Source organism: Cebidichthys violaceus, unplaced genomic scaffold, assembly GCF_023349555.1.
Source record: "Cebidichthys violaceus isolate CVI_PGR_0920_01 unplaced genomic scaffold, fCebVio1.0.p SCAF_5, whole genome shotgun sequence".
Classification (NCBI taxonomy): Eukaryota; Metazoa; Chordata; class Actinopteri; order Perciformes; family Stichaeidae; genus Cebidichthys; species Cebidichthys violaceus.
Genome location: NW_027176705.1, coordinates 7,804,198 through 7,948,376, shown reverse-complemented (window position 1 = coordinate 7,948,376; position 144,179 = coordinate 7,804,198). Strand labels below are relative to the sequence as shown.

The window sequence follows — 144,179 nt, the reverse complement described above, 5'->3', positions numbered from 1 at the left end:
TTAAATTCCTCAGAAAAAATCCCTACAGGAATGTTTGTTGTGCAAACCGGTGTAGTTGAACCCTAGAACTTTGAATACCATTTTTACAGAAAAAATACTATACAGTTATGTTAAATATGCATACATTGGTTTACATGTATAAATGTAAATAATATTGCAAAAAACTACAAAATGTTATGCCTTTGAAGGGAAAACAAATCAATCAGACAAAACGGTGTATACTCAGCATTCTAACACACATGCTGATGATTTTTCAGAGTGACAGATGCTACAGATGCTTTATCTGAAATTGTATTGGCAGGTCTCTGTGTGTGTTCCTCTGTGTGCTGTGGTGTTTGTGATGCACCGTCTTGTGTCTGTGTGATGGTTCTTGGGTCGGTGGGTCCTGTTCATTATATTTTCATGAGTCATGCAGTATAAAGCGGACCATTCCCCGCCATGCTCCCTATTGCCCTCCAGTCCAATCCACTCTCGTGGCAGTGAGCTGCACTACTCCCTACTGGCTGTATATCACCCCAACCTTCCTCTCACTGGGTTTCCTGTTTGTTTTTCCAGACGCTCTCCTCCGTCTCTCCCACTGAGACTATAAGGAAACGATTCTTGGAGCAAAGCTGCGCTGGACACACGACTTGGCTTCTTTAGAAGAGGGTGGGGATGTGGCTGGGTTTCTCTGAATCAATACAGTGGCTCTTCAATCTGAAGCAAAGAAGCTGAGGAATCAATACAGTGGCTCTTCAATCTGAAGCAAAGAAGCTGAGTGGTCAAGAGGTTGTTGCACATATGGTTGTTATGTACTGAGGTTAAGTGGATGCATGCACTGTACATATTGACAGTACAGAGTGCATATAACTCTAGTATAGTATATTCAAGTAAGTCCTCTCCTGAACCATTGTAGGGCTGAAATTGGCAAGTACTACCAGAGTATGTTATGTAGAGATAGGAATAACAGGAAAGTTTGTTCAGTTACAGTAAATTCAGAGATCCTGCTTTTGTAATTAGTTTTGACTTTGATCATCAGCGTGATGCAACCCCAAATCACTCAATTCCTGCAAAGCACAGATACTCTTCTCAATGTATATCTGTTGTTCCCTAACTACAGTAGCCATCAGCTTATACCTGCTTTGTCTGATTAGGCTCCAAATGCTAATGTTTTAAAACGGGCAGTCTTTGTAAACTCCATCTTTCCTGCTTCCTCTGTCGTCTTCACAGCTGCCAACAATCCCTGAGATTCTTCTTTTTATGAAGCGCTCTTAATTCTGAAGTAGTTTATCCTCAAGGAAGGATTTTCCACTGGCTGTGACTCCCAGGACACTTTGTGAAAACACATAATTATCATGAATGTGAACGGCCCTTTTACAGTCCATTTTATAGTGTGAGCCGGTAGCAAGTGGCTGGCAGTGGTCATTCACAGGGATGGGAGACAGTAAAAACACAGAGATCACTGCAGCAGTTTTGATGAGACTGTAGGTGATGAACACAATATATTCTTGATATTTCATGTGAATGTGTGGATATACGCTGATGAATTCTTTCATTAATAATTTTCAGCCATAATCAATGCATTTTTTTCTCATCACCGGCCCCTTTTTATGTCTCAGTAAGGATTGGCAAAGCCTGCTTTCTCCACACAGCCAGCCCCACCTATCTAAAGGCCACTAATAAAGCAAAGTTTAAGAGCCTCAGAAGTCTCCTGTTGTAATACCATTAATTATTATTGGCATTTAAGAGGATGAGCAGGGCTGGTAAGGTACACAGGGACATGCTTTTTACTGTACTGTGCACTCACAGGTTTACAATGAGGCTTTCTTCTGCCCTGCTAGTGGCTCACAATGATGAGTGTGGTAGAGAAAAATCAAAAGAGACATAAGCTGAAGGCGTTCTTTAGTGATCCAATACACATATCTCTGTAGAGAAGGTTTCCTAGTCAATAAATTAGTGGTGTGAAAGTCTCTACTTTTAATTTTTCAGCTGTATTTACAGCATGGAAGCATGAAAAACTTGAATGTTAATAAAAGCACAGTCATTTGGTTAGATTTAATTAAAAAAAAGACGGTAGGGTTGCTTCATATTCCCCCTTCTCTCTGTGTTTCCCAGGAAATGATAAAGATTTAATCCAATTAGGTCGGCACTGTTTCACCAGACTGCAGAGGGGAATAGACTCTAATTGGGCTGAAGACAATTAGCTGAATTAATTCCAACAGAAGTCAGAGAATATTGTCAGATTTTAACAATATTCCCTCCGCCAGCTTCACCAGACATTCCCTTATTTTATTTAATTCAGACAATGCGAGCTATGTTAAGCAGCAATGTAACTATGGCTCATATCGTGTGGAACAACTGCTTAGAACATATTTATTCATGTTGGTGTGTTTTTCATTTCTACATTAAATAATTATCTATGTAAACTAGTCAGGCCTCATAAAACAGATTACCCAGGAGTAATGGATTCTACTTTTTTGACCTTCTTTTTATTTCACAGTCACACTTTTATTAATTTATTTATTTTTGAATTGATTCCTTCATTTCTCTAATTGATTCCTTTTGTTTCTAATTGATTCTCAGCACAGTGTCATATTCTAGATGATGAAGCAGGAGGATTTGCTCAATGTTTATCTTTGAGAATTTAAAAGAGAGAGAAGGAATTAATTAATTAATGAATTACCCCCAACATATTAACCATTGAAGGCAAAGTGAGAGAGAATCGGGTGTTGGTCCTGGACACCAGTGCTCATTCTGCCTCACCGGCTCAACCACCCCATCAAGGCATAGGTCACAGCTTACTTTGTACAGCAGAGGAATGGAAAGTAGATGGTGAACGAAGAGTGTAGAACACAGGACAAGGAGAGGAAGAAGCAACGGAAGGCCCCAGGTTGAATCAAAGATCAATAGAGATGAAGAAACAACGAGGTTCCTCGAGTGGTCCGGTTCCCCCCCCCCCCCCCCCCCCCTCCTTTTTTCTCTTCTAAACAAATGCATTTCAAACAGGCTCAGGGAGCACCCCTGCTAACAATGACAAACGACAGCACATGGAGTTTTCTCTCTCTATTAACATAAAGTAATATAAACCGAAGGACACTAGTCTATAGAGAGAGTTAGGGGCTAATGTTCCATATCAGATGTGGACAATGTCAGGACTGAATACAGATTAGGCTGTGTCCTTCTCTCCCGGGGGGAATTAAGGGGTTGACACCATTCTAGCTGCCAAGTGTATTATTATAACATGCTGGTGCCAGGCCTGTCTTCTCTGGACTATTAACCCCACTGTCCCCAAAACACTAACACCAGATAGCCTTTTGCCAGCTTCAGCTCATTGTACTTTGCCTCTCTTACCCCCAATCTGGCCTAAACTTCATGATAAGATGCTCCTCGGGGCCTCTGCACAATTATTATATTATACGGGTCCATGTAACCTCAGTTTATCTAATGTCTCTCTCTTTGATTAAACGCCGCGATGCCATCAGTGTATGAAGGGGTCAGAGTTTGATGGGTGTAGTGTAGAGTGACTGAACCTGTGCACTTTCAGAGAGCAGTAGGAGTGCAAAGCTGTCAGCGGGATCTGTTTGCTGATGATAGATTGCTGTCCATTTTCAGTATTGGTAAGGCTCATTGCTCATGAGGTATCAGGTGGGTGGAAAGATTATCGGAATAGTGACGCTTTGAAGAAAGTGGAAGTTCAATGTGTCCTGTTGCGGTTCCGTGGGAGTTTTTCTTATGCAATCTTGGTAGAAGTTGCTGGAAAACCTTTCTACGTGTGTGTGTGTGTGTGTGTGTGTGTGTGTGTGTGTGTGTGTGTGTGTGTGTGTGTGTGTGTGTGTGTGTGTGTGTGTGTGTGTGTGTGTGTGTGTGTGTGTGTGTGTGTATCAAGGTCAACTAGTTGACATCAGGCATAAATAGATACCGGTCTACTTTTATAAAAATGCGTGAAGTATATTCTATGAACTCTCTTAGAAGGATAACGGAACTGCTTCAAAACTGTCCCAATGACCACAAAGAAACTCGGGCAGAAGCAGAGGGAAGAAAATCAGATGAAGAGGCTGAATGGAAAAACACTGGCTTTATTACAGGAGCTTTTTCTTGAGCACTGATGTTCCTGAACTACAGTATAATGGGTAGGGAGGCCATTTGGAGCAGACAGACACATGTGGATTCAGAAGTAAATACTGTGACTGACATGGTATTAACAGTCATTCGTGCTGAGTACTTTCCAGCGTTGAATATCAAATTCTAATCTGGTACTATTTTTCTTTTTCTTTTTTCAAGAGAGATTATTGACTTGCGCATCTCTGCATTATGCACTTCTTAGATTTTTTTTATCTGTAGTTATCTATAAGTGATATCTATCTACATCATCAGTGTGTTATTGTAGGTATAGTGTAGCTCTTCATGTTAGGTATCTAGGTATCTGGCCTGTGCTGTTTTCTCGGGAGTGGAGAGACACGGTGGCTTCTGCACACAGGAGCCAGTGTGGCTTCTGTTACCACTTCTGTGTTTGGGTAGGTTAATTGCCACCACACATGGAAACACATTACGCTGGTGATGAGATTCTGGTACTGGAAAATTCCATGCAATAATGCCTGTGGGTGTCGGTGCCATGTGAGCGATAATGTGTGGGCAGAGGCTTATTTTCTCTTTAATACGGGCATGCCCACACTGGCACCCACAGAGCCCCCGTTTGAGCTCAATAATGAAAGAAACAAGCCGTCATGGAGGCTGGGGTTTGAGGTGTTGTTAAAGTCTTTGAGGTTTTCTCCCTGTGGGCCTCTGTCTGCTGCCCCGAATAAGAGGGGCTTTGTTAGATCAGCGACAGGCTTTGGTGAAGCTTGTTGGACAGGCCTTTCTCTGCTGGATTCTAGGCGGGCTCTATCCTGCCTGTAACTAGCCCATTTCGCCTCACACTGTCAGACACAGAGACAGATGGATCTTTTTGAAATACTATCTGTTACAGTTTAGAAACGCACAGCATTGCTTTGACTAGCAGCAGTGATGTCACAAGCTCAAGAGGGAATCCCACAAAACTTTTTTTTTTTGGGGGGGGGGGGGGGTTTCGTCTCCCTTCCCACTCTCCTCTTATTGATCTGTGCAGTGTCCAAAAAAGTGAAGATTGATTAATAGGCTGGCAATTCATGGTGAGATACATTTGGACAAAATTGTACTCAAGTGGGTGTATTTTTCGATTGTGCAGATCAAAAGAGAAGAGTCTTTTGATATTTTTTCAGCACACAAAGACAAAGCTTTTCCCCTTTAAAACATTTCGGGTTTTCTCTTTATAGCCCCCCTTCTTCCTTCCCTTACGCCTTTGGAGGGTCTTTCTCTCTCATTTAAACCTTCACCCTCGACCTGACATTGACTGGACTCCACACTGACCTCTCCACATACCTCCTGTCCAATCAAAGCATGGCTTCCTGACCCATCTGTATCCCCTCTTGACCAATCAAAAGCGCCTGTGAGCAGCTAACAGGAAGATGTCAGCATTCCTCTCCTCCTGGCAGGAAGTCAGTCTCCTTAAAGGCCTGCTGGGAAACGTTTTACTTCTTCCCATCTTTTCCTTTTTCCCTCCCCTGACAAGCAGTGATAAACTAGTCATTAATATGGCTGCCACTCATCCAAACAGAGCCTTCTTTGTCAACTCTGAGTCCCATGTGAGTGAGGGATCTTCCAGGGCATGTCATTCTTCATGTCCCCTCTGTCTGAAACCCCACCCTTGACCGCTCAGCGGTGCAACCCCGCACAGCAGGAACATGTCAGCCATATGTCTCATTTTCAACTTTCTCAATTTGTTCTCTTAGCCGTCTGCAGTGCCCTCTGAGCTTTTGGGATCATCAGGATTTACCTGCTTGTGTTCAAATCATCTGCGCTGCTGAAAAGACAGACGACAAGCATGTTTCCATGTAGCCTACATGAACAGTCTTGGCAGATTATTCTGAAACATGAACCACAGAGTTGTCCCTTCACACTCTGGATCTGCTCATTCAATTTTCTTTTCCCCTTTTTATGTGGGACATTTATTTTTTGTGGGAAGAGATTGGTTTGGGTTGGATAGCAGTTATCGCTGCATGGATTCAAAATAATATCAATGTGTCTACTGTCAAAGTAGTCTGCCAATAGATGTCATCATATGTGAATGGAGATTACAAATTTAAGTCGTTTGGAACAATGTGACAGTGCTCCATCCAGTAGCTGGTCCTTCAGAGTAAAGTTACAGTGTTACTCAGCTTTTTATAAACATTGAATAGTGCTGTGTCAAACACAAAGCTTTATGAGGAGCAGTGTGGATCTCTCACTATTGTATCTGATGGTCAGCTATAAATGTTGAGAGGGTGTCTCTAGCCAATGGTGGTGGTTGTGTGTGTGTGTGTGTGTGTGTGTGTGTGTGTGTGTGTGTGTGTGTGTGTGAGTGTGAGTGCTTAGCGGGCAGTAGAGGGGCTTGGGGCAGTGCCATGCCCCCTACAGTAGTTTATCTTGGGCTTGTACATGCCCCCCTTGGCGGGGTCGATCCTCAGGGCGCCCTGCCCCAGCACAGCTCCATTAGCGGGTGTGCTAACCTTGCAACAATGCTGTGACACTCTCGTTTTTCATCCGGCCCTGCCTTTAACCTTCTTTCTTCCCTCAGCCCAACCCCACGGCTTCCCAGATGAGGCAGAGGTGAGAGGGGGTCTCTTGTCCGGCTGTGAGAGGCAGTCCACTGCCATACCAGTCAAAAGACCCTTAACTGAGGAAGTTACAAAGGAAGCCTGGTATAGTTTGTTTTCTAAAGAAGATAGGTAAAATGTACTTCTCATGTTTATTATGAAATGTGTAACGCAGGACTTGTAAGTCTCTGAGCTGCAGTGATAAATCCACCCATTACACTTATCTTTTAACGGGTCAAGTACAAACTCTGTATTTGCTGAGAGTAAAACAACAAAAAATGACTGCATCGGTTTTTTTTATTTGCATGTCTCCTATCTATATTCATGAGAAGTGCATGTCATTGAATCTGGATGAAAGAGCTGTTCAAGCTCTCCATGTATATTGGAAAAACTGACTGCTCCCTATGTCTTCATCCTCTCATAAAAGAAACATAAAAAGAGCTGCGCTCCCCTTTATCGAAAGTATCTTTTCAAGTGTTACAAAATTGCCCCTGCGTGCTCCTCTTCCTGTTGCCTTGTTTTTCTCTCTTTCTACTGTCTCTTTATTCATCTTTAGTTACTGAATCCTTGGAGATTCCCAACTTAAGACAAGGAGCAGTGAAGTTGGGTAAAAACACATTCTGTTGTGCTGAAGGTTTGACATGTTGTACAGCTCTCTTTGAATAAGGACAAGAGACATCTTTGCATTTTAGTACTGAAAGCAGCTACTGGCTCTGTAAATGAAATGCAGATGACATGTCCTGTAAAATCGATTTAAGACCAGATCTCTAATCATCATCAATCACATCATCACTGTGGAGACAGCAGCACCAGCGCTGTCTCACAGCTCTCTTTTTTTCCATTCATGCAGATCACACTTCATGAATACATTTATCCAGGATGACCTTAATGGCCCAGTTTCATGTGGGTGTAAAAGGCTGTGAGTATTTTAACTCCGAGGTTAAATAAGGCCTAGGGCTTCGAGACAGATACGTGCTTGGAAATGATGATGGGATTTTAAAGCGGGTGAACACTTCATCAGTTTTCCATGTTTTGGTATTCCCTCTTAATGACCTGCTTCCTTTTACAGGATAATAATTCAGGATCCTCTAACTCACAGCTGTGAAAACTGTGATATCCTCTGACATTTCACCTCAATTCTCTGATGAACTTTTGTCTTTGAAGGATTAATAAACTGCCACTGTTTCAAGGTTTCCTCTCAACGTTCCACAAGTGGCAAACGGATACTGTACAAGAAAACACATTTGGACTTGGATTGGTGCATTTTGTGTTGCTGTGCTAGGGAGCTAGATTTCCATCAGTACTCGTCATACTCAGTCAGAGCTATTTATCTGGGTAGCTAAGCAGTCATCCATTCTTTCCTTTCTCACTGTCTTCCTGCATGCTTTTTGTGTATCAGTGAAAAAGCTTACTGCCTCCTCTTCTTGGCAGGTGTTTTGCAGCTATGCTCGCTGCTTCTTCGTATATAATCAATCTACGCAAAGCTTTTGAAGGTGGCAGGAACAGAGAAAGCAAGGCCCGCCTGCCTTCTCTAACACGCACGGATGATTAAATGGATGTAATGTATATTCCTGCCCGTTTTGGCCTCCCTGTATTTTTTGTTGCATGTCTATTCATCCCAGACATCACCATGATCCATCATATGTACTGCTGATGGATATCCATGCCCTTCCTAAGCTGCCCTGGACACATACTTATTGTATCCTTTTACTGAGGCGGAGTGATGAACTCATGTGGCCCTGGTACTACAGTGGCAGATACTCAATAGGTGAATGAGCGAGGAGGTTATAAAAAGCTGAATTACAGCACACGATACCCACTGCACTGTAGAGCGGAGTGCAGGAAGAAAAAAGGATGAAAAGACATGAATAACATGACAAATCAAAGTGCTCTGAAAAGGCAAAATCTCAAAGGAATTACATGGTTGTTACAGTTCTTTACTTGAGCAGGATGAATGAATTAGTTTCTTTTTTTCCGCCACTCAGGATTGTCTGTGATAAAACATTCAATCAGAAGTAGCCCTGGGTGATACTATTTTAGTGCTGGGTGTAGTGTCCTCCTGCATTCTAATTTCTAGGGAATTTAGCCTGATTTATGGTGAAGCCTGGGCTACATAGATGAGGGTTTTCCTGCTGGTAAGATATATCCATGCATGGCTATAATGAAATTCTCTAGCACACAATTCAAAATGTGTCATTGAAATGATAAAAGAACTAATTAGAGTTAGACACATATGGAGTTTGGGGATTTGTAAAAAAAAAAAATGCACCTCCATTCATTAGTCCGCATCATACATCAAGCATTTTTTTAGTTTTTGCTGTAGATAAATACAAAAAATAAAAAAATGTATAAATATGACCTGTGCCGAGAGGAAGGATTTGTACAAGGGAAATGAATCAGGGCTAAGCCTTTTATCTGAGGACATGCCACCCACTAGCTGTTATCAATAAAATAATCAGATCTCAGATCTGTGCCTTTCACACAAAAAAACCCTTTCAATCCTTTAGGCGCTGGATTTAGCACATATCTGACTATATCACCCACAATGATTACAAATTGCGGAGACGTGAGGGCCAAATCTAATATAAGTGTGCTGTCTCCATATGCACTGTTAAAATTTAAAAGGGTAGAAGCGCCCTTATCTGCTGCAAATGTAGATGTAAGCCCCCTAATAAGTAGGCTTAGGGAGCGATGAGAGAGGGCCACACAATGAATTAGCTCCTGATTATTTGCTATCATGGCAGTATAATCTTTTATAAGCTGCCTTTTTGCCTAACCCTGTGCCGAACCTTGCCTTTACCCATGCTGATGGGGCGACCCAACTCGCTGATCTCCTGCCTGAGGGCTTTAGCTCAACTGAAAAGGAGAATGGTATGGAAAGGTTGAGAGGGAATATGACTCCTGTATATGCAGAGGATTTGGAGGAGAAAACCCTTTTCCTCTCACACTGACTTTGTGTGAGGAGTGGTCTTTACATCGACTGCCCTTTGCAGACCGGCCAATCATGCATGTATCCTGTACAGTATGTTGCTCCATCTGGGGCGGGGGTTTCCACAAGGACCTATATGAGGGTGAGGAGAAGGACAGGTGTGGCTGGCAGAGTACCCAGGCGACCTCGGCGTGCCCTGGAGAGTGAGGTGCCTATGTGGGCACAGGTGTGATTGGCTCTGAGCTGCTGTGTAACAGCGTGTCCCATGCAGTCTCACCAGCCGGTGTGTCCTGGCAAGGAGCCGCGTCCTTCCCCTGTTCTGCCCTCATGGCCACAGACGTATATAGCGTGTGATGACTTAATTCTCGCAAGCTGTGTGCAATTAAATATGCTCTGATAATGTTATTGATCAAGATGGGACAAATCCATCTTGACATTTTTTCCCAAAGTAAAGCAGACATTACGGATTGTTTGAAGTGGTGTGTGAGGTCTGCCCCAAAGTTTTTATGATATGACAAAGAGAAGCAGCAAATCCTCCATTTGGAGAAGCTGGAACAAGAAAATGTGGAGCACGTGTCTAATTATGCTTGAAAAATTACTGAAATTATGGATCAATTTTATCAAATTATTTGGCGATTTGTTTTTCTGTCAACCGACTAATTTATTCAGTGATTTATTCCGCTCTAGCTGACAGTTTACGTCATAGTGACAATCGCAGCTCTTGTTTAATGGACACTACTACTGAACATCTTCGCCCCACATCTTTACAGCAGTGTTGGTGTTTTCCATTTCCTAGACATGGGGATAACATGAATTATGGCACTAGCAATTAATGACTTTTACAGGAACATTTGTGTGTTTTTTTTCTTCTGTGTGAAAGACCATATCAAAGTAGGATATTAGTCGTTATACAATAGCAGTCCAAGTGTTGCACATCAGAGATTTAAAATGTCCACAGGGTATTGCCTCTTTGCTAAAGACACCCCTCACATCTAAAACTTCAAGGACACCCTTTAATTTAAAGATATGCTATAAATGATTAATTTAATATTGATGAATATTTAACATTTCTTAATAAATTATTATGTATGCTATTAAGCACTACATGTATCTGCATAAGCAGGACTCTGAGGCCTGTGGATGGCTGATTCTTCTGAGCATGTGTATCTGTAGTTAGTGTGTGTGTGTGTGTGTGTGTGTGTGTGTGTGTGTCCATGTGTGCACTGCGGGAATTGTCTTGCTCTGGTTGTATTTTGACATTTGATTTATGTTAGTGTGAAACCATTTTCATGCAAGCCATTATGCAATCTATAAAAGCGAGCGTGTGGTTTTCACTGAGCATGGGGATCTGCTGCCGCATCGCTGGCATACCAAGTGGCTCTTCTTCGTAAATTTCATTACACTATAGACACTGCTGCAGCTCTGACCATAAGCTAAAGGTGCTATTGGCTAATGAAGGGGGAGGCTTTGGCTAAGTGTAGATGGATGCTGGCATCACCGCTGGGGGGTGTTATAAATATGTGTGCACATTTCTGAGAGATATTAGAGTAGACTGGCACTTTTGCCTTGTCCAAAATGTGACTGCACTTTACTGACTTGTAAATAAAACAATATCCATCTGCATAAATAGAAGGGTTTGGGAAGAAAACCAATGAGTGAAAGATGGAATAATTGTATAAATGGATGTCTAGCCGACCAAAAATCACAGACTCATCATGGTTATGAATTTCAAAAAATGTTTACTGTTTATAAAAAACTGTCAGAAAGTGCTTTTGACTTTGTTAAAAGGTTTACAGTTTGACCTATCAATGCTATCAATAAAATTAAGATATGATATATTAAATTAGTCTAGACGCTCAAACAACATCATCATGTTGAAATTAGCTTAAGGAATGTTCTTTTTATATTTAATCAAGGAGAGGGTTTAATACGTTCCATGCTGAATATGAAAGAGAGTAGCCAATCACGCCATGCATTTAGAACCAGACAAAGAGAACCTCAGCTGTAAAACAGCCCAAGGATAGGTAGAAAGAACAGAGACAGGGATAGAGAGAGGGATCTCTCTCCCCAAATAACCTTGAATCATGACCTGATATTAATTTAGATACTTTGGCTGTTCTTTTTGTCTCTCACCTTCTATGTCTTTCTTTGTCTCTTTCTCAGTTTTTTATACATATGTAAATATTCTCTTTCAGAAAATACATGTTCTAATATTTTCACCATTGTGTAATTAAAAGTTTCTTTGCCATACTGCGGGTTACTTTTCTTTAGTTTTCACATTTTTCTAATCGGTACATTTCTGAATCCTCTGAATATTCTTGGCGTGGCAATATGTCAATTTGTGTAAAGGTACCATTGAATGGGGATTGGATGGAGATGTTGGGCCTTGATTACACTGGTGCATCATTCCAAGCGAGCTCTATTGTGAAGCCTGAATAACACCACTACTCCAAAGTGCATCTTAATACTATACTCGACTCCTTTAAATCAGTTTAAAGTCGCCTACACAAGCCTGAGACCTATTCATCTACACTCCAATCCCTTCATGATACTGAAAAGAGATGCATTTTACATTGGAAGGCAATACAATGACAATTAGATTATGGTGGCTGCACTTTGGTCATCCATGCGGCTGCTCTGACCCCAATGATTGGTTAAGCGCTGGCTGCGTGGCTCAGCTGGGAGACAGAGGTGGTGCTCATGGCAGCTCCATTGTTCAGTGGAGAACTTCTTTATGTGCAGCTGGTGTTGCCTCTGATGTGATTTGGCCTTTCTCTCCTCCTCAATTTGGATGATAAAAAGCTTTCCTTTAGGGGCTGACTGGAGTGGCTCATAGGCCTGTTGAGAGATGAAAATGAAGACCTAGGTGGAGGGTTTCCTGCTATTGCTCTTCGTGAAGTCTGACTTCACTTGCAGGTGGAGTTCCCTACTAATTGAATGTCTTGTTCATGAGACATATTAATTTAAGTTGTTGACATTTGGCGCTCTGTATCCTTACCAGAAGCAGATAAAGATACAATGTTAAAAAAAGTGACATACCAGGTCAAATGACATGCGCTCGTGTTTAGTATGTTTTTTTGTTTTTGTTTTGTGTCTTCAGTGAGTCGGTCCTTATCTACAGTTGTCCCTGTTGCTGCTTCTCTAGCAAATATATCTGATGTAGAGAAATAAGGCCTCCTCCCCGATGCTCTACATTTACATGCTCCTTCTTACACATACCTCCACTCCAGCAATACCACAAGATAGAGATAAGACAGCGTTCTTCTAACCACCCCCATCGGTTAGGTCACCATTTCCCCATTACTTACTTAGTATCATATCACTGTGGTTGGGAAGCTGAAAAAGCCCCGTAAACAGTCTAGAATAAACCACATATAACTGACTGTCCCTCTTCAGTTGTAGAATATTGTTTCTTACTCAACCCATGAGGCTTTTCTTAGATTGGTTAAGCATCTGCCTGTGGTGCTATTTTGTATCTGGTGCAGGCTGTTCTTCCTCTCCTGTCAGACATACAGCAGAACACATAGGCCTGCTGTCAGAGAGTATTTTCCAGCAGCCAAAAGGTTTTAAGAATAAGAGACAGAAGCCTCCCAGAATTCCGCCTGTTTGCTCCACACCTCTCAGAGCTCCGTGGTAAGTGGGAGAGGAGCTGTCTGACAAGACCACCTCTCCTGCCAGACTCGGAGAGGAGGTGGGGGAGGATGAAAGAAGAGGGAGAGAGAGAGAAAGAGAGAGGAGCCTAGAGACTGTTTTCCTAATCTTTATGTATTAACAAAAACAACATATTCACTCAAGCTTGCCAAAGCTTTCACAATCTCCTGAAGGAGGAGAGTCTTGGACAGGATTTGTTGTTTACCTATCCGATAGATTGTGCATGTGTGTGTATGTGTGTGTGAGATAGAGAAAGAGAGTGTAGCATGACTTTTCATTGGTTTAAATGTGTCTAAGTGTATGTCTATCAACATGCATGTGTTGTGTCCAGACAGTTGAGTTTTAGACTGTAATTGGTTCATGTTTTTGAACTCTGTGCTCTCTGAATGGCGTCTAGGTAACAATGGCGTATGAATTTTTCATCGCAGGGAGCAGCCGCAGCTCCTGGCTCCTCTCTGGGCAGATCTGTGTTTGTCTAAACTAAACTTGGGGTGACATGGCATCTGCATCTGGGTGTCAACAGGAGTGTGAGCGTGTGGGATTCATTACCACCCCCGACCCTTCAGCCTCAGTGTGTCAGCTTGGGATACTTGATGCAGCTCATCCTTGTGTGTACAGTAGATAGTAGATATTGTATTGTTGCTCTCCCTAATGGGCAGGATAGTTTTAACTCTATTCACAAAAGATTGATTTTTATCTCTAATAAAAATATCTGTTTGATTTATTCTTGACACTTTCTTCACGTTTCCACCTCTCTTGCTTTGATTTTTATCGCCCTTTCTGTCTGTCCAATTGCATTTCTTTTCTCTCTCTAACCTTTTCTCTGGCGGTGGTGATTCTCTGGGGCTCCTCATGTTATCCAGTCAGTTGATAGTGTATGCCTCCATGCATCACAGCTCCTAAGCTGTGATTGAAACATCAGACAAGGAGGACGGGGCCCTAGAGATGCTCCCGGCCTGACACCAGCTCGCAGCGCCAAGTTTTATCTTACCCGGTGCCTGGCTCCCACACACATCAGGTATGCTCCACGGCACCAATGTATATTAATCAATGACAATATGATTACCTCTGAATGGGCCGTATACATTATTTAAAGCAGTGTCCCTTGGCTTACAGTGCGTCTGACTTTCAAATTAAACTCAGAGTCAATAATTAATGTTGAGATTAACTGAGAGCACCTTTAGAGGGCAGGTGTTGAGAGCACATGTAGTGTGTGTGTGTGTGTGTGTGTGTGTGTGTGTGTGTGTGTGTGTGTGTGTGTGTGTGTGAGAGAGAGAGAGAGAGAGAGAGAGAGAGAGAGAGGAGAGAGAGAGAGAGAGAGAGAGAGAGAGAGAGAGAGAGAGAGAGAGAGAGAGAGAGAGAGAGAGAGAGAGAGAGAGAGAGAGAGAGTGTGTGTGAGTGTGAGAGAGAGAAGAAATTCTGTGTGTGTACTGTATACTATTGACATGGAACCAGTCATGTGGAGGAGTGATCATGATCTTGGCTTCGTTCCCTGAGGGATCATTCCTAACAGCCCCGGGCAGAGACTCTAAACTCCCTCACTTGTGTTTGGAGAGAATCTTCTCTGCGTCTCCCAGACATGTGGATGACACTAACAGAAGAGATGGTGAGGTTTTGTTTTTTCTCAGGGTGACATGGGCCATAGAGTTATCTTCATCTCTCTGAGGCAGGGGGTCATATTGTCTGAGCGAGAGCCTGGGCTTCATCACACGTGGATGGACTCTCTGCACGGTTCAAGGCCCCTGAAATCTGTCTGGGTGATAAGCTGCCAGCGCAGGGGGGGGAACAACAGCGGATAGGGCTTTTAAAGCAGTTCAGCTGGACTGGAGGGCTTCTGTCTGCCTGCCAACAGCCTGATTACTCAATCCAGCCTTTCTGCTCACAATCTGCCCAAAGAGCTCCCGAGACTGGGCCTCACGGCTACCTGTCAATACCTGGTACTGGCATGAATACTGCTGCTCCACAAAGACTGTGCATGTAAGGTTACAGGAAGTGTAATCTTACAACACATTTGGCTCTAAACAACCTCAAACCCAGCATCTGAAGAAAAAAGGCAGTTGTCTGCAGTCAAACCTGAATTGGCACTGATTGCTTACTGCTGTATGATTAACAAGCTTCAACGAAAAGGACAAAAGTCTTTTGACAGTAAGAGCCAAAAAATAGCGTAACGGATCACATATACTGCAGTGGACCGTCCTTGTAAGAAAAGCTAACCAAAGATGCCAGTCCAACGAGTGTGTGCAAGAATCAAGCTTGTAACCAACTTCTGTTCAGGAAAGTCTTGTTTCCTTGTTTTACTGACGGAAATTTCTCCAGACTAGCGAGAGGTGTGGTTTCATATGAAGCCTCAACAGACAGACATTCTAGTTATATCCAATGTTAATTGAAACAGACAACCTTTTACATTTTTTTAATATTTTTTTGTAAAAAATAAAAATGATGGTATTGATTATTCTGAAATTGTTGTCTTCATTTTACCTTCAATTCCATTTGCAAGTGCAATTCAATAAATTGAGCAGAATTTTATGAAAGTGATTGCCTCTTAACATCGAAAGTTATGCAAATAAGAAGCCATATGAAAATGATTTTGAAAAGTATACAAATTAAAGTAAATAAGTCATCAGTACAACTGATTTTAGTAAAAACAAACAACTGAATAACAATTCATCCTTGCCCAACCTGCAATAAACATGAAACACATAAATCTTTTGAGAAAATATCCATCGTTGGTTCATTACAATAACGGTGCTCAGCACAGGAATTAAAGTAAATTGATGTGGGCTCTTGGACATGTAGAATGGGTTTAACAGACAAAAAATAAAAATACTCTCAACACGTAAATTACCTAATTTTCCACAAAACAGTTTGAAACTCAAGGCCAAACCTTGGTTTAGGGTTTTGGTGTTTTAAAATGCTTAGAAAAATGTTCCACATTGTGGAAATAAAAACCACCTCCCAAACCTTCTCACACACAAATCCCACACACATACTGCTACAAACCACACCACATACACACTTACTTGTGATCATCTCTCTGATGACCTCTGCTTTCAGTGTATGATGGATCATCCACAGCTCCAGGGCATCTTTTTTCCTGCCCAGGATAAGAGGCATCAACTTTGAGGTAGGACAGTTAGGGCCAGATGTACGACTCATAATCTTCTTGAATTTCACACCACAGAACTAGAATGACCATTGAGGGACTATTCTGCGTACAGGTGTGTTCAATTCAATTCAACCCATTTAATACTACATTACAATTCATTATTTTTACCAAAAAAACAATAAGCTAGGTTAGGTTTAATCTCTTAAAGGATTACATGAAAGGAGGAAGACGTTGCCACCAAAAAATGTCAAAACAGTCATTATGCATCATTACAACCTGAAAATAATGAATCATAATGAAAGTGATTTTAGTATTTCCACACATCATTTTCACATGTATTTCTTTCTCTAATAGACTGATTTATAGTTTGGATTTGAAAACAAACATCTGGTAAGTAGGTCAACCCACGGCATGTAAAAACATTACTCAAAACACCTTTTATGTGGTCCATCAGAAGGGTGAAACGTCAGCCAACCCACGGTTCATAAAACGTGATGAGAACAATGTGATGAAACCTTTCTATGAAGATAAAAAAGATGAGGAATTGTCCTTTGCTCACCAAAAAGGTGACGTCGAACAGGTTAAAGGGAAAACACCAGGCCATTCTGAACATATTGAAGAGCAACATCCACCTCCCATTGAGGAAACTAGAAATTAGAAATGTAAAGATGAACGAGTACTGTACCACAGTACTATTCATGCACTATGAGTATCCCACACACGACTGACTTCAAAGTGTGCATGCACGCGATTGTAATGTGATTCATTTTGTTTTTGAAGATAACTGTTACGGTTACGGTTGTGGTGTTATAGTTATGGTTTATGAAATTATATATTTTATGTCATTATAAATTATTCAATTTCAAATTGGTGTTCTAAAGTTGAACAATAGTGATTTCTAAATTGACATGTTGGGGATACTAACTCGATCCATTATGTCCCTTTACAGGACTGATGAGTCTAAAAGACATGTGAATGTTGTTTTCTATTTAAATTTGTACACATTTTTTTATAAGTTTACATTTAATCAATATTTGTTTTTCAGTAAGCCTTACTGTATGCTACATCATACATCATTTAGAAATGATTCTAAGACATTTTAATGTGACGAAAAGCACATTTCAACATAAGTTTGCATGACCTCTATAGTTGATCAGTGGAAATATATCCTCGGCTTTTTTTCTTTGCAGAGTGTTGACGAGGCCAGGCGGAAGTCTGTAGTGGTTTGCAACAGTGTATAGAGCCACCATACACAACATGCACAATTTTCCAGGTTTCTTCCCCGCCCTGCTAACCTATTTTTTCTATCGCAAAGGTGTGCTTGTGGTAGCAAAACAGACAAACGGCACATCTATTTTTGACTAATAGGACAACAATTGTCCCATTTATTTGTAGTAGCAGAATTTTCTGTGAAAGCTAGCATTTCTCACCTGAGGTCTTAAACAGTGTAGGGTCTTATAATTGCGTAACATGTGATGTGTAGTTGTCATTTTAAATCTTTTATCATCATCCTTTCTTCATCTTTTTATTCTTATTCGCCTCAATGGGCATGCCTTGAAATCTGTTCTGAAGAGGTTTTAACTTTTTGCCTTGTTAATCTTCCAAGATACAAACAACTCGAGGCCCAGCTATTAAGTCATCTCAATGCCATAGACAGCATGTGCTGTTATTTTATTGCTGTGCATCAACATTGGAACCGGGCTGATCCCTGAGCACTTCAGACCCTTTCCCTGTAATTACCTGCCTCTCACATTGTTCTGGAAGAGTTGAGGTGAGCTTCCTCCTGCTCCTCCTGCACACTTTGGGGCATTATCATAAATACGGCACATTAACACTTGTTCCTGGCTTGTCAGGATATAAATTAAGTCTGCAGGTGTCCCACCGAGGTTTACCCCTGATACTAATTAAGGCATGATAATTAGGTTTGTTAAATTTGGTCCTTTCAGCCCTGATACCCCCCTTGGAATACAACAATCGCAGATTGCAGACAAGAAAAGGGCTTAGAGGATCCTCCCCCAGCTAACACATGAGAACAGACCAATGGGTGCCTGATAAAGTCGTTCCCCAGTGCTGGAGGGAATATGCAGGCTTGTAATTATGATTTTGCGCGTGACAATTCTCATTCATCTGACTTGAATGTGGTCTCGTTTTGAGAAGGGACCAGACAACATTTTGATGAGGTTCTTCCTCTTCATCTAGAGAGAGATATAACTATTCATTTACACCAGAGAAATATCCCCAACCCCCCCTTCTCCTCGTCTCTCCTGTCTCCATGACCTTGGCATGCCTTATCAAGCAAGAGACAAGAACAAAGAACTAGAAGAATAACAGAAGGTTATGGCATCTCTTTAAAGCATTTCAGAGGCTTAAGCATAAGTTCTGCCTCTTATAAGAGTGAAAACAAAGTCAGTGTAGCCAGTGATACTGAGCTCATTAGGTGAAGCCCAGATGTAGGCTGAAGACTGTGCACCTTTTACAAAGAGGTCAATAAAGGACAAAGATCTGAATAGCATTAATCACTTATACGCCTCCATAAAGCTATGATGTAGCTCTAAAGTTCTATTGGAGTGTGCTCTTATTTTGATATAATAAAAGAGAAGTGCTACTCATATTTACTTTATTACACCCAAGAAAAAAACAGACACAAAATGCTATATTTTCTGAGTAGAATGGATGGTGTTTCTCATTCATGAAATTAACACAGTGTGACACCCAGCACTGATTAATGACCTGGAGGTTGCTGTGATGCGTCACCGTTCATTGCGACTCTCCTTTGAGGCTTCACATGTAGAGTGTCCCTCAGCTCCATCACTCGTAGTCCTGCAAGACTGAAATGAGGGAATGGTGAACTGAGGAGATCCGAGGGAATGAAGAAAAAAAGGAGAGAGTGAAAAAAAAGAGGAGGGGATCAAGGGAACAAGGCGACAGTCCTACTGCTAAAGAGTCAGCTGGCTCAGTTGTAGAGCTGTTAATCAACATGTCCCTAGTGACTGCGACCTGTGGACCCTTTCATGGAAGGAAAGAGGTGAGAGAGAATTAGAGTTACAAACAGAGACAGAGATAGATTGAGTGAGATAGACAGAGAGGAAATAAACTAAAAAAAAAAAAAACAGAATGGGAATGATCCCTCCCTCCTGTGTAGTCCAGATGTCAGACTGTGTGCAGGCCTCCCAGTGCAGGCCTTTGGGACAGGCCCAGCCTGGTGAAGCCCACTGACAGCAAGGGGAGAACAGCTGTGCACAGGTCCTCAGTTCTGCCGCTCACTGCTCAGATGTGGGACAAACAGATACCGCTCTTTGTTTACACATGGTCGTTGTGTACGTATTGTGCCTGTTTACTTGCTTTCTGTGTACGCGTTGTTTTTTTGATGGTCTCCCATGACAGCCATTGTTCTGCATGGTCATCATTTTTTGAAGTTTTAGCGTCTGGCAGCTGATGGCTCTCCCGAGGTGTTGTGGGTGCACGCCACAATGAACATTTTTAAGAGACTGTTACAGTTTAGACCTCTTATTGGGGAAGACTGCACCTGATGTCTAGGCCTGTAATTCTTGTATCTGAGATCTACTGTCATTAAATAGTCATCACCATGTATTCTCATCCATTTTCTTCTTTAAATTGCCAAAGGTGTTACAGCCATTCATGTAAACTATGGTTAAAAAGTAATCTGACTTTCAGTCTGCTGTTGTTATTATTATTATCTCTTATTTATGATCCAAAGGCCAACATCGAGTCACTGTTGCTTTTCGTTCACAAAAAAACCCTAAAAAGTTTGAGTTTTGAACATAATGAACACAACAACAATTGTATTTGATGTCTGTAAGAGACTACTGCTGTCTCTGAGATCCATAGCTGGATTTTCAGTCATTGATAGACTCTTGGTGACAGCAACCCAAAGAGCTATCCATTATGAATGAAGCAGCGAGAAAGAAGACTGAATTGAGTGAAACTGAAGAAGGCCAGGCAGAGTGCCTCACATCACTGCACACTTGACTGAGACCAGAGACAGGATTGCTTTAGTAATGTTGTACAAAGAACAATGAATGTCTAGACTTCCCCCTTATGAAGTGGATGGTGATGGGGTCAGGCGGTACTGGTTCCTATTGCACCGCTGACACCTGGGATTCATTTTCATGTTTAAATGATAACCGTGTTATACAAGTATTGAAACCAAATGCTGTCATTTTTGTTTTATTGGATAGTTTACAGATGAAAGGGAGGAAAGAAATATGACGGGAGAGTAGGGTAACCTGCAACAAAGGCCCTTGTGTGAACTTGAACGGATGTCAAAGTTTTATTGTTTATGCACCACAACAGAGAAGAACACCTCAAAATAGAACAGGAATTTTAATTGTTTCCCTTAACATTATTTTCATTACATTTTTTGTCCAATTTGATTTGTGGGTGTTTATGTCTGCACGAATATAAGTGTGCAAGTACTGTTCTGTATTGCACTGTTTATTAGCGCCTGTGTTTGTCTGTGTATATTGTAGCACACTTTACACACAGCCCAAATACATACTGTATGCAGCCCCATAATAAGCGGCTGGAGGAGAGAGAGAGACCAAGAAGTGCATTGTTGAAGCTAAATACCCTCACTAACCATATTATCAGTGTGTGTGCAGGAACCCAGCGGTTCCTGGCTTTCTCCTCTTCAAATGGTGATAACCTGTCCCAACCCCCTCCTGTGATAGCTCCAAGGTCCAAGGGGGTCTGCCAGCACTGCATCCCCACAAGAGGAGGGGGGAGCTGGGCCACAGGCATCCTGAAGACTGTCTTTATGGAGGGGAAACACAAGCGAGCAAACAAAGGGGTCTGCAGCCAGGAAGCCTTAATCACTGCCACAACCATTAGAGTAATGAGGCCTGATGGACGCACAGTCTAGTGAGAGACGAGGGAAGGGGGGAGCTTCCCTCTCAGATGAGGGCTGATAACCCCCCTCTCATTCTTCTGCTACTGCCACCGTACTCTCAGGGGCATATTAATGAAACAACAGTGCCCCTCTCTCTTTCTTTCAAGGGTTTCTTTTTCTTCCTGAGATTAGCAGGGCATTGTTTGAAGGAGCGCTGTGTTGTTTTAAACGAGACCCTGCTGAGGCATGTCTGTGTTTGAGGGAGGTGTATATGAGAGAAAAGGCAGCACCTGTAAGTTCTATCAGTAAAATCAGGTTGATCAGATGATCGTAGCCATTAACGATGTCACTATTTAAGACCCAGATTGAAAGAAAAAAAAAAAGGAAACCGATCCCTTTATAGAATCGAATTAGCTTGAATGCCATCCCATAACTGTCAAAAGTGTACTGATATGTTAAAGAAGCTATTGATTTTAGCAGTAAGCTTCAGAAATTATGCTTGGCTGTGGTTATATGTGACCATAGTGCTTTGTGAGCTGTGTTGTGACCATCACTATCCAGGGATTGCCTGTTGTGTACTCTCCTGTTTATGGATCTCATAGCTCTTTACAACACACTTCAAAAATTAATCACCCCAGAGTCCCATACAAGTCTCTAGCATGCATCTGCTGAACTGCTCTGGACAAGCTTGCTCACACTGGAAGCAGCCACCAGCAAACAAACTGCTGCAACGCGGCAGAGCCCTTCATTAGTTCAAAAGGAAAATACATATATATATATATATATATAGATGTGGCTTTTGTTATTTGAAGATTGCAATTAAATCACCCTGGAGAAGAATAAATAACTTACTTGTGTGCGTCTAGCGTAACATCGTCAAGCATATTTGACACTGATGGCTTGTCACTACACCGTTTGCGAATGCTGCGTGCTGCTGGACCTCCCGTCTGCTGGTGTAGGCTAATATTTCCAGCAGGTTTCAGTTTTAAAGCTCTCTGGTGGGCCTTTAAACGGTCTCTCAGACGACGGTGAAGGCCTCCCTCCGATTTTTCCATCTCTCTCTCCTCCTTTCCACTGTCCTTTTCAATGGCTGATTTATGGCCCATATAAGTGTGCAAGAGACGCCGAGATTTCAGAGGAAGTCATAAATAGAACAAAACCAGGGAAGAGAAGAGGGAAGAGGAAACAGACTGAAGAGGTGACGGGGACATGCAGAGTGAAAGCGAGAGCGTGAGAGAGAGAGACAAATAACTTGACTGATTGTTTCACTCAGTTCTACTGTAGAGAGAAAGCTTTCTATGCTGTATTTACTGTACTTGCTGTCTGTCTAGCTGCCTTTTTGTTTCATTCCTGTCAGCTGACCTTTGAACTGCTGATGGTGTGTACTCCTCCCTGTGGTTTGTTCTCCTAATTGGAGCCAGGATGCAGATGCTCTGGCAGCTCAAGAGCAGCATATACAGTATATATACACAGACCTTTTTGAGATTGAGCCAACACAGAGGAGGAGTCAGTGTGACGATTGAACAGAGGGGTCTATTGTTGTTTACATTAGCTGGGTTTGGTTCCCTGCATGCAATGCAGGTAAACTCAACTTTTAGCACATTTTGATGCAGTTGACTTGTCGAGAAATGGTAAATGGACTCAAATTTATGTTGCGCCTTTCTAGTTGTCCAACCACTCAAAGCGCTGTACACTACATGTCAACCATCACCCATTCATACACTGATGGCAGAGGCTACCATACAAGATGCCAACCTGCCCATCAGGATCTAATCTAAATGCTCATTCACACACACCAATGGCTCAGCCTTCAGGAGCAAGTTCGGGTTTGTTAATTTGACATGCGGACGGAGGAGTCGGGGAATGAACCACCGATGTTACAATTAGTTGACAACCTGCTCTACCCTTATCATAAAAAAGATATAATATTCAGTGGTACAATACATTCAGAGGAAATCAGTTCACCTTGAACCAACCCTTCAAAATGCGCAAAGCCCGGTAATGATCCCCTGTCTCCGGGCTTACATCTCATTGAGACATTTGGCTCCTTAACACCACACTGAAAAAGGGTTTCACCATCAGATACCCTCTTTATCATAATGATGAAGAGGGTACTGCCCCTGTGTGTCCAATAGAGCCATAGCAAGCCTACCTATCATCTGTCCCACTCAGGCCCTAATCCAGTGTGATCTTAAACTCTTAAACAGAATAGCTGGTCCCTACTTTGTAATACTGATTTATTTGTGCTTTGAAAGCAAAACCACCTTTTACAAATCAAGACAGAAAGATACCTCTGGAGCAACAGCAACTTGCTTATGAATGTTGGAGCCGGTAGCTCACAGTGACCTATTAATAACCTTTGTGTAGCTCTATTCTACACAAGAGGACACTGCTCTTCCCTATTTTTTTTGTGTTCATTTGTAGCTGTTAAGCCTGTAGCTTGGTCAAAACTGGTACAGAAATCTGCTCCCTGTTATTCTCATGTAGAGATTCTCTGCTGTATTATACAGTGAATTGCCTGCTGAAAGCATATATGGATTTGTGTGTGCATTGTGTGAATGTCTCTGTAAGGTCTTGATTTATTGTTTTACACTCCAATCAACTGAATTCCCCAACTTTTTCAAAGGGAAATATGAGTTACGTGAGCAACGATATTGTCACAGTGATTATTGTGAGATTAAGCAAAATACATGGAAAGGACAATTCTTATATCTTTGTATTAAACAACAGGTATTACATATTTTAAATTATATTTGTTATCATAGGGAAAAGAAGAAATATTTCTGTAGGTTGTTCTGTGAGGTACTGTTCCTTTGTTGTCTGTGTGTTACTGTTTGTGTGTGTGTGTGTGTGTGTGTGTGTGTGTGTGTGTGTGTTGGTGGTGCACAGACGGGCCATACATCACATCCTCTTTACAGTGTTTCCCTGTGAGTCATTTGCATGTCATTACAGCTTTGTTTTATAAGTGAGTGGCTATTAAGGAAGCTGCTCCATAAAACGCTTGTTAAAATGGAGGAAGGCAGCAATACGGATCTTAAAAAGCCAAGAGCATTCACCATTTTCTCACCTTACGTAGCTGATGAAAAGTGTGTGTGTGTGTGTGTGTGTGTGTGTGTGTGTGTGTGTGTGTGTGTGTGTGTGTGTGTGTGTGTGTGTGTGTGTGTGTGTGTGTGTGTGTGTGTGTGTGTGAGAGAGAGAGAGAGAGAGGGAGAGGGAGAGACAACCCAGATGTCTTTCCTTTGGGACTCACACATCTGTTGGGTTTTTTAATGACAGCAAAATTCATGCAATCCCATTTCTCTTCCCACTTTCTCTACCCTGCCTCTTTTTTGCAGTCCCTCTGTTCTTCCCCTTTTCACACATCTGGACATAGCTGTGTGAGCCCTGTTGTCGTCCCCATCTGTGAAGGACGACAACTGTTGGCAGGGTTCTTAGTTCTTAGTTAGGCCCAGGATTGAACAGCGCATCGGGGGAATCTGAGCATTCAAACGGTTCCTCCTTGACAGTTTAGTTGTGTGTCTCCATTAATCTGATTGTCTGTCCTTCCAGTATTGAGTATTTATAATATATAAAAAAGAAAGACAAATCCTTCCTCATTGTGTTGATGTTAATCTTTTCAGATTAAGTTTTTTTTTTCATAAAAATATTATGGAGACATAATTTTTCTGCTGTGTATGTGCAGGAACTCTTTTTTTAAATTTAGAACTTGATCACACAATCACTTACAATAGCGTCGTTCAAGGACTGGATCTTGGTCTTAAATGTTTTTTTTTTTTAAATTTAGGACAGTTGGAGGAGCAAAATTAGTTTAGTAACAAAACAAAACTCAGTTCAAGAGCAGAATGACTACATGTATGCGTGTTTGTTTTCTTGTAAAAGGTGAAACCCTTTTGCTAACGAAACACTACAGACTGAGTGTGAGACCTGACTCCAAATGTTAAGGGTTGGGTGGTTTGGGGTGTAGTATCTAAGCCTCAGTTTGTGATTGGAAGCATGTGGCTCACATCTGGATCTGCTTACAGTTTCGAGGAGGGCGCTTTCGTGACAGCCAGGCACGTGGCAACAAAGTAAACTCTTCAAAGAGAAAATGTCCCTGTAACTCCCTCGTGAAAGAAATTGTATTTTGGCTACCCTAAGAGTGTTTTTTCCTTCCTCTAGCATGTGTAAAAAGTTGTATTTGATACACGACTGTATGTACTACATACTCTTCAATTGTCTAGTTTAGACTTTGTCCTTTCATGACTGTTCTTCAGTAGCACTTTCTCTTTCTCCTCTCTCTCCTTCTCCTCTGTCCTTCTAAGTCCACTCTCTCTGAACACTGTTTCTCGCAGCTATTTCTCTCCCTCCCCCTCTGCCCCACTCCCTCTCATGGACATGACAGTGCGGGGGGATAAGGGAAGAGTAATTATGGTTCAGTGAGGCTGCCAGGTGTGATAAATGACTAATAAGGGGAGCGGAGCCCTGGGTCCTCTAAGGAGGACTATTACAGTCTTATCAGCACAGGGCTGCAGCTCACCGCCTGGCCTGGGACAGAGGCCCTTGTAGCTGTGCTTGCTCCTCTCCTAACCCCTTCACCTCAGTCATCCTCCACAGCTAGCATCAGACCAGCCCACCCCAGAGACAAGCTCCAGTGTTAACACCTTAGCTGCTGGTTCTGAAAGTGCACATTCGTTCCTTGTCAATTTGTTGTCTTTCCATATAGATTTTAGTACGAGCACATTTAAAATGAGGAGACACCATCAGTATGTTTTTGTGCTGTTGATGTGATGTATGCCTACCACCAAAAAATGCAGTTAGATCTTGACATGGATCCAACTATTTGTTCAACTACGAGGCCAACTGTTTGTTTCTCAAATTGTCAATGCTGAACTAAGAATTAAGCTCTATCCCGTGTTAAAGGGAAAAAAAAGACAACCTTCAAGTGTTTCAAGCTATGTGTGTGTGGGACATTTTCTCCAGAAATTGCAGATAGTACTTCTGATAAATAGTGATACCACCCTCTGTGGCATAAGCACCTCCAATGAAGCATCGGTAACATTTGTATTGCCTTTTGAAAAGCTCAATTTCCTTGCAAATATATTAAGTGTAATCTACAGTACCAATGACTGTTTCCTATAAGTGACCTATTTTTTCCACCGGGTGGATATCATGCATCTATGCCAATTACTACAAGCAACAGCATTCATTTTCCCTCCCTTTGGTTAATTAAATTATATCTCTATTTATAGTTGTTGAGAGCTCTGCAACTTCTCCCAGCCCTTGAAGGGGATTCATAGGACTGTGTTGAATAACAATTCAGTAGACAACACAATCAACTGAGGCTATGGAACATTTCCTTACAATGACCATGCCATATGTTTCCTGTCAGTCAAATATTAATCTCATGTTATGGTAAACGGCAGGAAGATATTTAGTTGTCTCTTGTACCTCTGATACAACTAAGCCACATAAGTTCCCTATGCAAAATGTTCATGAAGGAACTATTGCTCAGGGCAGACAATGTGTACATTCTTAGGCAGCTGAATGATATCACGTCTGGTTTAAATTGCCTTGCAGCCAGTTCTATCTGATGGTAGTGTGGCTTTCTCTATGCATTACAACAGATAGATGGTGTAAAACATGATAAGGCCTCACTAAAAAAAACTTCAATGTGACAAATTCTGCTGTATGCTCGTCTATGTCTCCTCCCTCCAACCTTAACAATAGAGGAATTCATATTCTAACCATGTACTTTTTTTACGGACTGAAAAACTCAGTAGCATTCATTAATTAGCCTTCTACAACCCCCAAAAACGCATTTGTTATTATACCGCAAGCTGAGGCTCTATACATATAGGCTATATACATTACATCTACACTAAATTGTCTGGTTTCAAGAAACCAGGAAGTCCTTTGAGTTCCTCTAGTTGAGCTTCTCTAGGAGGGAGCCTGGATATAAAAAAACCCAAAAACATTTGGCCTCTCATATCTGCAGTCTAAGTTGTTTGGTCACAACACAAAACCTACACTCAAGACCCCAAGATCCTAACACCTCTTGGCAGCAACTCACTCCCAAACCAGAGAGGGAAATCCTCCGTTTTTTAGCAGAGCGAATGTCCTCAGATTAGAAGTGCTGACGCTCATCCTAACTACTTTACACAGGGCTACAAACGGCCCCACTGCAAAGTAGAGTGAAAAGCCTGATGAAGTCACCAAGACTACATCATCAGTAAAAAGCAGAGATGCAAGCCACCAAACTGGACATGCCCTTGCTTAAACCTAACATCCTTCTAAACAGCAAACTGAATCTGAACAATGCACAACTTTTGATTCACCCAGACACACTGAAAACAAGTTTGAATTATTGTTGAGGATGTGGATTCAAGCTTCAGCATCATACCCCAAAGGACACAGTAAGTCTTCCACCAAATCCATAAACACAGGTTGACTGGATGGGCAACATTGTATGACCCCTCATGTATTGAAAGAGTAAAGGTGAAGATCTGGTCCCCGAAGATCAACCTCTGCTGTTCTTGACCCTGTGATTTCACAATCACTCATTTCCAGTACCCTATCCTACGCTTTCTAAGGATAAGCAGTGGTAAATTATAACACATCTTTCCATTCTCTTCTTTTAAAACGGGGTCTGCCACCACTTCCTAAATTTGCATGAACTGGTGCTTGTCAAGCCAAGACACCTGGCCTTTACCCATAATTAGCTCTCAAGGCTGCCTCCAGGAGCAAGCCCTGTATCCCCTTTTTTTGGCTATGGAGCTCTTCTTAATTGTCTTCAAATAGCTTATTGTCTAAACCCCTGCCTAGAATAATTTTCCGATCGGAGATCCCAACACATCTTCCATGTTGGTGATTCCAGAAAAAGAATCACCAACATGGAAGGAGAAAAATATGTATTTGGAAATAAAGTCAGTAAAATTGACTCTAGTTGCAAGGAATTCCCCAAAGCTGTGAAGTCTCTTCAAGGTACTGACCGAGAAAAAATCACAAACAAAGCTGAACATGCCCATACACAGACGAATGTTTCAAAACCTAGGCTCCAGAGGATCTCCAAAGGACCTACACTGAACCTTGATAGTTATATAAATAATACACATAGTACACTTATTCCAGACAATTAAACTAACATGACACAACTAAATGTGTTTAGTGTGTATAGACTCAGGTTTCATTGCAACCCAAAATATTTCAACTTTTGATTTAGAAAATAAGAAAGTGAAGCAAATGCACACAATATCATTATTTACTTCAGTGGTGTAGAGGCATGAGTCTCCAATCGCTTTATTGTTATGAGTTTTCAGTAGATCATTTGCATGTTTCAAATACTGTTTGGTGTCCTGCTGTCCTGACTTTCTTGATGTTGCCTACCCCAGGAAGAGGGACACCAGTCCATGCAGCCTCAAGTGCCGCAGTGGAAGGTTAGTTTGTTTCATACCAACCTAGAGCAAGTAGATGTTGGATTGATCAACCAATGGAAGCCATTATCCTGTGAACATAATCTACAGAGGAACAAACTGAGTGACCCTAACATTTACCAAAAGAAAGAGAGATCATGATAATCTGTGCATAAACACCCAGGATATGTACATAGAAGAGGGTAAATGGCCTTTATGTGCATTCTCCTTGCCTAAAGTGCCGTCAAGCGCCAATGCCTTTTGCTTTAACCATAGGTTGGAGAGCATAAAGTTGCTTATAGCATCCTCTCTGGACTGACGTTTTGAGAAGGTATGAACAACAAATGAGTTAAACATGCACCAGATCTTTACCCCCCCCTCCCATTCTAAAACTCACGGCTAATTCATAGCCCCATTGATTACCCAGGGGAATTCTTTTATCTCCTCCATTTCATTCCTGAAACGCTCGTCGGACATTTTAATGGCTGCACTTTCATCGTCTGTCTGATATTTAAATGGAGAAGTGCGTGCGTGTGGTGAGGAGTGAGGTAACGTGGGGGCCTTCTCAGATTCTGCATGTCAATCTTTAATGTGTAGAGATATGGGCGAGCTCTGACCCCTCACTTTGTCATTCTGCCTCTCCCTTGCATAAATTGACCTCCCGATAATCATTTCTTGCTCCTATCTGCTGTAACGAGTGTGCCAGAGCACTCGGCAGTCACATGACCCAAAGAGGGCCATTAAGGTTGAGAGATTGACCCCTCGGCTAGGCCATAGAGCTTCCCTCTGACATATGGACTACAGTAAGACTGTTATGGCAAGTGAATTTCACTCCGCCTGTTATGACCATGAATATCGCAGAATGACACGTAATAGAAAGGGGAACCATTGGTATAATGGAACTGCCAGAGCGAGTCATTCGCCAGTAATGCTATCTGTTGGTAGTTAGAGCTATAGGAATGTGTGGCAAAAGAGACAGAGTGAGACGTTGAGTGTGTAGTTTGATATATGTTAAGTTCTTTGTCAAAATTGTGGTCAGGTCCATATTATTTGTTTGTATTGCATTGCTCAGGTATTCTTTAATATGTTGGCTTGAAATTGCCCTCTGATGGTGCTGCCTTTTGAGCACTGCTGCTTACCTGGTTTAGCACCAGTTTAATGAGGCCCCAGTTTCCTGTCTTTATCCGTCCCAGGCCACCCTTTTGCAGCCATGTGCATATGGCTACACACCTGCTTCACAGCAGTGGCTGTTCACAGATGACCAGACACTTCTAACAGGGGCTAAGGCCAATGTAACTGTTATTAGCACTGTGCTTTTTACCAACTATTAGTCTTTCTACTTCCTTCATGATGATGCCCACTACTTCTCTCACCAACTCATCCTCAAGGGTTTCCATATGCTCTGTTTGACATTTTTGTGTTCCAGCCATGATCCTTTAATTTCATTTGATTTGTCACCTGACTTCATAAAGCCCATGTTTCAGACTATGTTGGACACAATTTACGCATTAGACACTTCTACTTCATCTGAATGGTGAAAAAGAAGGATAAAACAAAACCCTGACCTTCTGAATCCCTCCAATTCTCTGAATGTTTCCACCTAATTAGCTCCAGATGCAAATTCTGCTTAATTAGTTTACTTAATCCTTTCAAGAGTAATGGCCACACGCCAGTGGTCCTCAAATGAACATTTAATCCTTTTGGGGAGACTTCTAATCTTTTCATATTAAGAGATAAATAATCAAATGTAAGTATTGATCTAATTACACATGGATTTCTCTTGAGAGTGCTGAAAATTAAATGAGTTCAGCATGTAGCACCCAGCCCATGTTGATTTGTCAGACTTCCGTGTAGTAATGTGTAGTACTGAGTCAGACTCCATTGTTATTATCAATTTAGAATTTGGTGCTATTGGTTGGCTGCCAGTTAAAAAAAAATACCAACAGTTAGTTCCCAGATTGAAAATCTTTATTCTCTAGCTTGACATGTTTTTCCCTTGTACTTACATTTATGTTTTGGTAAGCACAGTACTGGTACACCATTGTTGACAAGTTACACTGTAAATTAGAAAAAATTGTGCTGTGCGTCCAAAACATTACCTTTCATTCTGGTCCCGAGATCTGATTTGGCATGCAATGTCCAGGACAGGCTTACAAAGAGTGTGTCCCGTTTGACAATTCATCTAACAAATAAAACGGTGATTTTGTTTTTTCCCCAGACAGTGCCTGGCAGGCAAACTGATTGCATGAATTCCAACCATGCTAGTTAGCTTCCACATCAATTAACCCTGGTGTTAGTTGTCGGTGTGTTTTATCCATAATTTGTATTTATTTGTTTCATTCCTGTAGAAACCTTTTAGTGGGTACAAGCCCTTATGCACTCAATAGGGTTTGAGGCAATACTCTTAGGTGGTGTTGTATGGATTTATTATACTGAGATTTTTATAAAAGTTTGCCTACCTTATTTGCATATGTGATAAAGCACAATATTAGAAACATACACAAAGCACAAAAGTACGTATTTATTACAAAACTATTGTGTTGGATTCTATAACAATGGCCAGTTTATTTTTTAATTTTTCTAGCCAACTAACATGAATTAATCTAGGTCATGTCATAGAGTTGATGTGGTCAGGTTTATGTTTATTGTCATTGGAACATTGGCAAAACCACTGTCAAATGCTTCTCTCTTTTTGCGAACCTGGATTCAAATGTCCAAGGACATACAAACAACATATGGGATTTTTTTTTTTTTTTTCCTGTAAAACATTTTGTGCATTGCCAAAGGACATGTCTTGTGCCCTTGGTAGTAGGCAGTGCACTGGACTGGAAATGTAATTGGTTTTGTTTATTTTGTATGGAAATGCAGTTTTGCACTTATGTAAGTGAATCATTTTTAGACAAATATGTACCCCAACTTGGCTGGCTCACAGGAATACCACAGCTGTGCTGTTGAAAAATAGATGGTTGATATAATCGCTGAGCAAGAATAATGCGCAGAGGCAAAGCTCAAAATCTTTTTAAACAACAGTGTTTGTTCTGAACAAGAAGGCCAAACACATCTATAGATCTAGTAAACGTTGGCAGTTTTTTGAAAATTTGTTTTTGTAATTCAGTTTCAGATGATGTGAAGTGTTTCCTGTTATGATCATTTATAGATATGTTTCAGCTGTGATTAGCTCAGTGGTGAAACCCCGTGCTACCAAAACTTATCAGAAGTTCTCTGATAACTCTGCAGTGGTCGGGTGTATAAAGGATGGACGGGAGGAGGAGTACAGGGCAGTAGTGGATGACTGTGTGGAGTGGGCCGGTAGAAATCACCTGCTTCTGAACGTGGCCAAAACCAGAAAGATGGTGGTCAACGTCAGGAGGAAGACGACGGCTCCACAGCCGCTGAGAGTTCTGGGAGAGGTTGCGGACATGGTGGAGGAGTACAAGTACCTGGGTGTCTCCATCGACAACAGACTGAACTGGAAGGCCAGCATCAACGATGTGTTCAAGAAGGGGATGAGTCGACTCTTTTTCTTGAGGAAACCTCGATCCTTCAACGTGTGCATCAAGATGTTGGAGATGTTCTACCAGTCTGTTGTGGCCAGTGCACTTTACTTCGCCGTAGTCTGCTGGGGGAGCAGCATTGGAGCCGGAGACACCAACAGACTTAACAAACTGGTTAAGAAGGCCGGCTGCATCATCGGCTGCAAACTGGACAATCTGGAACAGGTGGTGGAGAGGAGGACAATGAAGAAACTATTATCCATATTGGATAACTTGGATCACCCTCTCCACCACCTACTGCAGGGACAGCGGAGCACTTTCTCCAACAGACTGATCCAGCTCCGCTGTCACAAGGACAGATACAGGAGAACATTCCTGCCCACTGCAATCAGACTGTATAATAAATCACCTCGGGCCAAATCATTCACTGTTGGTTAAATCTTTGCACTACTGTTTATTTAGTTGATTTAAAATTATTCTATTATTCTATTTCATTGTATATAGTGTGCATTCTTTATCTAATATATTTAGTCTGTTATTATAATTGTATATATTGTGTATTGACATGTGCATTTTTTTATATTATATTAAGATTTTTACCCTGTTATTGTTACCTGTTCTTACCTGTAACCTATTGCTGCTTGCAACAAAATAATTTCCCCTTGCGGGATTAATAAAGTTACTATCTATCTATCTATCTTATTGTATGCATATATATGCATATCATGAAAGAAGAACATAAGGCAGCAGCAGGTAAAAAAAAAAGAAGCTATCCACAAAGGTATAGGTAGGCCCTGTTCAGGCCTGGCATTGATAACTTTGACAAAAGCAGACCTAATGTTTCTTGTAATGCAACACACAACTTTAAAAAGCCTGTCAATTAATTTCCATATGAATGACAACCGATCAACACCTGGAATGGTAAAGAAAATACCTTCACATTTACAAAATTACTTTCTGTGATGTAAAGTTTATGTGAAATGTAGTACCTTGGCTAAGACGTGCAAAACCACTGGTATGGTCCTTTTAAAGAGACAAACTGTGGGATGCTGATGAGGTCTGATGGGAGTTCTGAGAAGTCTGGAGCATTAAACTGTTGATCCCTCCAGTCTATGAGAGCTCCCGGTCTGCCAGTGTTATCTCCTTCTCCCTGGTGGGAGGAGACATGCTCCATGGGAAGGGCTATCACCATGGGCTGGTGTGGAATCAGATTCTCCCATCAAAGCCCCTGACCTCACTGTTATATGATATAAAGTGAAAGTTAACCTGGATCAGTGCCTGGGGACAGTGTCTGCCTTTGTCGAGGGAATATGATGTTTCACCGCGTTCTAAGACTTCTCTCTCTCCTCACACTCGGACTTGCATGTGTGTGGACATACACAAAACACACACACATATAAAAGCTTTTTAGTTTACTAAAGTTAAACCAGCCCCGAAAGTAGGTTTCTGAGTTGTTGCAGGCTACATATACTTTTCTGTGCATTTTTGTTTATTTGTCAAGTAATTTATTCTTTAATCACCCCCTATTTACTCGCTAAAAGACCTACCTCTCCAGTTCCAGTGAAAAACAGAGGTATGAGAGATGGAGAGTAAGTGTTGATGGAGTACAATGTCTACAACCATTTTTCTTGTTTGACCGTTATTTCTATACATTAGTGACTCAGCTTTAAAATAAATCATGTTTGATCGTCTAAACCATGGTTTTCAAACTTAATGGGGCCAATGACTCCTTGCAGGGGGGACATTTTCCCAATGAACCTCTCTTAAACGTAACACAGTTTAAGCATATATACTTACTACCATTTCTACTCTTGAACTTTTTGTATTCTGAAATTGTTCAGACTTGTTACATAGTTTATAACAAAAACACATTTATATTTGATTCATATTAAGATAAGATAAGATAATGCTTTATTTGTCCCACAGGAAATTTGATGTAAATACTACTTACATACCTTTAAACAGTGGGGGGTTTTATTCAAATGACATTTAGACTCAATTTGACAACAATCATGCCTACATTTCAAGTAGAGTGAGTAAGACTGGCACTTCCTTATCAGGATGCACCTAATTTTTACTGAGAACTGTTCCCGGTTTGGCTATTGTTTAGCAGATGCAGTCACTGAGTATTGCTATTTATGTTGGGCAAGTGCCAACACTGAGTGCAAACCACTAAAGCAATGAAGGTTATCACCAAACGTTTAGGAAAACAAGAATGTTTTACCACCTTAAACTATAACACGGTACAGCTGTAACTTTTAGTAGATGTGTGGGAGGACTCACTGCCTATAATCTGCTGGGGAGGATCTGTACATGCACTCTTCTGTATAAAGGTTAATGAAATTACACAGAGGGCTGGTACAACAGCTGCAGGTGTGCGCTCTCACACACAGGCACACTTAACAGTGGAAAACAGGACAGGCTGAGTTCTTTGGTTGCAAAATTAACTTGTACAATTGCATTTGCAGGTTGCAAAATCTGCACATTTAATTTTGTACTCGCAACAAGATCAACCAGACTGAGGGATGTTATTACGCAGAAGTGGCTTACTTTACATCAGTGATGAGCTTCATCTAGAATGTTTTCAAACTGCAAGCCGAGCATTTATTCGTATCGATGAAAACACAGCCAACTAGTTGTTTTTCTTCTTTTTTTTTTCTTTTTTTTTTACAATAGCAGACCATGTGTTCGTGATGATTTTCTTGTCTTGGTTTGCTGCAGAAGGTCAAAGGGCACATAGTGATGACTACATCTGTGCCCTAGTGGGCAAGAGTGAAGGGAGGATTTGAAGCAGCCAAAATACAAAAATGACAGCAGGACAAAGATATTAAGTTTCACTGTCTTCAGTCTGTTCTCTATTCTTAAAGCTGTTTACAACTATGTCTGATCCCAGGGAACAGATGGTCCCCCCCCCCCCCCCCCCCCCATCCCCCTCCCATTTGCTCATGCATGTTCAAATGTTCATAGTTTTTTTAGAGTTAATCCCTACTGTGTATTTGCAGAACAAAAAAAGGAGCATTTGGCTTCCTTGTAGATCGTTTACTGTGTGCAATCTTAGCAGGTGGAAGCTGGTAGGGAAAACATTGAAAGAAAGGTTAGGTAACATGCAAGTTGGACAAGTCAAGATTCTGAAGCATATAGTGGCATAGCCAACGACGAAATTATAGAAAAAAACTGATTGTCATGGCATGACATGGAAAAAAGAAAAGAGATTGCAAAAAGCAAAAAAAGAATAGATAGAAGGGGATTGTGGTGATACTGAAAACAAATGAGATAGAGTTGCAGGGATAGATGAAGTTACAGACAGGGAGGGCTAGAGGGATACAGGCAGTGTTCTAATGACTTCACACCCCATTAGCCACTTAGTCTGATGCGTCACACCTCATTATGCCGCTGGAGCAGCAGTGCATGAACGCGTGAAACCGTCCACTCAGCCAGACCTGTCCACCCGCTCCAAGTGCTCACTCACTTACAGCAATTAGAGCATGTGCGTTTGTGTTCCTGTGTTGTTTGCATGCGTACATGTGTGTGTAAAGGTAAAATCTGCTCTCTGAAAACAAATGGTTAAAATCGATTGTTTAAAGCCCAATGAAGACCTTCTCAACAGAGGTATAGCAGCTCCCACTATGTGGCATTTCAACAGAAGTTCACCATGGCTACCCCGCAGCTCAAGCTGGAAATGCTGTGAACAGGCCAAAGCAGTTCTTTCTTTGTCAGCCTACATAGAGGAGGAGGACAGAGTAGCGTGCTTCAGAAGACTCTCCCTAATAACTCTCCCTTAAACACGCGAGTGCGCATGCACACACTCTTGCACTACAAAGAACACACACACACACACACACACACACACACACACACACACACACACACACACACACAAGGATAAGGCGATAGGAGAAAAGAGAGGTCTCCCCATGCCATTCCCTGCACGGGCAGCCCCAGTTGGCAGAGTGTGAAGTGTTCCTCTCCAGGACAAGGCCTGCTAACTCAAATCCCTGGCCAGCAGCCACACTCCTCTCCATTACAAACACTGGGCCCATTTATCCCAGTGCCTCCCTCCCCATCTCCTGCACACTGCCCACCCCAGGGGGAATGCCACATAATGGCTCTGTAGCCACTGTAACTGACATCTCTATTCAGTTAATGTTTATTGTTTTGCTCCGCTCGGCTTGTTGATATTCAACAAAAAAGGAAGAGCACACAAGAAAAACCAAAATGAGTAGATAATTGTTTCATTGCGCCAAGCTTTGTATAATTCATAGATCAGAGACAAATATTCATATTTAATCTGAGTAGTTTTCTGTATCCAGCCAAGTTAGACTGTGTTAATTCCAATGAGATGGAGGAGCTACTTTATTATGCAATTTACCTCTGACTGGCATTTCATTGGGAGGTTGAAGACTTGGATTATTTTTGTGCTTTGCAGCTGACCTTAAATGATCTGTTCTTTCCCCTTTTCATCGTCCACCCTGGACGTGTTTGCCCCATGCCAAATCACATGATTTACTCTTTATAAGTGTTTGGTTTTCGCTCGCTAGCTGGGGCTATCCCCTGACCTTCAGCAGCACACCAAGAGATAATGTAATCATGGTCAGGGAGTCGCTGCTGTCAAGCATGTCTCCTCCCTGTGATGAACGCATGCTGTGTGAGCATGTCAAACATCACACACCTGAACACCTGTCTGTTTCTGTCTCCAACCCCATCTCGCCCCCATCAAACAGGACAAGCGAGGAAAAGGACAAACCGGGGAAGGGGTTGTTCAAAAATTCAATGAAAGAGAGGAAATCTTCATGCATGCTCAGAACCAAAAGGATCTCGGCGTACAACAGATTACAATTCACAATAATTGCTTTGTTAATTTGCTGGAATGGAAGTTTAATTACAGAGCCTTTATCAGTGTGTGGTTCATAATAGTGGGGTACATAAGTACCATCATTTGTCAGTTATCAAACCTGGCTGACTGGCAGCTGTGACAGTGGGCACAGCTTGCAGTGTATTGGCCCCTGCAGTGTCCTGTTACTGGGTCACTGAGGCCTTGCCGTGATGCTGTGCGCTGCAGACAGGGGGGTGGCCTTTGGTGTCACATTCTTCTGTGACCTCCCTCTTGCATCCTCCCCTCTCTTCACCCTCCTCATCTTTGCCTCCTGTCCACCGGGATAACATGGGGGTAACTCGTATCAGCTGGAGGACCTGGCATGCAAAACATGTCTAGCAAATCATGCTGGGATAAGAGTTTAGAGGGAGTGGATTGATTGCATAGCAGTCACATGGATGCATGTCTATTGCTGTGCATGTGTGTGTGTATGTGTTGTGAGTGTAAAAGGATAACGGGGTGAATAAGTGGTATCACACTCTGTCATACCCAGAAATCCTTTACACAAGCAGGCTGTGACTGCTCAACCTTTGAACTCAACTCTCGCTGCTGGGAGGAACCAGTGTCAACAGAAAGGGGATGAACATGCCCTTGCCCCGTCCAGATGTACAAAGAATAAATATTACTGTTTATTTTGAAGACACAGGCATGTGGGGGAGGGGTGATAAAACGTACTATGGTCAAATATTCTCATTATTCCTCTCAGTTCATTATTCCCTCCACTGCCTCCATTTGCCGACCCCAATGCTCTCTCTCTCTCTCTCTCTCTCTCTCTCTCTCTCTCTCTCATTCACCCTCTCTTACTCGTTCTCTCTCACACTCCCTCTTCTCTTTTGGACAGAGGTATGGGTGAGATCATAATTATGTTTTGACACATGGCGTTGGCCCCTAGAGCGCACAGATTTTAACTCAAAGTGGGAGTTGTCAATGCGACAGCCCTTACTGCTCTTAATTGGAGGGGAGGACCAGGAGGCCCGCCCACAGACCAGGGTGGCAGTTTTAATGAGGTTATGTTTGTACAGGAAGTCAGAGTTGTGACAGGAGGAAACTGTCATTGGCCCGTTAAAGAGAGCGGCTGACATCTCAAAGCCTACTGTGTTCGTCAGTGAGAGGGGAAAACCTCTCCACTCTTTTCTCTACAGGTGGAGGCAGGCAATTAAAACAGAAATGAGTAACTAAAAGCACCCACGGTAGCTACACCATCTTGAGTACATTGCCAATAAACACCAATCAGAAGAGGAAAAGCTGCTGATAGAATAATAATTGCTAAATGAAATACTTATTAACCCCCTCGGCCTCACTTCAACAGGACTCAATTGAAAAGGAGCAATGATTACCCCAACTAAATGGCAATTAACACAAATCAGAAAGAGTAAGTGTGTGTGTGTGTGTGTGTGTGTGTGTGTGTGTGTGTGTGTGTGTGTTTCTTTTTGTACCTGCTTGTGCACACACGCATATATATATATATATATATATATATATATATGTATATATGTGTGTATATATATATATATATATATGTATATATGTGTATATATATATATATATATATATATATATATGTATATATATGTGTATATATGTGTATATACGTATATATATATATATATATATATATATATATATATATATATATATACACATATATATATATACGTATATATACATATATATATATATATATATGTATATATACGTATATGTATATATATATGTATATATATATATATATATATATATATATATATATGTATATATGTGTGCAGTGTCCATCGTTGCACACATTTGCTGTCTGTATTTCATTACATGTCTATAGGTCTATGCATCTTGTGTGCAGTTTGACTTTGCGCTGATGTTTTTCAGCCTTTGCCTTTGCTTCAGTCTCTGAAAAGGGGGAGCGAAGGTGTTGAAAGCAAAGCTGCAGACTTTTCTAGCCAAAACACTGGTCTCAGTGTTCTCCAGGTGCACCCTGTTGAGAAAGGGTGCTATTGCCAGACTTATGTGGCTGTTGGTTGTCTGCCCTAACAAACAGGCAGTGCACAACCTTTGATCTACACCACCCTCAAAGTGAGAATCCCCCGAGCTCCCCACTTCTACGAAAAGCCCATTTAAAAAATGTTTTCCATTCTTTCTCTAGGTTATAACCAATGCCAAAATATTGGTCCAACATTTCATTTCAAACAGACATTTATTTGGAATGGGAGCTGCGTTTATTTTCCTAAGTAGTTTTTGAAAAGGTTTGCGTTTCACCGATGCTTTTAAGCACACACACGATGTGTGTCGGCGTCCAACCAAAATCATCACAGAGATCATAACCATTTCCTCTCTGCGTGTCCTTCCACAGACCTCTGCAGGTTTTAGACACACCAGTTTGTTTTGAAGACAAGACTAATTTTGCAGGCCAGGAATTTTGTGGGATGTTGAAAATGTTTTTTACAAGAAAGAAAAAGAAAAAAGAGATGGTCCAAGTTTCGCACTGTTGGTGCTTTGTAGGGGCGTAGCTCAATTTGTGAGTCTTTTAAGAGAGAGCCATATAAGAAAATTATTTTGGTATCAGTGGAGACATTTGAAGACAGTACATTACATTCATTTATGTGTCTATGGCACACACACACACACACACACACACACACACACACACACACACACACACAGCTGATGGCAGCTGGCTTGGTTTTCACACATCACAGTCTTTGGTTTGCTTCACCTGGACCTTATGAACTTAATAGACTCTCTTTGTCCACCATGACAATATGTGGCTTCACACAATTAGAGCGGACCCCTTCCTGCCGTACTAGAGATAAGCATCACCTGCTGGTTCTATAGATTGGAACAGGTCCTCCAAGGTTGTCTGGAGGTCTTTTAGCTCTGCATTCACACAAACACTACAGAGCTCGCTTCTCTGAGGACATGGCAAGCAATGTGGGAGGATCGTCATGACCTTGTGTGGCATGGGACAAGGGTCATGAGGAGTAAGATGGGAATGAGGTGCAGAGCATGGTCCTAAACAGATTGGGACAAGGTCACTGTTTTGTTTGATGGGCAGTGGGAGGCTGTTTAGTTAGTTGACATGGACCACGGCAAATGGGCTTATCAGGAGATGTAGACACCAAGGTGAGAAGGGGCAAAGTCCTGTTTAAATCCAATCTGAATTTAATGCTGTGGTGAACATGATTCTTTCCCTTGTTGCACATCAAAGCATTCCGTGAGTGTTTTCTTGTGATCCGATCTGAAAAACAAGAGAGCAAGGTGCCTTTTAATAGCTACTCCGTCAGGACGCAGGGTGTCTAAGATCTAACAAGTATATTGAGTGGCTGCTACCCTCAGGCATGCAGGCTTCAGCAGTGATATCAATTGGTTTCAGCTTGTGACCATTGCTCTGCTGTGAATCTGTGAGAACTGAGAAATGTGGAAAACTGACTTTTGAGGTGAAACTGCAACAGGAGTGAGAGGCATGCATTACTTGAGCTGGATATCTTGTGTGTGTGTGTGTGTGTGTGTGTGTGTGTGTGTGTGTGTGTGTGTGTGTGGGTGAGAGTGTGTGTGTGTCTGTGTGTGTGTGTGTGTGTGTGTGTGTGTGTGTGTGTGTGTAAAATTAATGCATGTGTGTACGTGCATTTGTCTGAAGCCTACAAGGTATCTGTCAATGTGCTGTGATCAGGTCTGACTATAATCTTACCACAACTCCAGCTCACTCTGCTCACATTCAGCCCCGGAACATTGTCATGAGTTTCAGTGGAGAGCACTATTACCTAACTGAGAGAAAATACTAATGCTCTTTGTGAGAGCTGCTAGATCGTGAGAACTGACAGGCCAATGCTGTTACGCAGTACTTCCGCAGTGTGTCAACGGCAGAAAAGAAGGTGCTGGAAAAATGAACACGCACATATAGCTATAATGTGCAACACTCTGTGCACATCTATTTTAAAATAAAAAGAAGATTTACAGCTTTTTGTAATGTATTTTATTTTTTGTTTGATGTGATCAGGAATTAGTAAAAATGGTCATAAATCAGACATTATCAAATTGGACTAAATGTCACGTTTTGTTGTGCTTTTTTTTTAACCAGGACTTAAGGTTGACTTGTTGCAGATTAATTTCTCCAAAGGTTTCAAGTAAATCCTTCTGTCACACTGTTGTAGAGTCATGTTGTACATTATAGACTTTGTGAGTCTCTACAGTGATCACCTCTGGTTAAACCAAGAATCCGTAATGCTCTAAGGTCCACTTAGCCTGGCTTCAGTGACATTAATAATGCAGAACATTTTCCTAATGAAGGAACATATTTTTCCTTTTCCATTTTTTCTTTCAACATGTTGAAAAACTGTGTTAATCAAGGCTTTACTTTCAGATTTTCGCTCTAATGGCGCAGCCAGTGGAGGGAAAAGGTCATGGTGGTAATAGACTGATATGTAGTCCTCAGGGAGATTCTCCCTCTCTTTCCCTTTCCCTGTCTTCTGCTCCCAGACAGACAGTCTCAGTCCCAGACATCCTCATCTGCCTCCCACTGCGCTCAGCCCAGCTCGCCAGGATTTCAATCACGGGGCCAAATGAAATTATTAAGAGGTGTTAAACTTATTAATCATTAAATTAGCTAAATGATCCTCCAAGTACGGCCCAGATGAATGACATGTCATTCTCTAATGCAATTTGCCTCTCCGGCAGGTGAAGGTCAGGAGAGAGCCCACAGCATGGCAGTTGACGGCTTCTTTTTCTTTTTTTTAAATTCTCTTTTCATCTTTTTCTCTCTTCATGTCCACTCCAAAGCTTCTTTTGAGCTGTGAAGGAAGAATATTTGCACTACACAATATGCAGTGACCGAAACGAAAATGGCAAAAACAAACTAACTTGATTAAGATAGAAATTAATTTGATGTGTAACTGACACTTCCTGTCACCATTTCCCTTTTGACAATAGAAACGCACCAAACCAGGACTCAAGTTTCACTTTCCTTCTTATCTTGATTTGATTGGTTGGAAAGTAGGCGAGCATATGCAGAAACACACCTCCTACACAACACCAATGTCCTCTGTATTTGGTATGTGGTGACATTCTCTTGATTGCATATACACATCCTATGAGAACTACAATACAGATACTACGGAGTTGATGTCACCTACCCTCCCGATGGCTGGTTCACCTTTCAGAACGCCAAGTGTCACCACTGAAGTAGGTTTGAGTGGTTATGATTAATACACAAATATTAAGACTCACCTGCCATTATTTATTTTTACTCTTAGTTTGATAAACTCTCCAGATTCAGCACCTTCTCTTTTTCCCTTCCTGATTTATCTTCAGCAGAGCCATACAAAATACAACAGTGTCAGGCAATCAGTGAAGTTATTACAGAATTTACAGAAGGCTAACAAAGCGTACCTCTGGTCTACCAATCACAGCTGCAGTTAAGGTCAGTGCTGTGGATGAGCAGGCTGAGTGGATGGGGGGTTTGAGGAGGAACACACAAGGTCAAATCAGCTAAACAGAAAAGGCTTTGCACTGTGAAGGTCATCACAATGAAGCATTTTAATTTCTGCTTCAATTTCACTGATACTGATTTCCTCACTTTGTCTCTCACAATAGTATGGCGATGGGTTCAGACCTCAGGTAGCTCCATAGATGTCCTTGCTTGTGCATACAGGTCACACAAATGTTTCTGCTTACCTGCAAATTACCCATCTTTCCCCCGCTGCCCAATTCGATGTAATGTTTGCTGCCCTACCTGTATGTGTGGGTGTGTGTGACATACACACCAGCAGTGTAGATTACAGTCCTGAGGGATTTAAATATCATTTTAATTAATCTGCTCACCTGAATTTAATGAGACATGTCCAAGGGGCTGTATGCATGTGTGAACATGTGCATGTGTGTGTGTGTGTGTGTGTGTGTGTGTGTGTGTGTGTGTGTGTGTGTGTGTGTGTGTGTGTGTGTGTGTGTGTGTGTGTCCATCCATGTGTCCATATATGAGTGAAGGTGTGTGTGATGCATGTGCATGTACTGTATATGTGCAAGTGTGCATGCCTGTGACTAATGAAGTCCATTGCTGGACTTCAAATTGTCTCCTTCATTTGGTCTTTTCAAAATTTGCTTATAGTAGTGGGATCAATGACAAGACTTACTACGTGTTTACCACAAGGACACTGCACTACTTTTATACAGCAAATGAGTATCTACAAATCAAGTCCGATTGATATTATTACAAGTATGATGATATAATTAGGCTGTGATCAATATGACATTGATTCCAATGCAAACAAGGGATTAGAGCTTTCTGTGTTCTCTGGACAGTTCAGCAGACATGATCTGGGCATGTTCGACAGGCTGACCAGCTGGCCCGTACAACCTTGACCAAGTTTACATCAATATGTGATTGAACAGAACACAGAGGTTATGGGAAAATGTAGAGTTAGAAGTAACCAAAAGGTCTTTTTAACATAATGCACAAAAATACACATTCAGAGTTTGGCATAATTGTGTGATTTTTTTTTTTCTTCATTGGATGGTTCAGCTGTATTCATGTAAAGATTGTATATGATATAGCCACAACAAAGTTGATGTTAGCGTTTATGCTGATCACTTTTTAGATATTATATTATTTTTGCTTTTTCAACACTCTTGAATGCTGCAAATTCGAGGGAGGGAGAGAGAGAGAGAGAGAAAAAAGAAAGATGTTCATAAATTGTTAAAAGATTTATCTGTGTGTGTGTGTGTGTGTGTGTGTGTGTGTGTGTTTCTGTTTGTGTTGAGTGTGACTGTTGTCAGAATGTGGTTGTCAGTGTGAAAGACGACAACAAACATGCAAGTACATTGCCAGACATTACACAATAGGCGTGCACAAAACCCTCCCTCCCTCTATCACAATTGCCTGTTTCTCTCTCTTGTGCTTTTGTTTTGTCCAGCCTCATTTGTGACGGTATTTATCTCGGTAAAAGATACAAAAACCTCATTCTCGTCTGAAAGAAGAGTCATTTACAATCATTTACATTAACAAAAAGTGTATTTTACCATTACAATAACCTCAGACAATAGCACATATCCGCCTCGTTCATTTTGAGCAAAAAATGAACAGAGGTACACAAGCTCACATTGTTCTGGGTAAAATGTGCCACAGACGTAATCATCTCCCCCTGCACTTGTGCATTAGATAATGAGAAGATGCTGATAAGTTCCTCAATACAATCTGCTTCCCATTGGCTAATCCACATCATTCAGTATTGTGAGGATCACAATGATGGTTTATTATTGCTCATTCAGAGCTCAACAATGATTTAAACATTTGCAATATATGAACAAACACACTGTTTCAGATCACTCATCCATTTAAGAGGATGCCAGTTTTGCTTAGTAGCAGCTGTGTGTTGCTTGGAGGGTGTAGATCATTGTTAGTCTCAAAGCTCTACAGTACCTCCCCTTGAAAAGCTGCATGATGGGCCGAGAGAATGTTTTGCAAAAAGTAAATATACCAAGGATGTGTGTGGCTGTGAAATAAGCTTAATTATACACTTGAATACATATAGGTTTACAGTGAAATGCAGAAAATGAATCGAGAATGGAACTTCAACATGATGTGGCTGCAGTAAATGTTCCCATTTCCCCAGGATCTTATAAAGAGAGAACATCTTCTGTTTAGCTCATCTATCCCTCCTCTGTCAGGCACCTGGGGTATTGAATTCCACTGACACTCAGGCCCTTAATGAGAAGCGGAACGACACCCTCATATTATAGCTTGTGCCCTACCTCTCTCCATTTCTATGACTTGCTTTAATAAATTACTGTCCAATAAGAACTTTTATGATCTTGGCATATGTTGCCTTTTATAGGTGAAAATAATTGCGTTCCCAGATCACCCTGCCCATTCTGAACATGAGAATGAGACTAGCCGAGCCTACAAAATGAGATAGTTTCACAGTGTCTGCACAAGTCCTTCTCATTTGAGTCGTTGTGCCTCCCCCTCCTTATTTCTCAGTTTCCTGGTATACCTTCACTAGCACCACCCCCTCCCTTTGCCACTCTCGACTCCACTCATGCCTAGAGAGGCCTGCGCTTGCATGCCAACAGGCACTCTTAAACCCACAACACCATCCCCCAATCAACTTTGCACACACACACACACACACACACACACACACACACACACACACACACACACACACACACACACACACACTGAGTCTTGTTTTAGAGTTCCCACTGAAGTGTGACAGAAGCCACTTGACAGGTGACACACACACTTGATGTTATCGGGTCAGGGCCAGAGATTCAGCCTCTTGAGTGATGAGAGACTGTCACTCGCATTGTTTATCTACGCTACGGGGGGGGAGGCAAGAAAGAGTGCTTCTTTCTTTCTTTCTTTGCCATATATCACTCAAGGGGAAATGGGGGGGGGGGCAGAACCTCACTCCCCACAGAAGACAGAGTCTACATGTGGAATTTCTGGGTCACGAACAGTCACTAAAACAACTTTGAATCACTGAAGACAGAAAAGATTCTCATGGTATACATGATGATACGGTTCATTATATGGGTTTGTGCTGAAATGCCAGAGAGAACTCATGAGGGCCTATAATAGAAGTGCTCTTCAATCATTTAGAGCAATGTGCTGGAGTCGGCTCACAAATTGATGTGGTTTTGTTATCGGCATTGTCAATTGATTACACCTAGGGCGATAATGAAATAACTAATTGAATGTGTCCTCTTGTAAACAATTTGTTAAAACATACAAAACACAAACGGCCACGTCTTGCCTCACTGTCTGTGACTGTGAGTGGCTTTTAATTAATTGTAGACTAAGTGTGATAACCTTCACAAAAATATTACCCATGCCTTTTGATGCCGCCAAGGAGTAATGCTATTGATAAACCAGAAAATAGGGATGCACTGATATCACTGGTTTTCAGTCCGATTACGTATTAAGTATTTACATTTCTGTACTTGCCGATACCTTGTACTGATATGGCTATGTTAAAATAATTATTAGAAATAAAAAAGCTTGCGGCTTGACACTCAAAGGAGAATATCTGGTCTACCTTAAAGGTCAGCCCACCCTAAGTATGTCTGAGCCAGAGTTGTGGCTGACTTCAGGGCTAACCCTTTCACTTTAATCAGCCGGTGGCTTACACGAGACCTTGGCTTGGGTCTTGAGGATTTGTAGCATTTATTCAGCGACAAATTACCTGCTCACACACTGCACTGCTACGTTCACAGCTATGATGTTACTGCTGACTTCATACTCATCATCACACGTGTTTTCTCTCTCTCGACCAAACACTCGCTAACATTACGCCGGGTTTGCAATACACTGGCCGAAACCCTGACAGAGTATACAAGGCAGACAACAAAAAAAACTTGTAGCAACTCATTGATGCGGCGGAGGCTGCATGTGTCCACGACAATGCACGCAACATTGTGGCTGCTACCTTACCCGGACAGTTGAACTGGAGACTCGGTTGCCTGTTTTCGTCACTGCAGCTGGTGATAAATGATGTAACCTATCTGTGCATTGGTTATAGTTGCAGCTGGGTAGCTTGTTAGGAACTTTAACTACAGCATCACTGCATGCAAGGCTAATCTTGTTGGTTAATTGTTAATGATTGGTTAACGAAGGTCAGCTATTGGTAAAAAAAAAAAATAAATCATCATAATTTATCCTGAAACATCTCTCCAGTATGCTGACATTTCTCCGCGTCCACCTACCTGCTCAACTGATGAGAGAGGTTGCCGTAAAATTGTATCCGAGTAGTTTTACGATTATGAGTACAAGTACATGAGCACAGTATCGGGGCAATACCTAATTCTGGTATCTGTATTGGTCCATCTCTTCTAGAAAATGCTTTAACAAATATCCCAAAGAACACTATTGGTGTATTGCCAATAATCTAGTTATATTTTGGTGGTTGAGACTGTCTGTTTTGGCTCAGGCCAAAGTGAAGGGAAACTGAACCTCCCGTCTCCAGCTTTCACAACTGAGAGCCAGGGTTCAAAGATCATTGTTTCTCAGACTGTGATTTCTTTGTATTTCATCATGGATATAATGAGTGAAAAGACTCATCACTTAAATTTACATTTAGAGCAGAGCACTTTACCCAGACACAAATTCCCCTAAAGGCCTTTTATAATTAAACTCTTTTATTCTCTTCAGTTTCTCTGTCTCTCTTGTCTTCATGATTTACATCCTTCACGTCTGTAAAATATAATCATGGAAAATATGCACAACGTAAGAGGTTAGTTAAGAACACGACACAACATGTTTTCTTCTTACAATAATTATTTATTAAATTTAAAATATCTTTAGCACAGGTTAAAAATTAGACACTTCCATCTACCATGAGCGCCTTGGGATACAACATGGTTCTAACATGGTTGAAAATAAACACTCTTAGAAACCAAACAGATTTCTCCCGACTTTCTCCATCACTGTCTTCATAAAATGCCACATTAGAGTTGCAAGGGCAGAGGCAAATTTGGCATATAGATAATCATCATTGTCACTTGACATAGTATTAGAAATGAGAAACAAAACGGTCAAAGTTTTCAAAATGTCCTCACGTGCAAATCATGATTTGGAGAATTTGTAATGAGTCAAAATTGCTTGTTGTACCAGCTTCTTAGTTTGTTAATGGTTTTGCATTCATTTATCAGAAACAAATGTATGCCATTTTAAAATAACGGCACACTTCGGAGCTGGTGATTCGTCTTTTTGGTGAGATAACCGAAATGGCAGCCCATTTTCTACTGCTTTTAAGCAACAGTTTTGCCATGTCATTTTATTGGCTGTGTTAGACACTAAGGATATGTTTTCAATTATTAGTGTATGCATGTGAACGTGCAGTGGCAATGAAAAAACTACAAAGAGTATGGTCAGACTGCCATCCTTCCCCTCATCTTATTCTCCAAACCGACTATTCCACAAATCAGTGATTTATGGTCCTTTTTGCCTCAGCCCTACCTTATGAAAAAAAGATAACAGGTAACATGAGCAGAGCACTGTAGTAAATGGCAGGCCAATGCATTAGTTATCAGTAAGAAAACATTAACAGCAAAGACATATATTTTCCAGTTTTTAAGTTGTTTACAAACCATATTCGCGTTCACAATTTATTATGTTTTTCAATGTTTGATTTTTTTTTTCTTTCTTTTTTGTCATTACATGCCATATGAGAAGTCTGGGTTACAAAAGTACCTGAACAAATTGCTTGTATATTAGCATGCATAGCTGTTTGGTATTTACATCCTATTTACAGACTTGAACTAAGAAGAGAAGGATCTACAATACATTTTCTTTTCATGTGTTTCATTTACATTTCTAAGATGGAGAACAAAACGCAGCCTCATACCAATTTGCAGAGTACACAGGACATGCACATAAAATAGAATGTTTGCTTGACTGAACAAAGTGTGTTGTTTTATTCCTTATCACTGAAAAGGGAATAGCTCAATTCTGTAACAGGCTATGTCTCTGACCAGTGCTACTGCATTGCATAACATAGATCTATTTTTTTCCTTTGTCTATACTGCGCACCAGTCTCTGAGCACAGGGGGCTTGGAAAGGTTAATTTACGATGTTAACCGTGCCGTGAAGGGAAAAGCAAATAGGAAAGAGCATGCACAGCACCAGAGAAGGACATTAAGCTGCGGCTACATCTTTCTCTTTCTCGCTCCTTCTATCTGTCCAGTGACAACAGTAGGGCCCCCTGATGTGTACAAAGACACAGGGCTATCACCATCCATCATTGCAGACATACTGAAAGGATCTTTCACCAGTGATAAGGCTGTAAGCAGGATCACACTACTGACACCTCAGTATTTTAATTTATTTTTTGTTCCTAGTGTCGTTCATAGCCACAGAAAAATGCCCATATCAACATAGCATGTTCCAGAAATAAACCAACAAAAATGAACAAACAAAAAAATACATCCATTGGACAACTTACTAAACAGGATCAGTAGTTAGTGTAACACAAAGAGGAAGACAGTAAAGGAAATGGCTGTCACCTACAGTATACAGTAGAGCTAACGGAATAAATTACTCCAAAATACAATGCTACGTCATATCCATATGCACATTTTACGTCCCTTATGTTATGGTAGTATCAGTTTTGTAGAAAGATTGGAAGACATGGATATATTTAGACTGCAACCAGTATTTATAATCCAGCTCATGGGGTGTTGTAGTCATTAAAGATATTGCTCATTTAGTGAGAATAACATCAGTATTGCATCCTCAATTCCCCCCACTAGTGCAGGTCCTTTGTCCACCTCCTGCTCATTTACACTCAACCTCTAATATAGGCAATGAGCAGCACTATACCCTCACCGGGGGTCCATAAACACTTGATTTCACAGAACTGCCTTTGATAAAGGAGGGAGGTGACTGCAGGAGCATGTTAATGTGCTTTCCCATAAAGCTTATCTCTGACTGGGGTCACAGAGGCCAAGTGGCAAGGGGCTGATAGCCATAGCAATAAGACCCTAGAAGCCGTTACTGCATCTTACGACCCCTCTGGCAATAACAGAGCAGACCAAGGTCTACCTTTGGATAATCAAACCCCTCATCCAGGCCCATGTGGGAAATAATGTGGACATTTAGTACAGTACAATTGAAATGAGGGGCTAGCTTAAATTAACCTCTGCTAACAGAGAAGGGGCTCACTTTGATAGGATTCATGAATTTGTAATTGTCCACCAGCAGCAGTAATGTAAAAGCATGTAAATACAAAATCATGAGCTTACCCACACTGCTGGGACTTGGCTACTGTTTCAACAAAGTTTAAAACAAAGTCATTCCAGAAAATAAATGTATTCCTTCACAGTTCAGAGGCAACAGATTTCTTAAAACATATTTCTAAGGAATGTATTGTTTTTTTCTGTTAGTGTGTTGAGCTGCATGATTATCTTTCTTCTATATTTGTCAGGTATATGTGATGATACTGTATAATTTAGTGGACTAAAGACGGGAGCTTTGAAGAACACTTTGATAGCATATGGTTATCCCCTGCTGTCTCACACTCTCTGCTCTGTAGGGGGCCCAGAAGGGATGTATGCGTAACTTTCTGGACTCTGCAAACTTTTCACTTCTCTGAAACTGAAGGATTACACCCTGTTCACAGCAGGGGGAACAGCATGTATCCTAGCATCTCCCCTTGAGCCACTTTAATCTCCATTTTACACCCTAAAGACAAACCCTAATGTCCCCCAAAGGATAACCAGGCTCAGATAGCAGAGTAAATCAAATCAATGCTATTGCCTTTCTTACTTCCTGGTGTACCTGACCCTGACTGAGTGCACGCAGTATTTTCATGATCACAATAAGCTTGGTACGGCTACCAGGAAGTCCATTCTGTGTTTTCCATATACATTAGTTTCATCAATAGTGTTTCAAAACAGACGAAATGGAGTCTAGTTAAGCTGCCGTTAATTTTCTCTCTTTTCTGGCTCAGGAGCAGGAGACTAAATCAAGCTGTCAGAAACCAGACTGCACAGCTAAACGGTGCACAGGCTGAAATGCCACCTGTCCACAACTTCTGGACATTTATTATTTTCCTTTTTATTTATGTCTACAGTGGAGACTTGGGTATTTAGAAAAGTCCCTACTACTTATTTTTAGTTACTCAAACTCATTTTGTTTGTGTTTTGATGCTCGTACAACCCTTATGTGAAGGTTTGGGCTATTCCACCACAGATAATGGTTGCTAAAAGGATGTGTTTTCTTCCATTACCTAATCAGATGCTAAAGTTTTGGTTTACAGCATTTATAAATGGTATTACACTGAGACCAGCCCAGAGCATATACTCCAATTGAGGCATTTTGGTTAATCCGATTCTCTCCAACCCCCCTACAAATCTTCTTGGGAGCCAATCTCTTCTCAGTGAGGGGCTTGAAGGCTAACTGCTCACCCAGAGCACAAGCTTATGCGCAGGCCAGAATGGGGTGGGAGTAAGGGCTTTAAAGGCTGTATTATTCATCCCTGTCATTAGCTATGTGACATAAGGAGGTCTGTTCTATCTTTGCTGCTGTCTGGCTATTAGAACAACTCTCATCCACTCTATCGCTACATCCAAATCCATGCTGCTTTAAATTCTACATTTCAAGTATTTTTACAAGTCGTTTTTAAGTCAAAATACCCAAACAAGTCAGTAATTATGTGAGTAATGTCAGTGTGAACACATTATATGTTGAGCTCATACATGTGAATCATCATCTTGGGTCGGCTTGGAGGTCAGGATTAAAGCAGAGCAGTTGACACGGGGTTGCCTCACTGTAATCCTTTCCCCTTTGACCCCACTCCCTCTACCCCAACCATGTCTGGCTTGAGGTCACTGTTAATCATGACACCCCACCAGACACAGACACACACAGGAACAGGAGTGTGTTTGTGTGTGTGGGCATGTGTGTATAAGAGAGTGAGGAAAAGAGCATGGATGTGTGTGGCCCTGCATTTTTCTTCACTATAGAGTTGGTAAGTGTGAGGCGCTGCTGTTTTTTTTCCCATTATGTATTCCCATTTAAACTTTTACTTCAACAATATCCTCAATATGTCACTTAGAAACATACGCCTCAACAACGCCTCCTAAATGTAATGATACCCATGAGCCTCGACCCCTGTTGTCAGCCAGAGGTGCAAATCAGAGTGTTAGCCTAGTCGATACCCAAAAATGTATCCAGAATCTACAAGTGAATTAATTTAAGCTGCAGATTGTAATATCCGTCTTCTTAACACTGTAAACTTTAGCTTCTGCCTTCTTAGCTGTGTATGTAACAGAGCTTTAAGCTTGGTGCTTGGATGTCTCTTAAAAAACACACAACAGTAGTTGTTGTTATTACCTCCTTTAAAGTTTTTATGTACAGGCTTCTGCCTTCTACTCTTTTATCAAAGTAGCAGATATTTGCAAATGCAGTTATTTTTCTTTTGCACTGATGATTCAAGTGGGATAATTTCATATCAAGTCAAGAGATACAAGCGCTTGAATTGTAAGTCAGGTAACATTGTGCGCAAAAAATTTGTATGACTTTCAAACAGCTCCTTCCACTTTGCAACCCTATTATGCAATGTGAAGTGGATATATTTTAGCTTTTTGACTATATGCTTAAAATGTTGTTCAAAATGTTCAACTTGTTTCATTCTTTCTTGTCAAAATGAAATGGAAATTGTTACTGGTAAGCCTGGTTCAAATTGAATAACTGTTTGTTTAAACATTTAGACATTGTATCTGTGGTCATCTTGACTCATCTATAAGACTGTATTGTGCCGAAGACCACATCTTAAGCCAAGCGTCAGTGAGGCAGAGTGTCTTGACTGTTACTGTCATCATCAGACTGGTCACCTTTGTACCTATTGTCTGTCTTACAGGTTGTTTTTCTCCCCAGTGTTCTGCCTCTGTGTTTACTCATTTGGCCCTGATGTGTATCTGCCTCAGTGGTCCATAGACGTACACAGTACACACACAAGCTAGCCAGTGATGACACTAATGGAGTGTTTCGTCAGGAGGACAAAGACTTATTAACCAGTTGAGAGAATGGGCTAGGTGGTAATCAAATAAAGCGGAGATAAGTTAATAAGCTGTATGTGCAATGGAGTAAGCTACACAGGATTTATCTTGACGGGCATGGAACTTGTATGCTGCTACTCATTGAGATACACAAGCATGGTCCCTTCAACACGGTTAAGTGAAGATAATAACGCATGGGTGTGTAGATGCATATCTATCAACTATATAGCTGTTATAGTTATCACATACTGTAGTTCAGGCTAACTTCATGCTACAAAATACTGTCTTTCTGTCCAATCCTTGCTCTTTTGCTCACTCAGACCCTTGTTTACTTAATCCAAAAACAAGATTGTGGAGCTACTTTATCCTGCTCTCCCACTGACAACTGAGATGTATGGACCGCTTTGCTGAAACAGATTATATTTGTCCAGAAAAAGAGGGAAATGGGAGGGAGATGGAGGGACTTAAGACAGAAAAGGACAGGGTTGAGGTGTTAGAGCAGAGAAAAGAAAGATAGGAACCTGGTGTCTTAGAAGGAGGTGGGTGAATGGGGGAAGGAGCAAGAAGAGAATGAGAGGCTGATTAAGCGGGGCCCATACGAGGGAGGTGGAGGAGAGAGAGGCAGCGGACGGGGCCCAATAGGGGGTAAATCTGACTCAGTAGTGCTCTATATCTTTCGTATCCCTGCCCCCCTTTTCTTTCCCACATATCCATCATGTTAATATACCTACAGCGTGGCCCTCTGGGTAATATATCTTTGACCTGTGATTACGCTAACAGCTTATTGTTTGCACACTGAACAATCCCATTATGTCGAAGATCTGTTTACATACAGTCTTGCTGTTTAGATTAGCATGGTGTGTGTGAGAGAAAAAAGAGCAAGGAAGTGCCTCTATGTGTCTGTGTGCACTTTCACACATTGTGTCTATGAATGTGTACATCTCTGCATGTTTACGTGGCTGTGCTGACCGCGGTCAGGGTCATTGCCAGATAAAAGCACTCATGCTGCCATGACTATCACGGCAGAACAACGCAATACTTGCATTCAAAAGCAGAGAAAAACAAATCAGCCTGTCACATATTGCCTACAGCTGCGCAGAAATGGAGCTTTGTTTGACTTCTAAGAAAGTGGAAAGCCTTGAGGCTCAGAGAAGATCAGCACTTGCTCAATGTCTTGTTTCCTACCACATATAACGTCTCATGTTTGAGTGACATCTTCATCCTTCCTGTATTTTAAATCTTCTTTAAATAATCACTGCTAAGTCATAAATCCTAATTTCAAGTTTGTTTACATGTTGACTGTAAATACCTTCATATGATCCAGTGTGCTCTGACAGAATTTGAATTAAGAATATTTCTTCATATAAATTGGCTGCACAAGGGGGCATACAAATTAAGTGATCTACAGCACCTGTTTTCTGCTGAAATCACAACCTTTCTTGATATAGGGTGCATTTTTGATCAGTATGATTGTTTTTAGTGAAAAAGGAAACACCTGTTATAAAACGTTTAAATCTAATTTCTCCCTATTTGTCATGGTCTACCATGAGTTTCTGAGTGTCTGTGAAAGTGTACAGGTGTTGTGGGCAGCATTGAAGAGCCATTGGGACAGAAGGGTATAAGTATTTAACCACAGGGCTGAACATCTGGTTGAGGTAAGGGCCATGCTCATTAACACAAAGTTAACCTCAGACTGGACGTGAGGTCATGACAGCCCAGAGAGCCGCACGACGGTGTAACAGTGAGAGGTTAAGGGGTTATTGAACTCTCCAAGGTGGCTGCCGGTCAGAAAAGAATATTCTATATGTGGAAAGACCAGGAGAATTCTTGAACATAAGCTCAGTACAACCTTACATTTTGGTATATTTTCCTCTCCTATCCTTTCTCCAGAGCCTTGCTTCCTTTCTCTGCTCTGCTCTCAGACTTCTCTGGCAGTGCATAGAATCATTGAGATGTGCAAATCCCTTTGACATAGGATGAATAGACAGTTGCTGGCAGATTGCCCCATGCCACTTTGTGTGCTGCCACTTAATTGGAGCGCCCCAGTTTGCCTTCCCTCCTCTCTTCTCCTACCCACGCTCACTGTGGCCAGGTTCTGTCTGACATCAAAGGCGAGGTTATGTGTCCCTTCAAAGAGTTTAAAACCTATCAGCGCTGCGGATTGGCTGAAGAGGACCTTTCACAATAGGAGGACGGTAAAACAATTTCTGTCATGTAACTATACATTTTCTTAAATTAAAGAGGGAGATGTTGAGCTGACGAAGAGCTTGCATTGGCTTAGAGAGTCAATCTAGTGACTAGGCCTACCTGCGCAACCTCTTCTATGAATATTGGTCACTTTCCATCTACAAGTCAACATGCAAAGTACAGCATCTGAGACTATACATAGTTGAAATACTGTACATATATACAGCAACATATTGGAGTGGCGCTGTGTATAATTGTGCATCTGTATGCATGCGCTTGTATGTGTGAGTATGTTTGTGTCAAAGTGAACCAGTGTTTGTTTTGTATTCCCCCATTGCCATTGGCATCCATCGGTAGAATGGACACTTTCCATGAGGCTCTGAGGACATGCAGTGCAGAAACGGACTGTGGGGACAGTAGAGGGGTCACTGATAAGTCATGGTTCCCTAGATGCACAGCACAAGCTAAGAGGTAGAGGATGCACGATGGTGGAGATGAGGTGTTCAACAACCTGGTATTTTCCCTGTTGTCCATGCAAAGGTTTTCTGTCTTCACCAGTGACGGGGTACCCTATGAAGTTGTACCTTCATTGGCGTGGCATATTATATGTCAGTCCATTTGGTTATCTTCGTAGTCCATAGAAGATGGAGGGTCCTTATGTCTACATTGCAATCAATGAGGTGTTCTTTTGTCCCATGTGTAGGCTCAGGGTCGAAGCACCGTTTCAAACAATCCTAAAAAAAAGTTGGTGCTCTCAGGCTGACAGCAGCTGCACTACAGCAGTTACAACCCACACATGGGGAGGGAGAGGGCAATTATTGCAATGGAAGAGAATAAATAGGTAGGGATAGGAAAAAAAATTAAATAATATTATATAATAGAATATAAAAAAATAATATTTAGCGATGCCCAGGTAGACTCGTGGGTTTGGTCTTTTCCTCTTCAGTTTGACCGTTTGTTTCCTGATGGAACAGATTGATGATACCAAAGGAACTGCTGCCTTAAAATCCTTGTACGGTAGTCAAATAATAACATTATCTATAGCTAATGCCTTTATGCATCTATTTAAATACAAGTGTTCAGTGTTCAGACACCTGGGACTATATTAATAACTATCAGAAGTATGTTAAACTTTTTAAAAGGTTGCTCGAAATATCCATGTATTGAGATTTGTGTTCTACTAGGGGAGTGGTAAATAAACACTATAGTCTGTTCCATGCTGTTGTCTTCATTTATCTCTATTTACATGTACTAGTGTGGATATTCAAGAGGAAGACTAGGCCGTTATGTAAAGAGAATAAGAAGAGTAGGAAGTACAATTTTTACAGTCCAAATAACTCCCAAGAGTAGAGAAATTATATTGGAAATGATAATTACATGGTCTCTGAGGAGGTAAGAAGAAAACTGACTTCATATGGAAAATATTGAACCATGAGTACTTTATCCACAGTCATGGTGGTTTATGAAGTTGGTGAGAGCGACTTGTTATGTTTTCTATATTAGGAATAAGAATAGGGTTTTATTATGATCTATTTACAGAGGCATGCATCAATGATCTTCCCACCTAAGAGAAAATAGTCCTTCAAATGTATCTATCTGACATTGTCAACCATCTCATTAATATGAGTTTGTCCTTTTTTTTTCTTTTTGGTGTTTTGTAGAAAAAAGCTGGGAGTAAAATCTCAGGGAGGGAAAGGGGAGCGTAAGAGGCTCTCAAGAATTTCACTGCAGGGATTTCGAGGGATCTCAGCGGGTCTTGTCTTGTTTGTTTTTTAGTGAAGTCATTTTTGAATGTTGTGCTTTGTAGGTGTCTTCCTACGATTGGTCAGCCGCTCTGATGTCATCACTGCTCTGTTGTTGGGTTCTGTTAACAGAAAGAGAAATACAGAGGGAAGAGATGAGGGGTTGGGCAAGAAAAGAAAAGAAAAAAAAGTCATTAAAGTGACACAGACCACAATTCCCACTTTACACCTTAGTGTAGTGCTTCCATGCACGCACGCACACACGCACACACACACACACACACACACACACACACACACACACACACACACACGCACACACACAAAGTGCACCATGAGGCAGTGACTAAAGTCCACATTGTGAGCTGGACCCTTGTCTAAACTCGGTTCCCCAGTCAAGAGTTTATGGTGACAAACAGTGAGTCACAGCAACTGTATTTGGGGGTGGGATAGGCTCTGCTGTCACTTGTGCCGATGTAAAAACAAAGGCAGAATGACCACCCTGTGAGTGTACATGGCAAGCCCACTTGGCTTAGATTCAGAGTGACAGTGGCGTCAGCATGGGGGGTGACTCTTTAATCAGCTTTAATTAAGGCCAAGGAGAGACGAGTAAGTTCAGTGTGGATGAGTCTACTCCATGTCTACCTCTTCCTATTTTATTCTCTTTATTTTATTCACAAAATTACAATTTTTTATTGTTTTTGTGTCATGAAATACACAAAATTTGGTGGGACCCCTCCGCAGCTTGTGCACTGTGTAAAGATGATTCATGTATCCAGAAGGAGCACATTGTGGGTGGGCCATTAGACACAGAGACTATAGTGGAATTCAGCTACTATCTACTAGAGATCCAATTACATGACCCTACAGTAAAGGTGCCTAGCCTGCCCCCATTATGAATCTCCATAAACAAAGCAAGTATTGACATCGCATTGCATACCGTTACAGCTCCACTCAGGCCTGTAAAATCTGAAGTTATTATCCCAGTCGTATACACTCAATTCGTCCAAAGAAGGTGTTATTTATTAGCCATAAGATGTTTAATTTTTATATTCACAACATAATTTTATTTTTCCCAAAGGCAAGGATAGAGCTAGAGACAACTTGTGCAATGTGTTGGTAAAAGATAAAAATGTTATTAAATTATTATCAGGTTATTTCCAATATTACTGTTATTTGTGGTGTCATCTCTCTCTCTCTCTCTCTCACACACACACACACACACACACACACACACACACACACACACACACACAAACATTTGTATCCCTACACCCTTTCTCAGTGGCCCCTCTAATGTGACATTGTCTCTGTGTGCCTCTCACCACTTTCAGCACAAGTCACTACAAGCTATATGTCCGTGTTTTGTCCACCTTTGCACAGCAGTGAGCCGTGTTCTATGAGCTAATATCCTAACAACTGAGATCACAGCCATTGCCCCGGGGCATGCTACATCCACTCTCAGAGAACACCAACAGTCAAGACTCCAGCCCTTCAAGAATGAATGTGGTCCCAGGGTGTGTGATAACTGAGTATGTGATGGGAATGCAGGGCCATTTGGACCTCCAAAGCCAGGTGTTAGCACTTCAGCTCACTGCCTCATCAATAATTGACAGAGGCAAACCAATCAGAACAATTTGCTCCCCACAGCGAAGTGCTAGAGCCGCCTAACACCGGTGAATCATTAATGAGGCAATTAGCTGAAATGGTTAGACGGTTAGCCCACACTGGCAGCGCTCGTGTGACGCTACTGCGACGGGTCTCCTTATACAGGAGCTGCACATGATGGAGTGATGTACTGGCCAGTACAAGCTGAGGGGGAGAAAGAGTGGAATCACACAACCGCGCTTGGAGACAGAGCTGAGCCTCTTTAAGGTTGGAGTGTAACTTGTGTCAGTGATGCCAGCTCTCCATCTGTTGACCACGGATCAGAGAGCCAATAATGGGAACAAACCCAATTGGCCATTACCATGGGAGATTGACCTTTATTGGTTGTTGTTACCGTTGCGCAGACCAACAGAAGCCGTCTCCCGGGTGATTCAAGTGTGGGAGAGCCTTTATGGACATGGATAACATCGACCTCAGTGACATCACTCAAACATTGGGGAAGGAACAACAACAATAACAGCAAAGATGGAGTTTGCCTTTGAAGAGCAGAGATCCTGGTTTGTTGTTTGAAAGGAAAATCAAAGCCCCAAGGGAGCTGCTCACAAAGCCTCATCGATTGGCCATATTGGAACCATTTCATAGTTTATCGATGCTCCTCTGCCTGCTCTCTCAGACCTGGGTCCAGTACAAGCTCAATTAAACCAGCAACCTTGATGTCAGGAACAAACCATACAAACACAACACGCTGCATGGATTATTCCCAAACACACACTCCTATCTAAAGTAAATATTTCACACTCCATTGTCCATTTTGTTTAGCCCAGATGAGATTAAAATTATGTTGTTTATTGTTTCTCACTCACAGCTTTTCCCTGCAAAAAAAGAAAAGTATTTATTTTTTAAGATTTCAGCCTCCCAATCATCCTAATGCATTCTCAGTTTCAATATATCTTTGTGATGGAAGGATTTGAAATGTTTGAATGAGAGTGAAAAAGCAGTTGCAATAGAAAAGGAGGGAGCAAGGCTGAAAGGATGGAGGGGGGGCATACTAAACTCTTCAGGTTCATTACTGAAGTATAGCCTTTTAGCAAGCAACTATAATATGGTCCAAAAGTCTGCAGGTATTCATAGAATTATATTTCAATAAAGTATACTGTATGTTATGCTTTCCCTGATAGTATACAAGAAAACAGAAATACTTGTTTCGATAGTTTCAATTTTAAAACGTACATTTGTTGTGTATTTATTCCAAGCTATCACAGGGGCTGATTCACCTCTGTCTACACTCAAAAACGGAGCAATTTTATGCACACTGGCTTTTTAAAGTTGTTGTCAATTTCATAGTGTGAACATATTACATACTTTACATGGTTTGAATTAATTTAAGTATGTGATTGAGGCAAAGGTTGATGATGACAACTTTAAAGAAAGTGTAGTCTGTTGGTGGAATAAAACCTTCCGGTCTCCATGGCATGATGGCCTGCTGTGAACCAAGATCACTTTGTTTTTTCTCGTGTGCATTGTTATTTTTAAGGTTTCCCTGTGGTACTTGTAAACCCCAATATGTGCGGAACAGAAAAAAAAAAATTCTTTATTCACCTATAGTTAATAACCAGATTCAACACTAAGTGTATGATCCTTCCTTAATACGCTGCTGTCAAATGACTTATGATGACATATTCCAATGTGAATGGGAGATAAAGCAATTTGCAGAAAGAAGAAAATAGCCCCAATGATCTGCTCCATTATTTGCCCCCATTTTAACACTCTTGGGCTCCATTTCCTAAGAAGTCTGAAAAACCCCCTCTGGTGTATTGGTAAGTTATGCTTCACAAAGCAATCACTTTGGGAAATAATTATGTATGGCGATAGCAAGCACTTCACAGCTACAGAACATAGACGGTTGATATCTAAATTAATTTGATAATCATGAATTCAGATATGTTTTATCCCAAGAAACATTTTGTCAATTTAAAGTCCAAGTTCAAGTCAACCTGAGATTGCAGATTAGGAAAGTCATAACATTTAACATGAACAATTTAGGCTGCATTGAGGCTCCTATTCTTAAAGCACCATATGAGGAGGTTAGATTCATACAGCCGCTGTTACAGGTCTTTAGCCTGGTTATCCAATCTGTCAAAAATAATAGAAACTATTAAAACGTAATTTGAATAAAAACTTGTCAACTCTTAAATTAGATTTTGTTCTTTTCAGATGACAAAGAAATGGACATAAAATATGGATGGAATGCATCCCCCTTATTTGAAGAATTTCTTTTATTGTTGATGCAAATGAAAGATAACAAATAATTGATTAGTAGTTAGGTTGACCTGTGTACTTAATATTGACACTTGTGCAGATATTGTAGACAGCTAGTCTCTGTTTAATGATTGCTATTCACTTTTATAGCCCTCTCAGGATGCCATCCTCAACAGATATTTGCAAACAGGAAATTTGCAGTATGGCTTGAGAGAGTCATAACCTTGGCACCTATGTGTTTTGAGATTAACATGTAATTAAAATAGTAAATCAATATTTATTAAGCAGTAGTACAAAGAAAATGAGAAATGTAATCAGGTTGTATAATGAGTCACTGGAAGGAGGATATGTTCTTCAAAGTAGCATTCTGCAATGCACACATACCCACACACACTGTTGACGTATAAGCACATTCACAGATGCAGGTACAGAAACCTCACCTCACCCTGAAGACCCCTTCCTTTCCAAACCACACTTTTTAAATGTGGAGTCTACACCTTTTCACTTACTCACCACAGCTTTCCCACAGTTATCATTTTAAGACTTTCATGCTTACAGAAGCTGCGACTGCGGAGTGAAAACACCTGACAACACGCCCTACATTACTGAGCACAAAGAGAGTAAAACAGGCCCCACTGTCCATGCTTTCCAGCCATCTACTGGACTATGGAAAAGAGATGTTAAAAGCTTAATGGACCGCTCCTCTTATTGTTTAAAAATTGCTCGACGTATAAATGGCCGAAGAAAACATTGGTTGGCCTCAATTATGCATTGAAAATAAAGTTATGAGCTAGTGGCTGAATTATTGATGCTGGCACCGGGAACAAAAACATGTTGGCAATGTGTCACTGCTTTTTCGCTGATGCTTCATGTTGTATTGATAATTTTCCATCTAAAAAGCACATGAAGTCTTGATCTGTGAAAGATGGAAAAACACACCACGAGTATTGGAAATCTAATGCAATATTACTGGAAGAGGAAGACGGATAACATAACATAATGGGAAAATAAAAGAATAAAGAAATATGTAGCTTTCAGACATGACTTAGATACGGTCTGTTGTTTGAACAGTATACTGTCCTCGAAATATGTTCTCCATTTATAGAATTGAGACAATACATTCTCGAACCACCTCATTCAGTGCCTCATAGAGGTGTTTCAGTAATGCTAATATTTCTCAACGGTATGTCTGTATACTGTGTGTGTGTGTGTGTGTGTGTGTGTGCGTGTGCGTGTGCGTGTGTGTTTAAAATAGGGCATAGAAGCACTAAGGCTCTTAGTCTTGGGACTGTCCCGTGTGGCTGACGCACTTCCTGAGATGCAAATGGTCGTGCTTCATCTGCCCATAGCCTCTCTCTATCCTATTTATCTCAGCTATACTCACACACACTCACACACTCACACACACACACACACACACACACACGCACACATACACACACACACATCCAAACACACACACATGCACACACAAGAAAAGAACCAATAATGCAAATGCTTTTAATATTAACAATACGTGCGGCTTTAAAGGAGTGAATTAGAAATAGTTGTGACTTACTGTGATTTGCATAGTTCTTTAGTAATATTTTCTATTTTTTTCTTGAGAACTTAACTTCTACTTTTTACCATTTTAATTGAAGTAGCTGAGACATAGTATAAACTCAGTAATATAGAAATAGAACTAAAACGCTGATCTCCAGCTGATCCTTTCACAAAATAATAGACTGTTGGTGTTGAAGTTCAGTAGCTGATGCCAAATACACACAACATATTAGTTCACATGGATGTAGGTTGTTTTTTTTTTTGGTTTTTTTAACAATCGATTTATTTTTATAAATCGATTGTTCTTTGCTGACAGAAATTTCATACGGTGATTGTTTTCCTCTTTTTCTCCACATAGTTTTTTTTCTTCTTTTTCTAGATCACCATTATTGTTGTTTGGAGTTCACTTAAACAGTAAATGTATACATACATCCACATATTGTTGTGTTATTAATGTCTTCAGTGACATGGGACAGGGTCAAGTGTGACTCTGCAACACTGCAGGGAGAATTTAACTTTGCTTGCTGACTGACTTTCTGTAAATCCCTCATTTTCCCTTAAAGTGAAGCGGATAGTGGCAGAAACTCTCATCAAACACATTCCTACTCTGTGCAAGCCCAAAATGATCACCAATCATTACAGATATTACTTATTATGATGGACTTTAGCGCTCTACACCTGCATGTCTGCTGTGTACAATGCCCCCATTAATCTTATCTCCGTGGATACTTTGAGGTTATTCTGAAGCCTTTCAGTTCACTGAGGTACATTTGCTGAAGAGACCATTGTTGAGAAGCCGATTACCCAATCAGATCCTGTGTTTATAGACATAGCCGCAATGAGAGCGGCACCGCACTCATTTAGTGTTTCACAATATGCAGCCGTTTAGCAGTCACTGCACAGCCAAACACAGTGAAGTGACAATTGTTGAACAGCTCGAATGAGACTAATGTTTTTCTCTCTCCGTCCTTTTTTGGTTGTGTTTAATGTTTTTATTTGAGTGCAAACAGAGCTCGTTCTCTACTGAGATTGTTTGATGTAGTTCCATAAAATCTGTTTAGTTACATTTCACACCTGCAAAAAAGCACAAACACTTTTTTCTCATCCAGTTGCTTTAAACAGGTATTCAGCATGATTATGGAGACGAATATACTGTTAAAACACTTAAGATTTAAAAAGGACATAAAATCTAATTTCTTTGTAAATTATAGGATGTCTTTTTTTATCTGGCAAAATGGATTAGTTTTTCATTGTTCTCTAGTTACATTTTGTCCACAGATGCTTTGTATTCAGTAGAAAATGATCGCTCTATGCTATGTTTTTTTATCGTTGTTCTGTGTTTTAATTAGTTTAGTAATTGTTCCATAGTTACAAATAAAAACCTAAATGTAAATACATTTTTAATAAAAACACTTTCTAGAGTTGCATAGTAACTTCAATATAAAAGTGAACAGAAGTTACCTGTTTTACTTTTTATTAATTTGTGCCCTGGCAAATTAAAAGAAAAGAGACAGATACTACAGTCCATAGACCTCTGCAGCAGACATGTTCAGCAGGCATAAGGAAAATCTTAATGAATCATCTATCAACGTTTGGACACGGAAAGGTTCAGCGCTGTTGACAAAGACGGTAAGATCAGAAGAAGAATACAGAAGGGAAACTGAGCTGAAAACGAGTGCCTGCGATATTTCTCACGAAGCATTATGACTGGCCTCGGCCTGCGGCCGAGTCTAGGCCACTCACAATCAAACATGCAGAATATCTCCTTGCATGATTCACTGTGCAGCGCTCACACACGGTTGATGCGGCGCTACAGGGAAGAGGATGTTGTAGTAGATGTTTGAGTCAAACAACCACAGGTCACAGCCTCAGTTTTACATGCCCGTACCTCTCCAGCCTACTCATGTGTGCCTTTGGATGTGCAGCGCAGCCTTGAAAAAACAAAAAAAGCATGTGGATATATTTTCTGCTCTGTGTCAGTTTCGTCACTCCCGTGACTCAACTCCTGTCATGCTTCGGTCTTTCATCTCCGTAACGGTGACTGCTGAGACGCTCTTACTATATTTCCGATAAATGACAGATTTTATGTTGAACTGGCAGTCAGAGGCCACTGTTAACCTTTCCACACCTCCGCAATAGTGTGTTTTTCACCTCATTTGTGAGGTGTGAGATGTCTAGATGTGTAGTAGAGAGCCGCCCACTCTCTTCCGTTTCAGGGTCCCATAATGTTAGCCTGTGGAGGAGTCGCTGAGGAGATCAATATCCATCATACTGCTAAAATAAATACATTTATCACACCCTGATACTTGCTTCACCATGCTCAAACTCTCCTCTATGTTCCTGTAAAACAATAAAAAAGGTCACATAACACAAGGATTGTCAGTTGTGTCAAGAAAGAAGATGACAGTCTTTCTCCGCCTCAAAATGAACAATACGTTTGACTGTGTGCTTCGTCTTTTGCAAGTGTTTTAAAATCTCATCTGAGGAAAATGTTCCTTCTGTCCTCCCTCTGCTGCAGATAAAGAACAGGCGTTTGAGTAATTATGGTGCATTATCGCCAAGGAACGTTTCATTGCTACATTTTAAGCTGTGTAGTGAGCGGTGACAAACGAACGACCATTTTAATTTCTATCAGGAGGAAAAACACATGGCTGGAGCCAATGAAGTCAACTCTCTCATTCTGCCACTGACTGGGACCATCTGGACCAAATAAAGTTTTTCCCTTTGAATCAACAGCTGTTGGAAATTACACGGGAACACTCATTCTCTACATATCAGTCTTTTGCATTTAGTTTAAAACCAACCACGTTTGTTTTACTGTTTTTAGTTTGATGCCAGATTTGATCAGCGCTCACAGAACAAAACAATATAAAACATGACTCCCTAAATGCACCTGTTTTGTCTCATTTTTTTTCTCTCTCTGCATGTCTTTCTTTCTGTATCTTTCTCCCTCTAGTGATCGAAGGGTGGAACATCTCAGTCAATCTGTCAGTGGCTGACAGTTTTACAACACATGCACTACACTGATGGGTACCATCACTCACGTAACGATTGCCCTCCGCACTGAAATCAAAAGACAAGACAGAGTGAGAGGGTTGTAGAGGATTGACGAAAAGGAAGTAAAGGCAGTTGAGTAAAAATAACAATGAGAGGAAAAAAGAACCAGTTTTATCTCTGTTTCATCTACGGAACTGTATTGTCTTTTTTTTAATAGATATTCATAAGGTTTTGAACTCAGAGGTAGATTTTCCCATCTGTGCTGCAGAGATGGAATCACCGTGGTTTTCTTTTTCCGCTAGCCAGAGAAGAATTTGTTCCACTCTGCTGGCAGACATGATTTTAGCACTAACTTTTCATCATTATAAGACCAAGAAATGTAATGTTTTTGACAAGTTTGTTTTTTTTGTATTCGCCCCAAATAATCTAATATGTGTTTAAAGCAGTATTTTCTTTGTTAAAAATCACACGCATTTGTAACAGAAATGTAGCGGAAAAAGATGAACAGAGAAGCTTGCCACTGCTGTTACTTACAGCTCTTTCAGTTGTATGTGCTACCCTCTAAGATGGCACATGTAATCACCCTATCCACATATACACGTCTTAATAGTCTTAGTTCATTTCAATGGCATTTTTTCCACCTGCTAGTTGACAGCAGTCAGTGAGGGGAAACTGTCGGACCTGATGGCAAATGTCCTAAACGGCTGTGTCAGCAAGAAGCCACAAGTATTCACATTTGAGTCTGGAATTTTATTTACATTTTAGCCAGTTTTAGGATAGAAATGTCCTGCTGGTTTTAGGAAAATGTTGTTTGAATTGTCAAACCCTTTTTTTATTTAATAGAATAAAACAATCAACATTGTGAGTGTTTGCACCATGAAGAGACACAACAAAGGAAACCGTTTGGTAGTTGACTCATCTGTTTTTTGTTTTTTTTAACAGGGACGCAGGATAGATTTACTTAAAAAAAGTGGTGCGTAGCTTTCTCCTTTGAGGAAAGTGAGGAAAAAGAGAGCAACTGCCAAGCAATAAACTTGCATACAGCTCTTTGACTTAAACACTTTTTAAATTATTTAGAACATTGTGATTAGTGAAAAGTTTTAATTAAATCAGTCAAAATTTGAATCACAGCTACTTATAAACTAAATTGGCTAAGATCTGCTTTCAACATTACAGTTTGACACTTGACAGTGGTGTAGATTAATTAAAAGAAGCCATGCTACAAATTGAAATTACAGCACAAGAAGGACTCTCTTCAGAGACCGAGGGGAGGAAGGTCCTAAATGTTCCCCAGAAAGCAGGAGGCAAAAGCTGCCCAGAGGAGAGAGGCAAACGAGCCAATCTGTTGTCTGTTTACGGGGAAACGGCAGCAGAAGCATCCTGCCACCCTACACCGTCATATGGGAGCCAGGCTCTCACACACACATGCTTAATGACTCGATTTATTCACCCCGTCACTATATCTTCATCTTTGCCTCTCTGTTTTCTCTAATGGTCTTGCCCATATGCACTTCCAGTTTTCCATCCCGATTGGCATATTCAAGTTATGGGCACAATGTTAATAACTTCTGTGGAGTGCGGAGGAGTATGCATGGGGATACAAGACAGAACTGTGGCCTTTGGAAAGTGTGCCGTGTCCCAGTATAAACTCAGGGCAGGGGTCTCTGGTAGTTCCCAGTCATGTGGTGGTGACGGTGAAGTTGTGTTCTGAGCGGCCGTGTGATGCGTGTCAGTGACATCTGGGCCAACGTTGCCAGAGCATCGATCAGACTGTAGCACTGGAAGGTCTCTCAAAAGCTTTATTCTTAAATCTATGCTGACAGGCGATGACATGATGGAGACGGGGCTGCTGAATTGATTGCGTCCTCTCTCTCCTTTCACTCTGCCGCTCACACTCCCACTTCCCTCTGCCTCGCTCTTCCCCCTCGCCTCTTTGTCCCATCACTCTCTTCCCTTCCATCTCTTCTCCCCCCTCCATGCCTCCTTCTCTACTCATCGCCTGGATGTGTCGAGCACAAGATGTCAGATTATTTCCCAGCAGACACTGCACTGTGTGACAGAGGACTGGAGCTGTATTTCACCGGATGACATTTCCTTTGCCTCCCCCCTCTCTCCGCAGACAACATCAAATATCACCAGGCCTTTTTGATCACTTAAAAGGCTTGTATTAGGAGAAGAGCCGGTGCTTAAACAAAAGCAAACAAAGTGTTTCATCTGTCATGTTTGTCAGTGGACCATATGCGCGGCGTAACAGCTTTTCTATTGGAGAGGTGGTAAACCACACGATATCACACGTTGTGGGACGCCAAACAACTCAGACTCTCTGATTATTCAGAAGAGCCAATGTGTCCATTCTTCATTAACTTTTATAAAATATTTTAATCTATCTAAATATATAAATGTTATATACTAAAACTCAATTTAAACATGTATTGATGAAACATATAAAATCCCTTCAGCTTTCATCTTTTTTATGTTCACTAAAGCTGGGCTTCAGTCCATTTCTTGTAATTGTAATTGAATGCACTGAGGGCTTTGGCACGGGTGGGGTCGGCCCAGTATACAGGCCAACCGCTCAGCATATTGTTTCTATGGCACCTGTCCCCCCAGATTAATAACTCTGAGGTCTGCGCTGGCAAAGCATGCATAGATACCAGAAATTACAATACTAATTCAGGACTAGGGATTTATACACCTTCCTCTTCCAGGATTTATGATGAAGTGAGCATGAGAGCAAGAAGGGAGAGAGAGAGAGGAAGAGAGACTAATAATGGTAGCAAAAGTGATTAGCTCAATGGGAGGAATTGTGTGTTTGTAGTCCTGCGATTATTATTGTGTTTCTCATCACATAATGAGTTTGAACAATGCAGTTAATGGTATTATTGGCGGGCCACCAGAAACGGAGTGTATATAAGCTTGATAGCACTTTTTCCTCAATAAATCACTCCAGTGCACATGGCAATATTTAAATCTATGTTATTAAAATTGTTGGAACAACACTATCAGATTTATGTTGTGTTATTTTATTATGGATTGATTATCATCATCACAGGCATATCTGATTTGCGTGGAGGCAGCTGGAGCGTGGTTGGTTTAATCCATTTTGATTGCTCTGCAGAGGAATGCCACTGCTTTGCTTGAATGGACAGCCGTGCACCTCTGAAGATTGGCTGAGAGAGAAAATAAACCGGAGTGGTTTTCCTTCTTTCTTTTGTTCCCCCATGTTTGTTAGTATTTGTTTCTACCAGTATTTGTATCTTTTAAATATCTCCATCCTTTTTCCTGGTATCGTCTCAAAAGAATATAAATCATAATGAAAAAACCACCATACTGAAAACATTACATCTTCTATTTGTACCTCATCTTTTACTATACTGTAGGTCATTTATCTTGGTAACACTTGGGGACTCTTTATAATCATTATCAGTTTGATGAAAGCATTATGAATCATTTAAAAAAAATCCAAAATCAGTGGAAGAAGACAAATGATAAAGAGATACATAAAAGGCACACCGGATTGTCCAAGTAATTTCAGTTGCATTAAAACAGAGACGGTGGGAAGAAAATGTGTTAAACCAGAGAAGCACAACAAAATAGAGGGAGCAGAAGTGTGACCACCATATAGAAACAGACTCCGCTCTCTGTTTACAAATTAACCTGATGCAAATCTAATTATAATCAGTTCATTTCTTCTGTTTCGTAATGTATAAATGTAAGTAGTCTGGACAGTGAGGGAAGAGATCAGTCTCAGCACAGAGAGGCATTTGAATACGTCCGTTCACCGATACGGCAGAGGAATTAGCGGCTCTCAGAACTGTGACAGCCCTGAAATTACAATTGAGTTTCACTCTTTCCTGCTTGCACACCTACCTCCTTCTCCCGTCCTTGTTCTCCCTCCCTCTCTAACACACTCTCACACTCTCTCTCTCTCTCTCTCTCTCTCTCTCTCTCTGACGGCTCAATAACAGGTGCCATGCTAAGAGAGCTGTTACAGCCGTCCCTGAGTGGTTGTGTCAGCAGCAATGTTAGGGTTGAGCTTTCCAACCTGCTCACCATGCAGGAAAAAGAAAAGAGAGAAGGAGGAAAAAGAATCTCTCTGGTCCCCAAATGATGCCCGCTGGGAGCCATCGTGCGCTAAATTTCGCCGGGTGGTTCTCCCCTGTTTTCTGCCTTGTGGCCCCCGGACTCCGATTTACAGACAGAGCCATATTGGGCCTTTCTGCATGGTGGGGCCCAAGCAGCTGTGTTCAGCAGAAAAAAATGACAACAACAAAATAAAGAAATAAATAAACAAATCAACAAACACATAAGAAAAGCTTATTTCTTTGCAAATGCTTGAATAAGGACTTTTTGTGCGCCATCTGCAGAAAATGAACCGTATAGTTGGACCTTGATTGCAGTTACACAGGTTTGGCCTGACTATTAAAAAAAAACCTTTACTGTTGTGGAAAATCCACTAAAGGGTTGGAAATCTTTCTATCCACATTAAAACAAACTCATAAGATGCTTTGCATGCCATCTATGACTTGAAGAGCTAGTTCAGCTGATACTGATATTGCCTGCCTTTAACACAAACAAGGCGATTTGTCGTCATGATTGCTCATCTTTAACTCGTCTTTAAGCACACTCCTTAAGATTTGAGAGGTTCTTGGCAAAATCTATGCAAATGAAGCTGCTTTGTGAAAAGGCGCATCACTGTGCATGAAGCCTGGAGCGGGCAATAATCACAGACGGATTGTGTGCAAACAAGAGATGCTAAGCACCTCAAACCTCTGCGAGCGGCAGAAACACACAGAGAGGAACACACCACAGAGTAAAAGCGATAAGTCAAACAGTCAGGTGATTGCTCAATTTTTATTTGCTGATGACCAACAAAACAACATTATGTTTACCTTTAAAACTTTTTGATTCTAGGCGTTTACTCTTGAAGAACTGTGCAACAATTTAAGGATACAATTTAGATACACTGTTACAAACAATATACCTGGGGACAGAAGAACAAGACAAATGTGGTCAAATGACCAAGTTCAGGCTTTTGATATTACATGTCACATAAACACTAACTGGCATCTCAGCATAATCATAAAACTTTTTTTTCACCTTTTCTTTCTGAGGGGAGAAGGGGTAGAGATATGTTAGCATATAGGTAATCTAAATTTAGCTTCCATACCATCATGGGGCGTTTCAATTTACGCACACAAAAAAATGATAAATTTCAAAGGTGACCTGATGGGTTTCATTACATCTGATTGATCGGCTTATGTGAGGGTGTCACGAAATGGACAGAGCAGACATAGTACACCTTCAGGATCCTACATAGGACATATAGGCCATCTAACCACAGCACCCATATACAGTAAGCTTGTGACTTATATTACCTCTGAATGATAAGTCTGCAGGTATCTGAAATATTTGATGTCATACATAAACATTTTACAGTATTTAGAATGCTTTTGCTTTGCTACCTAAAATTGTAACCACACTTGAATAAGAAAAAACGTAATTGTCAATCACATGGGATTGGGAATTTGTCTTGGACATGGCTCACAAGCAAAAACACACAGTACACACAAAAAGAGCAAAACATTCACACAAAAGCTATTAAAACAACATGCAATGACTCAACCGCTAATTTGCTTCACTTTCATGCTAATAATTTTTTTGTCTTTTCAAAAACAGAAAACTCATCTAAATTATATGAAAAAAAACATGACGTAACAGCTTTAAACATAACTACTTCCAAATGTAATATGCAATGTCTACTAACGAGACATACACAAAGAGAAACTGATATGATAAAGATTTAAATGTTTTTAAACTGTTATATATTTGGGTCGTTAAACAATTTGAGGTTATATTGTGTAGATTTAGCATTTTCTGCCTATCCCAGTTATTAGGAATGACGGCAAAAGTTCCTTGAGTAGTTATTTTTATGGATGTTTCTGCATCCTTTGCAAGTGTTTGGGGACCAAGCAGAGATCTGTGAATCCCTCCTATGAACTAGTAAATAACCCCTGCAATTCATCATAAGAACAAGAAGGAAATGTCAAGGGCACAGGAGTCTTTTTTTGTCGAGGTCACACACAAAACATAAACAGTAACACACATGCAAAAACATACACTCTCACACACACACACACACACACACATGTACATGCTGCATTATGACCACACTGCGCTTCATAGAAGTTGAGGCATTGACAAATCACTGAGACCTGAAAGTGGGGCCGAGGTGGGACTAATTGAAATGAACTTTAGAAATGGGGGGGACACCTAATTAAACATGAACTTTCTATCCCGTGTTTGTGTTGACATCATGGGGCCTAAATTTAAGCTCATCTTTGTTTGGCCAAACCTGGCGATGCAGCTAAAAGAATACTGTATATGAACGCGGAGAAGGAATAAGGTCATTGCTTTTCCTCAGTGAAAACATATTTTTCCTTGTCTCAAGTCACTCGCGACACTTTTCTGGAGTGTGTGAGGGGCCCATTCATTATCTACCGCTTTTCCTCAGAGAGACCGTGGCGCATATGGTATCTTGTGTTGTGTGTGTGTATTTTCCTGTTTATCTGTGCTGATTTGAGCAGCTATTGTGAGCAAATGTGCTTATTGGCATACATACAGCATGTCCTTATGCACCTGTGTACGTGTTGGGTGGGTGGAGGATAGATGGGTGTGTGCATACATGCATTTGTTTGTTGCTGTTTATTGCCTGTTCTATTTTCTGTATTACTTAGTCAGGGACACGGCCCAGTGCAGGAGCCGTGAAGTTTCCCAGTAACAGGCTAATTCCTCAGTGGCTGTTTAGAGTGTCTCCAGCAGTGCTAAGTGTTCTCCTCTCTGTGCCTGATCAGAAAACAGGACCACTTTAGTCAGTTTGTTTAAGGTCCCCCGAGAAGGCTCTCATATCCTCCCTCTACTCACCCCTTCCTTTTCCCTGGTCTGTCTCTCTCGTACTAACACACTCAAACACACTCTCAGAGCCACCTTCACAGTCCCTAACTTAGATAGAATGAAATAGATGAACTTCACATGTGTCGGTGACTCAATTTATCTTTTTTTAGGTTTGTACATAATTAATGTTCTTCTTTTTTTTATCCTTATTGTATTATACTTGTATTTGAAATTAATACAAGGGTAGTGAGGAAGATGAGTCCATGATTTTTCTATTTGGAATCTATGGGACAATTACTGAAGCTTATTTTTCGTCAAAAGGAAGCATGCAGTATATAAGGAGCTGTACTGATGGTGCTGCACCAGCAGAGAACGATTCAGATGTGTAATGTGCATCCTCTTTGGCACTACATTTGATGCAAAACTTTAAGTAAGCACTATATGTTAGTAAATGTAGAACATCTAAGGATGAGGTTAGGTTTTGAACAGACTGCAGCTAAAATGTATGTTGAGGATAAATGTTTATGTGGGTTTTATTAAACAATACAACAATTCATAAAACTGCCTAAACGTTTTTTTTAATGTAGTAAATTATACTCAACAGGTGTTTCTTTCCATAAATTAATAATGTAAACTGGTGGACAAATTCTGTTCATATATGTTCAATGTTCAATATCTGTATCCAGTTGTTGCTGCAAATTTGAGCCCGGCCTCAAAACTTCATAAAGAAAAAGTGACATTAGGATGGAGAAAATCATGGCCAACTTGATAGCAGCTTTTCATCCCATATGTGGATCTGACTTAGAAATGCACAAGGATCATCACTGAAAATAGTCCACATCAGGCATAATGAATTCTACCAAGGTGGTAAAGGTGCTGTTTAAGAAGTAGTTTGAATGAATTTCTTGTGTCTATACTTCATGTCTACACCTCACAATTTAATTAGATACCACCCAACTCGTTGTGTGAGGCGTGTGTGTACATGTGTATGATAACTTCCCCCTATTTCATCCGTCTCTAATAAAGAGCCCTCATTACAGCTCCCCCAACACTCCCTTACACACATTCACACTCTCATTATGGGCACAAATATATTCACTTATACAAAAATTGCAAGTGATTTTGACTCATTGTAACTTATACTAGAATAATATGTTGTATTATTCGTGTATGATGCTTTCATTGCATACTGTGTAAACCTTTTAAGGATTGACAACTAAAACTATGTTTTTTAAACTTTAGTATTTGAGTGTAAATTCTGCCCTTTTTTGTACAATTGAGAATAGGATATATTTGCAAGGGAAATTCTTTGCATAGATAATTTATCCCACAACATCAAGACATATTCTCTGCTATCCTTGTGTAAAGGTGAAGTTTCCTCACAAGAGCTGACAAGTGTGAAATTACGATAGGAAGTGCTTCATACCCTGCCATTTACCTTCATTCATTACCACACACACACACACACACACACACACACCCTCTCTCTCTCTCGCTACAGTCCACAGCTGACTGGCTGATATGGCAGTCATTCCCTTAACCAGGAGTCTAGGAAAATACCACACATATTATGCATGACAGTTTTGCCTTCAGAATTTCTCAAACTTTGGTGGAGTCCTCAAAGGCATCAGCTTGCCTTTGGAGTGGTATTGAATATAGAGGTACAAAGGTATAATAAAGGAGGTTGCAAGTAGAGATAGACCTACATGGATTATAGCTCATCTATACCACTAGTCTTCAGCCCGGGAACTAGATCCATATGATGTTCAAAGGAGCACTGGACCACAGAGATTTTCTACCAAGAGGTGAGGCAGGTCACAAGGCATGATATCTCTCTTTCAATTAAAATGATTTAATTGCAAATTAAAGATGAGGTACACACATTATTCCAGGGTATATTATGGAACAGAATTAAAAATAAAGTGCTTATCATAATGTTTTGAATCGTTGTATATATATATATCCTTCTCTTCCTCCTAGTGTGAGTTGTCTGAAGGTTATTTAGCTGACTATGTGGCCAAAAGCAACTGAGGAGACACTGGGCGGTCATAAGTCTTTGTCTTTGAAGACTGCACGCTGTGTTCGTATCGCTGTTGCAGCGTAATTGATACAGGCTCACGCTGTTGAGCTTAACGGAGCCCCATCATGGCCTTACACTCAGATCTCTCACAGCTGTAGGGCTCAGAGTACTGAGCTCTCACAAAATCACACAAGCATGTGCAGGCGCACACACACACACACACACACACACACACACTCATAACGCCCAGCTGGCTTCTGGCGAGATCACAGCTACAGAGATCCAGAGCAGAGCTGGTTAGACTAACACTAATGGAGATGAGCTGCCTGGTTAGCTCAATGGAAAATTGAGCAGAGTTGATGCTTATTTCATCACAGCAGTAGTCCGTTCCGTAGGGAATACACAGTCAACTTACACTGATCTTAAATCTTTCTGAACAAAGAAAAAAATATACTGTGCTGTTAGTGAGGGAGCTTGTTGGCTCTCTACAGAGAATGCTTTATAATCTGAAGTGTTATAGTTTATGAAACCTCATGTGATAGATGATTTTCTTCTTAGTAGAATGCACAAAGGATACATTTGTAAGGGCATGCTGTGCTCAATCAGAACTCTTCCACTGACAAGGAGCTCTTCTCACTTGGCTCCTTAGAAGCAAGTGTATTTAATCATGTCACCGGTCCGTCCGATGAAATCTGGGCCACACCTGAGTGCATATGTAGCGTAGTAAAAACTACCGAGGATCACTGGCAAGCATGAGGAGGTCCTCTGCTTTTATCCCTCTGCCTGACATTTCTGTGACATTTAAGAAGTCGTTAAAGGTGTGAGCATGTGGACTGGGAGAGCGTAGCTCCTCAGGCAGAGAAAGACCCTCAGCACTGTCACCAAATAAAGCCTTGTTGGATGAACTGATTATCCTGTCAGAAAAATCTTAGCATTACATTACACTCTCCTGGAAGATGTATATTCTGTGTTAAGAAATCATGTACGGTGGTGTACGATATGAAGACGCCTGTGGCAGTGTAGTATTTTAACCCGCTCTGTGGTCCATGTAGATAGGAGGATGCACTAGAATAATCAGATGGAGTGCAGTTCTTCTCTGGCCTGGACTGTTCTGGTTGTGTTTCATTGTGGTCAGTCTTGGCTGTGTGACACAAACACACAGGGTCCACAGAAGATAAGAGTCTCCTCTTTATGAGCCTCTTCCTCTCCACCAACAAACAGCTATTAAAGTGCAGCCAGATCTGGCTCCTACTGGTGCCGCTGACAGCTAATGTCCTGCTATTTGTCCATCTCTGGCATCCGTCTCCATAAAAGGCTTGCTGTAAAAAGCCCCGCTGACCTACATCGTTAGGGGCCGACCCTGTCTTTACAGCAGTAAATGTTTGTTTAGGGGCAGTCCCCTGTTCTGAAGTAGCGATTAGCCTTTGGTAGAGAGAGGAGCCCTCAGGTTCAAAGCCCTTCCTCCACTGACAGGCTGTCAGCTCCAATACTAACAGAAAACACAGACTAAGAAATGCAGAGGCAGAGACAGGACGGTGATTACAAAGCCTCCGCTCTCTTTTCTGGGCCTTGCACTTCTTCTCTAGAGGAAAAAAAAACAAAGCACTACCCTTCTCAACCCAATGAACTGACAACTAGATGTGTACAGGCTCCGTAAGGGAAGTGGAAAGGATTTCACTACACCAAAAGGTAGCTTTACATGGTTTAACTATGTAGTAAAAAATATAAAAAAACATAATTCTGATATAGATGTTGATTATGTTAGCATTTACCTTTGCGTTATAAAAGGCTATCCATTGACAATTTGAGGCTAATTAGCTGAGTAGTAGGCAACTCAAAGCTTATTTAAGATAGGAATTTGACAGTATGGAATCAACCACAAAAAAACATGTTGAATATGTTGTTTGTATTAATCTAGTGGTTTACATTTTTACCTAACTGCACACTGTAACCCCACTGAGTTGAAACTTTAGATCAAAAGTCATCAGTGCAACAAAGCTGCTCTGTCATAACAGATTGAGGCTCATTAATGTTGAGGCATATGCACAATACAAATACACACCACCCTAACTATAACCAGAGCATTATTTCTACGCCATTTTCTTTTTTTTCTTCACGTATCATCGCGATCATCATCGCATGGTTTCTCACCTTTTGTGCACCTATGTTCATTTTGAGACGTAGTGCTCATCTCAAGAAATTTCTGGAGCCCAGGCCCTTCATACAAGGACCTCACAATCCTCTCTATAATGCACAAAAGCCTCATGCCTGCACCATGTAAATCTCTCTATAAGAGTGAGAGTGAAAGTCAGCCAGGTCACAGTTAGACCTCTGCCCATCAATCTGAGACACACGCTCTCCACACAGGGAGGTCCTGACATTCCCACAATACACACAGGGGTAATGGAGTCCCAAAGATGCCGGAGGGGACATAAGTCACAGAGAAAAGAGATGGTGACAGGGTGACAAAAGCTTGCTACAGTTGGGTGCCTCCAGCCTCAGGTACAGGCCCAAAGAGGTAGTTCTAGTCCCAAATCCTTTGTGGTAACCAGCTCAGGTCTGTCCTCAGATACATCTCTCATCACATAGAGAGGACAGGAGGGCTGTATGATGGATGTTACAAAGTTGACGGCTGGAGGTTTGGGGGGTTTAAATAGGGAGCACATCTGTAATATCCAGTGTGGCCTCTCAACTGCTACAGTATACATTTAAAATCTCATCCTCTGTCTCTGCCCTGTCTCCAGTATGACAGCCACAGGCTTACATTCTGCTTTGTGAGCAGGTAGCCTCCAGATTGATCTTAGCTGCTCTTCCCCACAAGACAGACACGCAAGACCGAAACCAGAGGAGCTTCTTCATCTGCACATAAACACTACCTGTACCTTTAACTGAAGAAATTCAGATTATATACAATATCTTTCCACATCATAAGCAGCTTCACACTACTCTACTGTACACTGTGCAACCACAACATGTAGACACAATGGCAACATTATGAGCCCTTATCTTTATGCAGAAGACTGCATACATTCACATTATGTATTTAGGCAGGCGTCAATAAACCAATGTAGTGACGTCTTATACAAAAAATGCATTTAGTCACAACAATAATGAACATTAAAAATGGAATTGAGAACTCCCTTGGCTTTGTAGGCACTTTTGATGAATAATTCAAGTAGTACTTTAAATTATTTACATAAAGGTTATAGTGTAATGTTATGCGAAAAAAGAAGAAAAAAAACTAGCTTCCCTGTGTAGCACTGTCTTGAAGTTATGGGGGGATTTTTCTAACGCTCCATGATAACATATGCATGCTCTAGCTGTTATGATATGGTTTTCATACTGTTACTATCAGCACCGTGGAACACAATGGCTTCTAATAGAATGAGATGCATAATTTTCAGAAAAATAAAAATGTGGTATTTTGTTTTTTTCTGTGAACTTGCCCAGCCCAGTCCGACCTGAAACTGTCTGGGCTAAAGCCAAAACTGAACACACAGACATCTGGTCCCTGCAATCCTCTTATACAACACCCCCCCCCCCCCCCCCCCCCCACACACACACACACACACACACACACACACACAGACATATACGTTGTCTGTCCTCAATGGTGAGTCTATGGTGTCTGTGATATTGTGACATGGCAATTAACTTTAACTTATGTCCATTGATTATCCAAAAAGCAGCTTAGCCCAGCAAGGGTCAAGGAACAGACTTAAACTCTAAGCATCGAACAAGACAAGAGAAGACAGGTCAAGGGGCACTTACACCCATCTGACCATGACCACTTGTGAGAGTCTGTGTTGTGTATACTCTGTCTCTTTCTTTCTATATATTAAATTACATATTTAGATTATGTATAAAAAGACTGTAGAAATCCCAGTGATGGAAAATCATACGCATTCAATCTATGTTTGGTCTTATGGACAAAAAGTTAAAGGTCTTACCATCCAATTAATAATGGTTTGTTACTGGAACATTTACTTCAGAGCTTCTCTGTAATTGCCATACTGATTTGTTGGTGAACAAAAGTTTGAGGATTTTTTGTGGGGTATTTTGTTCACTCTTAAGGTGTGACGCTAGTGTGATGAATAAACAACATAATGTCTTGGGCTTTTAATATGAAAGGAGCATTTGTTTTGTTATTTCTATGAATAAAGACTCAACCCAACCTGTTTAGCACAACTTGCTTGGTTGATGTCTGTATTCGCAGTGCGAAAGCTCAGAAAAATCTGCAAAAAAAGTGTTGCTTTTTGATACATAATACTTGTGTATTATTCGTAAGTATTCATGACAAAAACAGTGTAAACAACGTTACTCACAAAAATCACCCTAGACGTGTGAAGGCCTTTAACCTTTGTATTTCTATAAAAGTTGCTAACAAACTCATATAGTATAGTATGCACAAAAAACCACGAGTGTTTTTCTCTGAGCCAGTGGACTGCCCACATTAAGATGACATTAAAATAGCATGCAGCTATTGGTGACTTTCAAATCTATATTGAACTAAATGGCTCAAGTTTTAAGATTTTTTTTTAAATTTGAAAATTGTCTTCATTGTTTCACAGTGGTTTCTTCTTGGAATGGTGGTTTATGGCAAATAGTCTTACTGGACTGTGGGACACTATGCCAGAAAGTTGCATAGCGCAGCACTGTTTCTGGGGTTCTGGCAAGCGAGTTGTACCATGCAGTGGCTAAATTAAGATACCTATTATATATTTTGTTCAGAGATTATGTTACCTATAACAACACTGTGCTGCATACTGATGTTTTAAGTGTGAACATAGTGACACTCACCCTAATAATGCATTTATTTCCCCCCACATATATAGAGCAAAAGCACAGTTGTTTCCAAGGAAGAGAAGAAAAGTTTGAGAGCAACAGGAAATCTCGAGTGAGGGCCCTGAGATAACAAAGTGGAAACTGCAGTGTCCCTGCCACGGTACACGACCCTGCTGTCATCACTCACAGGAACATCCTCCATCATCCAAGTTTGCATCTCATTCTTCTTAATTTATTATATGTTCCACATGTTAAGTGTGCGAACCTCCCGGGTGCAATTTTAGCAGCGGCAAACTGTCAACAAATCTTTGTGTCTTCGCTAGCAGAGCGCTTAGTAGAAGCGATAAAAGCTTTTTGAGAGAAACAGACTGGAACAATGGTGGGGACAATACTCTAAACGGCTTCCTGTTGCGCTGCAGCGCAAGATTGAGCACTGCTTCAGAGAGAGAAAGAGCAGAGCGAGCGAGAGCGAGAGAAAGGCGTTTCATATCATGGGTACAGAGAGCTAAGCAAGGGATACAGAGAGTGAATGAAAGTGAGAGAGACACTTAAAACAAACAGTTTATTGACTCTGCCGGGGAGAGCTTGTGTGAAGTGAGAGCAGTGCAAAGATGCATGCGTATTTACAGAGACATGTCTTCAGTCTTTTACACAAGCCTCTCCCAGTCCTTTCAGCCACTTAGCACCCTGCCCAAGGGAGCTAAGTGACTGTTGTTGCAATGTCTCAGGGGTAAAAATATTAAAAAGCCTGACAAAAACCCAAACAGACCTGTGTTTTAGCTTTATGTGTATCCTTACATCATAAAGGACAATAGATATTTTTTGCAGTAGTGCTTCATTAATGAAACTCTAATCAGTGCAGTCATTTCACATATTCATAGAGGTTAAGACTTGCTGAGACTCTGTTCTCAGATGAAAAGATGAGAGGCAGAATCAGCTGTAAAGAATTGCTTTGAAGATATGCAAACACTGCTTCCGAGGACCAAGCAACTTTCTGCTCTTTGCATCTTTTTCAGTCACGCTTTAAAGTTTTAAAATACCAAAAGTTACTCAAGATTCACATTGGATCTTAGAGATTACATGTATATGTGCTTTATATGCAGATTTGCAACTCTGTCTCCTAAAAACGATGTTATTATTCAACAGATTTTATTGCAGTACATTCTTTAAGAAATGGAATGCTGGCTGAATTTTGTATTTATCAATATAACAAAATGTTCACTGTTTGTTTGTGCCCATCCTTTCACCCTCCTGTTTTCAATTTGCACAAACAAAAAGTTTTACATTTCTTAAATATAGATACAAATACTGTTCCTGATTAGGAAAAATTGCCAGTGAACAAAGCAGAAATTATGTTTTCTCCTAAATGCATTTGGAAAAAAAAGTTTATTATGCCAAATCTATTCTGTTGGAGGTAGGGTTGAGATTGACATGTATAGTATGGCAATATACCACTAAGCTCTTACTGCATTTAGCCATCTAGACCAATGTAGCTACACAGTACCCTACCTAATTATAGGTAGTTAATGGCTGAAGGAGTGATATATTCTAACCCCCATCTCTCAATTTAAACTGAGTGTAGGCACCCATAGCCTTGAACCAGAATTCTTGACAGAGCCTCACCCAGCTTAAATACGGGGTGTTCCTTATTAGCACAGTGCCCAAGATAGGACCATGAAGGCTGGGTAGTTGAGAACTCCCTCAGGGGAAATAGGAAGGATGGATGACACTTTGGCTTTGACTCAGACCTATTTGGATTTAGTAGCACTTTGTCACTGTCTTGACTTGCAGACATAAAAATGGAGCTGCCGTGAAGGCTCTGCACCACACATCTGGATAAGGAGAAAAGAGCATGCATACACAGAAAAAAAACGAAAAGAAAATATCTATGTAACTTTAATCACATCCAGACCTAATGTAACTATGAGCTGCAGTAATGGTAATCACAAACAGAGTGGTCCCTTCAGAAGCCAATCTGTTCTCTGTTTTTCATTAAAATGCTGGCCACTTCTCACATCTCTGTGGCATTTAAATAGTTAATGGACTGCCCATCCTCTTGGCTACTGTAAGTTGGGGGGCTGGAGGAGGCGGATGGAGATCTTAAAAAGTTTCTCTTTCAGATCAGAAAGAGTGACTTTACAATCTTCAATATTCATGATGTGTTTAGGAACTCTATATCCTTCCCTGCCTTTGAAGTTAAAGCAGTACCAGATTTCATCCATCTCTAGACAACTATGAGTCTCTTTGACTGGTCAGTAATTGGGCACCAATATATATATATACGTACAGTACATATTTTTAACTGCGACTAGCAGCTCTATAGCTCACTCTGTCGGTCGGTCAGTCAACAAAAACTTCCCCACCCTGTGGTGGCCACAGTTTTCGCCGTAGGAGGCTGAAATTTGGCATGGAGGTCAAGCGTGTAGGTGTGAAGGTGTGTGTTTGTGTCCATGCTAATTGGCAAAAAGGGGGTGTGGCAGTGAGAGTGGCCTAAAATTAAAAGGTGCCCTAACTTCTAAATGGACACGTACCATGGCCAAATTCGTGAACGTTGTCGTAGACTCTTGTATGAGGCATCATTGCACTTAACAGAGTTTGTTTGTCATAAGTGTGTGAATGCATGCATATGCGTACATGGTCGCAGTTATTGCGAAATTGCGCTTGTTTCATTACTTCTTGCTGGACCTTCATGTGCTAATGCCAGTCCAAGCTGACTACATGTCCGTGTTCATTGAAAGTGTTTAGAGGGAATACTGTTCGTGGGTTCAGGTGAAGCATGCAGTCATTGTTCTGCGGGGAGAAAGTGTGTGATGAAGGAGATCAGTAAAGGAGTAACTCTATACCGGTCCAGGATACCAGGTAGGAAGTCAGAATTCTTTCACTGAACCCATACAGCGACTTTAGTACGGGCAGCGGGAACTCTTTGAAGGAAACTATAAAATATTAAGGGGAAGCGGATACCTCACTTGGCTTAATGCAGAGATGAGTCAGGCCACACATTGGCTCATAAGATAAATCCTCTCTCTCTCTCTCTCTCTCTCTCTCTCTCTCTCTCTCTCATGCTCACGCTCACACGCTCAGTCTGTGCGCTAAGAAAAGCGCCATGGAGCTTTCCTCTACAAATGCTTCGAGTGTGTCTGTTGGCAGTCGTCCCACAGACAGGGGGTCAAGTTCCTCAGTCACTCCACCCTACAAACGCCAGCTCCTCTAGTTATTTTTCTTCATGTTAGAGAACCCAAATTAAGCTTTGTTCTGTTGCAGTACAGATGATATAGATTAAAGTGATTTTTACCTTTCAGTAGCCACAAATCAAGTCGTTTGACTGATTTTCAACCTTCTCTGCTTTAATAAATGCAAGGGAAACTTTGAATTATTCAAAAGATTATACTAATGCTCCACATTTAAGTAATAAAAGTACTTAGAGCTGAAACAATCCTGAATCAACTATTCAATCAATGTTGTTCAGTCTGTCAATCGTCAAAGCAATATGAAGACGTTGCCGTGGGCTCTGGAAAACGGATTGGCATATTTCACTGTTTACTTTTCTAGATCAATGATTAATCTAAAAATAAGGCAGAAGATTAATTGATCATGAAAGTATCTCATTTGCAGAAATGGACTGTGTTCACTTTCTCTACATAGAGAAAGAGAGAGAGACAGAGAGAGAGAAAGAAAGAGCGCTATACCGAATACATCAATCAAATCGCTGCCACTAAACTCTGACTGCTTTTAACCCTACAGCTATCTACCCCTCCATTTCCACCCATCCATCTCCCTTCTCCTCTCTCTTGCAAGACTGCTCAAAGTTACTGGTACACAGTATGCCAAGCCAGATGGTCAGCCACACGGTCGAAGTATGTACCGCTCGGCTTCAACACCCCTCCAACAAACCCTCCTCCCAACTCCAGATGGCATGCCGTGCCTGGTTCTAGTGCCACAGGGGGACTGCGACTGTATCGGTGTGACTCAAGTCCCTTGGGGCATGGTCCGTCTGCATGTGTGTGCGCACGTGTGTTTGGGTATGCGTGCATGCCTCTGTGAGCGTGTTCTGTGCTTGTCCCTTTAAGTGCTCTTGTTTGGTTGTGTGTTTTAGAGAGTCCCAAAACTCAAATGCCCGTGTCTCGCGGGCTTCTGTTGGCTGCATTGGTTCAATATGGAGTTCCTTCACTCATAATCCTCCCCACTGAGTCTCACTGTTTAAGTAAGTGATTTCAAAGGGAAAATACAGCCTGTAAAAACTTCACTGCTGGAGGTATACGGTACACAATATAAAGAAAGTGTTTCTTTACTCTCTCACTCGCCTGTCTAATGAAGAAATGAGCGCACTGGCGACCTTTGCAAATAGCATGGATGACTTAAGAGTTTTGTTTTCATTGTCAAGGCTGTGGAATTGATGTTAACTTAAAAGAATCGGCGTCTGTCGATTCATCATCACACCTAATCACCACAGTATGCTTTAAATAACCAGTCTGCCTACAACTACGGCTGTAGACAGATATGGCAGAATTACTGACCAAACTCCCCTGGGACCAGAGACCCTAAGGGGCCCCAAAGTCCCCATGCAGCTTCACTATGCATTAGTGGTGTATTGTGTTCATCCAGGCCGAACACTGAAGTCCAGTTTCTATCAGCCGTTTGTGCTGTTCCATCAGAGGCTCATTGGCACATTAGCTGATCTGCTAGTTAACTAGCAACGTCCAGTTATATTTATACAAGCGTTCTGTTCAGGTTAGCTTTTACAACTCATCTTCATGTCGACAGCAATTTGCAGGCGCAGCTCTTTACACCACCCCACCTGCTCCTTCTTTTGTGTTTAAGCTTGTTTTTCTATTGATCATGGCTTTGCTATGATTTAAAGTTCAAATTTGCGGCTTCCTGAATTTTCTGTACTATTACCCATGTGTAGTATACTTGAGGATTCTAATTTTTGCTCAAATTTGTTGAAATCTAACTTATTTACCATCTACAATAAATGGTCTGTTTATCATCATAGATTGTTTCTGTTGGGGGAATTTGGCTGGTGCATCTTTATTTTGCAAGATGCGCCATTTAAATAAAATTAAAAAGATGATGTTGTGCTCTATGGGGCCTTGCAATGTTATCAAATATTTGAGGCCCTGCTCTGCAAATGGACTCTTTCATCAAAATCTAGTGAGGAGGCCCCTACTTTTCTTCTTGATGTTTATGTGGAAAATATGTCAAAAGCATTCATATTTATTTAAAATACCACAAACTAATTCACAAAAGTTGATAATAGAGTGCAGTTCAGCAGGCTACAGTTTGATTCTGGGGGCCTGGATAAAATATAATTTTTATTGTCACCGTAGTGTGTAATTTGGCTCTGTGTGCAGCAACATTACATTATATTACATGAAAATGAAACACACCAAAGGTGCTGCACTCTTTGTGTTTATTGTTAAAATAACAGGAATGTCTCTTTTCCGCTGTGTGTATTTTCTTGCTTCACCCTCCGAATGTCAAGGGGCTTTGAAAAGCAATGAAAGGGGAAACCAGAGGAGGGACTTTGCATCTGATCTGGGGAATATTTCTGCTGATCACCCTTCTAAATTAAAAAGCAGTTATGAATAATCCTCACTAGAGACTCTACTTAAATTAATACCTCAATTAGATTTGGAACATTAAAGGTAGTAATGATTCCACTCCTCTGTATTGTAATTTAAGGCCTGCTTGCTCTTCACCGGGAAAGCAGCTCTTTGCAGTGAATGTATTAGAGTAGATTAATGAGGGGAGGATATGGAGGTGGCTGGCAGTGAGAGCCAGGCCATTCTGCATCCTCTTTTCTCACTCACCCTTAATGGCGTGGAAAGAGGAGCTTTATCAATCATGCGGTCTTTGTCAATCAGAGATTGCAGGATACTTTTGCCAAAATTTTTGTTCATAACTCTTTAATGTAGCTGTCATCTGGGCAAGGGCACAATTCAGTCAGGACCATCACCTCTCTGCGCTCCTGTGAGTCACTCCATGGCTCCACCTGAGCGCTGGGGTGGGGTTGTAACGATCGCTGCGTGTAAGTGATCCATCCCTAATCGATCCTGACTGTCAGCATGGACTAGACATTCACCTCTGCCTGTTATCTCTATCTGTAAGGAAGCCTGCCTCAGTCACGGCAGTGACCACAGCCTAACCTAGCTGGTCAGCTCCAATCACAACCTACTGTAGCAGAGATGAGTCACTTTTGACTTCCAGTCAGGTTCTCGAATGTCGGAATGAAGTCAGGTTTAACTTAGGTGAAATTAACAGCGGAGGGATGTTGGCTGGCTTATATTGTATTAATAGGTTAAATCTATGGTGACCTTATTTTTGGCGAAGCAGCGTGATAATTGGAAGTCCTGCACAACATTGGGGATTACCATGTTTATCCTCGCATAATCCCCATAAACATTAAGACACAACAAGCTACATGCTGATTAGCTTCAGGCAGGAGCAATCAATCAGCGAGAGATAAATAGCCCCCTGGCTTTCAATCCACATGAAAGAAGAATAAGCAAATAGCTAATATCTCGCTGCTCAGGACTCTCTGTGGCGTTACCACCTCTGCAGGCACCATGTGAAATGTCTGAATATCTCCTCACTAGTAAACGTCTACAACAGAGAAAAATCACACTCGCAACAATAAATCTTTGTAATATTGCATTTTTCGGGAATATTTTGGATGAAGTCTGTCACTTTAAATTAAAGTGGATTTTTTTTGTGACTATTTCAAATAAATAGTCAATTCTTTCCATAACTCCTAGTTGACAATCAAATGTGTAAACATTTATCACATGCCCCAGGCCTGTGGGTAAGATGGGCCATTTTGCCATGTTGCATATTTGCCTATTCAGACTGGGAATGGGCAGAACCCCTCAAGCAGAACATATTCAGGGGGTGCGTTTTGAGGACTTCATGTTTGCAAATGATTTGCAGGTACACACATAAAACACCCTACCTGCTCTCGATAAAGAGACTTGTTGAAACTCGCACGGCTGCTCAGCGAGTCTAACCAGATGCAGGATGGAGAAGAAAGGTTGTGTGGTGAGATGGAAGAAGGAAAGGGGGGGGGGGGGGGGGCAGGCATACGCTCTTTCCTTGTCCGTGCGACGCCATGATAAGGAGACACTAGAGCTTGTTTACATGCGGCAATGGGAAAACAAATTGAAAATTCCTGCCGGGACGCAGATGCATATCAAAACAGGATTATTTTAGAAATAATCGCCCATGCCACAAACTGTCACCAGCTAATCTCCACTTTGTTAGAATTCAAATTACTTTCCCATGTTTACATTGCCATTACTGCAAGGGCAGGGACTAGGGACTCTATGGGGGCCTATTTGCACAAGAGTAGCAATAAAAAATAGATAAAATAAACTTTCCATAAATATTCCAGACCAGAGAGAATGCTCAGGTCCGGTTGGTGCAATAGGAATATTGAACAGGAGAAGCTTTTAGAATAATAGGGACTGAAAGACCAAGCTATAAAGTAGAGGCAGCTGACAGATTGAAACTGCGATGTTCTGTCAGACTGGGGATGAGAGAGACTGGCAAAGAGAAGAACCAATCAGAAGGGGTCAAAAAAAACCTGCTGGAATAGCCACCGCTGACCTCCACTTGGCCAGGCCATGTCAGGCTCAGCAGGGTTGAGCCAAGCAAATCTGGACTTGGCTAAGAAGAATAGAAGTGCATTAAGTTTGAACTCTGTCGGAGTCAGAGGCGTCTCTTGTCTCTGGATCAGGTTGCCAGTGTTTATCACTTCTAGCTGTGCTGGCACTGAGGGGAGACACACTATCCCTTATCCAGAGCTGTCAGTCAGCGGGCCGAGCTATCTCACACATATAGCAGCCTGGAGCATCAGCCTGCTTCACAACTGGAGAGAGCCATGGAAAAACACACAAGGCTTATTGCCCCATATCCAACCGATCAATGGGGCTTGTCCTTAAGTGAGAACGGAAGTGCAAACCTGTGCGAAACACTTCTCATGTATCAGAAACCCTGACAAGTCATTACGATGTTAATTCTAAATATGCAGGTGAAAAAATAAATGATTACAAATTTGCATTCAAACTTACAATTCATTTTGAAAAAGCCTACAAGGAGTCAAATTGTGCGGATGTGTGAATCCTATAAATCTGATATAAAGAGACAAGCTTCCCTGCAGGCAGAGACAAGTAGTTGTTCCTCCTTAAGCAGCATTAGAGATACAATCAGTCTGCAGGCTTCTCTAAAACTCCTTTCTCGCGGTCAGAGTCTCTGTGCTAGTCTATTTGTTGCTTTGCCGCGCTGTCATAGAGGTTGGCCTTATGGTTCCCAGAAGGATAGGGGATGTGTCTTGTGGTGAAAACCGCACTGTGTGACAGACACAGTGGAGACATGAGGAAGGCAGTTCTCATCCATGTTCACTGCAGCAGTGGTCACATCAAAGACTATTAACTTGTTTTCCTTTTGTTCTCCAAAGGCTCCGGCATTGTTATTCTAAAATTCTCGACAAATTCACAAACAAATTAATTTACAAATTATGCATTCACGATGTGCTTGGAAAAGAAAAATGGTGTTGTTTTTGAGGCCGAAACATTGCGACGGGTGACCAAACAAATATTGATGGAGTTAACCCAGAGTGTTTGGTTCACAATGTGGGTCTTTTCCTCTGAAGCAAAGCATGCAGCCTAAGAGGAGACACTGTGGTGGTGACTAGAATCTACGGCTCTGCTGTGACTTTGCTCTTATGTTCCCAGCCCTTGCCTGAGGCGGCAAACGGCTTTGCTCACTATGGAAGGCAGGAGAAGGGGTGCAGTGTGGGATGAGAGGGGAGAGCAGACAGAGGTAGGTTAGATTAGGTTTGACAGGGTAATGCTTTGAAAAGGGGCCTGTTAGATGATTTATTCTCAAACACCACTCCATAATGGGCTGGTGCGTGTTTCTATTAAGGCTGATGGATACTGTGCTACGCTCACTTTCTTAGACACTCAGTGGTCTGCTGTGCTGTCTGTCGCTCCTTCACATCTTCAGTCTCGTCATCTTTTTTCAAATCTCAACTGCTCTCCCGTGTGCACTCCCACAGAGATGCACACATGCAAGTTCTCGCCACTCCTCTTCCTCCGCTTTAACATTACTCACTCATCAAAGATTGCCTACAGATATTTTGTCAGTTCATTCAACTTTGGATCTGTAACAGTCAGACACGTAACAGCATAACTTGGGAGACAGAGCTTCATCACAAGCTCATGCTTTCTGTCCTCAGATTCAACGTGGGACTTAGTGCCTACTAGCCGTGTGAGACTGCTGCTGTGTCTGAGCCAAAAGAGGCCTGTCTTTTTAAATGTTTTACTTCGTCTCACCCTTCTGCTGCTGGGCTGCAGCGCCCTGTGTGGGAGGGTAGTGGTTTAGAGCTCACCAGAAATGGAGGAGGATGGAGGACGCAGTCAAATAGAAAACATCTCCGAAAGGGTGAATGAAAGATGATAATTATACCGCAGATAGACTCCAGAAGCGATCGAAACCTTAAGCTGTTTGTTTAATCCAAATGGGAAGAGGACTACAATACAATGCATACAAACCCATACTGCACAACATCAATAATATATAGCCAAGTGAAACAAACATCAATTTGTCTTCTAATATCACTACTTTTTATTGTTCTGTTTTTATTTAGCATGCAAGCCACGTCCATTAAAAGCATTTACAAAGTGACTGTGTTACAGTTTATGTTCCTGCTGAGTGAATTTTTGTTTTTCATTTTTTTTACCTGTTTTCGTAACCGTCTCTGAGGCCATGAGTTCAGAGCATGACTTCCTGTGACTGGGGCGAAGCTGGCTGATAACAGTGGTTTCAGTTAAGTAGGGTCAAAGTTGACATAGGAACATTAGAGCAGTCAGTAAGAGGCACTGGTTGGACAAACCAAACAGGAAGCAGCGTTTCACTCTGTGAGGCTGACAGAGATATGGGTCTAGAGAGAGCTAAGATGGGGTTATGGTAAGATATGCCTGCTCGAAGCCATGGCAGGAAGGAACAGAAATAGATACCATTCTTTCTGCAATGCTGGGAAGGTGCAGCTCATATCAGACATTCACATTACAGAATAAAACAAACACAACTGTAAGACAAGACATTACACATTTGAAGGTGCATTTTAGGTACTTGCATTGAGTAAGTTATCCTAAAACTTCCTGAAATAAAAAGTGGATAGAAATACACTTCTGTGAAAGGTGATCACAGATTTACTTTTCTCTGCAACCTGTGACAGATCAAGCCCACCAGCAGAGACTGCAGTTAATACTGACCATCTGCTGTTATCTGAGGAATAAAGAAACATACTACTTTAAACGTTTATTTTGGTTATAAAAGTGATTATTCTATTTTTGAAGCCCACTGGTCTGTCTTCACTGTGTCAATTGTTTATCTCCACTTCTGCTTTTAGCTACACACATCCCCCTGATCTGATCCACACACTTGAAAATTAACAGGATGTTTTCTATTCATGTGTACGTAAGTGCATGTAACTTGCAATGTTTAGCCTCAAAATACTACACTGCATCCTAATTCTCATGTGTCAACATTTGTCTTTGGGCTTGAAAACAGTACCTCCAAGGTAATTCAATACACCTTTTTCACAAGTAATACATTTTTAGAAATGTCAAACAACTATAAATAAAACTCCTTCCCACAACACACACAAACACACATAACAAAGGCGCCGCACCTATATAACTGGATGCATTAGTTGTTTTGTCTCTAACAGCAGAAAGCCTGGGTCACTATGTACTATTGCAATAAATCCAGTTAATTTATTGTCAAGACAGTTTCCTGAAAACCAACATTCATTATGTAAGCTCGCTCAGCGGAACATGTCAGCGGGCATTTTAGATGTTCAGCAGCAGCAGTAGCTGCAGTCCCGCATTCTGGTGACTTTTCAGGTGGTGAGAAATGATACTATATCTGTTGCAACAGAAACTTCACTACCTACCTCTCTCTCGCTTTTCTAGGCCCCCCACGAATGTAGGTTTGAGCCTGCAGATACGCACACATACACACAATCCAGCGCTTGCACACATCTGTGAACCTCAGTGTGACCACCTTTACCACAGGTTTTCTTTGGAAAAGCAGGTAGGGGAGCTGTGGTTGCTCTTGTTAAGTGTGATATAGAGATGAGCGTTTCAAACCACACCTCACTGCTCCACATGGTTATTTCATTCATTAACATTTCCAGTACAAACGCAGTTTGACGGGACACCGTCTTCAATAAGATGCTTTTGGGTTTTAAACAGTAGATCTGATCATAATCTGAATAATTTAAATCTGCAAAAAGCTTGCTGTTAATTGAAGCTCAATTTAAAGAATGTGTAACAATGCAAACTAAATATTACTGAACAATGATAATAGAGATTTATTTTTAAATGCACTTCAAAATGAAGCTGAATAATTTTTTTCCCCCTCAACCATGCTGAGCAGAGAGCGTGAGAAGCGTGACAGAGACAGAGAAGGCGGGGTTGGTTTGAAGAGCGGGGAGAAAAGAGGGTAAAGCGTGTGTCTTGGTTGGCTCACACATCACTAGAAAACAAGGCTGGAGTGGTCACAACCCCCATACTGTGTTCCTGAGGGAGGCAGAGTGTGATGATGATGAAACAACTGATGATTCACACTTTACTGTCAAAGGTTGTAAAGGGAACACTCGCTCACATGCCTTGAAAAACAGCGTGCCATTGCACCATTGCGGCTGGCATTGACTCACACCTCCTCCACCTTGTCGCTCAGCCAGTTGCATTTATTTATGACAACAGGGATACACAGCATTGTTGTATTTATATTAACATTGCTGCAGGAGTTCCCTAAAACAAAATGTCTTTCAGCACCTGTTCCTATGGTTTCGTTAGCTTTAATATTCATTTAAATTGTGACTTTTCTACTTAGTTGTGTGTTTCTGTGCACCTGTGAGTGTGTGTATGCGTACATCAGTGCCTTACAGTTGCAGATGGTGAAGTCTCTATTCCATCAGTGGGATACATGCCCATGCAGACCTGTGTGTGTGTGTGTTCCCATTGTGTCTAAACCAGTCTGTGCTCCTTACGCTGTCCCTGTCTCCTCCTCAACCTGGTCCCATTAACTGCTTACCATGAGGAGGTTGGGACACTGAGGATTACTCTATAAAACACTGTTAAACTTCCTGCCAAGTGGGCCACCTCCAGTCACAACGAAAGCTTGGAAAACAAGGGCAAACACACACAGTAAAAAATCATGGCCATGTTAAAACAGTCCTCTGCCTAATGGTTTTTGTTAGCGATTAAATGGGCAGGGTTTACCAGCGGAAATTACAAACTTATTTAAAAGCAAATTTAGAACCTGCACTAACTGAAAAACTACCCATCTGGTAGATCTAGCAGGGTAAATATTCCCAAATTATGACTATGGTACATTGAAGCAAAACGTCTGACATTTCTGTGGCCTTTGCCTTGCTCTGTGAGCAGTGGCCTAAGGGAAGGATAGTATGTGTCTTTCAGGCCCAGTAGTATCTGTCTAAACACTGATATAGCTCTCCCAGAGCTTCCTCCTGTCATCCAAAGACCTGGCTGTTAAAACAAACACTGACCCATCCGTCTGTCAGCGACATGCCACAGGTATTTGAAAAGGAACTAATCTTTTCTCCCAGTGTGTTCATGCGTGCGTTTGTGTCTGCATATGACCACTGGTTTGTATAACATTGTAGTTGCCTATTCATTTGACTTTGTACAGATACAGTTGACATTTTGTCTGTTAAAGAGGGAAGTTTGTGGTTGTACATATATATGGCAGTAAATTAATGAATGCAAAGATAGAAGGTTTAGTTGGTTATAGAAGTAACTGTCACTCTTGCTACTGTGAATGGGAAGACACTTCCTAGATAAGAATGAACTCTGACCAAGCAGGCATCCTGTCCCTGTCCCTCATGCTTTTCTAACCCTAACACAGGGAGCAGCTGAGGGCCTGAAAGCCTGTGTCTTTATGGTTCCCCCTGGGCTCATAAAGCTGCCAGGCCCAGGATGCAGTGTACTCTCACTCCACCAACCATGTCACTACCAGCTCCCTCCACATCAGCGCAGTCTGCTCATGTCAAGTGAGGAGCTGAATGTTTGATGGTTGTCTCTTGCATGCCGCTGGGTGTTACGATAACAAAAGCAGGTAGTCTCTCACCCCCTCACTCTGCAGCAGCCTTCTAGAAAGCCATTTACTATCAGTCATCTATGCAACAGAGAGTGAAGAGCGGAAAGGGTGAGGAGGCAGAGTAAACAGGATCATAAAAAGTATTAAAAGTAGGTAGACAGCAAACAGTAATGTCCTTCTTAAATGTCTTTCAGTTTCTTATATGCACACCTACTTGCAATTGCTCCTGTTTCCTTTTGCTCTGTCTTGGTGACCTGACACTTGATTATTTGTGTTTTAACTTTCTCTAGGGGGAAACAGGAGAAGCTTTGGCCTTCTTAGGGAACTATCTCGGTTAGAAAGGAGTGTGTTGGCTATGCAAAGCACTCAAAAAACCCTCACTAACTCCTCCTCAGATGAAGTGCTGAATGCTAGAACGCCACAAGAGTAGAGCCAAAAGCCCAGAACAGGATGGTCCAGGTTCAGTTTCAAGCACAACTGGGGACGGGCCTATATGCTTCCATCTCACACACACACACACACACAGATGCAGTCATAAATTGCACACAAGCCTTGAGGCCACGAACCAAATACTTGGGTTTGGTTTTAATGAGTGTACCAGGTTCAAGCTTAAGCTGGAATGCTGTTGACTGACCAACTGAGTGGTCTCTAATTAGCAAGAAGGCGGAAATTATCTTACACAGGTGCTGTGTCACCTGACTCTTGCCAAGTTATCAAATATATGCATTCAACATTTTGTGTCCAAGGCACTTATCATTTTCAAAGTTATTCTAGAGTTATTTTATTGATTAAAGTTGAGTAAAATTAACCAACATAGTTCACTTGTGTGTATTTATATTGGTATCTGTGTGACTCTCTAAGAGAAAGAAAGAGACCGCTTAACACAAAAATCAGAGGGTCATGTGATGGTCAGTGTGATTCGTATTTTTATATTATCTAGAGTGGGAATCACATTAGTGTGCATGTAAATAAACAAGGCACAGATTCGTCACATGGGGATTGTGTGTGCACTGAAAACACAGTTTAGGACACTGTAATAGCCTGTTCGATAAGCTTGCACCTTCATAACTACATCATATATATCATCTCATCTTCTTAAGCAACACATAACCACACACCACAGTGAGAAAAAAAGGTTGTTGAAAGGGATTCTGTATAAGTGTAAGAAACATAAAGGAAGACTAGATGAAGAGAGAGAAAGAGTTCAATTCAGGGAGCTTGCGCTTGGCAGCCGGTGTGATCAATATAAATAGCACCAAATGGGCTCTTATAAAATTGTCGAGAGTTGTAAATGATCCCCAGTACAAAACTGGAACGTAAAAGAGCACAAACTCGTATCCACAAGCACAGACATGCAGACAATAACATGTTTCCAGTTTGTGCATGTACCCAGTACCCCTTTCCACCATCACCACTTTTACACTCAAATACACACAGGCAACTGAATTCTGATTGGCTAAGCAATCAAAAATACTATTCCTGTGTGAAAAAGCGAGTCAACTCAATAAAATATGCTTTTCTTAAGCAAATTACTTTTTTCCGAGCAGAAAAAATATGTGGCAAGCACAAACTCAAGTGAGCATGTATTTTTAAGGATGTGTGCACACAAACACACACAACACACACACACACACACACACACACACACACACCGACCACTGCTTAAAGCTGACCCAAGCCAATAATTTCCCTTCAATAATGCAAACAAACATCTTTATTGCTTTGTTTGGTGGATGGCGTGATTTATGAGAAAAACTTCAGTTCAGCAGTATTTCAGTTGCCGAATACCAGGGGGCAGTTAAAGGGCTGACTGTAGGGGAGAAGAGAAGGAGACACTGCAGCCTGGTACCTTAAACAGACGTCCTGTATACTGCCCCTGGTGGTCATACTAGCAGGTTCAATTGTAAAACTCATTAAACAATGATATTTTACCATCGTTTTTTATTCAATAAATAATGGTAAAATATTTTCCCTTTTCCTACTGCCTCCCTATTTAAACCCGTTCATTTATCCCAGGTAAGTCGAGAGAAGAAGATCCAATGATTATAGGGACTTATTGTATTGTAACTCAGTCAAAGATTAAAGGGAGAAATGGGGGTGGAAGGATGAGGGAAAGCTAAAGTGCTGCGCTTGCATTTTATACACACAAAGACTTTGTAATGCATATGCATCCCTCAATTCTTCCTCACAAATGGGTGCACCTTGAGCGAATATATTCCGAGATATCTTTCCAACTAACTTTTGAGGTAAAACAAAAAAGGAAAAAAATACCAGAGTTGGATTCCAGCTGACAACAGAAGAGCGCGTGCGTAACCACTGGATGCACTCACTTCGCCAGAGTGCTCCCGGTGACGGTCGCTAACAGTAGCCGTGTTTCGGCGGATATCACACAGACTGGCTAATGAGCATTAGCATTATAGCTAAGAGACGCACAGGTAAAAACACAGAGGAAGGAACCTCCCGAGGATATGTCTAACTTTTTAAATCCCCCTTTTTTCCTCTCCTTTATTTTCCCCCTACGGACCATTAGCCAGTAGATCCCTCCCCTCTCCCACCTCCGCCTCCCTTCTTTTTTTCTTTTTTTCTTCTTTCAGCACAGTGCAATTAGCGCTCTCATTGAATATTGAAGGTATGAAGAAGAATGGGGCTTTTTAGCCGTTTCTCTTCCGCTAAGACCATAGCTCCACTGAGGGATGGCTGAAGGCTTCAACTAAATCAGGATGCTGAGCTACGGCAACAGCACTTAGAGCCAAACAATCACTGATCATTTATTTAGTCAGCCTTATTTATTCATCCCCGTTTGCAGTTGCTCAGAGCTGTGATTATTTCACTTAGGATTATTCTCATGCAATTCTCTCTCCTTGAAGCAGACAACTGGTCTGAGCTCCTCAAATTAATGAGAAACCTTAATCTTAGTTTTGCCAATTCAGATGATTTTATCACAACTGACTGTTCTAGGTGGAAAATCCAAAACATCAATTGAAGTAACTTTTATTGCAATCCTAACCTTTTTATCTCCTTTGTATTTGCTCAGTATCATGATTGTATTTTCTAAAGTGTGTGCCTTGTGATAAACAGAGCTTGCAGGATGTGTAATTCAGCTCAGAGAGAAAAGCCCTACTGTAGTCTGCCGTGTTGCATTGAAGTTTGCCTGAGGGCTGAATGGCAGAGGGGCCAGTCCAGATCTGCCAGCAGACTTTCTTAGGACCCAACACAGCAGTCTGCCAGCACAAAACACAAGAATTGTCTATAAAACCTCCATTCCCAATGGCCACATAATCAGACATGATCCTGATTAACACAAGCCTGCTACAGGCATGTATAAACACACATGCAAACACTGCATGAACACACACATGAAAACACAAAAAGACCTCGCAAATTCACATGCGCAAACACCACATAAATTCTCACAAATGCTATATTACAACATCTCTCAGGATCTAATACCCATACCCGGCTCACATTGCACTCTATAAATACATTTTCAGTCTTAACAGGACTCAGTATTTGGTCTGGTATGCTGCTGAACTCCACCACTTGTTGGTTGTGGGGCAGATCTCCCAGGGCAGGGCTCTGTGGGGTAAGGATAGGATAGGTGAGGAGGCAACTAAATCCCTCTTGGATCTGTAAGTGTTTGGACTTGTCACCATAAGCTGTTCTGCTGGCCATGTGGATTTTCGTGGCAACGACAGAACTCATTTAACATACCATCATTAGCAGCCTACTCAGATTTGGTACCCACTGCATGTACACTTATTTAGATTTTTGTTTTAAACCAACTCTTTAATTATATGAAAATGTTATTTAAACCAACATGAAAATGAAGTGATAGCAAGGTGCTAAGACCGTGCTCGGATGTTATGCAGCAGTACTGGAACACGCACAAACACACACACAGACACACACACTGATAAAGGAAGGAAAGTCTTGCTGTTTTGTGTCTCCTACCACTTCCTTTCATATAACCGTGCACTGTGGTAAGAGTCATAATGCATAACATAAATGCACCACACATAGACAGAGATGCAAATACAGGAATCAAATACAGACGCATTTCCAGGAAGTCATGTCTCACTGCTGTGAAATGGCCACAGGCAGCAGCAGACACGTATCACTCTCATTTCTTGAGATTTGATGTGTCTCTTAGCACTTGCTGCAGACGACTTCATTTGGCCACGTTCAAATAACCACAGCAGCAGCAAAGATATAAATCGCAAAGTGAGGAAAAGAAATTGAAAGGAGACATGTTGCAGCCATAGAAGAGACCTGCTATAGGCAAGGGCCCGACCAGAGTATGAGACAGGCTCCAGCCTTCCCTTACAGCTCCATCAATGTTTAATGCAATGGGGCAGAGAAGTGGCCTGAGTCTGGGCTGCCACCCTCATAGAGGAGGTCAGCACTGGAGTCGTCGGGATGGACACTACAGCAATGTTAGAGGAGTGTGACAGGAGACAATGGTCTGCCACACAAGGCATCTCTTGGGAGTTTAAACCACTCAAACCACTTAGTTAAAGATAAGTTCACAAAGAAATCTCTCTCTGAAGGTATTTAAAAAAAATAAAAAGAAGAAGAAAATATTATATATATTCAGCTGAAGATAATATGAGGATTCAACAGCCTGAGTGAGTCACATCAGTTATCTTCCAAATATTTCGTTTTTAGTACAAAATCCCATCTCTGTGACATCACACACTTTGTTTGCTTGCTGAGCCACAGAAAAGGGACAGTAACACAAAGTGGTGACCTATAATGCTGTAATCTACATATTGGCATCTGGGTATTGTTTGAATCTACCCTTTAAGGTTAGGGAATATTGTGGTCTTGGTTAAATATCTTGCTGACTTGAACCATGAGAAGGGATGTGCTAAAGATTTTTGTTCTAAACATAACAACAGCTGAGACGTAGTACATAATTCTTGGTCCTTGTGTCAAAGTTCGACCATCCACCCTAACCCTTCATGCGTCCAGTTTTTGGATTGAAAAAACAGGGCCAGTGAACGTTATCCAAAGCACAGACACTAAATAATCGGTCATATCAAATGATCATATAAAACTGACTCCAGGAGTGCATATGAAATTGTTTCTTTAACTGCAATGAAATAAAGTACAGAGGTACAGTATTTACCCTTTGGCAGGAGCATGAGAATGTAGAAGATAATATTTCTATGAGTGAGCGTTAACGCAAGGCTCACAAAGTTTGTGCCCATTTGCGAGAGGACATCCTGCAACGATAAACACACAGCACCAGGCTGTGGCTGACCAGACACATACTCTGTGATCAGAGCGGGAAAAGGCCTGTTTTCTTCAGGGCCACTCCAGCTCAGTGGGATGCACTTCATAGTCATCTCCTCTTGCAGTATGAAACACACACACACACACACACACACACACACACACACACACACACACACACACACACACACACACACACTCAGAGGAAGCATCCCTACACACGTTTTAGAGCCTAAAGCTGTGATTACCTGGACTAGAGTCTACCTTCCCTGTCATTGGGGCCATCAGCTGAAGGAGGGTCATTGTTTTTGTGGTGGGGGGGTTGGCGACATAAACACAGTAACATATAGTGACCTTCATCTGCTCTGCCCATGAAGTGGGCAGATACAGTACAAAGGACAGAGGAAGACAAGAGGCATATGTTCTAAGATGAAAATGTTTGCTAATTGTTTTGCTTCAAACTGGCATCAGCAGCAACGACACACCTAAATCCTCTGTCAACACACAAACATCCTGCAATGTACATATTAGCTCAGACGTGTGTCCTGAAGGGATATCAGACCTGCGGCATCTGTGGTTGGCAGGCAGGGAGGGATGGAGAAAGGGAAAAGGAGAGGGAACGTGGGAAGAGGGAGGGAAAGTGCTGACTCTGACACCGTCTCTGTGTGCCACTAACACAGGAACCAATTAGCTAGGAGCCAGCTTCCGTTGCCTGCGCTGTTATAGGACCTCCTCTCTGAGTCCCCAGGGCTGACTGCAGCTTCGGGGATATGATGGCACATATACTGTATACAGTAGACAAGCTATAGGAGAGACACAGATACCCGGCAGACATGCTATGGACAGGGACGTGGTGTGGCCTTCCAGACAGGAAGGGACGAACAGAAGAGCAGACAGATATAGCAGGTCAAAGCCGTAAAGGGCAATTTGTAGTATTATATCAAATAAAAACAATGTGGGCTGCAGTTAAATTAAATGATACACTGTAATTGACCCATGTCCCCCCCATCCTTATACCAAATCTTGTAATGCATCTAAAAACACCTCACAACCTAACATACCACACTGTCTGTAACTCATTTCCTTTCACACAACATATTTCACATTTCCCACGGACTCTGACATTGCTGTTAAAAAAAACCCACTAGCACTTCTTGACAACTCACCTCACCTTCATATAGAAACTGAAGATAATATCATGCACACTCGCACAAATGTGCTCGCAAAACCCAAATGTTCACTCTACATGCTCACACATTTAAATACAGAAAAACACTTGCATATGTACGCTACACACACATACATACACATGCCTCCCTAACCTACACACACCACCTCACTGTCCTGCTCAAAGAGGGCACAGAGTGACGCAGTCTTTTTATGACAATTATTGATCCTCTGGAGCGCAGTAAAAACTATCCCCAGACAGACAACAAAAATAACTGTAACCATATAACAGCTTCCTGCCAGGGGAACAGATCCCACAGAGCGGCCACGTGACTGGACTATTCCTGGAGTATACTGTAGACCCCTAGCAGGGCCCAGGGCACTGACCAGGCATACACACACATACAGGACAAGGAGAGGAGAGGAGAAGGTTATAATAAAGTATGTTTAGACTTTGTCAGTTATTCTGGCTGAAAAATGAGCATTTCATGTATTTCTGTTCACTGAAAGGCTTTCAATTTGATTGTTTTTGTGCAGCTCCTCTCCCTCACCATATGGTGCTGCTCACTTTTAATTATGATAATATCAAAGTCTTTGTCTTGCTTAGTCCATTTATGTAATAGCATTTTCTCAATGCAGTACTCACGACATACACTCCCCATCATACCCACACACTGCACATTTCCTCCAGTAGAGACGTAACTTATCAAATCTATCCTTTTCAAAAACCTAAATAACTTTGGAGTATTACACTGACAAAACACAAAAAGGAGAGGAAGCTGAATACAAGCCTTATTTCATGTGTAGAAATGGGCTATTGTATTCATGGCTCTGTGGTTGAATTTGTACCGCAGGGACAATGGTAAAGATAAGTCAATAATTCTCCCTCAGAACAATTTTGTTGTCAGTAGGGAGGAATTACTATTATAAAGCTGTCTTTGCTTCTGCCACACTGTCATTAGTAGAGCCAGTTAAAACACAGCTCCTGGACAGACGGGGACTACCTGAGGTGAATGAGGCAGAGACGGAGGTAGACAGTTCGAGAAAGTGGGAGCCCAACAGTAGCACGATAGACTGAATACTGTGATTCCCAACCTTTTTGCTTTGATACATTCCCAGAGCTCTATCAGAAGGACTTGAATACACCTCGCGTAGCATAGCTGGGATGGCTTCATGTAGTCATTCAAAAATACGTCACAGCAGAGAAAACACAGTTGCTGTGGCTTATCTGTGGCTGCACACCCGTCCGTACAAGACATAGTGATCCTGATGTTTAGGTCTGGCTTTTCGTATCTTCATTTTCTAAGGTGTTAACTCACTCAGCTTGATGGGAAACTAAGGAATTTCCTGTGCACTCAGAACAGCGAATCTAATTAAGACACACCGATTTGTAATGCTATTTCTGTGTTTATTTTCCTCTAGTCTTGCATAGCCCAATCTATCTACACAGCGCAAAAGAAAGGTCTGGCTCCACACATTATCATTCTGGTATAGGGTAAAAAACACTCTGGCTTGATTGTAATTTCTTTGAACCAATCACAAGCATCTTGGGCAGCGCTAAGCACAGAATGCAGCAACAGTGCCCTTGCAAAATAGATAGCGCAGATAGCAGATGGGGAGGAGAATGCTGTGTGAAGTATGCGGCCAATGACGGGCTTATAACCACCGGTGAGTCAGACTAATTTCCCTCTAAGATAAGAATATGTGGAGATATTTCTTAATGAAATCCTATTTTTTATATATTCTTTTATTTATTTATGTATATTATTAAATTGTATATAATTACATATTTTTGTTAGTATGAGCTACATCACAGTCTTTCCACACACCACAGATGCCCCCTGGGAACCCCTGTGCACAGAGAGGTAAACAGAGTGACAAGAAAAAGTTATGTAGGACAAATTTGATTGAAAAATTATGAAGTGTACTGACTGAACATGTCTGACAAAAGAGAAGGGGAGAGAAACACTCAAACGCCTGAAAAAAGAGGGATGGGTGGGTGGGTGAGGAGGGAGAGACATGGAGGCAGAAGGACTCTGGTCTGGTTATGATCTGGTCTCAGATACATAGCAGTAAGCTGGCTGTCAGACAAACAGCGTTCAGTCTTGTCAAAGTCTAACACTCCACAGTCCACATTAGCTTCTGGCTCCCAGCCAGCTCAGTGACAGAAACCTCTCATCAATGCCATTTCTCATCTGTCCTCAGAGTCCCATTGTCTGCTGTGTTTGGACCACTTCAGCTCTGATCTCAGTTCAGACTAACATACAACATAGCCACTGCAGTAATAGAATCGTATTTTCTATTTATATACTGTACATGTAAAATGTATTAGGACGGATGCCATTAAATACTATACAGTGGCACACAGAGAGAGCAAAGAAAAGTGACAAAGCTGATCTTTCTTTCCCCTAATAACTCATCGTCTGTCCGTGTTATCACCTCGTTAGCGATTGCGGTGCTGCCTCTAGTAAATGAGACGTACACTGAGCAGTGCTTTGCAGTCCTCCTGCCCCTCTAGGGGAGCTTTCGACTGGGGAAGGTCTGTTTGATCTCGACACTTATCTGCTTCATTTCTGTTCTCTTATGTGGTACTCACCAGCCATCACTTTGATTTGTGGTCAGGCTCAAGTCAAGTGCATTAACCACGTAGTACACAGATGTGCACATTTAGCTGCGTAAACACACACACACACACACACACACACACACACACACACACACACACACACATCGTCAAAAAGAAATGGTCTCTTTGCAAACCTCAGGGAGAGTGAAATGAATGGGCCTGCTCGCAGGGTGTTTGATACCATTTCAGAAACTGTTTGTGTAGTCTGTATTCATGTACTGCCGAAGAAAATACTAGCATGCTGCTGGTGTTGCCTGTTTCAGCAGGTCCAGAGCCCAATATATTTTTTTCCTTCCGCCAGAGTGACTCATTTGCTCGGTATTCAATCTGAGACAAATCTGTAAATTGCTCCCTTTCTTGCGTCCAAATGCCCTATCCCATAATTAATCCAACTGAGAGAAAAGTTCTAAACAAAAAAACGTGATTCACAAGTCTTTTAACTAATTTTGAAGATTTAAAAATGAGTCACTTTTACCCAAACAGAGAACAGAAGCTGTAATCTGTTCATCAAAAGCAATAGTAAAAGTAAGCATGGCTACTTTAACATTGCACTACACACAGACTTTGTTGTGTCACACTGCAATGTTTATTCTTTCATGTTCAAATTACCTTTGTGCTAAAAAAAAATGGAATCCATGATTTTGCTTATTTACAATAATTACAGACCATGTCACTATTTGTCCTGCTATGATATAAGAAGGATTCCGTTCAGCTGAATCTGTTGTATAGTGTAAGCTTTGAATTTAATTTAGATGCAGAGTAACTGCTAGTGATTTAGACTTCATTGCCACTTGGCCAGTGTGAAGGTGACATTATTACTAGTTTATAGAAAGATAATCTTATTCATACATCAAAATTTAGTAAGCAAGGAAGCACATGTTTCATTAAAGAAAGAAAGACAGAAAAAATGATTTAAAACCGTAGAGTGTGTTTCGTCTGGTACCTGCTGAGACAGCAGTCATTAAAAGTAATCAAAAATAAACACAAAAGCATTTATATCGTCAAGCTTTTTGAACACTTCTCCCATAACTTATCAGAAACTGAAGAGATAATTGGACAGCGGATAACCATGTCACAATACAAAGGAGGGCCAATGAAAACAATGACTTTCTCTACTCTATATATATCCTATCCCTGTATGCTAGCTCTGTGCATCATATGTGAAATAGTTTTCTATGCCATCCTTCTATGAGTCCTTCATGCTGCTTGGTAGCGACATCCCTAAATATATGGGAAGTAATGCATATAGATTAGGTTGAGACACACCCCTAGAAGGAGTTGGCCTGTTTTAGTGAAGAAAAGTATTTTCTGTTGGAGAAAGTGTAGCACTCCAGGGTATGGCTTTTCTGCAGTGTCTGCAATAAGTGTTCGTTTCTGGAGGTGTCTCCTTTCTATGGGTTTTTTTTTGACAAAGACTGGGAGGCAAGAAGAGGAGTTAGGAGGTTTTGGGGATGCTGCGGGCTTCTAGTAGCAGGTTATCTGTTTAAATAAAGCCCTGAAAAGCTGTGTGATAGGGGAGGAAGAACACACATCCAGAATTCTTTTTTAAAGGTATCCGTGCAGGCACTCAAGCATGTTCATAAAAAGCAACACATTTCAGAAGTTAACACAAACGGTATGCCTCTTTTTTCCCTTAAGTATTGTGACTTATTATTTCTTCCCTTTAGAGATGCTGTGTTCTGTTTGTCTGTTTTATAAAGAGTTGAACAATAGTTTTTTTTTCTTCTTTTTTTGCTTCAACAACTAATTAAGGCAGTAAGCATGAGTTTACCATTACAAATGAAACACAGGCATAGAAGACAAAATGTTCATTTCATAGGCTGCAAAAAAAATCACGAGAGCTTCTGCTGCTTTTTTTATTTCTGTGTGTGTGTGTGTGTGTGTGAAGCCATGAAATAGTTTGTGTTTGCCTCTGCTCGCTTATTATCCACTCACTTATCTTTGTGTCTGCATGAAACACAGCAAGGGGAAGAAAAAAAGATAGCGAGAGGGAGAAAGAGAGGAAGAGATGCTGACAGACACAGAGAATGAGTGTGAAAGTACTGTAGATAAAGAGTAGAGATTTCAGATATAGCCGTTAGCAGTTCAGCCATGATGGTGGCTGAACACAGCTGTCAGACCCAGATGGTGAGGTGCTAATAACATTCAGAGTTTTGCAGCGCACCGTTTATTTTCTAATAATAAAACTGTTAGCGCTTGCTAATAGCATAGCCGCTGCCTGCCAAGCACACGTTCCGGCTGACACTCTGCTGCCATTTACGTGCCATACTGCTGAGCCGAATGGCTCTATAGTAGGCCCTTAACATAGCAAGACAGACAGACACGCACACGCACACACACACACACACACACACACACACACACATATAGACCAGGGAGCTGTAGTGTAACCAAGCAACTAAACATGAGGAAATAAATATACATTTAGAGGTCAATGTAAACTCTCTCTCTCTCTCTCTCTCTCTCTCTCTCTCTCTCTCTCTCTCTCTCTCTCTCTCTCTCTCTCTCTCTCTCACTCACACCCTTCTGAACAAATCTGAGAAAACTTGTCTTGTAGAATGTGATGTTTAAAAGTAAATGGTTTTCAGTAACTTGTTTCAAACATAACGCTGTGTTATGAAGATGGTTTCTAGCTCTGGGAATACATCAAATGTAAATAAATAGCTTTTGCATACTACTTTGCAACAACACAGCGACAACGTCCAGATATAACAAATGTCTCAGGTGACTTTTCAGATCGCAGGCCTAATTTACATTAAAGCCTGTGATCAGATGGTTCTATGTTAAAATCTTCCCATTTCCTGTGAAACTGACTACATATAGTTTTCAAAGCTGAAACTTGCATTTAAAAAAAACTGAATTGGTGCAAACTGAATAAGAACCCTTTAACATATGATATTAATTAATACAATTATGGAACAAGTAGTAAATGGCAAAAAATTTAATAAAAAAAGAAAAAGAAAATCCATGAATGGGTTGTGTCTGGACTAGATCTGGGCAGAACACCCACACACCCAGGGCCAAAAACAAAAGGTGCTATTCTGCGAAAGTGCACACTCATCAGAGTGCGTCCTAATAGAGAGCTACTGTGGCGTGGCACAATATGTCACTGACCCTATAAGACTGCTGTGTCCTTTTATAGACTTTCCCATTTTAGGGTTAGATTGGTATTTTGCACCCATACCTATTTCAAAATATTTTGATTTGCATTTTTTTTTATACCAATTTCATCCTCTCTATAATACTAATAATAATTGATACCTGTGATTGCTACATGCAATACATTGTAAACTATTGGCTAGCCCCTAGTGTGACACCACTCATTTTTGTTCTAACTCCTTATATCTGAGCAGTTCACTGAAATGAGAGGGAGCTGTGTGTGTATGTGTGTGTGTGTGTGTGTGTGTGTGTGTGTGTGTGTGTGTGTGTGTGTGTGTGTGTAAGTGTAAAAAACAGAAAGAACAAGCTACGTTTGTCAGTATCATACAAGGTTGTTTCACCTCACAACTTATTTATTAAATATTTCAACAGGAGCCAATTTCCTGTTAAGTGTCATTACAGTGTTTCTGCACACACATACGCCTCCAAAGTGCCACAATTAATTGGACTTCATTTCCAGGAGATAATTTCCGACTGTTAGGCAGGCTGTAAAAGCACATCACCATGCACATAATTACATAGGAAGGCAGGAGCAGCGTACAGAATTTATTTTCCTCCCCAAACATGAGAGGCTGGTGAGTGGGACTCTGCTACAGCCTTTAAAGAGGCATTTATGTCTGTATACAAACTGTCTCTAAATGAGCAAGCACTATCATGACAATGAGATGCAGCTTCGTTTAGGTATAAATACTCTCTGAGTCCCTCAAAATATTTATTGAATGAATGAATAAATGACAAAGATGCTGAATTAAATTAACTCACCTTGGTGGAGAAATTAAATAAAAAAGTACAGAACGGTACAGTAACAATAAACTACAATAGCAAAAAAACAACAACATGAATGTACTCTATATTAACTCTGTATACTGTGGCAGGTCTCCAGCTGCCTTGTGTAGCTGAAAGCAGAAACCTGTGTCTTGGGTAATTGAGCTCCCCTCTGCCAGACTTATCATTTTGCTTATTATGCAGGGATATGTAACACAGCAAAGCAGCTAGATTCTCTCTAGTTGGCTCAGAAGTGAAATCACCCCTTCACTGCACGGTTTGAAATGTTCAATACTAAAGACAAGATGAGGGACTGGGGGCTGCCAAGTGACACAACAGGGGGCTTTTGTAAAAGGTCTCTCCAGTCAGGGGTTGTGGAAAACTGGAATAAAACAGAGTGATGAGAGAAGGAGTGTTGACTTAAAAAGGAAATTAAATGATTCGTGAAAGTCTATGAGGTGGATGAAGCACTGGTAGGTTGTTAACATGGAAAAATCTGCTCTGTCTGTGGGTATGCCTGCATGTCTGAGTGTGTGTTTGTATGTATACACATGCTTATGTATGTATATGTGTGTGCGACAGAAGGTTCCGGGGCTGCTGTGTGCAGTACCGGCTGGCAGGGTGGCTGTGAGAATGGCCCTGTTTCCTGTGTCAGCTCTAAAATAGGTCCAAACACAGCAGAGATGCACGACGCACTCCGGCTATTTACAGCACTCACACAGTGTGTGCGCAGGATGCTGCCAAGTGTATGGAACTAGACGCACTCTGCGTTGTACTGTATCTGCACACAGACTGAAAAAGAGATGTATTCACTTTGTAAAAACATACAATATGACATATATAGAAAGTAGAATAATCTTAAAAATGTGTGTGTGTGTGTGTGTGTGTGTGTGTGTGTGTGTGTGTGTGTCTGTGTGAGTGTGTGAGAGTCGGTGTGTACATGCCCTTGACCCCTCCATATGTATGTGTTGTGAGAGTCTCGTGTATGGTAAGGGCACTGCGCCCTGCTTATGTCACTGCACCCACCTTCTGTTCACTGGAACGTTGCCCTCAGCGTGTCCGTGACAACCAGCAAACCTCCCAAATGACGCAGACATAGTGCCACCTTGCCGTCTCGCTCTGGACATGCCCAGTAAAGGTAAACAGATTCACAATTGCAGTATACAAAGGAGCAGGTTATTCCATAAATTTGAGATAATAATTTAATTTGGTCCCAACTCTACATTGTTTTTTAACAACACACACCTTTCAGCGTCTCATTTAAGCACATTGGTCTTGGACAGTTCCCTGTCTGATTGTCTTCCTCTATTTGTATCCTTGCATCATTTCTTACACAGACACAATTTGCTTCATCAACATGCTGATGTTGGCATTTTGGAGCCCGGTGTGAAAAACAGTAGCAGACCACTGGTTCATACTTTATCCAACGCTCTGAAACCAGGCTATGTGGCACTTATCCATAACTGCCACTGACCGTTTTCTGCCACAATTGTTTATGTTACTAAACAGCAGACAGTCTGTCACTTGTCACATCACATCAAGTACCAAGAAAAGTGTCAACAGTTTGACCTCAACAACTCTACCACGGACCGTTCATGATTCTTGTGTCTCAAGGGGGATACTCAGTTTGTCAGTCACTGTGAAACCATGTCTATTATGTTGGAATCCTTAGCTGCTGGCTCCCCAAAGACTATTTTTAGTTTAGCAAGTAACCCTCATATATAGAGACACCATAACGTTAAGTTTCGGTCCCTGTGTAGTTGTGCTGCTCACCCACACTTTCTCTAGTGTACGCTCCTTTTTCATTTCTATCTTGTAGTGTCTGTTTAAATCAAAATTTCCATCCCTGGTTTCAATTAAGAAGCCAAACGCTTGACGATTATTTCTCGGCTGACGTGAGAGATATAGAGAGAGGAGATTCGCATAAAAACCAAAACATACATGTTCTACTATATGGTGAAAACGTCATGCACGCAGTCGCGCACAAAAAACATGGAAAAACATGGAAAAACAGACAAGGAAGATGACAAGTTGAGTCGATGCTCCCATTTAGATGTAGCTACTTTCCTTTTACAATTTGTGTACTGCCTGTCGGCTGACCTATGTGCATGTTTGTTTGAAATTACAGAGGTGGCCATATGGTAGCAGCTTTCAGTGTACACTGTGTCAGTTTTCAGTCATAAGGACCTCTCATGCATTCTGGTTGAGGAGGAGGAGGAGGAGGAGGAGGAGGGGAAGACTTATCTGGAAACTGATAAGACAGCTCAGGCCTTTCTCAAATTATACCGAAATAATTTTAATTGCTCGTGAGAGCAGCAGAGCTTTGAATTTTATCTCCCTGTTTTTCTTTGCCTGCATCAATTCTGTCTCTCACTATCCCTCCCCATATGGCTTCCACCCTCTTCTCTTCTGACTCTCTTCACCTCATTGTCTATCAAGTTTTCCCCAAAATATTGTTTTATACACATGCCTCCATCTGGGGCTGCTGGTAAGTGAGTGTGAGTGCTTATTTCTGTCAGTGTTTTATGTGTGTGTAGCGGTGTGTGTTTGGAGCGTGTTAATATACAGAGGTCATAGGGACGATGTTTAACACCCATGCACTATATGACCAAGCTTTGAACCAGAAAAGTCAACCAAGAAATCCTGTCTTAGTTGATTTGTGTGTGTGTGTGTGTGTGTGTGTGTGTGTGTGTGTGTGTGTGTGTGTGTGTGTGTGTGTGTGTGTGTGTGTGTGTGTGTGCATGTGCATGTCTCTGTGTGCATGCACGCATGTCTTGTGCTCCATGAACCAGAGAGCTTGGGTCAGATGCCTCCAGTGTTGGGCTTAAAGCTGCTTTGAATGGGCCAGGCTGTGCTCATCTTCTGTCTAATCTTCTTGCTCTAGTGAGTGTAGGGAGGAGGAGAAAAAAATCCATAGTCTTTTCATCCTCCTGTGACCACTGTGCCTGTGAGACAGCAGCCGTGGGAATGGAGATGGATACAGGCAGCCCTGCCTCTGACCTCCCTCTACTCCAACACAAGGGTGGAGATAAACAGGGCCACAAGGATCGCTAACATCTTTCTTTCTCAGGCACACACAGACACATGTACACACACTCATACCGACACATACACACAACGACACAGACATCTCATTAAAGCAATAGTAGGTGAATGTTGCAACAGCAGTGTGCCACTGGGAGTGTGGTCTATTAGGGATACTATCAAGAGACGGGGAAAGGAAATGAGAGTCGGTGTGCTTGTCCTGTGTGCATCTATTTCTGGTATGGCATATGTGTTTGACGTATGTCTGATTTTGACCCAGGCCAAGGAGCCAGCATTAATACGTATTGGCTGAATCATTATGGTAATGTCACTAGAGAGTTATTAAATCAAATATATATTAACCAAAGATTGTTTGTGTGTCAGAGATAAAGAGACTTGATTCTGTGTGCATGTCCAAAAACTGAGAAAGACAGCAGAAACAGCCAGCCTGAAAGAGGCTATGGCGGGCGTTTGATCCTAAATTACTCTTCCCTCCTCTCTGTTTCCTGGGGATTTTGGAGTGATACTCCCCTCTTGCTCCCTCACTCCCTCAGCTGTCACAACCCATCACCACAACTATTCCACTTCAGCCGCAGGGATAGAGGGAAAGCTTTGTCCCTCTCCATCACCCTCCTTTCACATCCCTCTCTCTAATGGTAGTTGTGGCATACTGGGTTGTATATTGAGAATGTATTAACTTGTATCCTTTTCTACCATGACCTATTGGTTTAAGGACACAACAGGATAATTATGATGTTTTAGTTTTTGCTAACAAGACCCTCTTACTGCAGAATGTCAAATTAGAAAGTAAACACAGAGCCATTCCTTTGGTCATGGCTAGTATCCATAGAGATGCATGTGTCTTATTATGGTTTGTCAGGGGTCATTAGTGTAATCCAAGCAGACAGAAGTTTATACTGAGAGAAGTACGCCATAGTATTCTCTTTCTGTTTGTGTCTTTTTTTTTTAGTATCTATATGCAGCCGCTTCCGATAATGTCATCCTACACTGGTCTCCGCTCTTTGCAACCAGAGACTATCAGCTGTGAACTCATCGCTCTCCTTTAATGGCCAGGTCACAAAGAGGGGAAAAAAATGCATTTGCATTGCAAAACAGTGAAGATGTTGTGTATGTTTAATGGAGAGACTGTGTGAGAGAAGATGGTTTCCTTAGTTCTGAGTACGAGTAAGCAAACCAGGACTGTGGATCTCTTGATTTCAGTTTTTGTCTCTGCCACAACATTCTTTCCCAGGGGTCACACACCCTTCCAAGCCAGTTCACGGCTTGGTCTGGCCTTGTCTGTGTTACACTTCAGAGAGTGACCTCACAACACATGGCCATTAACTGAACGTGCCTCTTCAGTACAGTAGTGACATGCAGAAGTGTGCCGCTCCTCAGCCACCGCACTTGAAGCCCAGTCACTACATTGGGTATACAAAGGCACTCCTCTGCCAGGTCTCTGAGGCCATGTACTCTCCAAGGGTGACACTACCCAAACTCTGTAATTGTAAAATGCAAAGAGCATTCCTCAGTCTGGTTAGCCAGAACTATGAGAGAGAGGAACAAATATTTACCCCCTCCACCCGTTCCCTCTGTTCCTCCTCCTTTAACACGCCCCCACCCCAATAATTTAACAGTTAGAGCAACTCAGCCTTGTAAACACAATAGTTATGTCTGCGCTCACAGAGCCATGAAGCAGACATACAGGCTCCACTACCCCTGCAGCTACTACTAATACAGGCTCCGCTCCTCTCTTCTCCTCCTCTCCACTCCTCTCATCATCCTCTATATTTATGTTACCACTCCATAAAGCCAAAGTTTTGGTGTCTTGACATTCAGCTTTCATAATATTTTATTAATTTATAGATTAAATGAGGAATGACAGAACGTCAATGGGATATTTATATCAGTGTACATTTTGTACCAGTATTGTATTTACATTTTTCTTTGTCACTGGACACATCTCTGAAAGTCATAAAAACACTATATAACTCAAACTTAGTATTTTTCCTACCTCTCAATATGTATTGTCAAATGCTGTATATTCAGTCTATTGAGACTGCAGCAAACCCTCTGGGAATCCATTACCAGCTAATGTTGTAAAATCCTGCCAACGGTGCATATGATACCTTATGAAAAGTTATTTTGTTTTTTTTGTGCACTTTCCTATAAATGTCCAGCAACACGAGCAATCAGTGCGCTTTCACAAGCCCCTGTAGTGTTTAGGCAACAAAACTACCTGTTTAGGTTCAGGAAAAGATCAGAATAACTTACAACAGAAGTTACACAACAGATAAGTCAACATTGACCTCTGGTTTCACATGATACACAAACAGCGGTCTCCTAGGTGAAAGTATTGTGTTTTTAGACCCACCTGTCCACCTTGACCTCGTCCCTACGCTGACTTAGCTCTTCATAAATGTCAGCTGTACTGGCTCATAACTGGATTACATACAAATTGATTATGTGGGTTCTATATGCTTCATAACATAACTGTGCACTGATTCAGGAGGACAGTCCAAGGAAGCTGAAATCAATTAATGTGTCAAGGACTTACCAGGAAAATTTAGGAAGTGTTGGCCTTGATAAATCTGTATGTTTATTAATGTGATACCAAATATTGTTTTAATTGTCTGAGCCAAGGGAAACATAAGCCTTGCTGCTGCAGAGCACAGACCACACAACTGAGGACATGTGAATGTGTCTCAGACATGTATTAATAGGATACTCCACCAGACTGTTTGTATTAACACTTTGTAAACAGCGTGATGATATCCCAGGCTTTAATTATTGTGTCTGTGCATGCATTATGGTGATCCTATTTTGATTAGACATCCTAACTCATTTTAATTAAATACATAAAATAGAGAATAACAACTTTTGGTGCAAGCGTTCCTGTCTGACAGCACCAAAGTGAGGGAATCGTAACGTCTCAAAGGCTATTTGTGTTTGATGTTAACGGGCAAGCACAATGCATTAAGCCTGGAATGTAAGTAATGTGCACTTAGACACAGAGCCCCAGCCACACTGTGTGGACAGCATTGTTTAATGTGCTGCAATAACTCTGTTAGGCTGCTGTTTCTCATTGCCTCTCTTTAACCCTGCATCTTCTCTATATCTCTTCCCGTTGTCACCCTCTGTACACATTTCTTAAATGGTCAACTGGTGTGAAAGATGAGAGAGGACACTGCAGGTCTCTTCGGAGCTATTTACTTTGTACCATTCTGTCCCTCTGGTCCTGTTTGTCTGAGGGAAGCAAGATACTGAAAATACTCTAGAAACATTTGATATGATACACTGGTACCGGCTGACTTTTATCTTTGCTGTAAAAAATACTGAAACATGTTGTGATTTAAGAGTGGAGTTGAACTCTATCAGTATAAATGCAGGGACGGGCTCCACAGAGGACCCGCATCCTGGGTGAATGACTGTGAGAGCTGCTGCATGGCAAGATGAAGTGTGTTCATTTCCTTATTTATTGACTCACTTGCTTTTCTCTGAGTGTTTGAAATTAATAACAGCCAGCAGAAATCAGACAGAGGGATGAAAATCAGCACTTTCCCTGCAGTGAAGCCATTCATCAAGCTAACGAGGGGGAGAATAGGAGTGGAGGAGGAGAGGAGGGGAAAAGTGACATTTGGAGAGGGAGCAGAGAGCAGGAGGGAAGCAGGTGCAGTGTGAGGCAGAGGGGGGAGGGAAAGTGATGTTGGGTACAGAGGCAAGGGGAAGGAAGCTAAGTTTGTTTGGGAGGAGGAGGAGAGTCATTTAGAGGATAGCAGGGCAGACAGAAGAGGAGGAGCTGCGTGTCACTCTAAAAAGAGGGGTAGAGATAGAAAGAAAGACAACTTTGACATTGGACTATAAATAGAGAGGGAGGAGAGAAACAGAGAACACAGACAGTTTATTTGCACAGACAACAAGGCAGTATAGAAACTAACAATGATGTGTTTAAACGTTTTAAAGTCCATGCCTTTGCTAATTGCTAATGTGTGGATCCTGCCGCTTTAGAGACTTTCCTAACATGTCCACATTGACTAGGTTCTTTCTCTGCAAGTGGCATCATATTTCCACAAACACTCAGCAAACTACCAGCTCTAGCAGCAACATTTAGAGCTAACGATTCAGGTAGATACAATACAGAGCTCTTGTTCACCGACTCCAACAGTAGTATTTTACTCCCCTTCCTTTCACTGATGGGTGATGATGGGCCTGCCCTCTCCTCAAAGCCTTCGCCCTTGCGATGGATCGGTCCCATGCTGCTCTGCCTCCCCGACAGTCCACCAGAGACCCAACAGTATCTCACACCCAGAGCAGGGCTGACTAAGCACTTACTGCTGAGTCTCTCTTCTCAGAGCGAGAGATGAGCGCCATGCTGAGAACTCTGCCACAGGAAAATAATTAGCAAAGTGGAGCTCTGCCCAAACACACTGGGCTAAATCTAGAACCACTTCACATACAAATGCAACCATAAATCTTTCCCTGTCTTCCTTTCTTTGCTAGGAAAGTATCATTTACACAATCAGGAGTTTTATGTTTACGTTGTATGTTTGTGCTTACACATTTGAATTTAATCATCTGTAGTACTAAAGATAACTCCAATGAATGAGGCTACCAGTAAGTATTTTTTTCTGACAAAGAAGCGGCCAGCGACAGCTACAAGCTGCTTTGCCATCTTTCTTTGAGTCGGTTCAAGCTGAGAAACTTGTGCTTGGTGCCATGTAGTGATGCAAACTGTGCCCATCTCACTGTACATGGACATCTGTATTTTTAACTTTAAAGTTAGACCCCAGTGTCTTTGGTCACCAAGGCTAAATATAGTCAACGCCTCCTGAGCAGTCTCCAGTTTCTCACTCCTTTCCGAGAGGCAGGTGGAGCAGAGAGGAGGGGAGGTGGGGGGGATAAATCAGCCCTCAACTTTTGACCCATATGGAGCAGGAGGTTGTTTTTGTACTTGTACGCTGCCCCCCTTCTCTCTATGGCCTCTGGTCCCCTCCTCTATCTTATTCATTTTCTCCTCCACATGACAGGTCAATCTGGATCGATTTCATCTGCCCTCGATGACTGAGACCAACATCCTGGCACCCAGAAATAGAGCTCTCTGTGATAGAAGAGCCTCCGACCAAGCATTACCGTTAGCACGCAGCTCTGAGCTGAGTGAGAGGATGGGGGGGACATAACCATTTGGAAAACATTCACTTGACATCATTTACTCCACTGATGGACTACATTGCTATAAAGAAGCAAAAGACATGGGGAATGGATGGTTGTTACTACATGTGGTGTATGGGTGACAGTATTTCAGCAAGTTTTACCTAAACCACTCTGCCATACACTGGCCACATGGTTGGTGGCCTACCTGTTACAGTATGCTTATGAGATCACACACACACACACACACACACACACACACACACACACACACACACACACACATACACAAGCCTGCTTTTGCAATCTATGTTTGCACATAGCTCTCTTCCTCACAGCCTCTTTCACACACTTACTCTGCATATACACACACCTGGTGTTTTATCTTTGTCAGCATATTTTGGGTCCTTCACCTCCCTGCTGGGCTCTGAACTTGCTTGGTGAACCCCTGAGGTGTGCCTGCCTTAATAACACACACACACACATACCAATCACAGGTAAGACACATTGGCATCCTCATACCAACGTTAACCTCTCTTTATCACCAACTTCTCACAGTGTAAATACATTTGTGCCTGGAAAATTAGTTTTCTCTTGTATTGGTGGGGAAGAGGCGCAGTGACACAGTGTCCTGGTGATGTCTAGGCATCCCAGGCTGGAGTCAGGACACTCTTTCCCCAGGCAAGGACATGGAGACCTGGCTCTCCGTCTCCATCACTCAGCCTGTCCTCCTGGAGCTACGTGGCCAGACTGCTCATCCCCCCCCCCCCTCATATGCATGGATTTGCATAAAACAAAGACATGGCTCTGCCTGCAAAGTCTGCCTTGGGTGAAACTGCTAAGAGCAGGATCGACCAGACCACACCACACACAGCCACTCTAAGCTCGGCTGGCAGGTTGTCAGAGCGCAACATCAGTATAGCGCAGCAGCGTGGCAAGGGAGCTGAGATTTACGAGGCTGACTAAGATAGACACCCTCATGGTTTTCCACTTTCATTCGTTTAACATCCGTTACCTTGGCATTGTTTATATTCTACACCCCTCAGCAGTGAGCAGAGGGCACCTAATTCACAGTGATGACGTGGGAGGAGAATCAGAGCACTTAAAACACTTCATCTAAAGATGATTTGTCCTTGTCTTCCGTGATGGCTTTTGTCCTGCTTCCCCTCTTGAAGTTAAGTGGAGCTGGAGAAAGGCCAACTACTGATCCCACGCCCCACTTAGACACAATCAAGTAAATAACACTGCACACAAGTACATGTACATTCAAACACTTGTGCATACGTACATTCTTCTTCACCAAGGTTCGAAGTCATGAATACAAGCTCATACCTTCTCTCATCGTTATGTGTCATGACCAAGCATATCACGGCGTCCGCTATGGAACAATCAGTGAAGCCATTACAGGAACAATTGGGTTTGCAATATACATTTGCCCAGTTTCCTCTCTGTCGCTGTGAATTGATTTCAGGACTAGAAGCGTATTCTTCACTTTGCCTCTCTCCTGCTGTCCGACACACTCTGCTTTGCTTCTCTGCCTTTTTTCACACACAATCTGAACATGTGATTTACATTTGGATGAGTGGCTATAATGTGCTTGTTTTGCTGTCGATCCAGGACGACTGAAAACGTCATGTCTGTGTAGTGTGTAGTGTGTCTTTGTGGATTTTTTAAGGTGGGAAAATGCATACAGTACTCTGCAAAGTTATGGCACCAGAGAGATAGAGAGTGATGAGAGTTGTCATCGAGAGAGATACTGGCAACATAAAGAAGGTGTGTACTCTTTAGCATATGAATAGGAATTGACAAACTATGGTATATTATGTATCCATTATGGAAGTCTTACATTTATATTATATGCTATAAAACACTCAATATTATATGTGGTGACTGTATCCTCTCTCTATTTAATATGAGTCTAATATTAATGAATAATTAATATGTATTTCATTGTGTAGGTGCATAATAGGAAACAATATGGCCAGTAATAATGCTGTATATTATAATCAGGTCTGATATTTCTAGACAGCTGGGATAATTTTTTTCAAAGCTTGTTCTACAAATGTGACTTCATTCACTGTTATGAAGTTGAAATTACAGGGGAAAGAAAAATAAAATAGCTGAGAAAGATCAAGAAACAAGTGTTTTACCTCAGGGAAGGAAGGGCACGGAGGATTGGGGCTTGAAATCACAGATGGAGGAATTTTCTCGACGACCTAAAGGATTGGACAAAACATATAAGAATAGGTAAATGAATATCAAGGCAAACACACATGCTGTCTTCTTCTCTACCTCCTTTGTTTCTTCTACTGCGTGTGTCTCTCTCTGCCACCCTGTCAGGCCAACAAACAATCACAAAGAAACAAGTAGATCCTCTCTGAGCGAGATTCACTCTCACCGTGACAGTCTGGTGAAACACAGTACATGTATCATAGTAAGCGTTTGATGCGGAGGGAAATGTAAAAATTTGCATGCAAATAGATTCTACAGGCAGAACTCATGCATCAAAACACTGAAACCACAAGAGACAAAACTAAAATATCTAAGCACACAGTGTGCCGTTGCACAGAAAAGGTGATTGAGTTCTATGCAAAAGCCTTTATAATGCTAATCTAATTAAAATACATAACTAATTGTTCTTAAAAGGAGGGAATTTATTGTACGGAAAAATGGAGGATGTTAATGTCGGACTCCCGCACTACCCCATGACGAACACTGTCATAAGCACCACCCTCAGAACACTCACAAGTAAGCATGTTGCTCGAGGCGTCCAAATAGGATTTTTCATATTCCCTAAAAATGTTGCTACACAAGTAAAAACATTTGCTTAGCTCTTCAGTTTCTGTGCACTGATGCCAAGCAGGGTCACTTTAAAACACGTTGGAAAATGACAGTTGAGGAAATACTTTGCCTATACACTGCAGTGAAGGAAATTTTTGATAATTGGATTTTCAAATAAATGCCACATAACTCAATTCTATAGAGTATATAGAACCTGCAGGAAAACAGCAGCGATGCAGCATGGCGATATTAGTACCGCAGTAGAAACAGAGCCGTTGCATCTAAATCACAATGTGTAATCTTTCATTAGAGTGACAGATATTTAAAAACTATATAAACAGTTTGCCGAAAAGGCAAGAGCGCATGTTGGAAAAAGGACAAAACGGCCTCTGCGCACACAAATGCTAGAGAGCTGAATCAAGGATAAAACAAATTGCTGAATATTGATCATCATTCTTCTCTATAAATGACTAAACACTCACTGAATGTGTTTCTGAATGTGCATCTCCACATTTCATTAAAAGCATGCATTAATGATAATAATAAAAGAATAACTTAAAATACTAATAAAACCCAAGATTTACTGTATGTAGTGAAACTGTGATTTCTGTCATATATCAGGGTTTTATTTGTAGAAATTTGAAAAACACATGCTACTTTAAAAGACTATAATCCGTCATACATTTATTTTCACTTTTTATGCAATAGTACTGCTGAAAGATGATGTTTCATTTATTCAAGTCACAGGCTCTTGGTTTGGGTCCATTTACAGACATATAAAATTACCCCAGCAAGTCCCGACCACCTCATTACCAACATAACCTGCAGCCAGTCTTTCAAGGACAACTCTCTAATGACACTGCGCGTTTCCGCTTAATGTCTATTTGAAGCACACTGAGACTCTCTGCCACAAAGAAAGAAAGAAATGCATATAAAGAGCAAGTGTACTCTGATAAAATAAGCTGCTTAATTGATCCCTGATGTCTGTTTAATTCTGACGGAATGAGCGTTTCTGTACCAACCTCTCATATACTGTACACTGTTAAGTGAGAGGAGTTTTTTTGTCTTTGTGTCTGGTCACATCCACAGATGTGGCTGCCACCTGGTTGTGCTGAGACACCTGACTTCTGTTACTGTTGCACATCCAGTATGTCCTGGATGTATCTGCATGCTATTTTTCAGAACCAAACTCATAAATCATCAACGGTTTTGTGATATGTCACTGAAAAATAATCTTACAAAATCCTAACTGTATGGTTTTTCTACTTTGCTTTTCTTTAAGTAGAAAAGCAAGCAAGTGAAAAATTGTACTACACTCATTGTACTACAAGAGAGAGGATTGATACATATTTTCCTCAATGGTATTTTTCAGATGTTAAATGTTCTTTTTAACCTTGATTAAACTGTCAACTCAAGACTGAGAATCCCAGTTTAGCACTCCCAGCCTGAGTCTTTGGGTATTAATAGGAGGAACAATAAGTTTAGCTTACTAGCCACTAGTTGTTTTGTTGTCTCTTTGCAACACCCTCAATGCAATCCTTGAATGACATGGGTGTGACAATAACATGAACTGCTTTCTGTGACCATCATTGCCAAGAGCCATGTATACCCTGCTCTACATATTTTTAGGGAACGCTTGTGCTGCATACATGTAAGTACACAAGCACCTTTTTGTGTAAAACCTACCGTATATGAGTCATCAACAAGGAGCTAGGTTAACACATTACCTAATAACATAGTTTTTACACATACAAAAAAAGGAACACTTCAACTGAAAGTTAGTTCTGTGTTAAAGTAATTTGATTTTGTTCAAATCCTCAAAAACGTACTTGTGTAATAAAAAGAAAAAGTTTGCTGCCAGAGTGTAACTCTCTCAGACAGTGGTGAAATACAGGAAATGGGTAAAAAAAATGGCAGTGACTAGTCTTGAATTTACTGTGTACTGTCCCATGTCGGATGTGCATGTACATCTCATTCAGTGAGTTCTGGGCAGAGGAAATGAGCTTGAGCTCCCCTGGGCACGGATTACTCTAATGACTTTGAGAGCAGCCTTGTGTGCTGCAACTTTTGACCTCTGCTCATCCTCTTCTCCAAAAGACGACAAGAGACACACACATTTACAGACATATTCCCACACATTCACACATTCAAGCACACATATTACCCACACAGGGACTAATCGACCTTGCACACGGGACGGCATGAGTTAAGAGATGCAGAATCACACACAAACAGCAAGACACCAGATCTTCTCTAACCCTTTCCCTTTCCCTTTACCACCTAAAGCTTCGAAGAATTCAGACCCCCAACCTGCTCTTATTTTTGGGTCTGTCAACTGGCATACTGCTACTTGAGTGAACATTGTGCTGCATCTTATGCAGTAAGCCCACATAGCACCAACGTTCCACATAAGTGCACCATTGGAAAATCGATAGATTTATCACTTACATAACCATTGCACACTGGTGCCACAGATATAACGGGAAACGTCTTTTGCAAATCAGATCTGTCGTCAAACAAATGTCATTCAGCTTGAAGACTTAAGTATTTGAATTATATAAATGCCAGAATAAAGAGAAACACAAGTAGCATCATGCTGTGAAATAAAAAGGCTGGGGCAAACATATGCAGGGTCAGTTATTGTTTGTCTGCAGATTTATGTTTGTGCTGGTGTGTGCAGGCTGATGAGTGTGTTTTCATTTCTAGTCTCTGTGGTGAGTGTGTATTCAGTTCTAGTGGATGGACATTAGAGAGCTAACTAGTCTATCCCAATAAGGAAACAATCAAAATATACAAGCTAAAGAGTCAAACAGGACAGCCTTAAACAGAAACCAATTATACATTTTTTACGTGCCACTCTAAACACATCAAGAAACTGAAATGGCAAGTACAGAGACATGTTCTTTAAAGAGAGGAAAGGCAAACAAGTATGCTCTCCAAAGGCATTCAAAACATGTTTGTGGTTAATATGAAATATCAAAATATAGCAACGCTACTACTTAGATCAAATAGATGTAATTACATAAATTGAGGAAGAAGGAGAACGGCTTGGCTGTAAATTGCATGGTGTGTGCATGCTAAGACCCAACACAGGCACAGCTGCACAGAGCTGCACTCACGATTTATCATCTCTACATCGCAAGAGCCAGTGGCCCACACCACTATTAATCATCAGCAAAATCATTTAATTCAGCCCAAGCCTGACTATTGTCTCAGTCTCTCCCTCACTCTGGGCAAAGCAGCCACCACAGCAGCAGCACGCACCTTAGAGGAAATCACACAAAACAGAGTGGGATACAAGTGTTGGGTTGAAACTGGCTCTCTCCTTTTTTTTTTTTTTTTTTGAGGAAGTGTGAAGCACATCATCCCTGGCAGGTGGTGTTAACAAGGTTTTTTTTTTGTTTCTGTAAATTTAACAAGTATGAAATTTATAATGACAAAGACTATTCATAGTATAACAGTTGATCACTCAGTGTTTTGTCATCAAACTGACACTGTGGATAATTTTCATGAAAGGTAACCTTTGTGTATATCCTTTACTCACAGCCGTGCACACACAAACTGTGGCTAAATTGCAAAACTAATCCAGACTGAATATGTCCTCAGAAACCTTAGTGTTTCTTCAAAGTGGATTTTGGCACATTCGTCTTCCTGTTTCAACAAACAAATTGTCCTGGAACAGTGAAACAAGATGCCCACAAGGCTATTCTTTGTCCCAAAACTTACAAAAGAACTTTTCCTCTTGTGTTTCAGAAAAGTGGCCTATTCATTGTGTGCACCAGTACAGTGCAAAAGTTATGTTGAAAGAAGACGAAGTCAGATGACTAAACAGCAACTGCAATGCACGACTGGGTACAGGCACTGAGCCTCTTTCTGCCCACCGCAGCGGCTGACTTACATTGGCACCTTCTCCAGCGCCCCCTCACATGCCTGACATGGCAGTGCCCTCACTGCAACCCCCTCACCGAGAGCATGTCTTCTCCAGGCCCACTGACAAACAGGATAAAGCAGGAAAGAATTGGGAAAGCCAGTCGATGACAGGCTAATGACAGTTGAGCACATAGTGTCTGAAAAACACAGACAGCGGGCACACTGCACATACAAAGATCAGGAAGCAAGCAATGTGAAAAAGGGCAAACGGATGGTGCAAATATAGAACATGCATAGCCACAAGAAATTCACATAGAGATGTCATCCTCACATACTTCCTACGTCCTTCAAGGAAAACACACACACACACACACACACACACACATTCACATTCACATTAACACCTATTTAAGTTCACAGACATGTATGCACATCCACACACGCAAGCACACACACAGAGAGAGAGAGAGAGAGAGAGAGAGAGAGATAGAGAGAGAGAGATAGAGAGAGAGAGAGAGAGAGAGAGACTCACATACACCAATTGCAGGTCACATTCTACAATAAATTAACATAATGTGATTATATTATACAAAACGGTATTAGGCTTTCACAGATGAGTATGTAATTTGTAGACCAAAATATTTTCAAATCCTACATTATGATTTGATTACAAAGATGATTTAGAACAGAAATTTAGTTTGTTTGAAATCATATTTGTTGCCTAAAAGGCAGCAAATAACATTTCACGTTGTTTATCTGATCATTGTATTGTGAAAAGGATTCGCAGTTAATTTGGGGATTTGTATTATTATTATTTTTTTTAACGTTTATCAGACAATGGTGTGTTATAACAAAAGTCAAATGTGGGCCAATCTTTGTTTGATCAACTCAGTAAAACCGGACTGGATTGATGCTGCATCTCGACCTGAAATGCTTTTTTTTTTGCTTTATCGGTTTGGGTAAATTTAGCAAATTACTTAAAAATATATATATTTCTGATTCGTTTAGGGTGGTGCGTTTTTAAATTAGCGTCGTAAAAAAACAGAAGAAGGGCGACAACAGCGAATATAAAAAGTGTTAATATGTAGTGCAGAAATCACCATCACGGTTTGATTCTAGTTTCATTGTGTTTCAATCACAAAATAAAAAAAAATAAAAAATTCAAGACAAGTCAAAAGAAAAGTGAGAAACTTATTGAAGACAATTACATACATTTATTGCATATCATTTAATTGTATGAAATGAAAAGAACGAGCACATATGAACATCACATATGGTTAGTGAGTGAAATAATTTTGCACAGCAAAATATATATATATATATATATATACTATATATAATGTGAAGTATTAATTAACATATTTTCAAGATTTATTGGCGAATGGTACTCCCTCATTTTGTACATGCAGGGTGTCAATCCCTGACGATCTAAACAATGTCCAGACATTATTCATTATAATAATTGTTATTGCTTTGCAAATATTGAGTTCGTTTAACACAAAACAACAGGCTCCTGAACTGATAAGAAAGTATCAAAATGTTACGATCAAGTCGTAAAAGAATGTGTGATGTGGAGAACACTAACTTTTTCCTTAACTTCCACATGATTTTTAGTGCATTTCAGTCCAGAATACATCAGTAAGTTGAAGACACACGTTTCCAAAAAGCATGGTAATTTACTTTGACTTCTCCAATAATACTTTTTGAAATACAATATTGAAATGTGTGGCGATGACCAATAGAGCTTTCACACTTCGGTTTGAAGCACATGCTGCAAAAGCGTTGTTTATGAACTGCACAATTGCACAAACTGGAGCAGAGCCAATTTCTCTAAACCATTGTTTAAATACTTTTTGTGCAGCAATCTCCTTCAGAATTATTATATTAATCTAAATGCTTCAACCTGTAGTATGTTTTCTTTTGCAACTTTTCAACTTTGTACTTAAATTACGCTTTAAAAATGGTTTAAATGTTGTCAAATGCAGAGAGGAATACCTTTAAATAACAATATAGGCAATAGGCATCAGACTAAACTTCCAGGAAAGGGATCGGTGATTTCCTTTCCAGTGAAGTCTTTTCTTTTTTCTCTCGCATCGGGATCCCCGCTGATCAACTTCCGTAAGGAACGCATAGGGCATTGACTGCAGCCTAATGACAGCCGGTGGTGGTGCACTTCAACACAGCTGAAATGCACTTGTATGAGGGGTTGGGAAGTCTTGTCACTTTTTTGTTGCTGTCCCAAAAAAGTGAGGAGGCCATAAATGAAGTTATGAATGCCATGCTGGAGTCATCCGACAAGAAGAACATCTTCAAGCATAGAAAGAAAAAAAACCATACATGTCCAGCATGCAGGGAAGTTCAATAATACATCTCTTTAAAAACAATGAATAGTTTGTAATGAATATAGTCTTTTGTTGCTCAAAACAAAAGCAAGCAAACGCATGAGATGAGGTGGCGTCAAACGGCAGGCTCGCAATCCTCCAAGTTTGGCAAAAAAAGAAAGGTAAAAAAGACCAAAAACATATTGTTGATGGATGCAGTTTGACAGGAATCTGTACACAGAATCTGTACACTGGAGTATACTAGTGCTTGCATGCACACTTCGTATACTGCAGCATAAAGTTAGATCAACTTTCAAAAATCAGGTTTTACTCAAACACTGCAAATCTAATGAACAACGATAAAAAAGACAAACAGGCTATGCATAATATACTGAGTATGATAGCAAAACGTAGATGAAAGTTTTCCTAATATGCCTCTCCAAAATTAAAAACACGGAGGACAAAGCCCTACAAATCTAAAAACAGTAGCAGACGTTTAAAAATGTATAAAATAAAAAAGTAAAAAGTTGACAAATTAGTTCTTGGTCTAGCAGTTTTTTCGCCAAATGAAAAAAAAAATGTTTCATGAAAACTTTTGTAAGCGGGGGTGAGTAACCCATATGATTTTTTTCATCTGATTTTTTTTCACGATTATGTCGAGACTCACATGAAAAACTCCGGGGATGAAGGGTTGTTGTCACTGCTGGATCCATTTTCTCTGAAGCCGTTGCTGATGAGCTTCTCATACTTTTCTTTGTACGCGTCTCTCTCCCGGACCAGCCTGGAGATCTCCTGCTTTAGGTGATCGACCTGCTGGATGAGATGCGTCTTCTCTCCCTCCAGGACGTGCCGCTGCTGGACTCGCTTGTACCGGCAGGACTGAGCGTAGCCTCTGTTCTTTAGGGTCCTCCTCTTCTGTTTCAATCTGATCACTTCTTCCTTGCTGACCCCGCGTAGCTGCCGGTTGAGCTCCCGCACTGACATGCTGACCAGCTGGTCGTCTGAAAACCGGTCGTCCAAGCGCATGTGTTGGTGAATCGCCCCAGAAGTGCCGTTGGACTGGACGCCGGGTGCTTGGTGGTGGCTGTTGCTGTGGTGGTGATGGTGGTGGTGGTGGTGCTGCCCTCCGTTCTGGGCGGCTGCCGCAGCGATAACTGCCGACACCACCGCCGCGGCAGACCCCATCTCTTCCCCGGCCATGGTGCCTCCTGCTCCGGCTGCGCCAGCAAACTGCTGGCCCCTGGCATAGCCATCGAATGACTGGAGTTGGTGACTGCTGTTGATCAGCGCCTCGACTGCGTCTTCGGGGCTGAAGCCCAACGCCTCTGGATTCAACTGCTGTTGATAACCGGACATCCAGTAGAAATCCTCTATGTGTGTCTTCTGCTCGCTCCCCGAGCCCGGACTGGGCGCCGAGAAGCTTGGGGAAGGGGGCACCGAGCTGCACGGCGTGCTCATCGGGGTGGAAGACAAGGATCCCCCGGCGATAAGGCGACTGCACTGGCTGATGTTGCGATCGGGCTCCACCGGCTCCTTTTTCACTTCAAACTTCATCAGATCGAAGTCATTAACATATTCCATGGCCAGGGGACTGGTGGGCAGGTCGGAGTTGCTCATTGCCAGCTCTGATGCCATCCTCTTGCTGCTGACAGTCCTCCAAGTGGGGTGAAGAGCAGCTGTCAAACTGGGTTGGTTGGGAAGAACGTGAGCCAGTTTGATTTTTAAGCGTTTGTCTTGATTCTGAAAAAAAAGGTTTTCAGCGTCCTTTTTGCAGCTGCGGACTTGCAGGCGTGTGAGAGTAGTTTTTCTTTGCAGAGTCTATTGCACAGACACGCCAGTGCCGCGCGCACGAGTAGCGGGGTCCCGTCTCAGCATTTGGAATTCGGCGGTTTTGTATTTCAAACATTTAACACTTTACGGTTTCTTCATTAATACATTGCGCAAGCGGAGAGGGAGAAAAGACGAAAGTAGGGGAGTGAATGCAGCCTCGTGCGTTACACGGCGCTCACTGGTAGGGCGATATTTTAGAGGGATCACACAGCAGATGAGTTTAAGAGCATTGTAGCTGCCCTGACGTCAGTCTGGAAATAGGAAATTGACTCGGACGAAGAGCCAATAGGGTCTCACACTCCGAGAGCTAATTAACATATTAGTAGCCCGACAGAAACCAAACTTTTCGCAACTGTCAAAGGCCATCAGCTGACTGCCAGCTGGGACACAGACTCTTAACTCGTTGACGACTATTTGAATCGTCTCTTTTATGTTGGGAAACAATTGATCCAAGATTAAAATCAGCGAAATGATGTGAAGCTTGCATGCTGCAAAGTAATTAACATATGATTCATTGTGCAGATCATAGCGAGAGAAGAGAACACAATGATTTATAGATCGAAAGTTGAATAAATAGATTTATGCATCTAGACGTATCTATCGTGTATCATAATTACTTACCTTTCATTGAATAGAGATATTGTAACTGTTATCTGTGTAACTTCGATATCTTGCAATAAGCCGTCTGTCTTTATGATACACTATTTTATTCTCTTCTAGAAAAATCCCTTAAACTTATTAGTGACATTTAGTATTTCTGTTCTGTGCCATGTATGACGATGTTGAGCGGTAACTTCTGAGACAATTGACCAAAAATATGAAGGTGCATCGAGGAGGATCGTCATGCCTCTACGTAACATTATAAAACTCAACACTGCCACCTTTTGGACACAACAGTGCACGGGCTTCCCCTTTCAATCACTATATCAGTCAACACAAATTCCAGACAAAGAATAGAAGATGTTATAAAGGGAAGAAAAAAATATTTGTTGATAAAAAAAACACCCATACAATTGAAGTGTATCTTTATTTTCTTAATTCACTACGTAAAAGACACCAATACTTATGAACTCTAAAGGAGTTATGTAAGAAAGTGGAAGTAAATACCATGAACCCAGTGTTCCATCCAAACTGATATTATGTCTCACTGCCATAAAAATCACTTTATCTAAGCACTGGCCCAGGCGTTGCTGTGGAGTCATATAAACCACTCTTGTATATTGCACTTTATCTCAGTTCAGAGGTCTCCTACTTTTAATTGACTCACGTACAACAGTAACAGAAGTCTGGGTATTTCTAACTATACACAACACACAGTTTCCATGAAACTGTGTGTTGTGTATAGTTAGAGGGTCATTATGGGCTTAACCATGTGGATCAAACAGTATTTTTTGTCTACGATGTAAATAATCGTTTGATTTAGCTGGAGCATACAAGGACCATTGTGATGCTTTTTCTAGATTTTGATTTCATACATTTATCGAACAGACAACTTAGTTCACTGCTAGTGTGAAGTAATACTGACATTTCAGCAGACAGGCTTGTGAGTGTGACTTATGAGGAAGTCCCTGCTATAGAGCCACCTAATGGTAATTTATTTTAGCTTGCTTCTTATGCATTAGCCTGGATTCATCAACAAAGATGACTTTAGTTTGGGATTCATACCCCTAAGTTTGAGTTCCCTATTGCATCTGCATTAATGGCAAAATGTAATTAACGGATGACACATGGCAGTTTACTCATTCAATAGTAATGCAATTTGTTTGGAAAAAGAGTGATGTAAGCTATATTAAGGCTGGGTCTCGTTGACCAGTCGAAGTGTTGATTTCTTATGTGGCCTCTTTTGACATGGTGCTGACAAATAACCATTTCTTTCCTGTGACAAAAGCCTATAATCATAGGCTCTGTCTCTCTCTCTCTCTCTCTCTCTCTCTCTCTCTCTCTCTCTCTCTCTCTCTCTCTCTCTCTCTCTCTCTCTCTCTCTAAGTGTATGATCTCATCGTTATGACGATGTGTATTTTTAGATTCCTGGGTGAACACTATTTAATGATAGGCCAAATCAGTCACATCTCTGCTGCCAAAAGCTCTGGAAGATGATCCTGCCAATCAGACAGATACTTTCATAACCCTAAGGAGCTGTTATACACTTTGCTATGGTTGTCCAAAACTGTAGCTAAATCTTTCAGTTTCTTCTGTTTTAAATTTAGTGGAATCACTATCTTTTTCTGTCTGTCTCTCTGTTATAAGTGGCTTTGTGGTGTCATAAATGTCGTAGTAAGTGCACAAACATACTGACAGGTATTAAATATAAGTATCTTAACAATGACATTTAGATTCACAATTGTGAAATCTGAAATTCAATATTTTTCTGACAGGACAGTATAGCAGAATGTTTATGAAAGACACAACCCAACACACAAGTTTCAATACCAGTTGCTGAATGTTCCAGTAAAGAGGTAAATGGATACATCTGCTTGCAAGTTAATACAACACTGTGCATGTGGCTCAGACAAAACTCAAATAGAACCCTATTGTTTCTATTTCCATTCTATTGCCGTGTCATCTGTTTGGGCTTACCTGTTCATGGGAAGGCACAGCAGTGGCCCATTCCCTGGGGTACAGCCACAGCAGAGCGAGACTAATACACAAACGAAGGGAGAGCTCATTAGTCATGACAGAAGAAAGTGGCGGACCTAATTTAGCTGCTTTTGTTTCTTTGAAGTTATTGATGATGCAGAGCTGAGAGAGATCTACATGGAGAGGAATCTGGCCGCTGTGAAAAGAACTTATCAAACCAGGAAGGAAGAAGTGATGAGGTCGAAGAGCAATGCAGATTGTTTGAGATTTGAAACCTGACAATATCATCAATCCCATTTTGAGACTAAAACTGGAGGGTTTTTGAAACCTTAGCAACCACATGAAACAGACGAGTGTGTTTGTTCGAGCTCTGTAGCAAATATGGCGTTCTCAGCATTAGTGCTGATTAGGTTAGGTTCAGAATGACTAATTTAGAGTTAATGCAAGATTTTTACAATGTAAAACATTTACCAGTGTATTTAAAACAACGTTGTCAAGTTTTGGACTGACTAATGACAAATTAGCATCTGGCGTTGACTGAATATTTAGATTTGCAAATACAAAATATTAAGAACATTCTTAGGAGTTTCCTTTGAACATCGTATTATCATATATCTAATTCTACAAGATGACTTCTGGTTTTATTTGTTAAGTGGTGTTGGGTCAGTCAATGAGATTCAAACCCCCTTCTCACCAGCCTCTAGTCAGTTTATTGACATAAATGGGATACTGTTAAGTCTTTCTTTTAGAGTGAGCAGGGCCGAGTTATAATGTTTCCCTTTACGCATTTACAAATTTGATGCATAAGTTTGTGATGGCTCACTCTGTCCCACTGTGAAATTAGCAAGTGTTTGAGGGCTCTCTTCCTTAATTTTACTCCTTATACACACTTTTCATACGTCTGCTGATCTTGTTTAAGGGGAAAAAAAAAACACAATGCATACTGTTAAGATGCATCAGCAAAGTTAATGTCAAATGTAATGTAAAGCAGCAAAGACAGCGTCATTTTGTATCGTTAAAAGAAAAGAAAAGAAAGCAGCAAGATGATATTTCCTTTTAACTATATATACACATGTTGGTAGCACTATGTGTATGTACTTGCTTGTCTTATGATGGCAGGATGGTGACTTCCAAATGCTTGGTTTGGCTCAACGGAAGTGTTTGACTTATTAACAGGGAGAACACAACTGAAATATCAGCCTTGTAAAAAGTAAACATCAGGAAAATGTCCTCCAAGTCCTTGGTGAAAGACACTAACAGACCACTTCCATTGTACTGACTGCTTGTGCATGTTGACACTCCAAGTTTGTAGAGATATACAAGACTTCTGTCAATAGTTTCTCAGAAAATACTTTGACATGTAAACAAATTAAATCCTTTAACCTGAACTCAGCAATATCATGAAGTGTGCCATTTAGATTAGACTATTAGTGACGGTATCAGTCTAAACTTGTCTCATTATGGTGAGCATTTGAGGCGACTGAGTGGAAAGGGCAGAGGTCAGGGAGTTGTTTGCTGTATGTCTGTTAGAGTTTGTGTGTGTGTGTGTGTGTGTGTGTGTGTGTGGTGGTTGTGGGGGTTGCTTGGTTCCAGTCAGGGCTCAATAAGGCCATCTAATCAGCCTCTTTACATTCCAACACCTTTGTAAGCGGCCCTTTACCTGAGCCTATTGCAGTATCCATGTCTGCATTGGTAAATACCTGGAACCTGATAGCACCTGCAAACACAGAGGCAAAACAGGTAAAACAATCGCACAGTCACACAGTTTTTAATATGAAAAAAAACACAACGCTTTTAACTTTAGAATGAAGCAGACAGAAACACTACCCGTGCTTCACATCTCTGCTAATGTGAAGAGCTGGTATTGCTCTTGGGCTATGCAATCTCATCAACAGTTTAGTGAGAACAAAAAAGCTGGAATATCAATTTTCACCCCACCAACAGAATGTGGGCACAGCCATGTCATAATTACCTTAATCCATTAGTCAGAAGGAGGGTGAGGCTGTGAAGGGTGCTACAGAGGACAGAGCAGACAAAACAAGGTCAGGAAGAGAGCAGATCTGTAGTCTAAGGTGGATGGTCTTTGGATGGCCACTCTGACACTGGTGGAAAGTATTTGGTAGCCAGCAGCTAGTGGGCTTTGTCTGACTGGAGAACTCTAGCCTACAACCCCGAGCGAGCATCAGTTCTGTGGCTTAAGGGCTGAGGCACCAGCAGTAAACCAGTGAATGTATTACAGTCCTGTGGACAGCAGAGTCTTGTGTGTTTTCTACACTCAGTGTCACATGACCAGGGGTGACATAGAGTTTTGAGGTTTAATCTCCCATTTTTATTCCACTTCTCATTCCAACTGAAAATGTGTCAAGTTAAATAACATGGTTGCTAATTAATACCGTGTGGCCTGTAAATGTAGGCTACATTGTTCACCACATGTAGAGTAATCGAAGAAGACTGGTCAATATTGCACAAGAGCTGGCAGAGTGGCTTGCATATTAGCCATAATTACATTCACATGAACATAATGTATTGGATTACTGTCATGTGTGAGGTTAATGTGTCTAGCAATTTATTAGTATATTAACTGTTGGATAGCTTTCCAGGGTTATCTCCTCGATGCTTTCACACAACTGAGACTAACATCTCTAACTGTGTGTGTGTGGTGCTTGAGCGTGCCTGTTAACCCTTCGACCTATGTGTGTGTGCCAGTGTTTGTGTGTTTAGTACCTGCATTTGTATGTGTGTGTTTGAGTTTTGACTTAATGTTAAAACAAATACTTCCAGTTTAATGACTACTATAGTAAACAAACAACAGTGTACTTTACATGAAGACAAATTTAGTCTGAGAGACACATTTTGTAAGCAAATGGGAAATCATTTTTGATTGCATCAAGTGTTTTTGTATTGTTTTAGAATTAAGTAGTGTACAGGAGCAAAATATGTTGTGCAGTAATGCAAATCAACATCGATACTTAATAGGCCCACAAACATTATCATTAAGTTACCAACACTTCTTTGACGCAAAACAAAAGTCAGTTTGTGTCAGGGATATTGTATTGGCTTGCAAAATGCTTTCATAATATTGTGTCCACCTTTAAAGTTAGGGCCATTAGGAATTGCAGCAATGTATGCAGGAGGTGTTGCCTCCTACAGGGGTCTGGCAAGTCTCTAGCCTCCATCCCCAGCTGCTCTTGTGCCCTTGAGCTACTGTAGCCTGGAACTGACACTTACAATAAAGTATAATTTTCACAATTACAGAGAGTTAGCGAGCTAATTACAGCAGAGATCCATAGAAATATCAGAGAACAAGACTTTGAGTCTGAATTGAACTCTTCGCCCTGTCATCTATTATTGAGCACATGAAAATGTGTAGAAAAAAGTGTGGTGAGTTTGTGTGTGTACTGTATGGGGAGTGGTAGGGGTGAAAGATAACACACTAATCACATGTCTAGTAAGTAAACAATCACACAATCTCACTTGTTTAACTCACAGATATTACCTTATCTATGATGTTTTTCGATTCATTCCTCATCTATTACAGGGTCATTACACTGCAATTAATGAGACTTTCTCTTTGTATTCAGTACAGTGTTTGTCAAATGTGCCAATACAAGCCATTGACGCCATGAAGGTATATAGGAGCAATAGCTGTCTGTCTTAACCACAGTGTGACAAAAGCTGCATCATTTCTACAAGGGTTACCAAACACAATCTGTCCTCAAGTCATTTTCTTTTATACAACGTAGACAATATCATAATTATTAGAAAAATAATAACTTTCTCTTTTTGTTTGGTCAGGCAGTCAAACTCAGATGGAAGACAGATCCATGTATATGGATGATCAGGATAATGCCTATCTTGTCTTGTGTTCTTGTGATATCATAGATATTACCAATCACACATCACACACAAGCAAGTAAATAGGAACACACACAAGTGGACACAATGACACAAACCCACTCCCAAATGCATACATGGCTACACAATTGCACGTAAGGGGGCACACATGCGCATGCTCATAGCCTAATGAGAGATTTTCTGACCTTTCTTCATGTACCCCTGGAGAATATTGATGAATCCCCTTTTAAAAATAACTCTCGCCTTGTAGGGTCATTAAATGATTTACAGTTATTTCACCAACACATAATTATTGCATTTATTATGTTGGACTGTACAGGTTTGGGCCATTGTGGCAGGAGGTGGACCTTGTAACATAGAGGTGATTAAAAGTTTATTTTTCATGAATACTATTTACTTATGTTCCACTGAAGTTAACATCACAAGAAACGAGTTTACAGCTTTTGGAGCGCTGCATTAGCCAATATGAAAGTAAACCTGTAGCATTTACAGTGCATTGTCTGATAAGTGTAAGAAAACCTATTAGAGCAGAGTGAGAGAACACAGAGTTTTAGTGTGGGATCAGGCTAATCACGTTCAACTTTCCCATAATGTCCTGCAACTTTAAAACTGTGGTCCTGAATTTTAGCCATTTCTAATTGTAGGATTTGCAATGACATTTAAGTCCTTTATCGTCATACAATCTGAACCTTTCTGATGAAAACCTTTGTCACGATGAAACGTGAGTGGATGAATTTTGTCCCCTCTCAGATCATTCCTATTACCCGTGTCAAATCAGACATAATCTAACATACTGAGCTAAGTAATCATGGGTAATGTCACATTTGGTCTTGTGGCAAAAAGACTTATCGCCACATTCAAATTGCAAGGTTATGGAATTATCTTAATCAGGGCTATTTCTGACCTGCAAATGTGCATCACTTGCTTCACTGTGCTACCAATATTATCAAGGCCTTTGTGTTTTAATCCTGCAGTCTGTGTCTGTTCCTAATAATGATATCTTTTCAATTGTTACGCTGCTAAGCTGGTTAAAATGTCATCTGACTGTGATTGTGAGCATGGCCCTTCAAACACTCCCTGTGGGTGAGGCGCTTAATGTTCATTTGAGCCCTGCGTTGAGCACTCTGCATTAAAAATCTGACTGAAGCCCAAATGAAAATGATTTAAATGAACTCATTTGAGGAACATTTAATTACCATTGGAGCGTAATTGAATGTTTCTCTGAAGTGCTGAGTGATTCCTAATGAAATGAGAAAGACTGGGGAGATACTGACGAAGCTGAGCACATATGCTGATAGTCAGGGCCAATCTCAGCCTACAGGACAGATAAAAAAGATCAGAGAAGCATCTACTGATAAATCCATCACTGCTAAATTATCCTCAAAAGGGCAAAAAAAGCTCACTGAGTTAATGCAAGTTGATGCATTCTAAAATGTAAGCAGCTGTTTAGTTTAAACAGATGTCAGTGTAGAGATGGATGAGTTGGGTGGAGTCACATATAACAGAGAGATAGGTGAGTGAGGGGTAAGACAATATTTACAGGGCAGGTGGGCTGCTTGTCAAGTAAAAACCCCTTCCTCTGGACACCATTGGCCCTACCATTATAGCCCTGTATATTTCATGGCTTTTGGGAATTCCCACATGGCAACATCCTCACACCTGCATCATCCATTACAGGGAATCGTATTCCCACACTGCTCTCCAAGTGCATATTTGTGTATGTGTTTTGGAGAGACAGCCTCCACATGTGTATGCAAGTAAATATGTGTCAGTCTTTACGAGTGGCAGAAGCTGCAGCTGCTCCCATCGTGGCCCTCACAGTGTCTGGAAGCCCAAGGCCTCAAGGCAGAAGATGCCAAATAAATCTACCTTTTAGCTTCTTGTAGACTTGGAGCAAACTGTCAAAACAAAAGATACAGATAGAATATATATATATAAAAAAGGAACTGCTCTGTTGCTAACCTACTCTCTGTCTCTGTTGAAGTTTGAAGTCTGAGAGAGCCTATCTACCGACTGTATCTTGTTTGCCAAAGTCCATTTTGTATTTGTAACCAGGCTTCAACATAAAGTAAGCGGAAGCTGGTTGGTTAAATGCTGGTATCGCTATTATAAGGTTAAATCTAGAGTATACAACCCTGCAGTTTGTGTGGTGAGAGCATTTCCTGCAGAACAATGAGACTCCAAGCTTGTCTGACAGATACATAGACACAGAGGGAGATAGAGAGAGAGAGAGAGAGAGAGAGAGAGAGAGAGAGAGAGAGAGAGAGAGAGAGAGAGAGAAATCATCATTACACAATGTGTGCATTTGCATTGATCGAAACTGCTTGGCAACTAACCTGATGAGGTTCAAATTTCGTAAATTGCAAACATAACACATGATGATAATTCTGAGTTAATGTAGTGATAACCATTTCAGAACATATTGATACCCTTCACTTTCTCGCAGCATGGCTGAACACACACAAACACACAAACTTTTGACTAGCTTTTTGTTAGCAAGCACAAGCTCTGCAGTGCCTGGCCTCTGCTACACTTGGCATACGTTAATGCAAAGGAGATACGCCTAAAATTAGATTAATCCACCCACTAATATAAATTTTAATTCTGCCAGCCTCAAGGAACTAATTGTCAGATACACTTGTGATTTTATTACCAACCTTACCAAATTCCTACAAATCTTACTGAACTTGAGCATCAACTTTTCCAAGCAAATGCAAGCAATGCTAAAGGACTGTTGGCAAAATTCCAGTTGGAGCCGCAACAATGTTTTGTTTGTTCACAGTGGAAATTATAAAAACACTGTTTGTCTGTGTAAACAATTAACTTAAAAGATTTTTAAAAGATTTCACTATGAGGCCAGCTAATGTTTAATGTTCAGTAGAGTCAAAGGCAGACAACATACCAACATGATTCCGACACAATGTGTATCTAAGTGTAGCTTTAAGTAGGAAGTCTCAGATGCTATGTCACATGTGAAAAGTATTGCTTCAATAGAGGTATGACCTCAACGTCTTATCAGCACACAGATGCGTCCATACTCTGACCCTACTCACACAGACTTGCACATACACATATATAAATGGACAAACACACAAGTATACTATGCATGTATACCATGTGAATTAATTTAATTCTCAAGATAGACATCACATGGTTGTTGTTCATTCAGACCAGTTAAAAAGTCAAATGACCTCAGTGCTGGACACACTTCCCATGGAGACATAGGGACTCAATTGGCTAATAAAAGCTCATAATCTTAATTGTGGTCTGTGACTCCACAGTTCTGGCATTGGAGTGCACATGAACAATGACACCCAGTAGTCAGAGCACATCCTCTAACCAGGCTGACATTCCAACCAGCAATTACAGCACCGGGCCCACCAATCCAGACCAAAACACCTACTCACAAAAACAATGGGCATCACTGTCTGCACACAAGGGCAACCCTCTTCATTCCTGTCCCCTCTCCCCCACTGTTCCTGTGCCAATTTTGTTATTAATCTTAACTTGTTCATTAGAAGTCATCGCATGTTCTCACATTAAAGTAATGACCAACACAACATCAGATTTGCATGATTAGTTTGGTTTGCGTAAGGTAAGTCTCTACATAGCTAACAGAGTACTGTACTAGGTCTGTGGCAATATATCAATTATCAAAACATCTGATATAAAAGTATGTAAGCAATGTGAAGGAGACATTGTATAATAACAAAATAAGTCATATTTGCCAGCTCATGTGCACATGGACCATGTCTACCTTTCCCGGCAATTCCCAGACATATTCCGTTATTTTTTTCTCAGTTTTGTTAAGAAACATAAAACTAAATAAGTCTATACTGTCCAAATGCTTGTATTTCTTACACACAGCCATTATTCACACCATATAATTATGTGCTAATGGCCTGTGCTGCAATTTTGTGAGCGAAATCTGGTTTGTAATTCAGTGTGAGATGAATTATCCCAGATGTAATGGAAATAGTATCAGTCCTGCTGAAGTCTATAGTAATGTTTTCATCTGCAAACAGTGCAAGTTGGCCAGACACAGTGCTGCTGGCAGCCATTTCTAATGGCCAGGGACATGCGGTCAGGGGAGGCAGGGCCTCACCTTTCATCATGAAAAGTAAAAAACAAATAATGATAAAATAAAATAAATATTAATATTTCTCTACTGATCTGTGCTATAAATGTAATTTCTGTATGATTGCAATCATTTCAAGCATTTTTATAATCAAAATCGCTGAATTTGCGCATGTTCTGTTCAAACAGGAGACACGTGAGGCGAGGCAGCGACGAGCTGTGCCTCAACTCAGATTGCGCAATCCCTCACAAACTGGGTTGAGAACGTTCCTTTTGCTGTCTCATTCCTGCACACACTGTAATTTTTGTAGACACTTTTATTATATGTCCTTTCTTTACATAGAATAGGCAATGTATTTCACATCTGTGTAGAACATGTTTAGTCTTGCTGATCTGAGGGGAGGCAATCAGTACCTCTGCCTCAATGAAGGGGGCGTGCGAGAGCCTACGGGTCGGGTTTATCACGTCAAGCTGCATAGAGCAGATCAACCCAGACAGGAAGTCAGACACCAAAAAGGGATAGAGCATCCGGTAATTTTTCAAACTAAAACACTATGCGCATACGCTCCCGGTGGAATCAAATATGTACCTTACCTATGTGTGTGTAAAGAATGCTGATATGAAATATGAATAACAACCAGTAGTCAATGTGCAAGCGGCCAATTGAATGGTGATTTAAGCTACTCTATTAGGTTCATATATTTGTAAATCTGACTCTGAAAGAGTCAGTGCCTCACCAGCCACGAACCTCACCACACGTCACTGAATACACAGACTGTAGATTTATTCCAAATTAATATATCATATACTGTGTCCCATGTAAAGCCCTCAGAGTATGAAACAGCTCCTACAATTGAGTTTAGGGTGATGATATTAAAATAATGACACTGATAAGTTCACTATTAACAAGGTCATGTGTAGGCTGCCCTATTCAATACCAATCAATGAGTAAAATGATTTGGCATGTGCTCTTCCACAAACAAAGTGAAAAATGCAATAAAGCAAACATGTATCCCACTCATGCATTGCATCATGAATTGATGGAAGAAGTCATGTTTGTTACGAGCGTGTTTGTTGGAGTCTGCTTTTTAAACCATCTGCAGCAAAAGCTAGCTCACTGCTGTGCTGTGCAAGAACCAAGTCTTGTGCAACGCTCCCTCAAAAGAACATTTGTTCACCATCTGTGTCTGCTGCTCCCACTCCATGAAGAGTTGAAGCAAAGAGGCAGTACGACTCACTTTCTTACAATGCAGATGGAGATGTTGCTGCTGGATTTTTTTAACCGTCTCCCTCCAACCAAAATATGAAATGAAAGTGATAAATCAACTCCTATCTATGACAGTGAATCACTAACCCTCTCTGGGATCATGAAAACATAATCTCTACATAAATTAAACCCCTTTTTTATCACCAAGACCCCTGGCCAGTAGAGTGTTTTGATGACAGCTATGTGTTTCCTGTTGCGCCCCATTCAGGCTGCAGCTGGCTGTTAAACGTGTTAGTCCAGGCTGGAAATATTGCAATGGTGCCAGGTAGACTCACATGTCCACACACAGACTCACCGACAAACCCTGGCTACAGAATGTCAGGAGAATTAGTGTTTTTGATTAAATATCCAATGGAGTACCATATTGATTTCACATGCTTACCAGCATTGTGCACTGACGGACACAGTAGATTGACATTTTTTATATTATATTCCAAAGTATTTCCAATATACTACTCCATTTCAACTCCTCGCAACACATTTTAACAATACAGAAAAAATGTCACAGTCAAAGAGAGTTAGATGCTAGTAAAGAAATGCTGACATGTAATCAATGTGTTTAACTCTAGTGACTCAGGCCAGAGGACAGTATTGTGACGCAGACTTGTATGACGTTGCAGCTACATCAACTGAGTGGGCTAATACAGGCATGCCTCTTCTTTGTTAGCTTTCTCTCTTTCAGCACACTCACATTCACATGTCCAATCTACACTGTGTCATTGTCCAGCGCTGTGGGATCTCTCAGCTTTTTCTTTTCGCTCCTTTTTTGTTTGGTTAAGTGGGGGCCAGAGGTTTGTCTTTGTCTATGTAGGTGGAGTTTTGGAAATCTGACTTTTATACTGCCTAGTGACAGTTTGCTGTACTCCAATCAGAGTTTGCTTGGACTGAACACATAACTTATCTGTTGAGATGACTATTATGTCATCTCTTCATATTGTAATTGCTTTTATTGTTTCTGTCTTTACCATGTGAAGTGACTTTGAGTACCTTTTAAAGCGCTATACAAATAAAATGTATTATTATTATTATTATCCTGTTGGAGAGCATACTGTATATGCTAATTTAGTCCTAAACATAAAAATCATAATTCAGGACCAGATTTGAGATTTTTTTTTGATTTATTTATTTGCACAATAAAACAAAGCAGCAGAAACACAACAACAAAAGAAAAAAAGAAAGTTGTGCAGGTGAAAAATCTCACTTCAATACAAAAGTCAAGGTAAACAAACATAAAATCAAAAAGCAAACATAACGTAAGCGACATAAATCAAGCAGAACAATTAAATAAATGATATGATGTAGTAAGAGTTGTGTGAAAGTCTCCCCACCCCATGCCAAAACCCCCAAAGACATGTTGACATGTCTGAGTTTCCTCAGTCAAATAAATCTTTCCCTTCTCATAATTAATAATTCCCTTTAATTTTCCATAATTCCTCTTTATTAATCAGCCTGTGAATGATGAGCTCAATTACCCATGGCTGACGATACATCGCCCTGTATCCATCAGAATTTGCTAAAGGAGTAGTTAGGGATGCTAAAGAGAAGGCTACGGTGCTTGTTTCATTGGCAGGACTAGAGGTCTTCACAGGTCCAGAAATCTGAACCGATCTGAAACAGACCAGTGGAAAACCTACCTGCACCCAGCATCCAAAAAAGATCTGATCCAAATAGACTTAATAAGATAATGAGACCTGATTCAAAATGCAGTCAATCCAAACAAAACCAAATGGAGAACACCAACACTGGCAGCAGCGTGATGCATCATCACTGAATGAGCATCTGCAGTTATGTACTTTACCCTGCATATCACAGATTATTACACATAACACTCATCTCACCTTAAAAAACACATCTTTCTCCTGAGATGTTTATGGCAAAGCTGTTGATCAGAGCTGGTAATGACTTAATGATAAGATACACACAGAAATAAGCCTGGTTGTAATGTATCAAGACCCTACCCTAAAACAATTAGACTAAATGTAATTTGGACCTGGTACTCGGGTCCTGGCTCAGGTGTTGGTCACTAGGAACTGAGTGGACCTGTGAAGACCTCTAGGCAGGGCCCAGCTGGGCATACATGCTACCTCTGGTACTTAACAGTTGTGCTGACAAGATGGACTTCATGTCCACATAGTGATCAAGTTCTAATTGTGTTTTTATATCAAGTAATAGTTGATCGTGGTATAAAACACAGTACGTAAACATGAAGAGTATACTATGTCATGGAGCCATGTGGAGTTTTGATCGAGGGCTGGGTTACAGTCAAAGGCAGCAATGTCTGAAATTTGGCCCAGAGGAGCACGACTAGGAAAGGAAACCCAAGCTGGTTTAATGAGAGGTCAAAGGTCATTCTGGGTCAAGTACCCTGCCTGGGGACTACATGTTAAACACACTCCCCAGGGAAAAAGAGGGACAGCACAATGTCTGACAAGATCAACAACGCTGGACTAATTAGAACAAATACAGACGCCGGGGACCAACCATATCTCCGAAGAGTAAATGGAACAAAGAGAATCTCCCTGTGTGTTGTTATTGTTTTGAAATAAACTTATTTCCTTGAATTATTCTTTCCTCTCCAGTTAGTGCTGTAGTCTTCCCCACCAACAAGGATTTACCGTCTGGAGTGTAATTTGGAGAGGCTCCTTGAGGAAACAGCCTCCTCAGGGGGAGAGACAATTAGTCCTTCAACAAACAGCACGGATCAGTCGCTTTAATTAAACACCCTCCCCCATCATTGTCTCATCCCTCTTCCCTCCAATTCCCTCCCCTCCCTTTCATCTCTACTTTTTCTCTCTCTTTATGCGAAGGAGTCTGGATTTCAAGCCAAGGCCAGATGACACCCTAATAATTTGTTGTGTGGCTTGGTGAGCTCCTAACCAGCGGATTAGATGGATATTGGTCGGTGGTGTAGTTTGTGGAGTTAGCGCTAACAGGATTTACTATCTACTGAGTATATCAAAGGCAGAGTCCTGCGCTAAGCACTATGCACTTCACCAAATTAAAAAGTGACCCACAGGTGGGCTCTCTGCACTGTTTGTGCCGATGGGCCATGACGCTAATTGCTTTCTAACTCTGTTACGAGTGCCATCAAATTACACTCGTCAATTAGAGTGAAGAGGGGTGTATGGAAGGTCTGAGAGCTTATCCCACTGATCACTGCTGTGTGCTTTTATTCTGGAATTATTGCCCACTGGACATTGAGTCAGATACAAACAAAGTGAAACCAATCTCTCTCTCTCTCTCTCTTAAGTTTTTCTATTTTTCAAAAAAATGTGTTGCATGGTTATTTACAAGCTTTGTCATCCTTTTTATTACAATGTAGGCCAATCAGGAACAGCCGTGCTAAGCAATCTTTTAACATTTTCAAATAAACATTAAATATTGTTCATGGTCTACATTATTTCTACTAAATTCTAGAAGATCAGGAATTGGTTAAAAGGGTTTAGCTGCAAACACAACAGCAAAGAAAAAGCCTAGAAAGTAGGTGAAGTACAGTAGCAGAGAAAACAAAACCGAAACACCACAGGAAACTACTCAACTCATCCTTTGTGTGGGAATGTGCTCAAGTGTATGTGTAACTGAGTGTTTTATGTGTGTGTGTGCATTTCCTTCAATGTGATGTGGTAAAGCAGTGAGAGGAAGGCAGGATGTGATGCTGCCTGTTCGTATGAAACGTCCTGTGATTTTGGGGAACCCCACTGTTGGCTTTCAACTATACAGCATATTAAGACATTGCAGCATTTCCTGTGCTGGTGTAAAGTGTACCATTGTGGGCAGGAACAGTTTAGATGCCTTTGATTACACAGCATTTACTCTTCTGAAGTGCCCATGAGCAAGACATTGAACCTCACTGTATCAGCTGTAGGGTTGCTGGTGTTGAATTTATTCTGCGATCCCATTGAGTTGTAAGGGGGGAAAGTCAAAAGATAAATTTCCAAATATACTTCAAATAAAAAATTGGCTCTTATCAAGACAACATCTAATGTTTCCTAATTGTTATAATGGTTTTTGTCTGGTTTGGCATGTGTGCTGACATAAAGACTTTCAGGGATTTTTTTTTTTTTTGTAGCTCGGTGAACCATAACCTCAGTTTATTGAGTGACATGAGCTCGGTCGACGGATGGGGGTGTGACCTGTGTATATGATGCTTTACTGGCAGCGCAGGGCGTACCCTTCCTGGAAGAGTAACTAAATAACGGGGGAAGAGAACAAAGAGAGAACTGACTCCCCCAGACAACCAGATCAGACAACACACCTGTAGCAGGAGGTGAGCGAGTTGAGTGGCATGGCCAGGGTAGTAATTCCACATGCCCTACCCCCCGTGGGCACAAATCCACTCCGACAGCCTTCTCCAATGAGTTGGAGATACAAATGCATAGATATGGCATAGATGGTATGAGAGATTTCACAGGCGGCAAATAATAATGCAGTTAAATCAAGTCTATATTGATATTCTTAAATGTACTGTGTTGTAGGCCAGGGAACTAAACCCTCAGTTTCCTCAGTTTCACTCCAGTAAGGCGTATGCACAACAGCTGTTTCTTTCTGCTGCTGTTAAGAGTTGAGATTTTCATTTACTTAACTGCTTTAGTGCACCGCACCTCTAGTGTGGCATACTGCATATCTGGCATAGCGGGTCTTAAATAAACAAAAGGCCCCTGTTTTACGCCATGTAACATAAGTGAAAGAGAGAGAGAGGAGTCCCCCGAATTAGTGGATTACTCAAACTAACAATAAAGTCAAGGGAATATATTTATATAGCCCAATATCACAAATTGGCCTTTTTATTTTGGCCACTGTATGTGCTTAGACCCTCACCCCCTCAGTTATCACTATTTTTGTCAAGTATTAGGTTTTAACTTTTCTTACTTTTATTAACCACTGCTTTAGTTAACTCATGCAGGTTAAAACGAAGCGTTCACTGTAATTAAATTCAGAATTGCATATTATGATACAACACAGTCTTACAGCAAATTGTGAAATAGACCGAAATTTGAATCTATTGATTTGTGTACATGGAGATGAATTTTAATTATCTGTGTTTCTCAGCACGACTTTAAAACCAATGTATTTCAAATGGAAGAATCTTTCATGCCTGCACCACGTTTTATTCTGTTAGTCGGGAAGACGTTACGCAACAAAACAAACGTTAGGTTTAGGCAAAAAAAACACTTAAGTTTAGGAAAAACATTATGGCTGAATTTAACCTAATCTAGTAAAGACAACGCTACAGCATCTCATTGTTTTATTTCTTGACATTTCGATGCGCTTCTCGCATGTCTAGTTTCAAATGACTTGACAGTTTGCAGAATGAAAGATTGAGTGTTCTTGCATCAGATTTGATGGAAATGTATGAGTCATACTGTTGTCTTATCTTGAAATGTGAGAAAAGATAAGCAATAAGGAGGATTTTTGTTGAGTTTTGTTGTTGCACATACAGTATTGCAAAATGTATGCGTGTTAGTGTTTGCGTTTGTCACAATGCTGGCATACAGATGTTTCGTAGTCTGCACTTCCACGTGCAGCGGCATGTCCTAGTCTGTGATTGTTGCCAAGACAGAAAGTCTCTGTATTAACCCATTGTGTTCTGGAAGCACTAAGGGGAGGGATACATCCAACATCCAATAATTCTTCAACTAGGAATGGAAAGAGTTAATTTTACAGTAACCACTGCATCTACTGAGCTCTTGTTTTTTTGCTTTCTGCAGCTGGTGGCATGAACCTGCCCCGCTCAGTATTCAAGAAGACAATATGGACTTTAAACATGTTGCATATACAAATATACAGTGGAAAAGACAGTCTGGAGATGTTGGAAATCTCTATGATTTACCAAAAGTAGTAGGGTACTACAAAATTAGCTTTACATTGAGCTTTGCTAATCTATTGTCATTACTGCTGTTAAGTAAGTTGCTGAAATTGGTTTTCTGTGGAAAAGCAGTTCGGTTTTCCAGCAAATTGTGTTCCACAAGGGGATTTCAGTACTCAATCACTCTAAGGTGCTGATGCTAATTTGAATCATCATTGTACAGTTAAGCTAAAAGGAGACATCATCCGCATACAGCAGAGATGCCTTCTCTCTCTCTCTCTCTCTCTCTCTCTATATATATATATATATATATATATATATATATATATATATATATATATATATATATATATATATATATATATATATATATATATTTGGTTTATACAGTACATTTCATTACTCTGCTAAGAACAACCTTAATGAAGTTCTAGGCTCTAAAAGTCATCCTCCAAAACTTCCTGAGCTCTGTCCGCTTTCACATTGAACACAGTGGCAGAGTCTCTGGCTGCAGTGGAGCAATAACTGTTGCATATTTCCTATTACTGCCGACATGGATGGTTGAATGATATAAAAGACAATGGCAGATACCATAAAACTTTTGGTTGGCTCATTTGGAGATACATTACATTAAATATAGTAAAATGCCAAATCATGATTGGATTAATAGACAAATGAAGGGACAGGCAGATGGATGACCAGATGAATGCCTACTTGCCTGTCTCAGTGATCTTTGGACACAAATAAGAATCTTGGCTATAGCTGTGGAGGGAAGCCGTGGGAGTCTTAATTTCCCCCCAATTCTACAAACCACCCCACTTCCATTCTTCAAAAGGAGAGGAAGCTGGTGCTAATTAACACTATATGATTATTAAACACATACGTCTGAAATAAAACAAATGTAAATAAGTCAACAATCAATGTTCTATGGCTCTTTATGCAGCTTTAATGCTTTTGGCTGGTGAACAAGCGATTTCATTTGCGCTATCATGGCATAAACATGGCCAGGGAAATTAAATTATTATACAGAAGTGGTTGATGTGAATTGAACATTAGAAAAGAGAAAGTTGTGATTTACAAAGAAATGCATAAAATTTCCACCAACCGTGCTACACAGGGGGCACATTCATCTCACACCTACTGTACACCTGCTGCCAGGCAGAAACAGGAAACCAGAAAAAGAGAGAGGACATAAATACTGCACATAAATGGCCGTTGTGAAAGAATATTTGATTTTCACCTATTTGTCCATTTGAAATTGAGCTCAAAATTGTCTTTTTTGCCTCATAGAGTCCAAAACATGAAACAGTCATAAACACTATTCTTCCAACCAAGCACACACAAAACTAAATTTACTTATGTACAATTTGGTTAACAATTCAGAGACAGTTAAACCATTAAGCCATTCTCATTTCCAAATCTCCAGATTTCAAACAACAAATTTCTCAATGCACAGGGATAAAAAAAACATTGTAAACACCTAAGCACCTTGTTCCTCTTAAAGAAAACCCACTCTGTGTAGCATCATGTTCTGCCTGCCCAGAGAGAAGTGTGTCTAATTGAAGAAGACATGATGTTTGTCCTCACGATTTGGGCCAGGGCCAAATGCTGAGCTTCAGGGGGCAGGGCCCCTCCAGGCCATGCAAGCTCTAAGATTACCTCCCTCTGCTAGCTTGCATCTTCACTAGCTTTGCCGCCCTCCCCCTAACTCCCCTCTTTTCTCTCTCTACATGAGGCCAATTTGTTGTGGCAGGCGTGCGTCTCAAGGTCTAGATCTTGTTACACAAATTTAGGTTTTGCTGGAGGGTTTTGGACCTGGTCCAGACCAGATAGACGAGGCAGCGTGTATCTCTAAGGAGTGTGAGTCAGAGAAGACATGATATGGGCTGTTATACTTGATGAGATTTAATAGAGTCACTTTGTGTGGTGTACAAACAGCATAATCTGTAGGTTATAATGTTACAAATCACTTACTAAGGGCCATCTGAAGAACAATATTCCACTATGTTCCACTTCATGGATCAAATAACCAAAAAAAGCTCTGATAATAAGGCACAAAATTACACACATCATACAAAACATGAATATTATCATCAAATTAAATGAATAGTTATTCATGTTGTCATTTCAGTTGCTGTTCACTTCAGTTCTTTTCATGACAGTCCCATGGTGCTCCTTTGCCACATAGGCTGGTCCCACCAAGACCACAGAACCAGGATTAGCTATGAGAATACTCATCCTTTCCTGGATGAAATCCTGCTACAATCTCTGACATGGGAAGCAGTGGCCATGGGTTTTGTGTTCAAGAGGAAGAGGGGCTTCTGTGGTTTACACAGCACTGCTTTTATCTCCCCTTTTGTTGTTTTAGGGATTGGTTGGTTGATGAGGGAGCAAGCTGGGGTTGAAGTGTTGATGAAGGATGTCCGGCACTGATAACTATCTTTAGGAAGTATATTGCAAGTTTGATGATGGTACTGAGGCCATTACGGATGGGATAACACGTCTTTCATGGTTCAGCAGCAAACACACCATTCATGTAGGCTATGTGTTCTGATCTTCATTTTTATGACAATAAAAGTAAAGAGTTAAAGAATCAAATTACTCTATGAATGCCTACACAAAAATGTCATAATGCATTATGGTAAAGCTTTAAATTGGGGGCACACCCTACAGTATATTAGACAAACCGTATTACTTTTAGGTCCTTTTTGGTTTTATTTTTAAAAAAATTTGAAAGTTGTCACACAATCTTGATTTGGAAATAATAAACAATAAAGATAAAGAAAGTGAATAAAAGTGAGTATTTAGACAATGCAGTTTATCTAGATGCATTTTCTTGCTAAATCAGTGTTGCTTAGATACGCCTCCTTATACATCAGGTTTCCCATGTTGTTTGTGAGAACGCTAACATTAAGAGCAGATTTCAGCTCCAGTGCTTGATCGTGGAGACTCTGTGCCTCCTTCATTTAATATATCTTATACCATGGGCCTCCATGTCCACGGGAAGTCCAGCAGCTACTACGGTCTCCATTCCTCTCCTACAGAACAGTGGGCAGCAAGGCTGAGAACAGAGGGCAGAGAGAGGCCTTTAGAAAGTAAACAGACAC

The 144,179-nt window shown here is 41.1% G+C and overlaps 1 protein-coding gene across 1 annotated transcript; it reads right to left on the bottom strand.

Moving 5' to 3' along the window:
* Window positions 1-55,742: 55,742 nt before the first annotated feature.
* mafa (MAF bZIP transcription factor a) lies at window positions 55,743-123,663 on the bottom strand. Its single transcript, XM_068730984.1, has 3 exons — window positions 122,328-123,663; window positions 114,839-114,904; window positions 55,743-56,453 (listed from the first exon to the last, which is right to left on the bottom strand). Exons 1-2 carry the CDS (start codon window positions 123,293-123,295, stop codon window positions 114,877-114,879), a joined length of 996 nt encoding a protein of 331 aa, XP_068587085.1. The 5' UTR covers window positions 123,296-123,663; the 3' UTR covers window positions 55,743-56,453; window positions 114,839-114,876.
* Between the last annotated feature and the right edge of the window lie 20,516 nt (window positions 123,664-144,179).

What these genes read in the sequence shown, in the direction of transcription:
- mafa (XM_068730984.1), bottom strand. Translation starts at nt 123,295, where the DNA reads ATGGCATCAGAGCTGGCAATGAGCAACTCCGACCTGCCCACCAGTCCC. An exon ending in TCATCCCCGGAGTTTTTCAT is followed by an intron (nt 114,905 to 122,327) that starts GTGAGTCTCGAC and finishes CCAATCCTTTAG; the next exon opens with GTCGTCGAGAAAATTCCTCC.